The sequence below is a fragment of the Trichechus manatus genome, unplaced genomic scaffold, assembly GCF_000243295.1.
Source record: "Trichechus manatus latirostris isolate Lorelei unplaced genomic scaffold, TriManLat1.0 scaffold00096, whole genome shotgun sequence".
NCBI lineage: Eukaryota > Metazoa > Chordata > Mammalia > Sirenia > Trichechidae > Trichechus > Trichechus manatus.
The window spans coordinates 9,821,164-9,965,342 of record NW_004444032.1 but is presented as its reverse complement, the minus strand read 5'-3'; the positions used below and the strand labels follow the sequence as shown (position 1 = coordinate 9,965,342).

General features: G+C 39.0%; 3 protein-coding genes across 6 annotated transcripts; 1 reads left to right on the top strand and 2 right to left on the bottom strand.

The window, feature by feature from the left end:
* Positions 1-35,177: 35,177 nt before the first annotated feature.
* PUS7 (pseudouridine synthase 7) lies at positions 35,178-99,901 on the bottom strand. Its single transcript, XM_004382612.3, has 16 exons — positions 99,838-99,901; positions 88,322-88,754; positions 87,255-87,339; positions 83,807-83,908; positions 81,042-81,186; positions 74,871-74,982; positions 72,709-72,786; positions 58,854-58,982; positions 58,332-58,457; positions 51,215-51,276; positions 50,179-50,339; positions 49,068-49,194; positions 47,243-47,344; positions 44,632-44,761; positions 43,564-43,655; positions 35,178-36,298 (listed from the first exon to the last, which is right to left on the bottom strand). Exons 2-16 carry the CDS (start codon positions 88,720-88,722, stop codon positions 36,162-36,164), a joined length of 1,989 nt encoding a protein of 662 aa, XP_004382669.1. The 5' UTR covers positions 88,723-88,754; positions 99,838-99,901; the 3' UTR covers positions 35,178-36,161.
* A 6,172-nt stretch (positions 99,902-106,073) lies between these two features.
* Positions 106,074-130,358, top strand: RINT1 (RAD50 interactor 1). 2 transcript variants are annotated; one of them, XM_004382611.2, is made up of 15 exons: positions 106,074-106,334; positions 106,770-106,815; positions 111,320-111,504; positions 117,267-117,508; positions 120,005-120,178; positions 120,277-120,426; positions 120,980-121,136; positions 122,704-122,814; positions 122,911-123,136; positions 123,877-124,014; positions 125,305-125,504; positions 127,169-127,383; positions 128,196-128,376; positions 128,454-128,572; positions 129,772-130,358. In XM_004382611.2, the coding sequence occupies exons 1-15, from the start codon at positions 106,293-106,295 to the stop codon at positions 129,962-129,964; spliced, it is 2,379 nt and encodes a 792-aa protein (XP_004382668.1). In that variant the 5' UTR covers positions 106,074-106,292; the 3' UTR covers positions 129,965-130,358. The 2 variants fall into 2 exon arrangements, with proteins under 2 accessions (XP_004382668.1, XP_023592828.1); XM_023737060.1 differs by lacking the exon at positions 120,277-120,426 and having other exon boundaries at positions 106,144-106,334; positions 129,772-130,183.
* EFCAB10 (EF-hand calcium binding domain 10) lies at positions 128,321-138,647 on the bottom strand. 3 transcript variants are annotated; one of them, XM_023737061.1, is made up of 4 exons: positions 138,539-138,647; positions 135,320-135,484; positions 135,118-135,205; positions 128,321-128,366 (listed from the first exon to the last, which is right to left on the bottom strand). In XM_023737061.1, the coding sequence occupies exons 1-4, from the start codon at positions 138,645-138,647 to the stop codon at positions 128,321-128,323; spliced, it is 408 nt and encodes a 135-aa protein (XP_023592829.1). The 3 variants fall into 3 exon arrangements, with proteins under 3 accessions (XP_023592829.1, XP_012412801.1, XP_023592830.1); XM_012557347.2 differs by lacking the exon at positions 128,321-128,366 and adding an exon at positions 129,995-130,154; XM_023737062.1 differs by lacking the exons at positions 128,321-128,366; positions 135,320-135,484 and adding an exon at positions 129,995-130,154.
* Positions 138,648-144,179: the final 5,532 nt, after the last annotated feature.

Sequence of the window (144,179 nt, the reverse complement as noted above, 5' to 3'; positions counted from 1 at the left end):
TTTTTTCTTTTTTTAAGCAATGCTTCCAACAGTATCTCAGCATAGAGATTTATGTGTAATTGGTCTAAAAACCCCATGTGTCTTTCAGACTTCAATTTTTTGGTTCTAGGGAGGTACAGGAAGTTTATAATAGAAAAGGTATGTTTTCTCAGAAGGGAAGATTAGAAGCCGTTTAATCCAAACTGCTTGCCATCGAGTCCATTCTGACTCACTGCGACCCTATAGGACAGAGTAGAATGGCACTATAGGGTTTCCAAGGAACAGCTGGGAGATTGGAACCGCTGACCTTTTGGTTAGCAGTCAAGCTCATAACCACTGTGCCACCAGGGCAATGAATCTCCTTTAAAAAAAAAAAAAAAACAACAACTTTTTATTATGCAAAATCTCAATCACATACAAAAGTAAAGAGAATAATATAACAACCCCCCATGTAGCCATCATTTAGCTTTAACATCAGCAAATTTGGTCAATCTTCTTTCATCCAGAGCCATCTTTTCCCTCAACTGAGCAAATCTCACACATCCTATAATTTCATCCGTAGATACTTCACGAAGTATCTGTAAGAGTTAAGGCCCTTTTTAATGTAACAATACTATTATCACACCGTTGTTGTTATGTGCCCTCGAGTGGATTCTGATTCATAGCGACCCTACAGGCAGAGTAGAACTGTCCCATAGGGTTTCCTAGGCTGAAACCTTTACCAGCATAGACTGCCTGTTTCTCCCTCGGAGAGGCTGGCAGGTTCAAATTGCTTAACCATTGTGCCGCCAGGGCTCCTTATTAATACACTAAAATATAGTAATTTCTTAATATAATTAAATATCCAGTCAGTATTCAAATATTCCCCATTGTCTCAGGTATCTTTTTACAAATACTTTGCTTAAAACAAGATCTAAACAAGATGAACGTGTGTTGTAACAATTTTATTAAGGGATATTGACATACAATAAACTGCACATGTTAAAAGTGTACAATTTGATAACTTTTGACATATTATTCATCTGAGAAATTATCACCACAATCAAAATGATGAACATATCCACCGCCCCCAAAAGTTTCCTCACACTCCCAACTCTCCCCATGCATCCTCATCCCTAAGTAATCACTGATGTACTTTCTGTTGCTATAGATTAATTTGCATTTTATAACATTTCTTACAGATGATATTATACAATATGTACCCCCTTTTTTTTGGTCTGGCTTCTTTCACTCAGCATAATGTTTTTAAGGTCTGTCCATGTTATAGCATGTATCAGTACTTCATTTCATTTTATGACCGAATAATATTCCATTGTATGTATACACCACAATTTGTTTATCTACTCATCAACTGATGAACATTTTGCATGTTTCGACTTTTTGGATGTTATATATAACGCTAAGGAGGCCTGGTGGTGCAATGGTTAAGCACTCGGCTCTAACTGAAAAGTCAGCAGTTCGAACCCATCAGTGTCTCCATGGGAGAAAAGACCTGACAATCTGCTTCCATAAAGATTACAGCCTAGAAAACCCTATGGGGCAGTTCTACTCTGTTCTGTAGGGTTGCTAAAAGTTGGAATTCACTTGGCGTCACAGAACAATATATATAATGCTGCTACGAACATTCATGTACAAGTTTTTGTATGAGCATGTTTTCAATTCTCTTGGGTATATGTGTAGGAGTAGAATTGCTGGGTCCTATGGTAACTCTGCATTTAACTGTTTGAGGAACTGACAAATTGTTTGCCAAAGTGACTGCATCATTTTACATTTCCACCAGCAGTGTGTGAGGGTTCCAATTTCTCCACATCTCAACCAACACTTGCTATTTTGTTTTTGATTATAGCCATCCTAGTACATGTACAGTGGTATTCTCATTGTGGTTTTGATTTCTATTTTCTTGGTGGCTTAATGTGGCTAATGACGTTGTGCATCTTTTCATACGCCTATTGGCCATATACCTTCTTAGAAGAACTGTCTATCTTTTGCTCATTTTTAAATTTGAGTTGTTTGTCTTTTTGTAGTTGAGTCATAAGAGTTCTTTATATGTTCTGGATACTAGACCCTTATCAGATATCTGATTTATTAATATTTTCTCCCATTCTGTGGTTTGTCTTTTCACTTTCTTGATAGAAAAAAGAAAGCCCTTTGATGCACAAAAGTTTTTAATTGTGATAAAGTTCAATTTACCTATTTTTTTCTTTTATTCTTGTGCTTTGGGTGTCAAACCTAAGCAACAGTTGCGCAATCCAAGGGTATGAAGATATACACCTATGTTTCCAAGTAAGAAATACATAGTTTTCGCCTTTACATTTAGGTTTAATCCATTTGGAGTTAATCTTGGAGTGTGGTGTAAGAGAGGGTTTCAGATTCATGCTTTTGCATGTGGATATCCAGTTGGCCTAGCACTATTTGTTGAAAAGACTATTCTTTTCTATTGAATGGATTGGTACTCTTGTCGAAAATCAACTGGCTATAGATATGTTGGCTTATTTTTGGACCCTCAACTCTATTCCATTGATCTGTCTGTCTGTCCTTATGTCAGTATGACACTCTTTTGATTACTGTAGCTTTGTAGTAGGTTTTGAAATCAGAAAGTGTGAGTCCTCCAACTTTGTTTTTCTTTTTCAAGATTGTTTGGGCTACTTGGGTTTGTTTGTTTTTTTTTTTTTTGTATTTCCATATGTATTTTAGGAACAGCTTGTCCATTCTGCAAAAAAGGAAGTTGGAATTTTGATACAGATTGCATTGAATCAAAAATCTACTTGAGGATTATTGCCTCTTAACAATATTAAGTCTTCCAATCCATGAACATTTATTTAAGCCTTCTTTAATTTTTTTAAACAATGTTTTATTGTTTTCAGTGTACAAGTCTTTTACTTCCTTTGTTAAATTCATTTCTAAGTATTTTATTCTTTTTGATGCTTTGTAAATGGAATTGTTTTCTTAATTTCATTTTTGGAACGTTCATTGCTAGTGTATAGAAATACAACTGGTTTTTGTATATTGATCTTGTATCCTAAAAATTTGCTGATCTTGTTTATTAGCTCTAATATTTTGTGTGTGTAGATTCTTTATATAAAATCGTGTCATCTGTAAGTAGAAAGTTTTATTTTTTCCTTTCCAATCTGGATGCCTTTTGTTTGCTTTTCTTGCCTAATTGTCCTGAATAGAACTTACAGTACAATGTTTAATAGAGTGGCAAGAGCAGATATCTTTTTCTTGCTCCTGATCTTAGAAGGAAAACTTTCAGTCTTTTTCCCTTAAATATGATGTTAAAACCAAAAGAACAAAACAACAACAAAAAAAAAACCATTGCCATCGAGTGGATTCTCACTCATAGCTGTGGGTTTTTCATAGATGTCTTTTATTAGGTTGAGGATGTTCCCTTCTATTACTAGTTTGTTGAGTGTGGTGTGTTTATCATGGAAGGGTGTTGGATTTTGTCAAATGTTTGTTGTGCATCAATTGTGATGATCTTGTTGGGTTTTTTTTCTTTATTCTATTAATACGGTGTGTTAAATTGATTGATTTTCATATGTTGAGCCACCCTTGCGTTCCTGGGTTAAATTCCACTTGGTCATGATGTATAATCCTTTAATTATGCTCCTGGTTTTGGTTTGCTAGTGTTTTCTTGAGGATTTTTGCATCTATATGCATAAAGGAGATTGGTCTGTAGTTTTCTTTTCTTATGATGTCTTTGCCTGACTTTGGAATCAGGGTAATAAGGCTATCATAGAATGAGGTAGAAAGTCTTCTCTCTTTTTTTATTTTTTGGAAGAGTTTGAGAAGGATTGATATTAATCTTTAAATGCTTGGTAAAATTCACAAGTGAAGACATCTGGTCCTGGGTCTTTCTTTGTTGGAAATATTTTTTCAACATGGACAATTTAGTGACATTGATTACATTCTTCAAGTTGTGCAAACATTCTCAACCTCATTTTCTGAGTTGTTCCTCTCCTATTAGCTTAGATTCACTGCCTCCTAAGTTTCCTATCTAATCTTTCGAGTTGCTGGTGTCAATTTGACTCCATAAAGATAGTTCTTAAAAGAGCATAATGCTCAAAGCAGACTTTTTTTTTTTTTTTTTTACTAGCTAAGCTAGACTACTGTTTGGTTTTAAGAAGACTCCAGGGGATATTTTTGATTTAAGGTTTAAAGATTATCTCAGGGCACAGTTTCAGGGATTCATTCAGCCTTCATGGTTCCAGGAAGTCTGGAGTCCATAAGAATGTGAAATTCTGTACTGCATTTTCCTCCTTTTGATCAGATTCCTCTATAGAATCTTTGATCAAAACGTTCAGTAATGGTAGCTAGACACCATCCAGTTCTTCAGGTCTCATGGCAAAGGAGGCAGTTGTTCATGGAGGCAACTAGCCACACATTCCATATCTTCCTTCTATTCCTGATGCTCCTTCTTCCTCTGTTGCTCCAGTCAAATAGAGACCAATTGTTGTGCCTTGAATGGCTGCTTGCAAGCTTTTAAGACCACAGGCACTATGCAAACTAGGAGGTAGAACAGACGCACTGAACACGTTATTAGGCCAATTCACTGGCATATCTCATGAAACCATGACCCTAAACTGCCAAACCAAGGAACAAAATCCCACGAGGTGCTTGGTTGTACATAAGCTGCCTTGGTAGCTATTTCTGTTGTTTTTGTTGTAAATTTTTCTAGCACATAACGTTTGCCAATTCAACTTTTTACAGGTGTAAAACTTATTGACAGTAATTATAATAACTGGCTGTGCAGGAAATTTTTTTGATTATTGTCTCAATCCCTTTACTTGTTATAGTCTATTCAGATTTTCTGTTTCTTCATGAGTCAGTTTTGTGTGTTTCTAGTATTTTTTTCGATTTCACTGAAGTCATCGAATTTGTTGACACACTATTATTCATAGTATTCTTTTATATTCCTTTTCCTTTTTATTTCTGTAAGGTCAGTAGTAATGTTCCTTTTTTCATTTCTGATTTTAGTGGTCATGTGTCGCTTAAGGAGCCCTGGTGGTGCAGTGGTTAAGAGCTACAGTGAGCTATGGCTGCTAACCAAAAGGTCAGCTGTTTGAATCCAGCAGCTGCTCCTTGGAAACCTATGGGGCAGTTTTACTCTGTCCTGTAGGGTTGCTGTGAGTCAGAGTCAACTCGACGGCAATGTGTTTGGTTCTGGTTTGGTGTCGCTTAATGTCCACAATATGTTCTGTGAAATAGAACATTATGCGATTTGGACATTGTGCAAACACCATATTATATACTTAGCAAACAGACATGCCTAAATAATGAGCAATAGCATTCACTGATTTTCCACCTTCGTGTTGTTTAATAACCTTTTGTTTCACTTCCAAATTGATAGTTCCTTTGCCTCTTGCTGCTGCTATCACTAGCACTGGTTTTGCTATGTTTGGGAGACATGATGCACTTCATGGTAATATTTTTGAAAGAAAATTAAACAGAGAGACAATGCTACAACACTCAAGAGATGCACAATACACAAGACTGGATGCTCTACCTATAAGTCGAAGCATACACTGTTATACGGTAAACTTTTTATTTGTAAGTAGGGAAAGTTCACATTAAAATAATGATAGACTAATGATAGAAAGTACAGTATAGTACATACATAAGCCAGTAACATAGGTGTTTATTGTGACTATCAAGATGTATGTATTACAGGTTATATATGTACTGTACCATTATAGGTCTGACAGTGCAATCACTTTGTATGCAAGACACACGAGATACACGCGTTGCATGAGGGAAGCTGTTGCGTTTGCTATGTCTGGTTATGTCCTCTACGTCTTGTTCTCCAGTCGGGATTTCTGAACTCTGTTATAACCTTATGGGACTACGGATACATATGGGGTTGGACATTGCCCAAACAGATGTTATCTGGTACTTGACCGTAATTTGTATCTTCAGTTATTCTTAGTCAATTTTGTTACTCTCTTCAAAGAATCAACTTTTGGTTTTATTGACTATCATTTTTCTTTTACTGTTTCACTTATCTCCACTCTAATCTTTATTTTTTCCCTCCTGCATGATTCAGGTTAAGCTTGCTCTTCTTTTTCTAGTTTCTTAAGGTGGAAGACTAGGTTATTGACTTGAGATCTTTATTAGTTTTTAATGAAAGCATTTGCAGCATAAATCTCCCTTTGAGCACTGCTTTCACTGCATCCCATAAGTTTTGGCATGTGTGTTTTTGTTTTCTCTTACACAACAAATTTCCCTTGTGATTTCTTCTTTGACCCATTGGTTATTTAGTAGTGTGTTATTTAATTTCCACATATTTGTGAATTTTCCAAATTTCCTTCTGTTATTCATTTTTAATTTAATTCCATTGTGATCAGAGAACATACTTTGTGTGATTTCAATCTTTTTTAATTCATAGCTGGGTCATATGGTAACTTTGTGGTCTAATATTTGGTTTATCCTGGAAAATGTCTCTTGCTTTTCTTTAGTTCTTATGGTTTCCTTTAGCTCTTTGAATGTATTTAAAGTAGCTGATTTAAAGTCTTTTCTGGTGCATCAATTGGTTTCAACCCACCTGGAGTAAAGGAGAATGAAGAACACCAAAGTCACAAGGAAAGTATTAGTCCAAGAGACAGAAAGGGCCACACAAACCAGAGACTGCATCAGCCTGAGACCAGAAGAACTAGATGGTGCCTGGCTACAACCAGTGACTGCCCTGACAGGGAACACAACAGAGTCCCTGACAGAGCAGGAGAAAAGTAGGGTGCAGAACTCAAATTATAGTAAAAAGACCAGACTTAATGGTCTGACTGAGACTGGAGGAACCCCAGAGAGCATGGCCCCTGGACTCTCTGTCAACCCAGAACTAAAATCATTCCTGAGGCCAACTCTTCAGACAAAGATTAGACTGGGCTATGGGACATAAAATGATACTTGTGAAAAGTGTGCTTCCTAGCTCAAGTAGATACATGAGACTAAACAGGCAGCTCCTGTCCGGAAGTGAGATGAGATGGCAGAGAGGGTCAGGAGCTGGTTGAAAGGACAAGGGAAATCCAGGGTGGAAAGGAGGAGTGTGCTGTTACAGTATAGGGAGAACAATTAGGGTCACATAACAATGTATGTATAAATTTTTGTATGAGGGACTAACTTGAATTGTAAACTTTCACTTAAAGTATAACAATAAAATTAAAAAAAAAAAAGTCTTTTCTGGTAAGTCCAATGTCTGGGCTTCCTCAGTGGTAGTTTCTATTCATTGCGTTTTCCCAGTGTATGGGGCCATACTTTCATGTTTCCTTGTATGCCTCATAATTTTTTGTTGAAAACTGGATATTTTGAATCTTGTAATATGCCAACTCTGGAAATCATATTCTCTCTCTTCCCCAGGGTTTTGTTGCTGCTTGTTGTAGTTGTTGTTATTTGCTTGTTTTGTGACTTCTCTGAACTAATTCTATAAGGTCATGTGTGGCCACTGAAGTCTCTGCGTCATTGCTTAGCAGTTGCCTAATGATTGGACAGAGATTTCCTTCAATGCTTGGAACCACAAATCTCCCAGTTTTTGCAGGGGGCTCTGTATGTGTGTCAGGGCACACCTTCAACACTCAGCCAGGCAGTTTACAACTCTGCCTTAGCCTTTACTTCCTGCTTGTGCACAGCCTCAAGAACAGCCAGAGGTGAGAGTTTAGGGCATTCTCAGGTGTTTCGTAAGTACATACACAGCCCTGGCCATGCACGTGGCCTTCTGTATTCTCAGGAATATGTCAAAGCTTTTCAAAGCGCTTATTTCCATTAATACTTCATTCCCTAGTCTTTCCTTCCAAGCTTTTAGGTTAGTTTATTGTTTGCTACAATTATTACCTATCGACTCAGGAAGCGGTGACTAAAACATTTGCCTGTAAATATTTTGACAAACAACCCCAAGCAGTGGCTCTAGCGCTGGAAAAGTTCAAAGTTAGGCAAAATAAATGCAAACCTTTTGAGCTAGCCTTCCAGGGAGTAAACAGATAGGTCAAAACAAAGAATTACTATTCTTTGTGAATGTGGTCCACTCTGCTCCCTCTGATACTCGTACCAGGAACGTGGGCTGCTATTCTAAGCTGGGGAGCAGTGGATGAGACTAGGCTAAGTTAAAATGTCATAAAGCTCACTCTTCTTATTGAAATCAGCTGCTTTTATTGAGTAAGTGTTCCCCTGGTTGCTGCAAACATTTTGTTAGTTTCCAGAGTTCTGAAAAACTTGATTCTGATAGTTTTTGTCTGTTTATCATTGATGTTATGGAGGCGTAGACTTTTGGAGGCCCTTACTCTGCCATTTTTGCTAATATCACTCCTCTATTATTGTTATTTTTAAATTAATACCTCAGTTTTACTTTGGAATTCATAAATATCAATACATAATAATCCATAAACAAAAGTTCTTAAGGTCCTCAATAATTTTTAAGACTGTGAAAGTGTCCTGAGACCAAAATGTTTATGAACTTCTGCTATAGGGCCTTCTTGGTATGCTCCACTGGGTCCTCTGTATTCAGCCAGCCAATGAATGAAGGTGTGCAGGGTCATGCAGAATGTGTTAGGGCCAATTTTGGAAGTGGTATGCATCACTTTACCCACATCCCATTGACCATAACTTAGGCTAACCATAGTTAAGCTAAGCTAATGAGAAGGGACAGTTGGTAATGTAGACGAGCACACAGATAAATGGGTGAGAACCAACAGTTTATGCCACAATGTCTAATTTTGCTTCTCTAGACAGAATATAACATATAAATATCTTGAAGAATATTTTATGCTTACTTTTCCTCCCTTGTTTACAACTTATATAAACCATCTCTTAGAATGGAATAGGGGAATTATAGTATGGTACTTGCCCAAAAAATCTTTGCTTGCAAGTAAGATTTTCCACAGGTCTAATGAAGTGATAGTTCAATTGGCAGGAGTCCCTGGGTAGTGTAAACAGTTAAGCGGTAGAGTACTAGCCAAAATGTTGGCAGTTCAAACCTACACAGAAGCATCTTGGAAGATAGGCCAGGTCTGCTTCTGAAAGATCTTAGCCTTGAAAACATCATGGAGCAGTTCTATTGTGCACGCATGGGATCACCACGAGTAGGAATTGACTCGACGGCAACTAACAACAATGAATTGATAGCCTCAACCCAAAAGATTCATTCCTTAAGCTTTGTCTTACAGAAATACTTGCAGACGTAGCCAAGAGGAAATGTATGCTATTCATTGCAGCAGTGCTTATAATACTGAACAATTAGAAAAATCTAAATTTACGTCATCAGAGGAATTGCTAAATAAACTATGCTATATAAAATTACAATTCAGTGATGAAAGAGGAAATGTATTAAAATGGAAAAGATCTTTAGGACATGTTTTTGAGTAAAAATTATAAGCTGCAGAATGTCACCCATATATGTATGTGTAATATACATAATTCAACAATTTTAGAAAACACAATACTACAAATTTTCTATGGATATAGAAACATGCACGTATGCACATATCTATACATTTTCATATATGTAAATATGTAGAGAAAGGTTGGGTATGTCATACTTGAAACCAGAGGTTTGCAAACCTTTTCTGTAAAGGGCCAGATAGTAAATATTTCCAGCTTTACTGGCCATAACCATCTCTGTCATAATTATTCAACTCTATCATTGTGGCACAAAAGCAGCCATAGACATTATGTATATAAATGGACACAGCTGTTCCAATAAAACTTTATTTATAAAAACAGGCAGAGGGTTGAATTTGGTCCAGTAACCATAGTTTGCCAACCTCTGTTCTAAACTGATTATAGTGGTTACCTCAGCTGAAGGGGGATGAAACTCAGAGAGAAAAATGGCCTCAAACACCTTTTTTGTAACAAATATTTTGTAATGCCCTTTTTACTATTCTATCTATAATAGAAATTGACTGATCATATAGTTTATCCTCAAATATAATTTCATAAAATTATGTTACACTTTATATTATAAAGCAGAAATGAAACATCTAGTCATGACTATACAAAATGGCTTAATGAAATAGGCAGATACTTACATCTTAATCTGAATCGCAATGAATGCAACAGTACAAACACAGACAAATACAGGTCTGTTGTAAGAATGAGTCAAATATCTCATGTAATGCTGATATAGTACATGAAAAACATGGTTTTCTGAAATGGTGAACAACTCTAAGTTCAGAACATAACAGAGTCAAATCTTCCCTTGATACACATCGTAACTGCATAATTGGAAAATTCATGGCATATTAAAAATATGCAAAAAATACTTGTGTTTAAACCTAGATGCCCATCAACAGATGAATGGATAAACAAACTATGGTAGATACACACAATGGAGTACTATGCAACGAGAAAGAACAACAATGAATCTGTGAACCATCTCATAACATGGATGAAACTGGAGGACATTATGCTGAGTGAAATAAGTCAATCACAAAAGGACAAATATTGTATGAGACCTCTATCGTAAAAACCCATGAAAAAGTTCACACACAAAATGTAACAATCTTTGTTGGTTACCAGGGATGGGAGGGATGGGGGGGAAACATTAAATAGGCAATAGATAAGTGGTATCTTGGATGAAGGGTGAGACAGTACACAATACAGGAGAAACTAGCACAACTTGTACAAGGAAAGGTCATGGAAGCCCCATAGACACATCCAAACTCCCTGTGGGACTGAATTGCTGGGCAGAGGGCTGTGGGGACCATGGTCTCGGGGAACATCTAGCTCAATTGGCATGACACAGCTTATAAAGACAATGTTCTACATTCTATCTTGGTGAGTAGTGTCTGGGGTCTTAAAAGCCTGTGAGCGGCCATCTAAGATACTCCACTGGTCTCATCCCTTCAGGAGCAAGGGAGAATGAAGAGACCAGTATACAAGGAAAAGATTAGTCTGAAGGACTACTTGTCCACAGCTACCAAGGCCTCGACCGGACTGAGGCCAGTACAGCTAGATGGTGCCTGGCTACCACCACTGACTCCTCTGACCAGGATCACAACAGAGGGTTCTGGACAGAGCTGGAGAAGGATGTAGAGCATAATTCTAACTCAAAAAAAAAAAAAAAAAACCAGATTTACTGACCTAAAGGAGACTGGAGAAACCCCGAGAGTATGGCCCCCTGACACCCTTTTAGCTCAGTGGTGAAGTTATCTCCGAGGTTCACCGGTCAGCCTGGGAGTGGACAGCCCCATAAAACCAAATGAGACTAACGAGATACAGTAGTCCAGTGACAAGGGCCAGAAGGCAGAAGGGGACAAGGAAGCTGGTGATAGGGAACCCAAGGTTGAGTAAGCATATTGTTAATGTGTTGTGAGATTGTTAACGATTGTCATAGGGCAACATTTGTAGTAACTGTTAAATGAGAAACTATTTTGTTTTGTAAGCCTTCATCTTAAGTGAGAATGACAGCACAATTGGAAGAGCGTAGTCAATGTCACTGAACTGTGCATGGAGAAATTTTTGAAATGGTGTATCTTTGGCTATGTGTATTTTCACCAAAAAAAAAAAGGTTGAGAAGTTAGAGGGTTGATATGTTGTGGGGTTGTTAACCAATGTCATAAAACAACATGTGTACTACTGTTTCATGAGAAACTATTTGTTCTGTAAGCCTTCACCTGAAGTACAATAAATAAATAAATAAATAAAATACTTGTGTTTATTTGTAAAACGCAGTTAGGCGCTAGGCTTAGGTAATTATAAACAGTTTCTCCACCCACATAAATATGTGATAGGACATTTGAAAGCTGTGTGGGGCAAAGAACATATTTTATTAGGCGTGAGTGTCCTCGTACTGCAGACATATATTACATTTCTGGTTTCTTCTCATTAAAATGTCAGTAGTGCCTCCCAATCACTGTAACAATAGAAAACACCCACACACATTTTCAAAACGCTGAGAGAGCAGTACTGACCCCTTAGAGAATCCAGGTACAGAGGAAGAACACAAAACTGGGAGTTGGAGAGGAGGGGGGTGCTCATCCTAGCCTAAGTTACTTTGCTGCTCTTGGTTTCATTTTCTTCATCTGAAAAATGCAGAATTTGATTGTTGTGATATCTCAGATCTATGTAATAATTCCACGTAGGCTGAATATCATCTTTCTTATTGCTAGCTAATAAAACCATAGCTGCTAAAAGTTGTATAGCCATGACTCACTCTGCTGGCTGATTAACATGTTATAAATAGCAACAAAAAGTTTGTGATTTTTTTCAGTGCAAGAGTTGTTATCTTTAAGAATTTATTAACCAAACATGAAATGTTGACCAATTAATAAAAATAGGCTGTGTTTCAAATCTTGCTTGCCATCTTCATTTTTTCAGGTCCTTGATATCCTATGGAGCCCCAGTGGCATGGTGGTTAAGAGCTTGGCTCTAACCAAAAGGCAGTTCAAATCTACCAGCTGCTCCTTGGAAACCCTGTGGGGCAGTTCTTCTCTGTCCTGTAGGGTCGCTATGAGTCAGAATCGGCTTGATGGCAACGAGTTTGGTTTGGTTTATATCCTATATAAAGTTCCTATATATATCACTACGAAGTCTCTGTCTTCAGGTACTCATCATCTGAAATAAATTCTGAAGAGGGGCCAAGATGGCGGAGTAGTCAGACGCTTCCTGTGGTTCCTCTTACAACAAAGACCCAAAAAACAAGTGAATTGATTATATATGACAATCTAGGAGCCCTGAACATCAAAGGCAAAACTGAGGAATCGGACTGAGTGGCAGGGAGAGGGAGAGATGGTTCGGAAGCAGCGAGGAGTTGCCAGACCTGACCTGGCGGGAGTTGGCACCCTTCAGGCCAGATCAGCTGGTGTGCGGGGTGAAGCGAGCAGTGGTGCTCAAGAGACGTTTTCCACATCGGGAGAGACCAAGCAGCAGACAGTCTACCCAGGCCTCCAGAGCCAGTGAAAAGCAGCACTCAATTGGCAAAAGATAAGTACATGAGTCTGACCTACCACATGGATCAAAAAACACCCCCTTTGGGAAAAACCTGTCTCCCATTTACCCTCCCCCTCCCCACTCTGCATTGGGTCCCAGGCTGGTTTCAGCGACTGCCGAGTTCCCTGGGCCAGAAGAAGGACCTCTCACGCACTCTGAGCCATTCTCCCGGCCTTGGAGAGGGAACAAATTAACAAACAGAAAAAAATAATCTACCAGCTCCCCTAAGCCAAAACTCAGGGTAGGCACAGCTCCTTTGCCAAGGCATAGGCATAAGGGATCCATGGACTTGGAATGCCTTTTACCCCTGCATGGACCTGTGTGGGCCCATTTCAACAGTGTAGGCCCTCATTACTACAGTACAACAGGGTATATACCTGAAGCCTAACTTCAACTGTATCAACTATATGGTTAAGTGGTAGGTTTGTGACATTTGACACTGCTCTGCCCATCAAGTAGGGTCCTCACCTACCCACATCAGGGGCCTGAGGACTGGGGGCTCCACCCATGCCACCTAGCCACAAGCAACAAGGGTCAAAGAATAAGTGGTGCCTCCTAGTCCTTACAACCAACAGCACTGGGTGCTCATAGTCTGGCTGCAAAACCCACCCACCTATGCACTCTAGTGAACATGGACACGCTTTCCTTCCAGGCACTCAGGGGCAGCCGTCAGCCCCCTGCCTTACTAAGCACGTGACCCACTACTGCAGCCAGATACCTGTGCCTACACTAATCACCCTTGCCTGTCTAGGACTGTAGGTAAGAGCCTGCACCACACACTTGGTGACCAACTACCTGGACGCCTGAGCTGAATCCACACAAGAAAAGGAAACAGACTCCAGGGCTCAAATACCTAGTAACAGATCTAACCACCTGGTGATGGGACGTAAGAGCTTCGAAGGTGCCAACAGTCAAACTAGCTTACGTGGCCAGCCTATTTGGGTGTATCAAAACAAAACAAGAAGCTAGGACACAGTAAGCAAACACAAAATAAATAAATATAATAACTTATTGATGGATCGGAGACAACAGTTAATATCAAATCACATAAAGAGGCAGACCATGATGGCTTCAGTAAGTGCTCAAAACAAAGAATCAAGAAATTTTCCAGAGGAAGAGAACTTCCTGGAATTACTGGAGGTAGAATACAAAAGATTAATATACAGAACTCTTCGAGACATCAGGAAGGATATCAGGCAAAACACAGAACAATCCAAGGAACATACAGACAAAGCAATAGAGGAACTTAAGAAGATCAGAGAAGAGCAAAATGACAAATTTAACACGTTGCAAGAATCCACAGAGAGGCAGCAATCAGAAATCCAGAAAATTAACAATAAAATTTCAGAATTAGACAACTCAATAGAAAGTCATAGGAGCAGAATTGAGGCAATGGAAGTCAAAATTAGTGACATTGAAGATACAGCACTTGACACCAACTTATTTGAGGAAAAATCAGAGAAAAGGATTTAAAAAAATGAAGAAACCCTAAGAATTATGTGGGACTCTATCAATAGGAATAACCTATGAGTGACTGGAGTACCAGAATGGGGGGGATAACAAAAAATACAGAGAATTGTTGAAGATTTGTTGGTAAAATAAATTTTGATTCACATGTATGCACAAGCAGTTTCCTACACTAGAGAGCAGGACAGATTTCAAATGAAACTGGTATGTTGTATCCATCAAGGGCTTCTGGCTGGAATTTTTTGGCTCACTCCCTCAGATGTCTCCAGTGGATAATCGTCTCCAAAGAGGGAACTTTCTGCAGAGTTAACAGAATTTATAGGAATATTCTGTAGAGCATTAATCTTCTAATGGCTACACCATGAAAAATCTCAGTCACATCTATCTTAAATAGTCTTTAAATACTGACATTAACTCAGCTTCAGCCTTCCTACCATGATTTCCCTTCCTTCCTGAATTCATCTATTTATTACCATTATTAATGTTGTTTACATTTTTGTAAGTTATTCTAATTGCTTTTGGAAAAAAAAAGGGTTCTTTATTATTTGAAAACTATTTTTAAATTATAGTTATGTATGCAAGGTAAAAAGAAAGAAAAGGCAGAAAGAACTTAAGTAGTCCTGATGGTAGAAAATGAAAAAATGAGTTTATTCATGAACTCTTAGTCCTACATATAGAGACATCCACTGTTAATATTTTCTCATTTTAATACTTGGTTCATTATCATCATAATATTTAATAATATTCTTTCACTTTTATATCCTGATTTATCATTTTTAAACGGTATTTTTTTTTTTTTTTTTTTATACTTCCTGTTATATAAGTGATTTATTACACTACATCCCCTTGCCTCTCCCCACTCACTTCCCAATGGTTCTAGCTGGCTGCTATCTTTACTTCTCCTAATGGTTGCCTTTTTGCCTTTAAGTATTATATGAGTCATTTATTTCTCAATTTATAAATGGAAGATTGTATCTACTGATTTCTATCTATGAAAATCAGTAAATTAATGCATTTATTCTCTCTGCCATCTTCCATTTTTGCTAGTTTCAGTATTATCCAATTTTACATGACATAATATTTACATGCTGTTTATCTAATTATATCTAAAGTTAAATCTCCTGTTTGCTACAGTAGGCCATGTGCCCTGCTGCCTCAGGGCGTTTGCATTTGCTCTTCATGGCTTACTCCCTCACTTGATCCAGATTTCTGCTCAGATGCCACCTCCCCAGAGTCCTTCCCAGACCAGCGTATCTAAAAGATCAGGCCTTCCCCTCCACCCCATTTACTCTCTATTCCCTTATTCTGTTTTATTTTCTTCATAGCATTTATCATGATTTAACATTATATGTTTAAGTGTTTATTGTGTGGTTTCACCACTAGAAAATAACTGCATGAGGCGACTTTTGTGGTGTTTGCTGAGTATTCTCAGTGCCTAGAACAGTACCCAGCATACAGGAGGCATTCGACATTTGTTAAATGAATGAAAAAATTCTGTAAAAAGAAAAGTAAGCAGTATCATACAAGTTGTAAATATACAAATGTTATTACCATGGGACCAGGTAGTGTAGCAGAACCAATAAAAGAGGAAACTGTAACGCTATGTCATTAACATTTTGGCAGTCTTCTAAATATCAGTGTCTAATATATCCTTTTAAATTTTATTTCTATTATCATCAATTGTATTGCACTATAGTTTCTAGTTTCTACTTCCCTGTCGTCTTCATTTTTGCATTTTTTTTTTATTTTGTTGAGTACCCCCTCAAGAAAATTTCTCATACAGGGTGATAAACTTTTTGAATATCTTTGTATCTGAATATATCTTTACTCTGCCTTTATATTTGATTGATGCCTTAGCTAAGTGTAGAATTTTAGGTTCTAACACCTTTCTCCTTGATCTTTGATCCTAGTGTACAATGTCTTCCAGCATTTGGTGATGAGAAATCTGAAATCAGTCTGGTTTGGGATCCTTTCTAAGTGTCATGGTTTTCCACCTCCCTCTTTGGAAGATTTCTGAACTCTCACCAGAATGTGTCTAGATATGGGCCTTTTTAATTAGTCCTGTTTGATACTTGGTGAGTCATATTTTTCTTGAGCTAGAGGAAATTTTCTTCTCTTATTTATTTCTCCTCTCCACTGTCTTTGCACAGTCCTTCTAGAACTCCTATCGCATACATTGAAATATCTTCTATTTTCTGTCTATTTATGTTCTGGGAAGTTTCCTCTATTTTATCTTCCCATCTACTCAGTCTTTAGGTAATCCATTTCATCATTTTTCCAATCGATTAAATTATTTTGACAATCATTCTTTTTTTATTGTCCAATTAATCTTTTATTACAGGCTTTTTGTTGTATTTATGTACTATCCTCTAAGTATTGCAGTTAGGACAATTTGAAATTCTCTTCTGTTTCAAAAATTTTCTGTTTCCTATGGGGTCTATTATTTAGTTTGCTCATCTTGGTCCTTCTCTTCCAGGCTGCTGCCTTTCCTTGTATCTGGTGGGCCCTGGCATTCATTTATATATAGGCGTGAAGGCCTACATTGGTTAGCGTAGGCCGTGGTGGGTGTGGTTTCTTTAGTAGTTATGTTCTCTGTTCTCCAGCAGGCCTGTCATTAAGGGGAGAGCTGGCTGCTTCTGTGAAAGTGGCAGGGCTTGCCTGCCAGCATACCTCATTAAAAGATGTGTGGGTGAGGAGCCAGCAGGCAGGCTGGGGAACCCCACAATTGCTAAAATTAAGGAGGGCTGTATTTGGATGGAACAGGTTGAGTGTGTTTCGCTCCTAGGCAGAGCCGCCTTTTCCTCCTCCCTACCTGCATCTGCTGTGGCGTTCTGAAGTCAGCCCAAGCTCTGCATTCCTTCACCTAGGCTTGAAGCACTTTCCTGGGTGCCCGCCATAGGCCTCCTGCCCACTCTCTTAGAGAACTGTTCACCGGCTTTACCTCAGGGGCAAAGTCACTTGGAATAGTGCCTAGTGCTTTACAACTTGTTCAACAAAAATCTATTGAAAGAATAAATGAAGGAAGAGAAGGGGGGAGGGTACCAACTGTCCCTGCAATTCCAAGTGTGCTTCTTTAATAAAGACCCTAAAGATGGCTTCCTGGCCCAGCCATGCTGTGTTGGTTGAACTCAAGCTTGCCAGTTGCCAGAACTTCTTTCATTACATCACGTGTGTTGGGCTAAGGACAATTTTCACTTTTTCCATCAATATGATCCCACCTGCTCACTCTCTCCTATGATTCACTAATTTCGGTGGGAGGAAAAGAAGATAGATGAATGTGTTCAGTTTGCCATCTGCAATCAGAAATATACCCGAAAATGTAGCTACAAAAAAAAAAAAGTATTTTAAAATAAGTATTTACTGAATCCTCACAAAATAGGAGGTTGAAAAAAATAGATCTTTTTTATATAATGATTTTTATTGAGAAAAAAATGACGTAAATAAATTGATTACTTGCTCAAAAAATAATGGGAAATAAGCTAACAATTTTTTTGCTAGTTTTTAATAGAATCACAACATTTTAATACTGTGCCCACTTAATGTTTATTAAACAAAATGAGTGATTATGAATAATAGATGAGATTTCAAGATTTTGTCAACCGTATGTAAGTCTCATTCAATGGGGAAAGAATGCTGTCTTTAATAAATGGTGCTGGGAAAACTGGATCTCCACATACAAAAGAATGAAGTTCACACCATATACGAAAATTAGCTCAAAATGGATCAATGACCTAAATATGAGAACTAAAACCATAAATCTTTTAGAAGAAAACACAGGGGTATTGCTTTGGGACCTAGTTTTTCATAATAGGTTATTATACAACCTATCAAAAGCACAGCAACAAAAGAAAAAAATAGATAAAATGGAATTAATAAAAATTAAAAACTTTGTGCATCCAAGGACTTTACCCAAACGGTGAGGAGATAACCCACAGGATGGGAGAAAATAGTTGGGAACTATATATTTGATAAAAGTTTAATATCTAGAATATATAAAAAACTCCTATAACTCAACAACAAAAAGACAAAGAGTTAAACACAGAATTACCATATTACTTAGCAATTCCACTCCTAAGTGTATACCCACAAGAGTTGAGAAGAGGGACTCAAATAGATACTTGTACATCAGTATTCACAGTATCATTATTCACAATAACTAAAAGGTGGGAACAACCCAAATGTCCGTCAACAGATTAAGGATAAACAAAATGTGGTATATACACCCAATAGAATATTATTCAGCCATAAAGGGAAATGAAGTTCTGATACATGCTATAACATAAATGAATCTTGAAAACATTATTCTAAATGAAATAATAAGTCAGACACATAAAGACAAATATTGTACAATACCTTAAGAGGTATTAAGTTTCTGTTTGGGGTGATGAAAAGTTTTACAAACAGATAGTGGTAATGGTTGCACAATATGTCAACTGTAATAAAAATCGCTGAATGGTACACTTAAAAAATGGTTAAAATGCAGAAACCATATATCCAATAAGAATCTAATAAGCAAAATATATATAAAACTTCAACAACTTAACAACAAAAGGACAAATAACCCAACCATAAAATAGGCAAAGACTTGAACAGACATTTCACCAAAGAGGACATTCAAGTGGCCACCAAACACATGAAAAGATGCTCAACATCATTAGCAATCACAGAGATGGAAGTCAAAATCACAATGAGAAACTATTTCACTTCCGCTAGGATGGCTAAGATAAACCCAGAAAAGAACAATTGTTGTCAAGATGTGGGGAAATTGGAACTCTTATTCATTGCTGGTGGGAACACAGAATTGTACAGCTGTTGTAGAAAACAGTGTGATAGTTTCTCAAAAAACTAAAAATAGAAATATCATAGGATCCAGCAATTCCACTCCTACGTATATATCCAAAATATTTGAAAGTAGAGACTCAGACAGAGACTTGTACACCAATGCTCACTGTAGCACTATTCACAATAGGCAAAAGGTAGAAACAGATTAAATGCTCATCAACAGTTGTATGGATAAACAAAATGTGGTAATACATACAATGGAATACTACAGCAGAAGAAACGAAGTCTTGACACATGCTACAATATGGAAGACATTATGCTTAGTGAAATAAGTCAATCACAAAAGGACAAACATTGTATGACCTCATTTATATAAAAAGACAAGAAAAGGTAAACGTATAGTGACCAAAGTTTATTAGAGGTTACCAGAGGTGGCAGGGACTGGGAAAGGGAGGGGGGGTCACTAAGATAGAAAAATCACATCGATTAAGGGTAGGGTTGCACAGCCGATTATGGCAATTGCTGTCAATAAGCTGTACACCTGTAAAAAGTTGATTGGCAAAAGTTGTGTGATATACTTACAACAACAACAACAAAAAAGAGTAGCTGCTGAGGCTGCTTATATACAACCAAACACCTTGTGGGATTTGGTTCCTTGGTTTGGCGGTTTAGGGTCATGGTTTCATGGGACAGCCCAGTTAATTGGCCTAATGATGTGTTTAGTGCATCTGTTCTACCTCCTAGTTCATTGCATAGTGCATGGGGTCTTAAAAGTTTGCAAGTGGCCATTTAAGGCACAACAGTTGGTCTCTATTTGACTGGAGCAACAGAGGAAGAAAGAGAGTCAGGAGGAGGAAGGTACAGAATATGTGGCTAATTGACTCCATGAACAACTGCCTCCTTTGCCATGAGACCAGAAGAACTGGAGGGTGCCTGGCTACCATTACTGAACATTTTGATCAAAGATTCTATAGAAGAATCTGATCAAAAGGGGGAAAATGCACAACAGAATTTCAAATTCTCATGGAATCCAGACTTCCTGGAGCCATGGAGGCTGGATAAATCCCTCAAGCTATTGCCCTGAGATAATCTTTAAACCTTAAACCAAAAATGTTCCCTGAAGTCTTCTTAGAGCCAATTTACCTCAACTAGTAAAGAAATGTCTGCCTTGAACATTGTGCTCTTTTAAGATCTATTTGCATGGGATCAAATTAACAACAGCAACGTGAAAGATTAGATAGGAAACTTAGGGGGCAATGAGTTTATGCTGATGAAGAAGAACAACTCAGAGAAGGAGGGTGAGAATGGTTGCACAACTTGAAGAATGTAATCAATGTTACTGAATTTACATGTAGAAACTGTTAACTTGGTGTATGTTTTGCTGTGTATATTCTGAAAAACAACAAAAAATAAATGACTAAAAATTAATAGATTAAAAAATGGTTAAAATGGCAAATGTTTTGTTACATGTATTTTACCACATTAAAAAAAACAACTTAGAAAGTAACAAATATAAGATGAGCTGTAAGAGAGTCATTTGCATATTTTGCTTTAACATTTAAGTTTGTTGTTAATATTAGACTCTAATTAGATCATTTCTAGTTTTGTCAGTGTACCTGCTCAGTGTGGTTGTGTCTTTAAAACGACCTGTCTTTGCTGAGCCTAAAATCAGGAAATTGCACGTCTATTGAGAAAGATATTCTTAACTACTAAAACTTTTTCATTCAAAATTTTGTGTAAAATGACTGCAGTGAAACCCGTGAGAGACAGAATTTGACAGGACTGCCTTGTTTTTCTGGGTCTTGCAAGTTTTCCGCCTTTGACAGGGTGCAGTCTTAGCACTTTTCTGTCGTTGGTTTTGGTAGACAGTATTGGAGTTTTCCTTCTCTGACAAGTTTCTGCCTTACACAGTTTCCGGCTTTCACAGGTTTTACTGCATCTCCATCCTCTTGACTACCCATTTAATGAATAACTCCATTTTCTGATTTACTTTCCACGGCTTTATTATGTTGCTGTAGTTTCCTTTCTAGCTTATTGTTGTTAGGTGCCACCAAGTCAATTCCGACTAATAGCAACCCCATGTGACAGAGTAGAATTGTCCCACAGGGTTTTCTAGGCTGTAATCTTCACAGGAGCAGATCACCAGGTCTTTCCCTTGAGGGGCTGCTGGGTAAGTTTGAACCTCCAATCTTTCCGGTTGGCAGCCAAGCGAGTAACCGTTGCACCAGCAGGGCTCCTTCTTTCTAGATTACCAGCATGCTTTCGGAGACAATTTTCCCGTCATCAGTAGGCATGTGCACAGGAACAAAGTACTGGACAAACTAATTCCAGGAATTCCTTGAGGACAAAGTCTACCTGAAGATATCAACGTAGTGCTTTTCACATACTAGAAATGCAATAAACATTTATGGAATTAATGATACGTTTTCTATGGAAAACCTGATAAGAGATATCTATAAGCTGTGTGACATCTGAAGTAAACATCTACTCATGACTTTCACTTTTTGGAGTTTTCCAAAAAGTCCAAGTTCACGGCTTCCTCCTAATTAATGCATAGGGGCCCTAAGAAGCCAGGATGGCATGGGAAAGAAAGACACCAACTGTAGCTGCACTTTATTAGACACACTCCATTAGAAAAAGGATCAACTAAGACACTATCCTCTTTCCAAAGGATTACATTAATAGAAGGTGGCTTTCTTGTCAAATGAGGTGACTTTTTTTGTCTTCTAGACCAAGCTTTTGGTAGTGAACATTTTTGTCTAGGTCAAAACAGGTAATAATATCTTATATGTTAGAGATTATTCTGATAAACAGGAAGAGAGAAATGCAGGAAACAGCATGAATGTGGTCAATAAAGAGCAGATATGGGCGCCGGTCAGAGGAGAGAAGCAGGGGTGTTGTTCCCCATGTGACTATTTGTGTAAACCCAGTTCTCAAAGGCTGCTAGTAGAGTTGATTTGAGTCTAAACAAAAGCGCTCCCAAGTGTTCCTAAGTACCTGTGGCCTTTCTCTAGTGCTTTTCATCCTGGGAAGTCACTACTGAGAAATTCTTGCACTTAATAACCCCAGCCCTCCCAGTCACGGAAACCCTTTTTTGGGATTGTTACCTGGGACACTACTGGAACCTAGTTTACAAATAAAATCCACTGTAGCCTTTAAAACTCAGCCCTCAGGAAAGTAAAGACAACAACTCACTGAATGGGAATAAATATCTGCCAATCATATATCTAATGAGGAACTTGTATTTAGAAGTCATATAACTCAATAATAAAAAAAGACAAATAAATCAATTAAAAAATGAGCAAAAGATCTGAATAGACATTTCTCTAAGGAAGACATAAAAATGGCCAATAAGCACATGAAAAGATACTCAACATATTTAGCCATCAGAGAAATGCAAAACAAAACCACAATGAGGTACCACTTCATATCCAGTAAGATGGATATAATAAAAAAAGACAGATAATAAGTGTGGTGAGGTTGTGGATACTTTGGAACCCTCATACACTGCTGGTGGGAATGTTAAATGGTGCAGCACTTTGGAAAACTGGCAGTTCCTCAAAATGTTACATAGTTATCTTATGATTCAGCAATTCTATTTCTAGGTATATACCACTCCTAGGTATAGTCAGGAGCCATGGTGGCACAGTGGTTAAGAGCTCGGCTGCTAACCAAAATGTCAGCAGTTTGAATCCACCAGCAGCTCCTTGGAAACCCTGTGGGACAGTTCTACCCTGTCCTGTAGGGTCGCTATGAGTCAGAATTGACTCGATGGCAAAAAGGTTTTGTTTTTTTTTACAGGTATAGTCAAGAATCCATAGGTGGTGTAAATGGTTAAGTGCTCACCTACCAGCTGAAAGGTTGGAGGTTCGAACTTACCCAGAGGCACCTTGGAAGACAGGGTGAGTGATCTGCTTTTCAAAGGTCACAGCCTTGAAAATCCTATAAAGCGGTTCTACTCTGCACCCATGATATCGTCATGAGCGAGAAGGGGCTCAATGGCAACTAACAGCAACAGGTATAGTCAAGAGAAGTCAAAACATACGTCCATATGAAAACTTCAAACTTCGGAAACAATACAAATGTCCATCAACTGATAAGCGGATAAACAAAATGTGGTATATTCATTGGAATATTATCTGGCAATAAAAAGGAATGAAGTACTGATAGATGCTACAATATGGATGAACCTATAGAAAACATTATGCTAAGTGAAAGAATCCAGTCACAAAAGACAACATATTGTATAATTCCATTTATACGAAATAACTAGATTAGACAAATCTACAGAGGCAGAGGGTGCAGTTGTGTTTCAGTGGCAGAATTCTTACCTTCAATGCAGAGACTTGGGTTTGACTCCTGGCCAGTGTACCTCATGCATAGCCACCACCTGTCAGTGGAGGCTTTCACGTTGCTGTGATGCTGAACAGGTTTCAGTGGAGCTTCCAGACTAAGGCAGACTAGGAAAAAAGACTTGGCGATCTACTTTTGAAAATCAGCCAGTGGAAACCCTATGGATCACAAGGTCTGATCTGAAACTGATCATGGGGATGGCACAAGACCAGGTGGCCATTTAGTTCCATTGTGCATGGGGTAGCCATGAGTTGGGGTGACTCCAGGCAGCTAACAACAACATGGAGACAGAAAGTTGATTAATGGTTGCCTGGGGCTGGGGTTGCAGGGGAAAAACGGGGAGTGACTATTAATGGGTATGGGTTTCTTTTTGTGGTGGTGAAAATGTAAAAATGATTGTGGTGATGGTTGCCTGAGTCTGTGAATTATACCAAAAACCTTTGAACTCTACCCTTTAAATAAGTAAATTGTACAGTACAGCAAGTCCCTGGTTTATAAACATCAGACAACTCTCCCACTTGCCCTTTAATATTACATAAATTTGCCCTCAATTTGAAATGACTGAACCCCTACTTGCCACAAATTCTTCATCACAATCGCCTTCACTTGCTGCACGTGCAGCTTCTAAGTCATTGAAAAGGCTTTAAGCCTTTTCTTGCACTAAAGTAAGGCTAAATGAGAAAGATATGCACCTGTTCCACTTACCTACAAATTTGACTTAAAGACACACTTAGAAAAGGATCTCATTTGTAACCTGGGGTATGCCTGTATGTGAATCATATCTCAATAAGGTTGTTATTAATTTTAAAAACAAACATACAAACAAAAAACCTCAGCCCTGCTTCAATCACCTTCCATCTTGCACAACCTGGCTTCTCTGCTGTATGTGCTAACCACTCATGCAATTTTCTTACTCCTGCCTCTATCCTCCCAAACCTCAATTTATATTGCACGAATTTGGAATTTAAAATCTAAATAGAGGATGCACCAAGAATTAGCTTTGCATTATTTATAGAAGAGAGAAAACTGCAAGGTGCCATCTGAGCTGCATAAGGAAATTTTCAAGCATCCTCAAATATTTCAGAATATATTAACAGTCATGTTTTTTGTGCTCCCACAGCAAAAACATTTGCTCCCAGTAATCATAAAATTTAATAATCCATTAAGCATTTATAAATCACATTTAACTAGTCTTACTCCCAATCTATATATTCCCAGTCTTTCAAATAAACCCCAAATACCCAAAGACAAATTTAACATTGTATCAGTTACCTGCAACAAAGAAGAATCACTACCTTTCTAGAGCATCACTGTCCAACACCATAGCTATTGGCCTCATGTGGCTATTATGCACTGGAAATGTGGTTAGTCCAAATCAAGATGTGCTCTGAGTGTAAAATACACACTGTACTCAAAAAAAGTAAAATATTTGTTGAAATGATATTTTGGACATGTTAGGTTTAAATAAAATAATTATTAAAATTCATTTCATTTTTCTTTTTACTTTTAATGTGGCTACTAGAAAAATTTAAATTACATATGTGGATCACATTACATTTCTATTGGACAGAGCTGCTCTAGAGAAATACTTAAGAGTTTTGTAGGGACAGTAAATATGCACTAGAAGACAAGGGCTTTGAATAACTTCTCTCATTACAGTTCCCTGCTGCCATCTCTTTTACATACTGATCACTGTCCAGGCCTCTTTAGAGCAGGTGGTAAAGCTGTAACACAAAGCCAACATTGTACTTGTATAAGACAATAAAATAATATGGACTCTTAGGCTTCCTGCTTTTTGCAGCTGTTGCTTTCATAAGACCCCACAGTACTTGCCAGCCAAGAAGGAAAGTTTTTAATTACACTAGCTAAGACTTTTTTAAGGGGGTAAATTTCTAGTATGGAGCAACAAGGTCCCAGAGCCTTAAGACTGGTTTGACTATAACAAGGACATCTAGATGAACACAAAGTGGAAAAGAAGGAAAAACGGATTCTATGTGATCCTAGAGAAAGCCAGAAAATGGATAGTGTGGAAGCGAGTTTAAGGAAGATTCCTAGAGCAAGACTAATCACCAAGATTGTTACCGCAACAACGCGGATTGGAGGCGCCTGCCGCAATAGCCAGTTCTGAGACAGGGGTGAGGTGAGCAGCAAGACATTTATTATATATCGATATATAGGAGACAGAGGGGAATAGATTCCTCCAAAAAACCCGTCTCCTCCACTGGAGATCAGCTGAAGACTTTTATAGGGACAGGATTATGGATCTTAGAAGTTTGGGGTAGTTTCCCCTTGAGGTGATGATGTCTTAGATGAGTTAACCTTCTACAGGTATTCTTAGAGGTTGTCTGGTAACATCCTTAGGGATTATCTGGCGACATCCTGCTTTTTCTTGTCACAAGATGGGTGCTCTGTTTGGTTTTTCATTCTTAGATCATTATCACTTGTTTTTCACCCTCCAGGGAGGAACACTGCTTAATCTTGAACCTTTTTGCAGAGACTGGAGAAACAACATCATGCGACAATGTGGCGGTTAGCAATGGTGAGTAAACAGTAGTGAGCCAGGCCTGTGCAGCCTCTTCCAAGATCTCTATTAAGTGTGAAATTTTAAATCATCAATGTGAACCCTGGGTCTAATTACAATCTGACCACACTTGCACATGTTGAACATGTCTTAGGCTGGGTTCTCCAGAGAAGCAAAACCAGTAAAGTGTATAAATATATATAGAGAGAGAGGTTATATCAAGGAAACAGCTCATGCAATTGTAGAGGCTAGAACGTCCCAAGTCCGTGGATCAGGGTAGAGGCCTCTCCCAAGTCACACAGCTGCAGAAGCTGGCAAGCCCAAGATGGGAAGGTCAGAGAGCAGGGCTCCCACCCACAGGCTGTGCAGGTCAACGAATCCCAGGTTCGGCAGATAAGCTGACAGCTGAATTCCCAAGAACAGGAGATGAGAGGGCAGGAGGCAGCCACAGGATCCAGAGAGAGCAAAAAGCCAGAACGTCTGCTTATATACAGATGCGGGCCATACTCCCAAGGAGACCCCCTTTCATCTGATTGGCTACTCACAGTATATTCAATCATGGGAGTGATTACATTAAAACATGGAGAATCACAGCTCAGCCAAGTTGACACACAATCTTAACCATCACAAACGTATTGATTAAGCATCTGCCTTAATTATTAGCATCCCTGGGTGTCACGCCTGATCAATGCAGACGCTCTTCTATCTCAGGTGACTGATTTCTTGTTATATAGAGCAGTGCTGTCCAACAGAACTTTCTCTGACAATGAAAAAGTTCTAAGCTGCACTGCCCAGTACAGCAGCCACTGGCCACATATGGCTATGGAAACACTTGAAATGTGGCTAGTTGGAATAAGGAACTGAATTTCAAATTTTATTTAATTAACTTAATTAGCCACATGTGGTTAGCGGCTGCTGGATTGGCCAGCACAGGTCTAGAGCCTTGGTACCCCAGGTGTGGTATGCAGACCAGCAGCACAGGCTCTGACTCCACCTGGACTTTCTGAAACACATTCTGCAGTGTACTGAGCTCCCCAGGAGATCCCTATGCACATTCATCAAGACGCAGTTATTTTCACCTTTGAATTTTTGGTTGATACTGTATGTTTTCACTAATGAAGGCATGCTAATTAAAGGACCAATTCAGAATTTTTGTTATGAGTTGTGAATTTTGATACCGCATTATCTAGGATCACATATGTCCCAGCAGCCTCTGGACAACATAAATAAATCCTGCCGATATGAGTCAATAATGAAACTGGGTTTTTAAATTTTATTTCTTGAAAATTTGGGAAACATGAGGTAAAACATGAAGGCACCTAGCAATGACTATACATACATTTTATTCCAGTCTCCTTCTTCTTAGATTTTCATTATTTTTCACAGAACTTTTCAAAACATGGTACGATGAATGCATTCTTCCTTACTGCAAAAGCAGTACTTACAGTCCAAATAAATGAATGAAGCCAAGGGATTTTATCTCAGGAAAATTACTATCACAATGCACTCTTCATTACTGCAAAAGCAGTACTCAGAGGCAAAATAAATAAAACTAAAGGAATTTGAATCTCAGGAAAATTACCATTACTATGTATTCTTCATTATAACAAAAGCAGTGCTAATGGCTAAGCAGCAGCAAAGGCTACCCTAGAATACTGCACCCCATTTTACTTGGATCCACGATCAACACCCATGGAAGCAGCAGTCAGGAAATCAAAAGACACATTGCACTGGGCAAATCAGCTGCAAAAGACCTCTTTTATTGTTGAAAAACAAAGATGTCATCTTGAAGACTAAGGTGTGCCTGACCCAAGCCATGGTATTTTCAATCGCATCATATGCATGCGAAAGCTGGACAATGAATAAGGAAGATGAAAGAAGAATTGATGCCTTTGAATTGTGGTGTTGGCGAAGAATATTGAATATACCATCGACTGCCAAAAGAAATAACAAATCTGTCTTGGAAGAAGTACAACCAGAACGCTCCTTAGAAGAAAGGATGGCGAGACTACATCTTACATACTTTGGACATGTTGTCAGGAAGGATCAGTCCTTGGAGGACATCATGCTTGATAAAATACAGTGTCAGCAGAAAAGAGGAAGACCCTCAATGAGATGAACTGACACAGTGGCTGCAAAAATGGGCTCAAGCATAACAACGATTGTGAGCATGGGGCATGAGAAGGCAGCGTTTTGTTCTGTGGTGCATAGGGTTGCTATGAGTCGGAACCAACTTGACAGCACCTAACAACAACAGAATACTGCAGAACTGCTCACAGTGTGCATTCCACCTGCAACATGTGGAAGCAATGATTGGGCCCTAATATTGAATGCAGGGTAAGAATAAATTATAGGAGTACCAAATCTCTAGAAAAGTACCACTGCAATGCATTATTCCTTATTGGAAATGCATTACTTACTGTTCACAAGCTAGAAAAGAAGGGAGCCAGTAACACCTGGAAACAATGAATGGTATAAAGGACAAAATGGCCACTATGTATGAAGACTGACAATAGCTTATTCTCGCCATAAGTACATTCTCATAAGAATACAGTAAAAGGGAAACATAGTGAAGAGGCAATGTTGGAAAATTCACACATCCAGGAGGCATCACCTAAGATAAAGCTCAATCTAAACAAAAATGAGGCTCTCACTCAGGATTTTTGAGTTTCACGCATTTCAAAAGGCTCCCACCTTGCGGCTTGCTGTTAGATCCCCCAGAGTCAGTTCCAACTCATAGTGACCCTATATACAATGGAAGGAAACACTGCCTGGTCATGCGCCATCCTCACAATCATGATTATGCTTCAGCCCATTGTTGCAGCCACTTTAATGTCAATCCATCTCATTAAGGGTCTTCCTCTTATCCACGGACACTTTACTTTACCAAGCATGATGTCCTTCTCCAGGGACTGGTCCCTCCTGATATGACGTCCAACGTATGTGAGAGGAAGTCTCGCCATCCTGACTTCCAAAGAGCGTTCTGGATGTACTACTTCCAAGACAGATTTGTTGGTTCTTCTGACACTATGTAGTATATTCAATATTCTTTACCAACATCATAATTCAAAGACATCAATTCTTCGGTCTCCCTTATTTATTGTCCAGTTTTCACATGCATATGAGGTGACTGAAAATAGTATGGCTTAGGTCAGGCACACCTTAGTCCGCAAAATGACATCTTTGCTTTACAAAACTTTAAAGAGGTCTTTTGCAGCAGATCTGCCCAATGCAATATATCATTTGATTTCTTGACTGCTGCTTCTATGGGCATTGATTGTGGATCCAAGTAAAATGAAATCCTTAACAACTTCAATCTTTTCTCTGTTTATCACGATGTTGCTTACTGGTCCAGTTGTGAGGATTTTTGTTTTCCTTATGTTGAGATGTAATCCACACTGAAGGCTGTAGTCTTTGATCTTCAATAAATACTTCAAGACCTCTTCAGTTTCAGTAAGGTTGTGTCATCTGCATATCGCAGGTTGTTAATGAGTCGTCCTCCAATCCTGATGTCCCGTTCTTCTTCATATAGTCCAGCTTCTCTGATTATTTGCTCAGCATACAAATTGAATAAGTATGGTGAAAGGATACAACCCTAACGCACACCTTTCCTGACTTTAAACCACGCAGTATCCCCTTTTTCTGTCTGAATGACTGCCTCTTGGTCTACGTACAGGTTCCTCATGAGCACAATTAAGTGTTCTGGAATTCCGATTCTTCGCAATGTTATCTATAATTTGTTATGATTCACACAGTTGAATGCCTTTGCACAGTCAATAAAACACAAGTAAACATCTTTCTGGTAATCTCTGCTTTCAGCCAAGATCCATCTGACATCAGCAATGATATCCCTCCTTTCACATCCTCTTCTGAATCTGGCTTGAATTCCTGGCAGTTCCCTGTGGATGTACTGCTGCAACTGCTTTATCTTCAGCAAAATTTTACTTGTGTATGATATTAACAATATTGCTGGATAATTTCTGAATTTGATTGAATCACCTTTGGAATGGGCACAAATATAGATCTCTTCCAGTTGGTTGGCCAGGTAGCTGTCTTCCAAATTTCTTGGCATAGATGACTGAGCACCTCCAGTGCTACATCCATTTGTTGAAACATCTCACCTGGTATTCCATCAACTCCTGGAGCCTTGTTTTTCACCAGTGCCTTCAGTGCAGCTTGGACTCCTTCCTTCAGTACCATCGGTTCTTGATCATATGCTTCTTCCTGAAATGGATGAACGTCAACCAATTCTTTTTGGTACAGTTAGTTACTCTTTGCATTCTTCCATCTTCTTTTGATGCTTCCTGCATTGTTTAATATTTTCCTCATAGAATCCTTCAATATTGCAACTCGAGGTTTGAATCTTTTCTTCAGTTCAGCTTGAGATATGCCAAGCATGTTCTTCCCTTTTGGTTTTCTAACTCCAAGTCTTTGCACATTGCCTTATAATAATTTCCTTTCCTTCTAGAGCCACCCTTTGAAATCTTCTGTTCAGCTGTTTTACTTTATCATTTTTTCTATTCGCTTTAGCTACTTTATGTTTAAGAGCAAGTTTCAGAGTCTCTTCTCACATGCATTTTGGCCTTTTCTTTCTTTTTTGTCTTTTTAATGACCTTTTGCTTTCTTCATGTATGATATCCTTGTTGTAATTCCACAACTCATGTGGTCTTTGGTCATTAGTGTTCAGTGCCTCAAATCCATTCTTGAGATGGTCTCTAAATTCAGGTGGGATATACTCAAGGTTGTACTTTGGCTCTCGTAGACTTGTTTTAATTTTCTTCAGCTTCAACTTGCATATGAGCAATTGATGGTCTGTTCCGCAGTTGGCCACTGGCCTTGTTCTGACCGATGATATTGAGCTTTTCCACGGTTTCTTTCCACAGATGTAGTTGATTTGATTCCTATGCATTCCATCTGGCGAGGTCCACATGTACAGTCACTGTTTATGTTGTTGAAAAAAGGTATTTGCAATGAAGAAGTCATTGGTCTTGAAAAATTCCATCATGAGATCTCTGATGTCACTTTTATCACAAAGGCCATATTTTCCAACCACTAATCCTTTTTCTTTGTTTCCAACTTTCACATTCCAATCACCAGTAATTATCAATGCATCTTGATTGCATGTTTGATCAATTTCACACTGTAGAAGTTGGTAAAAATCTTCAATTTTCTTATCTTTGGCACTGAATGTCAGTCAACTCTTTTTGGTACAGTGATTCTTGTATTCTTTCCATCTTCTTTTAATGCTTCCTGCATCATTCAACATTTTGCCCACAGAATCCTTCAATATTGCAACTCAAGGCTTGAATTTTTTCCTTCAGTTCTTTCAGCTTGAGAAATACTGACCGTGTTCTTTCCTTTTAGTTTTCTAACTCCAGGTCTTTGCACATTTCACTGTACTACTTTACTTTGTCTTCTGGAGCCATCCTTTGAAATTTACTGCTCAGCTCTTTTATCGTTGCTTCCATTTGCTTTAGCTATTCTAAGTTCAAGAGCAATTTTCAGAATCTCTTCTGACATCCATTTTGTTCTTTTCTTCCTTTCCTATATTTTAATGACCTTTTGCTTTCTTCATGTATGATGTCTTTGATGTTATTCCACAACTAGTCTGGTCTTCGGTCATTAGTGTTCATTGCGTCAAATCTATTCTTGAGATGGTTTCTAAATTCATGTGGGATATACTCAAGGTTGTACTCTGGCTCTCGTGGACTTGTTTTAATTTTTTTCAGCTTTGACTTGAACTTGCTTATGAGCAATTGATGGTTTTTTCTGCAGTCAGCTCCTGGCCTTGTTCTGACTGATGATGTTGAGCTTCTCCATTGTCTCTTTCCACAGATATAGTTGATTTGATTCCTGTGTATTCCATCCGGTGAAGTCCACGTGTATAGTCACCGTTTATGTTGGTGAAAAAACGGTATTTGCAATGAATAAGTCATTTGTCTTGCAAAATTCTATCATGCGATCTCCACTGTTGTTTCTATTACCAAGGCCGTATTTTCCAACTACTGGTCCTTCTTGTTTCCAACCTTTGCATTCTAATCAGCAGTAGTTATCAACGCATCTTGACTGCATGTTTGATCAATTTCAGACTGTAGAAGTTGGTAAAAATTTTCAATTTTCTCATCTTTGGCATTAGTGGTTGGTGCATAAATTTGCATAACAGTCATATTAACTGGTCTTCCTTGTAAGCATATGGATATTATCCTATCACTGACAGCATGTACTTCAGGATTGATCTTGAAATGTTCTTTTTGACCATGAATGCAACGCCATTCCTCTTCAATTTGTCATTCCTGGCATAGTTGACCCTATGATTGTCTGATTAAAAATGGCGAACACCAGTCCATTTCAGTTCACTAATGCCTAGGGTATCAATGTTTATGCATTCCATTCCATTTTTATGATTTCCAGTTTTCCTAGATTCGTACTTCGTACGTTCCATGTTCCTGTTAATGGATGTTTACAGCTGTTTCTTCTCATTCTGAGCTGTGCCACATCAGCAAATGAAGGTCCCAAAAGCTGGACTCCACCCACGTCATTAAGGCAGCTCTTCCCCAGTTGTATTTTGAGTGACTTCCAACCTCAGGGGCTCATCTTCCAGCACTGTATTAGACAACATTCCACTGCTATTCATAAGGTTTTCTCTGGCTAATTTTTTCAGAAGTAGACCGCCATGTCTTCTTGCTAGTCTTAGTCTGGAAGCTCCGCTGAAACGTTGAGGCTAAATGTGTTAAAATCGGGCTACCCCCTTTCCACAGAACTCTAAAAGCATAAAAAGTGGGTGGTGTACGTCCCAGGGGTCTTGAAAGGGTTAAAATTTGGGAAAAAACTAGAGTAGGGGGGTTATTTGGATACACTAATGCTCCTAAAAGAAGCCCTGGTGGCACAATGGTTAAGCGTTCAGCTGCTAACCCGTTAGGGATCGATCGTCAGCAGTTTCAACCCACCAGTTGCTCCATGGGAGAAAGATGTGGCAGTCTGTTTCTGTAGATTATAGCCTTGGAAAACCTATGGGGCAGTTCTAGTTTGTCCTGTAGTGTCACTAATAGTAAACAGAATTTGCATTTCCTTCCCAGGTATACTGAATCACAATCTACATTTTAACAAGATCCCCAGATGATTATTACGTATAAAAAATTTTGAGAACCACTGCTCTACTAGTGGTTCTCAGAATTGGTCCCCAACCAGCAGCACTAGCATAGCCCGGGAACTTGTTAGAAATGCAAATTCTCAGCAGGGGTTTGAACCAGAAGGAAGTTCTTGGACACTCTGGTTGCTATCAGTCAGAATCTACTTGATGGCAGAATTTTTTTTTTTTTTTTAATGCCCCTAAAACTGTATAAAAAGTTTGTGTGCGGGTATTTCTTCACTTTCCTGCCCCTGGAGACACTGTCCATACTTTCCCCTCAGATATTCCAAGAAGTTCATGATCCAAAAATGAGAAATTTCTACCCTACAGGAATGGAGTCCCACAAGTAGAACAGAATTCATCACACAAAGGAAAGCCTTAAAGTTATCCTTTGCTATGCAAAGGCTCTGACTTTATAGTGTTTGCTTATATAAGCCATGCACCATTTTGCTATGTGAACACTTTTCCATTTATGAATCAGAACCTGGCCATACTCAGCTTTGTAGTTCTTCCACTGTGCTTTCACTTCACATCTGCTGATACAAATAAACTACAGATGCACTCTCTTTGCCTTTTTTTTTTTGTTTCAAACCACCACATATAAACATAGCAGCACCGACTGGTGGTTATATGACACATATATTTTTTGTATTATTTTTATGTAATATATATATACACACACACATCCTCATCTTTTTTTTTTTTTTTAGTGCAAAATTGGCCACAAAATACACTCCCATGCAAATACCAGTTTGTGCTAATTTGCACTGCCGGGAGCAAATGGTGAAGATGTAAGTACTGATGTGCTATTGCAGCTGCTACTGATTTTTCAGTTGATTCAGGAATCAACCAGGAAAAACTTTTTATTAATATTATGGAAGTCTAGTTATTATCCACAATACAAAACCACAAATAAAAACATTTGAGGATACTAGCTTCATTCTTTAGCTTACTTTTTCATCAGTTAATACTGCTGGTTTTACATTATAATGAGAAACAATGATCCTTTATTATTTCTTTTAGACAAAAGTTTAAGAATGACACTGTTATGTTGAAGATGAGGTTGCTTTCAGGCTTTGTAAATCTGCCCAAGAGGAACTTCCTCTCTTTGTTAACAAGAACAAAAAAAAAATGTGCTCATGTTTATGTTAAGGCAGTAACTTATTCCAAGTGGACTAGATCCCTAGAGTTAAATGGTATGTCCCCAGTTTCAAACTGGTTCTAAGAATATGCTTTGAATCATTACTTTTCCACTGGTATTTAAGAAGAGACATGTACAAAATGGTAGTTGGCTACTGCAGCCAGGAAAATTAACTCATCACATACAGCCATGTGTTTCCCAGATGAGGAACACATGTATAAGTCTACCCTCATTTTTATTTTGAATGTAAATTTAAAGTTTTTAAAACTACTGAATGCACTTGCAATAGACAGACTTAGGTCCCCTTAATAAACAATTTTCCACTAGTCAGTCTGATGAAAAAGAATAACTTACTATTACTAGAAAGTACGGACAAGACCAATATACATTTAATAAATCTGGCCTTTCTAGGCCAAGAGATTCTTTGGAAATCAGCCCGCCAAGAGATAATTTACCATGACGTTTTAACCCTTTTTTTTACCCTCAGCAGTGTGGTGGACATCATTAAAATGAAAGACCTGGAAAACAGTTCTCAATCTTGCTTCCACTGCCAGATACAAGACAAATGTCATTCACACTTCAACGGTGTGATGTTCCTGGTATGCTAGCTTTTCTCCATTCCTCTCTTTTCCACTCCAGAAAACACACTGGAAGGCAAGTGAGTGATGCTATTAGAAGGATAACTTTGAATCCAGTGAACACAGTACATTATTCATAAAACCTGATACTCCGTCATAGTATTTGCACAATACCTCACACCTGATGACATACTTTTGTTATCAACACCATTCTCAGGGTTCCTCATTCACGTCAGTCCCTTGCCTTTAGTTAAGGCAAAGATTCTCATTTGCAATGTTTTAGATATCTGATTTAGTAACATTAACGAGTAGAAAGGAGTTTTAAAAAATATTTATTATGTTTGGTTTTAGAAATGATAGAAAATAAAAATCGGTACAATTATGTCACATAATTTTAGAAAGGCATGTTTATCCTTTCACACCAGAGGAAAATTTTATGCAATGCCTGAAATGGAACTATCTAAGCTGTTGGTGACACAGGGTAATGCAGCTGATAGGAGAAGCCCTTGTAAATTTTTTAAGTTTTCTTCCCTGCTATTACTTATTTTTGGGCAAATACCAGTGAAAAGAGTTCGGAACATAAAAGGCACCTAGAGTAAAAATTAGACCTTAACTAATAAAAACAGTGGCAAATGTTTACATCAGGAAAAAAAGCCCTATCAATGCAACTTTCCTGCAAGACAATAATATAATGCAAAAGCTATTGGAACTAAAAAGTCTATAAATGCCTGCCTAAACCTGGTACAGGTACATGAGCTAGATAACGACAATCCCTGCTGTGTTTATAAACCTGTAGCTGTTTCATTATCATTTAAATAAGCATGAGAACTGTATTTATATTTAGGCAGGGGCTCTCAAATTATTTATCCATAGTCAAGATTTGTTTTGTTGCATTTGTGTCTTAAAATGCATTGCTGTGTACTCCATTCATGGATGGGTTAAACATTTCTGTTGTCCTTCAAGAATGTAGCAAACATCTAAAATTACTACTTTAAACCAAAGTCCTTTCTCATTATTATAATGCCAGTAATGCTGGCATTGTAATACCATGATTGAAGCACCTGAAATATATTCTGACCAATTTTATATTCTCTGGGCTACAGTTAGGATCCTCAGGATTTGTATGTGTGTACAAACATTGCAAATCATCGATTTAAGCTAATAAAAAAATTGAAAAAGTACAAACAATCTTTTACTACAAAGATTCAAAATCCACATATGGGTCTGTACTAAGAGAAAAATGAACAGGAAGCCAGTAAGCAACACATGTGTGCATTTTCTAATCTGTGAACAAGGTGCTCAGCGGAGCCAGGTCGTATTGAGTTGGGTCTGGTTCTTGATACTGGTATCCATTTTAAGCACTTCTCGGATGGCCATGGTAGCATATGTAGATGGAGGAAGTGAAAAATCCATCTTCAGAGCTTTGTATTTGCCTTCTGCCAGGCAAGAAAGAAGAGAACAGTCAGAAAACTAAAGCAGCTGCAGATAAACTAGAGAGGAGAGCCATATAATCTCTATACAAATACAAAGAACTGTGTCAGGCTGCCACTTCCCCAGGGGCCAGCTGCAGCCCTCAGAGGATGAGACTGTGAACTTAGGAGATCTGTGAGTGTACGACCCAGGTAATCGGCTACAGCAATCCCACTTGGGAACCTTCATAAAAAGGGCAGAAGACAGAAGAGCACAAGAGAAATGCATATAAAATAAATTAAAAAGAAAACAAAACCTAGGGCACAAGGGAAAACAGAAAAATAAAACCTAACAAATGAGAATGCAAATTTAATTTTTAGATTCTTCCTGGACTCTCAGTTACCCTTGTTAACTCTGAGCAAATGAGGGGGAAAGATTTAATCATCTAATATCACAACCATCTGTAACTGAAAAAACCAAATCAGTTGCTGCTGAGTTGATTCTGACTCATGGGGACCCCTTGTGTGCAGAGAAGAACTGCTCCATAGGGTTTTCAAGGCTGTGACCTTTTGGAAACAGATTGCCAGTCCTTTCTTCCGAGGCACATCTATGTGGGTTCAAACTGCCAACCTTTTGGTTGGTAGTTGAGCACTTAACGCTTTGTGCCACCTAAGGACTCAATGATCTACAGCCTTCATTTACTCTTAGTGGAATTTACTGTTTTAGTCACAGAGCTCTAATTATGAAGCTAAGGTGACAAGACACAAAACAGGAACCAAGGAACATGGTGGTGATTATAAGAGCAGTTTTTGCTTTTAACTTGTTTTTGTATGTGAAAACATTTCAAAGCTGCATAGAAACGAGGAAACATTCTTTCATGGCAGAATGCTATGTGGAAGAAACCTGAGGTAAGTATGATACAGAGACATTTTGTATTTAGCAGACCAGAAACCAAACCTGTTGCCATCAAGCTGATTTAGACTCATACTGAGCCTACAGGACAGAACTGCCGCATAGGATATCCAAGGAGTGGCTGGTGGATTCGAACTACTGACCTTCTGGTTAGTAGCCAAGCACTGTATATTCAGCAAAGCCAGTTGATATTCAGTGAGACACTGCGATATAGGCTTAAAAGTTTATATTATGCCTATCACTTAAAAAGCTAAGAGGGTTGCGGGGTGGGGGGTAAGCATCTTTAACAGATCTCATTATTCTCAGTCCTGCCAATTCAGAATTCTCAAGAGAGGCCTGGCATTATAAGTGGGATCAGGAAGATAAAGAAGCTGCTCTTCTAGTTATCACAAACCTAAAGTGTGGTCCACTTTACTTAGGAAAGTCTACAATTCTGAGTGCTTGGGAAAGACGTGCTAAAAAGCTTTAGTAATTTAATGAATGGGTAACAAACACACTGGTAATTAACTGACTTGGAGAATAATGGACGAATGCTTAGGAAGGTAACACAAACTGTTATGCTAGTAATGAAGATGAAATTGCAAAAGAAACTATGGCTTAATCAAGAAAAAACAGTTTAAAAATAAGTTAATTTAACAGCAGAAACTGACAAGCTAATCTTAACATTCACATGAAAACTCAAGGGACTCGGAATAACTCAATCTTGAAAAAGAAGAATCAAGTTGGAGGACTCATACTTCTCGATTTAACACACTTATGGAAGACTCATTATTGTTAATATGGCAATAAAAACCAAAAAACCAAACTCACTGCCATTAAGTCAATTCTGACTCACAGCAACCCTACAGAACACAGTAGAGCTGCCCCATAGGGTTTCCAAGGAGTGGCTGGTGGGTTCGAACTTCTGACCTTTTGGTTAGCAGCCGTAGCTCTTTTTATTATTTTTATTGTGCTTTAAATGAAAGTTTACAGTTCAAGTTAGTTTCCCAAACAAAACTTTATACACACACTGCTATGTAACCCTAGTTGCACTCCCCATACTGTGACAGCACACTCCTCCTTTCCACCCTGGACTTCCTGTGTCCATTCAACCAGCTCCTGTCCCTTTCTGCCTTCTCATCTCACCTCCGGACGGGAGCTGCCCATTTGGACTCATGTATCTACTTGAGCTAAGAAGCACACTCTTCATGAGTATCATTTTATGTCTTATAGTGCAGTCTAATCTTTGTCTGAAGAGTTGGCCTCAGGAATGCTTTTAGTTTGGGGCTAATGGAGAGTCTGGAGGCCATGTCTTCCAGGGTCCCTCCAGTCTCAGTCAGACCAATAATTCTGGTCTTTTTACTAGAATTTGAGCTCTGCACCCCACTTTTCTCCTGCTCCTTCAGGGACTCTCTGTTGTGTTCCCTGTCAGGGCGATCATTAGTGGTAGCTGGGCACCATCTAGTTCTGGTCTCAGGCTGATGGAGTCTCTGGTTTATGTGGCCCTTTTGAGCAGCTGTAGCTCTTAACCACTGCACCACCAGGGCTCCAATATGGCAATACTCCTTCCCAGATTGATCTACATATTCAACACAATCCCTATCAGAATCTCAGCTGACTTCTTTGTAGAAATTGACAAGCTGATTCTAAAATTCATACAGAATTATAAGAGCCAAAATGGCTAAACTTATTACAAATCAATGATAATCAAAACCATGTGATACCCAAAACATCTTGCAATGTGGATAAACCTGGAGGACATTATGTTGAGTGGACTAAGTCAATCACAAAAGGACAGATATTTTATGATCTCACTTTGATGAAATGTTAAGAATAGGTATATATACAAAGATTAATGTTCATTGGTGGTTATGGTGCGGTCGGGGAGGAGAGGGGAAATCATTCTCTAGATCGTAGTCACTTTTTGTTTATGGTGAAGGGAAAGGTAGCACCGAATGTGGGTGAAGTATGCACAGCTTGACTAATGTAACTGATGACAGCAAGTTGTAGACAAAAAAAAGGATCTACTGGTAAATACTATGTTATATATAATTTTGTAACAACAATAAAAAATATATATACACATAAACAAATATGAGCTACAGATGCTCATACTTCTTAGACATAACCAGTCACCTCACAGGATTAGTTTTCTTGTTTTGAAGACTTAGGGTCTTGTGGGACAATTCAGTCAACTGACATAATACAGTTCATAAAGTTTATGTTCTATATCTAGTTTGGTGAGGAGTGTCCAGAGTCTTAAGAGCTTGTGAGCGGCCATCTAGGATACAACTATTGGTCTCTATTTGTCTGGAGCAAAAGAGAAAGTAGGAAACCCAAGAATCAGAGGAGGAACCGATCTACAGGACAAACTGCCTCCATGAACCACGGCCTCTCCTACCTGAGACCAGAAGAACTAGATGGTGATTGGCTACCACTACTGAATGTTCTGATGAGGGTCACAATAGATGGATCCTGATAGAAAGGGAGAAAAATGTGGTACAGAACTACTAACTCTCAAGGAATCCAGACTTATTGGACCCACTGAGATGGGATGAATCCCCAACATTATTGCCCTGAGATGCTCTTTAAACCTTGAAACAATATTATCCCCTGAAATCGCCTTTTAACTAAACAGAAGGTTAGCCCTAAAAATAAAGAATGTCACCCTTGAGTACTGTGCTGTTATAAAAAATTATTTATATGAGATCAAATAACAACAGTTACTCTAAAGAATAGATGAGAAGTTTGGGGGCAGTTGAGATTAAGTTAATGGGAATGGAACAACTAGAATGGAAATAATGAGAATATGGACACAACGTGAAGAATGTAACGAATGTCAATGAACAATATGTGTAGAAATTGTTGAATGGGAATCTCTCAGTTGTTTTACTGTGTATAAAAAACCTACTGCTGTTGAGTTGATTCCGACTCACAGCGACCCTTAGGGCAGAGTAGAACTGCCCCATAGGGTTTCCAAGGAGTGGCTGGTGGATTCGAACTACTGACCTTTCAGTTAGCAGCCAAGCTCTTAATGACGGCACCACCAAGGCTACTTTCACCAAAATTCAATTAAAAAACCCCCAAAACCAGTGTGATATAGGCACAAGGATACACATGGATCAATGGAATAGAAATGGGAGTTTAGAAATAAACCCTAACATTTATGGCCAACTGATTTTTGACTACGGTGCCAAAACAATTCAGTGTTGAACTTCTTTTTAATAAACTGTGCTACGACAACTGGATATCTACATGCAAACGAATGAAGTCGGACCCCCTACCTCATACCATATAAAAAATTAACTGAGAATGGATCAAACAGCTATAAAACTCTGAGGAAACAAACAAACAAACAAAACACAGGCATAAATCTTTGTGACTTTGGATTAGGCAAGAGTTTCTTAGATATGACACTAAAAGCACAAGTGAGAGAAAAATGATAAACTGAACTTCATCAAAATTAATAACTTTTGTGCTTCAAAGGACACCATCAAGAAAGTGGAAAGACAACCCACAGAATGGGAGAAAATATTTGCAAATCGTTTCTGATAAGGGACTTTTACCTAGAATTTATAAATAACTCTTACAATACAATAACAAAAAGACAAATAATCCAACTATAAATTGCTTTATAGTTGTTCAAAGGATTTGAAAAGACATTTCTTCAAAGAAGATACACAAATAGCCAATAAGCACATGTAAAGATGCTCAATATTATTAGCCATCAGAGAAACAGAAATCAAAACTCAATGAGACATTACTTTACCCCCACTAGGATGGCTATGGAGCTCTGGTGGTGCAGTGGTTAAGAGCTATGGCTGCTAACCAAAAGGTCAGCAGTTCAAACCCACCAGCTGCTCCTTGGAAACCCTATGGGGTAATTCTCCTCTGTCCTCTAGGGTCTCTGTGAGTTGGAATCAACTCGGTGGCAATGGGTTTGGTTTTTTAGGATGGCTATAATCAGAAAGACAGATAATGGCAAGAGTTGGCACAAGGTCGAGAAGTTGGAACTCTCATACGTTGCTGGTGGAAACGTAAAGTGATGCAGTCACTTTGGAAAACAGTCTGGCATTTCCTCAAAAGGTTAAACATAAAGTTACCATTGTTGTTGTTGTGTGTGTACTCCTAGGCAAAGAATGCACCGCCTCCCCAAAATGGCAACATATGTCCATACAAAAACTTGTACATGAATGTTCATAGCAGCGTTATGCATAACAGCCAAAACGTGGAAACAACCCAAATGTTGATCAGTTGACAAATGGGTAAATAAAATGTGGTAGATCCATACAACAGAGACCTGGGGGTACTTGCTAAAGGGTATGGGTTTCTTTTTGGCGTGATGAAAATGTTCTAAAATGACTGCGGCAATGGTTGCATCATTGTATGAATACACTAAAAACCACTGAACTGTCCATTTTAAATGGGTGAATTGTATGGCATGTGAATTATGTCTCAATAAAGCTGTTATTAAAAAAATAAAGTGACATCAGCTGATTCATCCACTTTTTGCATGTTCATCATATACAGACTGCTCCTTAGTTACCACAAAGAGAAAGGGACATCTTCAGAGAAAACCTGTGGTTAGCAGGTCTCACAGGGTGCCCGGTGCAAGCAGGCTGGAAGGGATGTGCTTTGGGGATGTCAAAGCTCAGCATCCTTTTCTAAGGGCCTTAGTCCTAGCAGTTATTTTGTAGATGGCGCTTTTGCTGACCATGAGGGGCAAACAGCAAAGATGGGAAGAAACAGGAAATAACCCTATCTAGCTAATGAACCACGTTACTGGATGCTATCATCCCGACTCTGTCACCTTCTCTAGCCAGCAGAGGCAGTTGGACGTTCTAGTCACAAGACTGAGGGGCCACATTTGCAGCGGACTACCTCCAGCCAGCCCGGTGCCTACCTACCTGATCAGCCCCGAGGTCACTTGCCACACAGTAACGTTCAGAGGCTTTACATTCCCAGTATGGGACAGTTCATGGCCTTCTGGTTTCAAAAGTCTTAGCCTAGTTCTCCTTCCCTGAACCTCATCCTCCAGAGCCTAGACTCTGTGCTAGATCAGATTCCCTATTGGCAGTAGAACTTTTCCACTCAGCACCTTATCTTTAGCCTCTTAAGCCTTTTTTTCCTTTAACATCACCAAGGCCTGCTTTTCAAAGGTACCTCTTACTTGCCATTGTTATTTGGGATTCTGATTGTGCAGAGAAGCAAATGTCTTTAGCTACCCTGTTAGAGACAATCTTACAGAAAACAGGATTAAACTGGACTGCCACAATTCCCTCCCTCAATTGCCCCAACACAACCCGAAATGTCTATAGTTCAAACAGATGTCAGTTGTTACTGGTTGTGAAGCAGCTTTTCAATGTGCCTCTATGGACTAAAGTCCTTGCTAACACAACTTGCTCAATGTAATGCACCTGTGACTCTTGCCACTCTTGGATATAGTCATATGTGGCCAAAAATACCTCTATGTGTGCCAAGTTTATTCTTATGTGAGCTGCCAATATCAACATATATGCTCAAGATAGTAGCTTCTCAAGGGGTTAGGCAAGAAGAATAAGAGAAGCCCTGGGTTGAGGGAGGAGGCTGGGCCTGGACAGCATGACACAAAATTGTGAGGGAGGTACAGTGTCTCTACACTCTGCCTCTACCTTTTAGCACAAGTTGCCCCCTATGTACTGACTCTGCTCCCCTCTGGGGTGCCCTTCTGAGTGCCCCTCCCTGGGAATTCCACCTAAGGAGTGTTTCATGTCCCCACGCTTATAATATTGGACTATTCTTCCTCTAACCCCTTCTTATTTTACTTCTCTTTATCCTTTCACAAAATAAAAATTCCTTCCAACTTGGTCAGAAGGAAAGACTCCTCATTAAATTTATCCGTATTATGTATGATAGGCTCGCTTTACCTCTTTACAGTTACTTACATTTTAAAAGAGTATGCTTGCTAACAAGAATAAAATTCTACCGCTGGTAGAATCTCAGACAAAATGAGCTGGAAGCTTTCGAGGTTGTTGGAGGAAGACTGTTGGTCAGGTCAGAAGTCCGTTCCTTGCCAAGTGCTTCCCAGTAACAGAGAGGCTTAGCTACAGGGTCCTGGTTTCAGGATCTCAAAGACTTTATGAAGATGCCTACTCCTCCCTACAGTTAATCCTGCAAATGTTGTGCTAAGCCTGGTTCCTACAGACCTCTGGCAACTTCATTACAATTACTACTCATCCTAGTTCTGGGAGTGGGCTCTGCCTCAAGATCCCGTGAGGGATCTTGCTGCAAGGTCCGGCTTGCCCACACTACAGAGAGAGTCACTTCCAGTCTTGGCCTAGGCTGATGCGCCGAACAACCAACCACAGGTTGGTTTCTGATAGCTAAGGGGTCAGAAGAGGTGACAACTGAGTAAACGTACCAGAAGCAAAAACTGGTGGTGGTTTCCCTTCCAGGTTGTCCACATCTGTGTTGAAAAGTGGGATTTTAGGATCATCATAGGCAACGACTTCCCTTTAAAACACACAAAGAGTTTAGTATGAATGTGAACTTTCATAAAAAGTACTAAGTTGTTCAGCACCATTTATTTAGCAAGGAAATATAGGTCTAACGTAAATAATTATAGGTAGGACTATTCAATAATAGAACAGTCAGATTTTATAAGTACTGTCTTTTTAATATTATATAGCGAGATGACAGACAACGCTAGCATATATAAAAAACACAAAATGCTCTTCTAGGATGGAAATTCTTTTAATATGAAGTACGCAACAGTAAACTTCACTTTGCCCAGATGCGATAAAATTAACATTTTCTCCAGAGTGGTTATCACTACTAGCAACATCTTATTATTAATGATGCACTTCTTTCTGGTGTTGGGAAGACAAGGTCCAATTCTGCTGATCTCTTGCCCATAATCCAGAGAAAAGGATGACAGAGAGATACACAATTTCTTATAATGCTGGATGTGCCAGTTCTGGCAATCTGCTAACTAGTTTAGGGTTCGCTTTTTTAAACTATCAAATAAAGCTTCAGAAAATACTAGGTATTAAAGCATTTTAAAATGGATTAATACAGGTATCTCTTTTGCTCTAGAAACATGACATTAAAACAATCAGATTAGTTTTTGCAGCTCACAGCTAATTCTGATTAAGGTACTCTGTACAGGAATAATTCTAAGCAAACCGCAGTTTTTAGAAATAGGAAAAAAGTTAACTCTCTACACAGTTCTCTAATAATTTAATGTTAATAAAAATGAAAACTAAGTCATTTTCACTATTTGTATTCAAAAAAACTCCATTTATTTCTTGATCTGAAAATTCCAAATCGCAGCAGTAGTGACAAAAATATTAATAACAACAGTAACTAGCAACTAGCACTTATGAAGCATTTATGTGTCAAGTTCTAAGCTGAAAAATATATATGTAAAGCAGAAGTTTAAAACTTTAAATAGTAACTAATTTCTATTTCATTCCAGACTATTACTCACCAGCTGACATTCTGAGGACGAATAATGATCTTTCGGTACGCCCCTGATAAGGAATAATCTCGAATTTTGTGTCTCATGTTGTCAATATCAAGACTGTCTGCTGTTAGCATTTCCCTGTAGGCTTCACTAACTAACAGAAAACATACAAAGTTAGTTGGAATGCAACATGTCAGCAAGTTACCTTGAACTAGGCTACAAACAGAATAAATTTAAGCTCACTTAGATCACCATAAACAAAAAAACGAAACCCGATGCCGTCGAGTAGATTCCAACTCATAGCAACTCTATAGGACAGTAGAACCGCCCTGCAGGGTTTCCAAGGAATGGCTGGTGGATCCAAACTGCGGACTTTTTGGTTAGCAGCTGAGCTCTTATCACTGTGCCATGAGGGCTCCATGGATCACCCTAGTCAACCCAATCTACAACTCAAAATCTGTTCTCTAGAATCAAAACTTACTACTAGGACTATGTCTCCAGCTTAGGTTTGGCCATTTTGTAAGTTGCCTGTTTGCAGTCAGCACAGTACCTATGGTGTAAGGTTCCCAAGCTAGCTACAAAAGGCCATTTTATCTGAAGTTGCTAAACTATAAACATATGTGCTCTGAGTTGGAAGAGACCATATACAGATGCTTTAAACTCTTCCTGGAAGAACGCAGTCATAAATAAATGCATAAAAATAAGGGACCTTGGAAAACCATCTAGTTCACCCTTGCATCTGATGTAGAAATCTTATTTATAACACCCGAGGGAGAAAATCATCCAGCCTTTGCTTGAACATTGCCATTTACAGGCATATTATTTCTTTGTGAGGCATGCAACTATTAGAAAAGTTCTTCTTATATCAAGCTGAAATATGTCTTCTTGTAACTTCTGCTGATTGCTTTGGAATACAGCAGATTAACTCTGCCCTCTCCCACATGTATTAGTACGTACTGGATCTTTAAACCATACCTTTTCTAGGCCAAACTGGTTCCCTCAACTGCTTCTCCTTTGATATTTCTGCGTTCCCCACGAAGCCCCCTGTTTGCCTCAGGGTACAGGCTTATGTTCAACAGCGTCACTCCGGATATTTTTTACACAGACTACTATAAAACTGGATTTTTTCTATTTATATATTTGCTCTTTGAGCATAAACATGAGAATTTACATTTAACTCTATTAAATGCCTTCTATAGTTCTTTTTAGATACTTATTTTCCATATAGTTAACATTAACTATTTTGTTTTACATTACTCACATATATGATAAGCAGATTTGTTTATTCAAGTTATTCATAAAAAATGTTGGATAGAACAAGGTCAAAGAAAGATCCCTCACCACACACTTTAAGGACCATCAGTCACAGCTGATTGACGCACCAGGTGTTAACAAACCAGGTGTGTATGTGTTCCATACCCACGTGTCTGAACTACCACCCACCCAGTCTATGAGCCCCCATCTTGGCCACTAGGTTTTCATGAATGGCTCTGTCAAAGGCCCTGCTGAACTTATGTTCTATCAGGTACTAGCCGGAGTTCCTGATCCTGAGAGGTGAGAGAAAAAAAGACGAAAGAATGTTTCCTTTTTCTTTCTTGGAAAGAGGTAAAGTGTGGCTTTTAACATCTACTTGCCTTCCTTCTTGCTTGTTTGTGGGGCTGCTCTCTAGGTTCCTCACTGTGCCATTCCACCCAGGGCAGGCAGACCATGCCTTCTCCCTTATCTGTCTTTTTAATTGACTTTCCGCTTCTCCCCTCAACTCCTTTTCCCTTGGTGAAGTCAACCATGTAAGTATTAGGAGTACAATAACTTGATTAATCAACATGGAAATAATAGCTTAATATTTAATGCCTCTACAAGTACTTACATTATCGAAAAAGGATTATTAATCCTAATCTTTCTAAAATAATTAAAACTTCTAGGAATACAGCATTGACAAGTAAGATGATTCAGGCCTCCTGAGAGAAAAGATACTTTAACAGGGAAAACACCACTGGCAGACCACCCCTGGCTAAGCAGAAACTTCCAGAGTCAGTCCCACTAAGTTGGTTCTGCTGGTCAGAGCTGCTTTCTTTTTCCAATTTCTGAATCCGTGAACAATTAAAAGTTCCAATTTTTCCCCCAATGGCGTCCATGAAGGTAACAGGAATAATTCCTAACAGTCTCTGAGAATGAGAAATAAGGGTAGAGAATTCTAACTTTTCACTTTATAAACTTCTGCACTCATTGACTTTTTAAACACCACTAACCCCTATTATTTATATGGTTTTAAAAAAAGAAAGTTAAAAAAGCAACGTGAAAGTAAAATTACCCATCCACTTTCTCAATGGCTATTACAAAACCCTTCTCCATCCTTACATGAAGTAATGAATTTCAGAAATTAAAATAATGTCAATAACAACTATAATAACACCACCATTTCTACTATTCATTTCTTATTTTAAATTATCCATATGAATGCAACCCTTTTTAGAAGACTTATAAATAACTAGTCACATTTTTTCTAGTCTTACGGAAATCGAAGTTCTAAAATTACATTTAAAGTACTGATTTTTTTCTGTCTCCACTCTCAGCAGCCAGTGGCTTAACTATGTTAGACTTTGTTTTAACTATTTTCCCCACACGGAGAACTTACTTTTATGCTTCGGGTAGATAACATCGAAACCAGGCAAGGGCATTACCACATCATGGATGGAATAATTATTAACATCATCCTCCTCAATATAGGTGGCTGTGGCTATAAATTCACAAGTGAACAACAAATTAAGGAAATATGCAGTATTTTCATGAATTCAATCTTCTAAAAATTATACACATATATGCAAGTTGGAAGTGCACACTGGCATAGGTTCAGAATTCTAGGAAGCTTAAGGAAATTAAGTTAGAATCTAAGCCCTTTGGCCTTTTCTACCCCATCCAAGAAATTAAGACCAAGGTTTGAGAAAGTAGAATTTTTAATGAAAATTAAAAACACTTATTTCTGAGCAGCATCTTCGTCCTCTGGGAACGTCTGAAACGAGCTCCTATTTCTTTCTTAAACACACTGCAAAATACTATTTGGAAAGCCATCACTGAATGGCTCTTTGCTGAAAGAACAATTTAAAAACCAGCCTAGCCTGTTTAGCCTGTATTTAGAGGCTAAAACGTAGGGGCACACTGGACGTTAAAACACACTAGACGCAATCGATATTGGATGAGGAAAAAATAATCCAGGAAAAAAGTAATTAAAATTTCTGAACAAAGAAATTAAAAATCTTAGTGATTTACAGGGCCTGCCTGCAGATGGGGTCGCCATGAGTTGGAATCGCCTTGATGGCAACTAACAACAGCAGCCTGCAGACGAGCAGTGCGTGTATTCAGCTAACCGAGAAGCAGTCAGACACGCCAGAAGAACATGGACTTTGGAATCAGACAAACATGACTCTGAATCCCAGGTTTTTCTTTTTTTAACCAGATGTGGAACCCTGAGCAAGTTACTGCATCTCATCTGAAAAATAGATAATATTTACTTCAGAGTAATACTGTGAGCTTCAAACTAGAAGACATAGGTAAAGGGCTTAATACAATGTCTGGCATACAGTAAGGGCTCAACAGCAGAGGGATTTTCAGGTCTAGTTTTTGATCATTTCTGGCACAGAGCATGCAATAAACAAATGATCATTATATCATGGCCCACGTGTAAAGTGAATTCCTGTCTGGTGTCAACTTAGAGAAACTTTTAAAACTGACCAACAAGCTAACAGACTAAGGTTACAGGAGTGTACAGAACTATCTGCTAGACCCAAATCAGTACGTGGAAAGGGAGTTTAGCCAGCTGTTATGGATTGAACTGTGTCCCCCAAAAAGATATGTTGAAGTCCTAACCCCTGGTACCTGTGAATGGGACCTTATTTGGAAACAGAGTCTCTGAAGATGTTGTCAGTTAACATGAGGTCATGCTGGAGTAGGGTGGGTCCTAATCCAATGTGAGTCCTTATAAAAGAGACAGAGAGCGAAGGACAGCCATGTGGGGATGCATCTACAAGCCAAGAAAGGCCTGAGGCTACCAAAAGCTGGGAGAGACAAGAAAGGATCTTCCCCTAGAGCTTCCCGAGGAAGTATGGCCTAGAAGACTTCTAGCTTAAGGAACTATGAGACAATAAGTTTCTGTTCTAAGCCACCCAGGTTGTAGTATTTTGTAACAGCAGCCCTGTGAAACCAATACACCATCATTTAGCCCAGATCTTATTTTAGTTGAGAAAACTGAGGCCCAGAAAGCTTACTCAGAGAAGATGTATATATGTAATTTTTTTTTTTTTTTTAATTAAAGACACAAACTAGTCGTTCTGAGCTTACACTGTCCTCTCATCTCAGACATATCTCTTTTTCTCAACTAGTAGCCAGTGTGAATTTTAAAACCACTAGTGACAAATAACTGCATCCTAGTCTGGCAGAATAAAGACAATACTTAGCCTTTTTACCTCCTTTGAGAACAAGGTCGCCTGGAACAGGTTTCAGCCCGTACTCTTCTATCCTCTTGCTCACCATGTTATTCCACACGTAACTTTGGTAGCTATGGATATACATTAAGCGGTTATTTCTTGGTATCTGGAGGGGAGGAAAAAAAAAAAACAGGCAAGAAAATAAATAGATATTCCAAATATAAAAAGTACTGTACTTTACAAAACATCTTGCTTGCTTAGTAGTGATCCTGATACAGGAAACTCATATCTTAAATCTGTCATTTTCCTAACAGCCTGTAGAAACAGGTCACTGATATGCAGCATCCAATTTTACAGATAGAACCCCTCATACTAAAGGGTGTTAGCAATCACCAGCAGCTGTAGCAGGTCCTGTTTTGTATCCACAATGAACAAACTCATTCAAATAAAGCAAACGGTATGAATTCATAGCCTGAATCAAAGATACGGATTTCAAACTCAAGGAATTTACAAATCAATTATAGAGCTAACAGTGCTTTCTTCCTCATTATTCTAAGGAAGGAGAAAACCTAAATGATTGAACTGACAATTTCATGCAGCAAGAATCCCATTGTTATGTTTTGTTTACATCTGGGAAGATTAAGACTTAAGTTTAAGGGTTAAACTTTAAAGGATTCTGAATTACTAATATCTAAATACTGATACAGGCTACACTTGCCAAGATGCTATGCTCCGCACTCTAACCATCGTGCAGAAACCAAACTAAAATGCAACTATTTAGCTTGCTTATACCCAACCCTCTTAAAAGGCAGTATACTGTTCTGATGACAGAGAATGATTAAGAAATGCCTCTACAATGGATTATAAATTTATCAAATACCAACACACTTAATTTAAATTGTAAATGGAATGCTTTCCTCATGCCCTCCATATTAATAATTACTGCCAGTACTGCCCCCTCTTCCCCTACTCCCATCAACATTTAGGGTCTGAACAAGGATGACTCAGGTAAAAACACCTCTCACAGATCACTGAAGGATCCTTATTTATACCTTTAGCTCTCTCAAAACTTAGTAAAATCTTTAAAGACAAACCAAAAAAAGCATTAAACCACCTCAAGCCATTGCCTGACTTCACAAATCGCACTCACTATGCCAAATGCAGAGACTATATTCTTCATTCCATATTTTGAAAGTCCTCGAAGCAGCTGCCCTTCCACACACCTTTTGATGGGTAGTTTTTTGAGGGCAGCAGCTGGGTCTTTGGTTTTCGCCCATTCTTCCCTGCACTTGACCAAGTACCCCTTTTCGGCTGGGAAGAAAAAAAGCTGTGATTAAACAATGTATCTAATAGACAGACTTCCATAATGCAATATGCTTCAAAGAGGAGACAAAACTGGAAAATATTATCTTAATATAGGTGCCGTGAATAGTTTCTGTCACCAGAGAGCAGTGATTAGGAAGTGAAAAGATAGAAAATCTATGAAGTTTACAGAACTATATGTGGCTTTGTGCTACCCAATCTAGGATTTAAAGCCAATTACTGCTCATTATCATAGCTGATTAATCATAAAACAAATGCTTGATAGTCCCTCCGACCTTCACTTTCTTTTAACATAGTATTGTCAAATTTAATGAGTTACTTTTCTTAAAATTAGACAATTTTATCTCTTTTTAGCTAGCAAATGAACAATTACCTAAAGTGGAGACAGAATTATTTTGACAATTTACAAAGTACTAATTAAATTCTTTTTCACACAGTATGGTTTTAAAGACACTTTCCGGGAAAAGTTTTAATGAACTCTTTAAACTAAAAATCCTTAAGGTGTTTTACCATGTTTTATAATCAATTACACCATGGCTTTAGTGGGAAAAAACCACAAATGGACTCTTGTTTGGATCCCTATATTTTCTGAGATTTAGTACTGCATGGAGAAAAGGAAAGGAATATATTTATTCATTTAATAAATTAGATGAGCTAAAAACAGAGCACAGATTACAAATCTCTAACATATACATAAAACCTGAAAAACATAAATATAAATCACACTTCTCATTTTATTGTAAAAATAAAGAAAATTCTGAAATAACTACATCCCAATTTGCCATATACTTTTATTCAAAGCAATTCCATGAATACCTAGCAATATATTCTATTTTTTTTCTTAACATGAATTTTATTCTCACCTCCGGAACGGGGTTTCAATATTAAATCCATGACTTCAGCCCAGGAATTTTGTAGTATAGCTCTAAAATTAAACACAGTATTTGTTTTACTTAATTTTGCATTAAGATGAATTTAATATGCCCAAATCTTTGATGAGTCAACAAATCATATCAAGTTCATATTTTCACGAAACTTAACAGCAGTGTAAAGATATGTATTTCAAATGTAAATGCCAAAAGAATTTTTTAAAAAAGAGAAAAAAATTAAGACTATAAAATAATGCTCACTCATAACATTTAATTATTTTAGTTTTAAAATGCTGTAATAGGATAAATTAGTCAGTCATGCTGTAAGCTGCTATACAAGGCATTATCTGCATAAATCAAAGTTATGTCTTTATGTGCCAAAACTTTTTTGAAATTCTCAATAATTCTTCCCCCTATGTTAAGTACCTTCCTGCCTAGGCAAACAGCATAAATAGAGTTTATCCTTCTCTACTACTCTTGCCAAGATGGATATATCTTTACTTTGATGGTTATAAAAGTTATACATGCTTGTTAAAAATTAATACAGGAGAGGCAGGGCCAAGATGGCAGAGTAGTTAGACGCTTCCTGTGGTCCCTCTTACAACAAAGACCTGAAAAAGCAAGTGAATCGATTATATACGACAACCTAGGAGCCCCGAACATCAAAGGTAAAGTTGAAGAATTGGACTGAGTGATAGAGGGAAGGAGAGCGGTTCAGAAGCAGCAAGGAGTTGCCAGATCTGACCTGGCAGGAGCTGGCATCCTTCAGGCCAGATCGGCTGGTGTGCGAGGTGAGGCAAGCAGTGGCACTTGGGAGGCATGTTCCACACTGGGAGAGACCCAGCGGCAGAGAGTCTACTCATGCCTCCAGAACCAGTGAAAAGTGGTGCTCAATTGGGAAAAGATAAATACATACATCTGACCTACCATGAGGATTAAAAAACATCCCCTTTGGGAAAAACCTCTCTCCCATTTACCTGACCCCTGCCCCTTCTGCAATGGGTCCTGGGCTGGCTTCAGCGATTGCTGAGTTCCCTGGGATGGAAGTAGGACCCGACATGCAGCCTGAGCCACTCTCCTGGTCTTGGAGAGTGAACAAATTAATAAACAGGAAAAAATAATCTGCCAGCTCCCCTAAGCTGGCATCATGGATTGAACTGTGTCCCCCAAAAATACCTGTCAACTTGGCTAGGTCATGATTCCCAGTACTGTATGACTGTCTACCATTTTATCATGTGATGTGATTTCCCTATGTGTTGTAAATTCAATCACTATGATGTAATAAGATGGATTAGTGACAGTTATACTGATGAGGTCTACAAAATTAGATAGTGTCGTAAGCCAATCTCTTTTGAGATATAAAAGACAAGCAAGCACAGACACGTGGGAACCTCATACTACCAAGAAAGCAGCACCGGGAGCAGGGCGAGTCCTTTGGACCTGAGGTTCCTGTGCTGAGTTGCTCCCAGACCAAGGAAAGACCGATGCATCACATGCACCTTCCTCCATAGCCAACACAGAAAGAAAGCCTTCCCCTGGAGCTGATGCCCTGAATTTGAACTCGTAACCTACTAGACTGTGAGAGAATAAATTTCTCTTTGTTGAAGCCATCCACTTGTGGTATTTGATATAGCAGCACTAGATGACTAAGACAGCCGGGAACTAAGGGTAGGCACAGCTCCTTTGCCTAGGCACAGACATATGGGGTCCACAAGCTTTGAATGCCTTTCACCCCCAAATAGACCTGTGTGGTCCCATTTCAACAGTGTAGGCCTTCGTCACCATGATACAACAGGGTATATACCTGAAGCCTAACTTCAACTGTATCAGCTATGTGGTAAAGTGGCACTAAGCAAGGTCCTCACCTACCCACATCAGGGGCCTGAGGACTGGTGGCTCCACCCATGCCACCTAACCACAGTGACATGGGTCCAAGAATAAGTGGTGTCTCCCACTCCTTACAGCCAACAGCACTGGGTGCCCATAGTCTGGCTGCAAAACCTAACCACCTATGCGCTCTAGGAAACAAGGACACACTTTCCTCCCAGACACCCAGAGGCAGCCGTCGGCCCCTTGTCTTGCTCAGCACGGGACCCACTACTGCAGCAAGATACCTGTGCCTACAGCAATTATCCCTGCCTGTCTAGGACTGTAGGTGAGAGCCTGCACCATACACTTGGTGACCGACTACCTAGACACCTGAGCTGAATCCATACAAGAAAAGTAAACAGACTTCTGGGCTCACATACCCAATAACAAATGTAACCACCTGGTGATAGGACGTTAGAGCTTCAAAGGTGCCAATAATCAAACTGGCTCACACGAGTAGCCTATTTGGGCACATCAAAACAAAACAAGAAGCTAGGACATGGTAAGCAAACATAAAATAAACAAATATAATAACTTATTGATGGCTTGGGACAACAATCAATATCAAACCACATAAAGAGGAAGACCATGATGGCATCAGCAAGCCACCAAAACAAAGAATCAAGAAATCTTGCAGAGGAAGAGAACTTCTTGGAATTCATGGAGGTAGAATACAAAAGATTAATATACAGAATTCTTTGAGAGATCAGAAAGGAGATCAGGCAAAATGCAGAACATGCCAAGGAACACACAAATAGAGAAACTTAAGAAGATGAGAGAAGAGTATAATGACAAATTTAACAGGCTGCAAGAATCCACAGAGAGACAGCAATCAGAAATCCAGAAAATTAACAATAAAATTTCAGAATTAGACAACTCAATAGAAAGTCACAGGAGCAGAACTGAGGCAATGAAAGTCAGAATTAGTGGGATGGAAGATAAAGCACTTGACATCAACTTATTTGAGAAAAAATAAGATAAAAGAGTTTAAAAAAAAATGAAGAAACCGTAAGAATTATGTAGGACTCTATCAAAAGGAATAACCTATGAGTGATTGGAGTACCAGAACAGGGCAGATAACAGAAAATACAGAGAGAACTGTTGAAGATTTGTTGGCAGAAAACTTCCCAGATATTGTGAAAAATGAGAATATATCTATCCAAGATGCTCATCAAACCCCACATAAGGTAGATCCCAAAAGAAAGTCACCAAGACATATTATAATCAAACTTGCCAAAACCAAAGATAAAGCGAGAATTTTAAGAGCAGCTAGGGATAAACGAAAAGTCATTTACAAAGGAGAATCAGTAACACTAAGCTCAGATTACTTAGCAGAAACCATATAGGCAAAAGGCAATGGGATGACAAATATAAAGCCCTGAAGAAAAAAAAACTGCCAGCCAAGAACTATACAGCCAGCAAAACTGTCTCTCAAATATAATGGCGAAATTAGGGCATTTCCAGATAAACAGAAGTTTAGGGAATTTGCAAAAACCAAACCAAAATTACAAGAAATACTAAAGGAAGTCCTCTGCTTAGAAAATCAGTAACATCAGATAACAACCCAAGACTAGAACACAGGACAGAACCACCAGGTATCAACCCAGATAGGGAAGTCATAAAAATAAATCAAAGCTAAAATCCTGAAAATAGGGAAACAGAGACATTACTATGTAAAGATGACAACATTAAAACAAAAAAGAGGGACTAAAAAATGTAGTCATAGATCTTTCATATGGAGAGGAAGTCAAGGCAATATAAAGAAATAAAAGACTGGTTTAAACTTAGAAAAATAAGGGTAAATATTAAGGTAACCACAAAGGAAACTAACAATCCTACACATTAAAATAAAAAACAAGAAAAACATAAAGATTCAGCAAATACAAAATCAACAACAATGAAAAAGATGAAAAGAAAATAAAGAAAAACAACTCAGCACAGAAAATTAAGTGGAACAAAGAACCTGTCAACAACACACACAGAAAAAGACATCAAAAATTAAACAATACATAAGAAAGGTTATTTGTTACCCAGCCTCTAAGAAATAAACCAGAATTAACACTTTATTGTGTGTTTTCAAGACTTTGTTGATACATCTATAAGTTAATTTTTCCTTTACGTTCTATTATGCTATTCTTTTGCCACACAGTAGTTATATTTTCTGTATCTACAGTGCAGTGAATTACTTAATATGCCTGTTCTAGCCATAGTCTTTGTGATTTCCATACAATGACTGGGGTGGGACTACGCAAAAAAGATGCTTGTGGTCCACCAAGGGGATTGGGTAGCTTGCCGCTAATGCAAATAAGGTGCATGGAACCCTGTGGTGGTGGGACCATGCAAATAAGGTGTATGGAACCCAAATGAGGGGATTGGTCAGTTTTACCATCTCACTAGGCTTATAAAGAGAGCCAATCCCAGAGCAGAGGGGGACCTAACTACTACCAAGCAGAAGAGACAGGAATGGAGAATGTCCTCTGGACCCAGGATCGCTGTGCCAACAACTTCCTAGACCCAGGAGAGGGAGAGAGGGAGAGAGAGAAAGAGAGGGGGAGAGAGAGAGAGAAGAGAGGGAGGGAGAAAGGGAGGGAGAGAGAGAGAGAGAAGAGACAGAGGGAGGGGGAGAAAGAGACAGCTGTAACGCTGGAGATGTCAAGAGACGGTGAGAAGCAGGGCAGAGAAACAGCAGCAGCAGAGGCAGCAGAATCAGGAGACCGGCAGGAGACATAGCAGCGGGCTTGCATAATTATTCACTTAGCACAATGTCTTCCAGGTCTATCCATACTGCAGCATGTATCAAGACTTCATTTCTCCTCCTAGCTGAGTAGTATTCCATTGTATGTATTACCACATTTTGTTTATCCATTCATCTGTTGATGGGCATTTAGGTTGTTTCCACCTTTTGGCTATTGTGAATGGTGCTATGATGAACATCAGTATATAAGTCTCTGCATCTCTGCTTTCAAGTCTTTTGGGTATATACCTAGGAGCAGAATTGCTGGGTCATATGGTAGTTCTATTTTTAGTTTTTTGAGGAACTGCTGTGCATTGTTTCCCATAATGGCTGTACCATTTTGTATTTCCACAAGCAATGGGCAAGGGTTCCAATTTCCCCACATCCTCATCAACATCTGTTATTTTCAGTTTTTTTTAATCTTAGCCATCCTAGTGGGAGAGAAATAGTATCTCACTGTGGTTTGCATCTGCAACTCTCTGATGGTTAACCACACTGAGCTTCGTCTTTGGTGTCCACATGAATATCCTCTTTGGTGAAATGTCTATTCAAGTCCTCTGCCCATTTTATGATCAGGTTATTTTTGTCTTTTGTTGTTAAGTTCTTGAAGTTTTATATATATTTTGGTTATTAGATTCTTGTCGGATATATGGTTTCTGAAGATACTTGCCCAGCTGGTAGCTTATCTTTTCACTTATTTGGTAAAGTCTTTTGATGAACAAAAGTTTTTAATTTTTATGAGGCCCAATTTATTTGTCTTTTGCTGTTTGTGCTTCTGTTATTATATCAGATAATCTACTGTTAAAAGCTAGGCCTGACATCATTGCCCCTGCTTTTAATTCTATGAATTTTATAGTTTTAGTTTTCACATTTAGGTCCTTAATCCATTTTGTATTTGTTTTTGTGTATGGTGTGAGGCATGGATCCTGTTTCATCTTTCTGCTCATGGAAATCCAATTTTCCAGGCACCATTTATTGAAGAGACTCTTTTTCCCCCATCAAATGGACTTAGTATCCTTGTTAAAAATTAAAATGTTAGAAGTAGATGTGTGGGTTTATTTCTGGACTTTCAATTCTATTCCATTGGTCTATATGTCTACTGTTAAACCAGTACCAGGCTGTTTTGATTACTATAGCTATATACAAAAAGAAAAAAAAAAAAACCAAAAAACCAAACCCATTGCTGTCGATTCCAACTCATAATGGCCCTATAGGACAGAGTAGAACTGCTCTAAAGGATTTCCAAGGAGTGGCTGGTGGATCTGAACTGCCGACCTTTTGGGTAGCAGTCATAGCTCTTAACCACTGCAACACCAGGGCTCCGTAGCTGTATAATATGTTTTAAAATCAGGAAGTGTGAGTTCTCCTACTTTGTTCTCTTTCAACATTGCTTTTAGCTATTTGCTATCTTTCACCAATCCATATAAATTTGAGGATTGCTTTTTCTACTTCTGTAATGAGGGCTGTTGGAATTCTGATCAGGATTGCACTGAATTTATAAATTATCTCAGGTAATACTGACATCTTAACGGTATTAAGTCTTTCAATCCATGAACATGGAACATCTTCCCACTTAAGTCTTCTTTAATCTCTTTCAGTACTGTGTTATAGTTTTCGCTGTATAAGTCCTTCACATCCCTGGTTAGATTTATTCCTAGGTATTTTATTCTCTTAGATGCTATTGTAAATGGAACTGTTTCCCTAATTTCCCTTTCAGACTTCTCACTGCTGGTGTACAGAAACCCAACTGATTTCTGTTTGTTGACCTTGTACCCTGCAAATTTTGTTAAATTCCTCTACTAGCTCTAGAAGTCTTCTTGTAGACTCTTCGGGGTTTTCTATTTATGAGATCGTATGATCCACAAATAGAGATAATTCTTCTTTTCCAATCTGGATACCTTTTACTTCTTTTTCTTGTCTTATTGCTCTGGCTAGGACTTGGCTATTTTCACACAATTATTCTTACAGCTCAAATCTGGAATCAAATCTGGAATTCAAAGATTGATACAGCTTTACTGTGAACCAAGATTTACCTGTTAAAAAGTAAAAAGGAACCTCTAGATGGGCTACCAAGTATGAGGGGAAAACTTACTTTTCAGGCTACATCCCGAACTCTCTGAAGTTTTTATCTTGTGCATATATTATCTTAAACCAGAACAAAAATTAAAATGAAGCTGTGCATCAGTTCCAGCCCTGGTGGTGTAATGGTTAAGAGCTATGGCTTGTAACCAAAAGGTCGGCAGTTCTAATCCACCAGGCGCTCCTTGGAAACCCTGTGGAGCAGTTCTACTCTGTCCTATAGGGTCACTATGAGTCAGAATCGACTTGATGACAACAAGTTTTTGTTTTTTTTTTTTTGGTGGATCAGTTGGCCATTCATCCAAACAAAGAGATAAAGTGATTCATTCACCCTAGACACAAGGGCATCTAGAAATAGTTAAAACCAAACCTGTTTCTTTTTTTGTAAGACAGATCATTTTGATTAATGTTAAGAAATTACATACAAACCTTCCAACCTGATACGTAGGGACAGCTGTAGTTCCAAATCTCTGCATTCCATAATAGTTAATAAATCCAATCTCTTTAAGAGAGTGCATGGCTTGTTGTACTTGCTCATCAGTTCCTGTTATATTTCTGTAGAGGTCCAAATGACCCAGAGAGAAAAAGATGTACAGTCAAACGATTCAGGGATATGTATCATAGACGACTCTGACTTGGCTTCCCTTCCCTCTCCTCACCCCCTGCACAAGCTTTCTCTCTGCCCCCTGAGGGATCTTTCTCATTCAGCGAAGTATCTGAGGGAGGTGGCTTCTTTTCAAAGTTGTGCTGGGTTGTCAGAGGGTAGGACTGTCAGTACAAAAACTACACAAGCATTTGCTTTCCGAGCTCTATCAGGCCCCCTTGTGCCTTCCCTGGCTGCCAAGCCTGTTAGTACCAATGAACCAGGACCTCATTAACGACCATTATGAACAGAGTCAAGGTGACCCGGCAAGACCCTCGTTGGGGTCTTTCTGATCCACAGTTCTTTACCTGAGAACAACAGTGAAGTGATTTCCCTGAAGCTCTCCCAATTTCAAAGGGTTTTTCTGATAGCTGAAATTCCCGAGCCTAAAGTTCATCAAGCACTTGTTCAAGTGGGCAAGTCTTTGAGCAGTTACTCTAAAAACAAAAAACAAAAGTACAGAAAGATCATGAAATATTGCCTGAAACAGTCTAGGACATCTTACTACAGAAAATGACAGCTTGAAATAAGACTAAACAAGGATATGACCACTGAAACAAAAAAGGCACCATGGCAGGTAAGTGGGCATGGCTTTTTATTTTCCTCTAGCCTGCTCCTCTAGCACAATGGAGGAAAACTGCCTCCTATCCAAATGAAGTACACTGGACCATATTTTATATACCCAAAGCCTCTTGTTATTTATATATTGATGAATAAGAACTATAATGACTGGAATTTTCTACACAGTACTTCCACTTTTTGGGAGAGGGGGATGAGAGAGTGGATGGTGACAGAGAGTAATTTTTAACTATAAAGAATGTTACCAAGCATTTTTTGAAAAATATTTTGTTTTAGGTGAAAGTTTACACAGCAAATTAGGTTCCCCTTTAACTATTTTTATACAAATTGTTCTGTGACATTGGTGACAATTTTTACAATGTGTCAGCATTCTCATTATTTCCATACTGTTTGTTCTTTTTCCATTGATCTAGCTTCCCTTCCCCTCCTTGCCTTCTCATTTTTGCTTCTGGGTAAATGCTGACTATCTAGTCTTACATAGTTATTGTTTAAAGGAAGCACGTTACTCATGGGTGATATTGTTTATTTTATAAACCAATCTATTATTTGGCTGAAAGGAGACCTCCAGGAGCAGCTTCAGTTCCAAGTTCAAAGGGTAACTAAAGGCAATAGTCTCAAGGGTTCCTTTAGTCTCTATTAGTCCAGTAAGTCTGGCCTTTTTTAGGAATTTGAATTTTATTCTACATTTTTCTCCCATTCTATCCAGGACCTTCTAGTGTGTCCCTGGTCAGAACGGTCAGTAGTGGTAGCTGGGCATCATCAACAGTATTTTTATGCAAATAACACGGACTTCTACATGTTAGCCAACCGTCCCCTCTCCCAGTGAGGTATTTTTTAAGCTTGCTATGCTAATTTTTTTTTTTTACAGGAACACATGAAAATAATTGGCACAGTGGCACTTATGAAAATACCTAACAGGGAGAGGGCGAGGTTGGTAAACAAATGTAGAAGCCATGCATTATTTGCATAAAAATACGGTAGTTTTTCTGGTCTCAGGTTAGAAAAGGCCATGGTTCGCATGGGCTATTAGTCCTATGGACTAGTTTCTTATCTGAGTCTTTAGTTTTCTTCTTTCTCTTTTGCTCCAGACCAACAGTTACCTTATCTTCATGAACTATGTTATGCCAACTGACATATGCCACAAGACTATGGTTCTAAGCCTTTTAACCCAGAAAACCAGGTTGTGAGGTGTTTGGTTGTATCTAAGAAGTGTCCGTAACTGTTCCCCCTATGTGCTTTATTATACGTATGTGTATGCAGCACTAACATGTATATACCTATGCATACAGACACACCCATACATGTACTCACATTTACTCGCATATGCCTTCCTATACACATACATGCATACATAACTACCTATATAACCACATACATATTTTTTGGTTAGTACTGTTGTTGCAAAATTGTATATGTTATAGCATTTACCTAAATTGTCCTTTTTCCTTGCGTACTTCTTAGTGTCCTCATTTACCTTGGTCAAGTTGTGCACACTTGACCCATATTTGGTATTGCCTTTCCCATTACCAAAAACAACAGGTGTCTACTATCTAGAAGGTGATTCCCCCTCCCATCCCTGGTAACCATCAAAGAATGTTCCTTTCTATGTGTATACCTATTCTTGACTTCTTAAAATAGTGAGACCATAAAATATTTGTCCTTTTGTGACTGACTTATTTCAGTATTAACGTCTTCCAGATTCATCCATGTTGTTTCCAGAGCTCATTATTATTCTTTATAGTTGTATAGTATTCCAATGTATGTATGTACCACAATTTGTTTATCCATTCATTTGCTGATGAGCACTTAGGTTGTTTCCACCTTTTTGATATTGTGAATAGTACTGCAATGAACATGTGCATATATGTCTGTTTGTGTCACTGCTCTTGTATCTCTTGGATATATATCTAGGAGTGGGATTGCTGGATCATAAGGTATTTCTATTTCTAGCTTTCTGAGAAAGTGCCATACTGTTTTCCATAGTGGTTGTACCATTTTACAATCTCACCAGCAGCGTATAAGAGTTCCAGTCTCCCTACAACCTTGCCAGTGTTTGTTATTTTCTGTTTTTTAGATTCATGCCATTTTTGTAGGGATGACACGGTATCTCATTGTAGTTTTGATTTGCATCTCTCTAATAGGGTCACAATGAGTAGCAATCGACTCCACGGCAACGGGTTTGGTTGGTTTTTTAATGGCTAATGATTACAGGCATATTTTCATGTGTTTGTTGCCTGCCTCAATGTCCTGTTTGGTGAAGTGTCTGTTTTACCAAGTGTTTTCTTAACAGGTCATATTGTCTAGAAAAACATTATAAAATCATTATAGAAAACTTGGAAAATACAGAAAAGTAGAGAGAAAAGAAAAAAATTATAAATCCATCACCTAAAGAAAACTGTTAACACCTACGTTTACATATCCTCCCACTCTCATTTTTTAAATATGTTAAAAATAATATTTGGCTGGAATCCTATGATGAATTTGTACCCTGCTGCTGTCATTTCATATGGTGACGCAGTGGTTTAGCACTGGGCTGCTAACTGAAATATCAGTGGTTTGAAAAGACCAGCCGCTCCACAGGAGAAAGATGTGGTAGTCTGCTTCCATAAAGATTTACAGCCTTGGAAACCGTATGGGGCTTTTCTACTCTGTTCTATAGGGTCACTGTCAGTCGGAATCAACTCAACAGCTGTGGGTTTTGGGTGTATATATATTCATATGTTCTATGTTGTTAAGGCGCCTTGGCGGCACAGTGGTTAAGAGCTTGGCTGCTAACCAAAAAGTCGGCAGTCTGAATCCACTAGTTGTTCCTTGGAAACCCTATGGGGCAATTCTACTCTGTCCTATAGGGTTGCTATGTGTCAAAATCAACTCGATGGCAACTGGTTTGGTTTTGGATTGGTACGTTATTACAAACTCTTCACAGAACTTCTTCAACGATAATATACATAGCAAAAAAATACAGTAGTGCAAAGCCTTTGCCCTACCTTTATCCTCCAGCGCCCCTCCCCACTGGCAGTCACTGTTACCAGTTTCTTGTAAGTTGCTGTGGTGTGCCACAGAGTGAATTTCAACTCATGGCAACCCTATGGGATAGAACAGAACCGCCCCATAGGGTTTTGTAGGCTGAAATCTTTACGGGAGCTGATCACCAGGTCTTTTCTCCTGCTAAGCAGCTGGTGGGTTCAAACCACCAGCTGAGCACTTAACCATTCCACCACCAGGGCGCCTTAGTTTCTTGCATAGCCTTCCAGAAACATTTTCTGTTTATAAGCATATGTATTTATTGTTCCTGCCTTCAAAAAAATTTTGACTTTCTTTTCAGAAGCTTTTAATATATATGTTATATATGTGGAAAAGTGCACAAATCATCAATGTTCACTTTAATGAATTTTCAGGGAACACAACCACATTCCTAGCATCCTTATTCTTCCTTTTGAAAAACAAATTTTGATACACTCTATATTGTTCAGCACCATGCTTTTTCCCCTTAAAAATGTGTATTAGAGATTTGCCTTATCCATACAGTACTTCTGAAGTCACCTCATTCTTTCTACAGCTGCACAGTACAGCTGCTGCATTGCATGGATACACCATCCTTTATCTAACCAGTCCTCTCTGATGGACATATAAGTTGTTACCAATCTTTCACTATTGCAAACAACCCTATAGAAAGTAACTTTATACATATTTCTTTGCGTACTCGTATAGATACATGTATAGGATAAATTCCTAGGAGTAGAATTAGTGGATCAGAGGGTATGTGGATTTTAAAGTTTAACCCATATTGCCAAATGCTCTCCAAAGAGGTAATACTAATTTATGCTCACAATTAATGTGCCTGTGCCTACAGCCTTACTCCTTTGTCTATTGCCTTAAACCTACAGCATTATAAACCTTTTTTAGTTTTGCCAGTCTGATAAGTGAAAAATGATATTTTACTACAGTATTAATTTGCATGTCTCTTATTGTGAGTGAGGTTAAACAGGTCTTCATAGGTTGAATAGCAATTTACATTCCTCTCTTGTAAAAATTAACTGCTTGTTTGTCCGGTTCCCAATTTTTCTACTGGGTTGTTAAACATTTTGTCACTTTTTATACATTAATGAAGTCTACCCTTTACATTGTGCAAATATTTTCCCCCAGTCTGTGATTTTACTTTATCTATAATACTTTTCACTATTTAGAAAAATTTCCCCCAATTTTATTTTGAACAATTTCAAAATTAGAGAAAAGTGGCAAGAGTATAATAAAAAAGTTATTAAACCCTTCACCTAGATTTACCAAATGTTAACATTTTTCCAGATTTACTTTATCTCTCTAAACATAAGTACACTCATGTATATTACCTGTGTGTGTACATAAACATAATATGTAACATAAATGTAAAAGAACCGTTTAGTCACAGACATCCTGATACTTCGTCCTTAGTACTTCATCACGCATCACCTAAGAACAAGGACACTCTCTTACATAACCACAATGGTCACTCTCAGGAAGCCTAACATGAATTAAAAAAAAGAAAAAACCCAAACGCCTTGCTGTCGAGTCAATCCTGACTGATAACAATCCTATAGGAAAGAGAAGAATTGCCCCATAGGGTTTCCAAGGTTGTAAATCTTATGGAAACAGACTGCCACATCTTCCTCCCACGGAGCAGCTGGTGGGTTCAAACCACTGGTCTTTCGGTTAGCTGCCTAGTGCTTAACCACTTTGTAACCAGGCCTCCATGAATTCAATACCATTGTCTAATATGCAGTCCATGTGGCCCACTGACCTAATTATCTCAATAATGTTATTTAGCTGTTCATTTTTTAGCTCCTTAAATTCAAAATCTAATCAAGGATCACATATTGCACTGTAATGTTTATTAGGCTCCACTGACCTAGAGAAACTAGATTAGGTGCAGATTCTAGACAGACCCCAGACTTTTGTTTCTCATCAAGTTTGTTTTCAGAAGAATCCAAGACAATGTTTTGAACAATGTCCTTCAATTTGGATTTTTCTGATTGTTTTATTATGGTTAGATTCAGGTGAACAGTTTTGGTAGGAATATTACTTAGGTGATGTTGTGTCCTTTTCAGAGAATTATATCAAGATGCAATGATTCTTGGATAGGGAACTAGGGGACAGTAAGTTTATGTTAATGGCGGACGAACAATTCAGAAAAAGAGGGTGAGAATGGTTGCACAACTCAGAGAATATAATCCATGTCACCGAACTGTACATGTAAAAATTGCCGAATTGGTATATGTTCGCCTGTGTATATTCTCAACAACAAAAAAATAAAATAAATTAAAAAAAGAAAAAAAGAGGCAATGACTCAGTTTGTCCATCACCGATGATAAATTGGATCATTTGGTTAGGATGGTTTTTGCTAGATTTTTTCAGTGTAAGAGTAAGTCGTTCCTTTAAAAAATATCTTTCTTATTTATTCTCTTTGTTTTTAATAAGTAATACATGGAGTGATAATTTTGAAGTTGTGTGACTATCCTGTTCCCCAATGATTGATTACTGCCTGAATCAATTTTAGTTAAATTAATCAATCCTTAAATCTTTTTTTTTAAATTAAAGCTCTGGGTTTTAAGTTATGCTTAGAAAAGACATCCCTACTCAGAGATTTTTTTTTTTTTTAAATTAACCCAAGTTTAAGTGAAGTACTTTTTTATGTTTAAATCTTTGATCGACTTGAAATTTATTTTTCACAGGGAATTGAGATAGGCAGTTAATTTTTTTCCAGATAGCTACTCAGGTGTCTCAACATTTTGACGCTGATTTTTCCTCTGTTGATTCCAAATGCTACTTTAAATACATACTAAATCCTTGAACATATCTGGTTCTACAATTATTCTATCTACTTACGTGCTTTAACTATCAAATTGCTTTCACTGCTATATTTCTGTAATGTTTTAATCTCTATGGGAGTTAACCCTCCTCTAATTAATCATCTTTTCCAGAATTTTTATGGCTCATTTTGCATCTTAACTTTTCCAAACTAACTTCATGATTAGCTTGATTAGTTAAAAATAAAAAAAATTCTATTGGTATTTTCATTTCCATCATCAGCACTATTACTATGTAAATTTACTCAGTTAGAAAAGACATCTTCATATGTATCTGAGAAAAGCCTTTACCATTCATTTATTCAAGTCTTTTAAGTCTCTCAATGGAATTTCAAAGTTTTCTTCATGGAAATCTCATACATTTTTAAAAATCTGCATTCCTAGTGTCATGGATTGAATTATGTCCCCCAAAGAATGTGTGTATCAATCTGGCTGGGTCATGATTCCCAGTATTGAGTGGTTGTCCCCCATTCTGTGATTGTGATTTTATGTTAAAGAGGATTAGGGTGGGATTGTGACATTCTTACTAAGGTGACATCCCTGATCCAATGGAAAGGGAGTTTCCCTAGGGTGTGGCCTGCACCACCTTTTATCTTACAAGAGATAAAAGGAAAGGGAAGTAAGCAGAGGATCAGGACCTCATACCACCAAGAAAACAGTGCCAGGAGCAGAGTGCATTCTTTGGACCAGAGGTTCCTGCGCAGAGAAGCTCCTAGTCCAGGGGAAGATTGATGAGAAGGACCTTCCTCCAGAGCTGACAGAGAGAGAAAGCCTTCTGCTGCAGGTGACGCCCTGAATTTGGACTTGTAGCTTACTGGACTGTGAGAAAATAAATTTCCCTTTGTTACAGTCCTCCACTTGTGGTATTTCTGTTATAGCAGCACTAGATAACTAAGACACCTAGGTATGTTACTTTTTTTCCCTCTGTGCAAAAAATTTCTTTTTTCCATTGTAATTTCTAAGTGGTTATTGTTTACATATTGACTTTTATATATTCATTTCATAATCAGTCACCTTATTAATTTTTCCTCTTTTTAAACTTTCAATCAACTCCTTGAGTAGGAAGTCTTATCATCCACCCCAAAAAAAGTACTTTTGCTGCCTCCCTTCTAATTTTTATAGCCCTTATTTCTTAATCTTGTCTATTTGCACTAGCTAATACATCCAGAAAAATGGTAAGCAGCAGTGGTAACAGTGTGGTCATCTTTATCATGTTCGTGACTCTGAATGCAGTGCCTCTAGCATTTCACCACTGAGAAAAATGCTGGCTTTTCACTTCAGATTTACATATTTTCTCATTCATCTACCCCTACTTCAGTAAAAAGTTTACTTTTATTAAAAATAATTTTTTTGCGGTCAAATACTGAATCATCAAATGGACTTAACTGTTTAACCATTCATTTTATTTAAGATGCACCAATCTGGGTCATTTGGATTGTTTCCAAGTTTTCAAAATTACAAATAATGTGGCATAGTATATCTTTGTGCATAAACGGTTTTAATTTCTTCTAAATTCAGATTTCCTCTGAAAATACATCTATTCTGAGAACTACTAGAACTAAGAGTGTGTGTTCTTAACTTTGCTGAAGAACATGCTTCACTCTTTATTACTCTAGGCTCTGTCAGTGTTTTCACTGCTGGTCCTGAGCTCACTCCTGCTGGCTCATGCTATCAGGAGCCATGTTTCAGCTCTGCTTGGGAATACAGGGGTTGTAGGGCCTGGATGTGGATCCTGGCACTGAGCCTACATCAAAGGCCAAGTTCTGCCCCAAAGTACCCAGAAGACTCAGAAGAGCAGCTAATTATGGAAAGTGTCCCACAGAAGCGTGTGCCCCTTCTTGGCAGGACTGTGAAGTCCCAACACTATATGAAAAATTAACAGAGAAATTTTGTCCTACTCTCTAATTACAAATATGCTATTTCTGACTGAAGTAAATTGTTTAAAATTTACACAATACCATCTTGCTATCTGATCTCATGCAATTCTCTTTTCTTTACTGAAAATTTCTCCATTCAGTATGTGCAGAAGCATCCTGGCTAAGTAAGGTTCTTGAGAAAACATCTGTCACTGCTCCATCAGTTAAATGGGCAAAGCTTGTAGTCCATTTCCCTTCCACCCCCTCCCAACCCAAGGACCAAACACAGTCCAGGACAAGTTCAAATAGGGGTAGAACAGGTATAGTCCATACTTGGGTCAGCTGCTGAGAGGAAGCAGGTCTAGGAGAATAAGGGCACCAGATCCTTGTTCAGATATGCAAGGACAATGGTGGAACCACTGGGCATAAATTAATCCAGGAATCCTGTCTCACAGAATCCAGAAAACACAGGATCAGTATGAACAGAGTGACAAACAGGAGGAACAGAATTCCTCTTTGGTCGCCACTGCTATAGAAACCAAAAAAACAATTAAGAGTCCTGAACAAGAAGAGTCAAATAGGCAACTTGGCTGCCTAGAGAGTGTTCTGGAGACTGCTCCCTCATAGTTCCACAGAGACGTCTTACTGCTCTTTTTTTCCTTTTAATTGAGATAAAATTCACCATTTTAAAGTGTGCAATTCAGTAGTTTTTATTCACAATGTTGTGCAATGTCACTACTATCTAATTTCAGAATATTTCCATCACCCAAAAAGAAACCTCATACCCATTAAGCAGTCACTTCCCATCTTCCCTGTTCTCAGTCCCTGACAACCACTAATCTACATCCCGTCTCTATGGATTTGCCTATTCTGGACATTTCACATACAGGCAGTCGCCAACTTACAACAGAGTTCTGTTCCGACGACTACTCCATCATTTGTAAAGTTAGTGCTGACGCAAGTTGAATACCTCATTTTTTTGTTTTAGTTTTCATTATTATTGCCTTTTCTTATCAGTATCTTTATAAATCCGATCTTTATTTGTCTCTGGGGATTGAAAACATTACCTCTGAGAATGGTAACATCATCAAACCACACGATACAACACTGTATATGTGGTATGCACTACTAATGGTAAGATGTTAAAAACAAAAACGGACGGTCAGTAATGCAGTTCATCATAACCTGAATATGTCATAGTTGGGGACCACCTGTAAATGAAATCACAGAATATGTGGCCTTTTGTATCTAGTTTTTTTACTTAGGATGTTTTCAAGGTTTAACTATGTTACAGCATGTATTAGAACATCATTCCTTTTTATGGCTGAATAATATTCCACCATCTATTCTTGAATACAGGGCATCTATTTCTGAGTCCCACTGGCACAGTAGAAAGAGCTATCCTCAGTTGTTGGTGTGGGTGCTCACTGAGAACAGATGAGATGGAGTTGACAATATATTCATGATGCTATTTATGGTTTTAATTTTGATGATCCTAGATCAAGCTCTTTGGTTGTAAATTAGTATCAAACTCTGTGAATAACTTGGAAATATGAATATCTCAGTTTTAAAGAACAGGAGACAACTGTGCTACCTAAGCAGCATACTGCACAAAAAGCCGTTAGTAACAAAGCCAGAGAAATACTGGCACAGGCTCAGAAAGGAGACTGGCAGGAACAGGCAGGAAAAGAAACAAATCATTCTGAATGAGACTGTTCCTGCTTGAGATCCTGTTAAGAGTACTAGGTGACTTTACAGAGTTATATGAAGCTGAAAAGAAATACTGTTTATCCCCAAGACTGACCCATTCAGCAATAATTAAAATCCTTGCATGGCAGAGTGGGCTTATCCTTTTCAGCAGTTCTCACGGGAAAGGCAACTGGCCCAACCCCACATCTCCATTAAGCAAACTCAGGGTGCAACCTGCATCCGCGAGATAAGTGCTACATGTGTTCCAAAGGCCAGCATTTAGGTGTCTAATATAGTGTTACTAAGTCAACAGGAAGACGATAAAAGCAGCAAGTTCTGTGAGGACAGAAGAGCATTGTGATCAAGTATGACACCTGCTGGCTGACCAAGAAGAGACATAAATATCTTCAGTCTGCAAATATTCAAAGCTTTTACATCATAAAATACAAAATAAAACAATGAGATGCCATTTTTTGACCCTCAAATTAGCCAATGATTTTTTTTTTTTTTTTTAAAGTCATAACAATATGCTGGGGAGGATTCTGGGGAACTAGCATAAAGGTGATAAACTGGTAACACCTTTCTGAAGGGCAGTTAAGCTTTGCTATTAAAAGAACTCACATTCTCTTTAACTCAGTAATTCCACTGTTAAGTTTATTTTAGCAGTTACCACAGACATGCTCCAAGATTTAGCTGCAAATATGCCTCCCATGCAATTGCTTATCATAGCAAGAAACTGGAAATAATATAAACATTAAAAAAAAAGTGAGAGTTAATAAATCAGGATACATTCATATACTTAACTACCTGGCAATCACTAAAAAAGGATGAGATAGATTTCTATGTACTGACAGGGAAAGGGGTACAACACTTATTGTTCAAATAAAAGAACGGTTTATATAAAATTTTGGTTTAAAAGAAAAAAAAAAGTTCCCCACTATCTTAGTTATCTAGTGCTGTTATAACAGCAATACCACAAGTAGATGGCTTTAACAAACAGAAATTTATTCTCTCACAGTCTAGAAGGCTAGAAGTCTGAATTCAGGGCACCAGCTCCAGGGGAAGGCTTTCTCTATTTGTAGGCTCTGAGGGAAGGTCCTTGTCATCAATCTTCCCCTGGTCTAGGAACTTCTCAGCGCAGGGACATCAGGTCCAAAGGATGCGCTCCCCTCTTGGCTCTTCTTGCTTGGTGGTACTAAGGTCCCTTTCCTCTCTGCTCGATTCTTTTGTATCTCAAAAGAGATTGACTCAAGATACAACATAATCCTATAGATTGTGTCCTGCCTCATTAACATAACTGCATCTAATCCTGCCTCACTAACATCATAGAGGTTAGGATTTACAACACACAGGTAAGTACATAAAACCCACAAAATGCTAGACAACCACACAATACTGGGAATCATAGCCTAGCCAAGTTGACACAAATTTTAGGGGACACAACTGAATCCATAACACCCCCCCAAAAAAATACCAAGCTATGAACAAGGTAGTCTCTGAGAGAGTGCAATTATAGCAGAATTTTCACTTTCTACCTAGTTCTGTCTGCACTGAAAATAAATAAACCAACTTATTTTTAAATTTAAGTGGGCAAATTCACAGAGCCAGGCAGAATTCATAGGAAGTGAATACAATTTAGATACCAAAGAGAAGGAAAGAACTTTCTGTGTCCTATACTCACAGAGTATGAGGAAGCCTGAGCCCTCAAATCACCATTCCTTATCACCACCCTTCCCCTACCCACCTCCAACCTATTCTGAGTTTCTGGTCAGTGCCCTGGCCCATTACCCACAGAGGCTACTGCGAATCTTCATACTCTTTCAAGTTCCCTTTCCCACTTCTGTGTCCTTACTCTCAGCAGATGACTCCACATCCTACATGTTACAGGAAAAAAAAAAAAAAAAAAAAGGCCACTAAGTAGGAACACCATCATCTTCATGTACCTCCTCCTGCTCTTTCAAACACATCGACATTTGTACAGACAGTAAAAGTGATGGGGACAAGATGTTTTTACTTTCCTTTTACTACTGTATCATGCCCCTGTCCCAAGGTCAGAGAAGAAAAGGACTGGAATAAGCCATTAGGATGCAACCAGGAACTCAACCACTAATGTGAAGCCAGATTGTAGAAAATTGTGAGTGAAGGAGAAGATGTCACTTAGGATACTTTATGAAAAAGTGGGAAGTTACAAATAAATATATTTATTTTAAATAGAGACAGCAAACAGACTATTTTTAATTTCGGTATCACTGACATACCATAAACTGCCCCTATTTAAAACATACCCATTTTGACACGTGTATATACCCATGAAACCATCAATGCATTCAAGATTATGAACACATGCATCGGCCTCAAAAATTTCTTCTTGCTTCTTGGTAATCCCTTCCTCACCACTCCCCATTTTAGGGGTTGCACAAAAATGAAAGCCTAGTTCTGTCTGACGCTATGTAGCTACTGAATTCATCTTTTCCCTTTTATCTTCACTGTGAATGACTAGTTTCAGAGTCCCATTTTCCCTCCGCAGACTATGGCAATAGTCCCAGTATCCAAGTCTCCAGTCCCATCCATCTGCTCCATCCACAATTCCTAATCTAGTCTCTACACACACCCTTTCTCTCCATCTAGATTAAGGTTAAACCCAAGCTCCTCAACATGACCTTCCAGGCTCTTCAGGATCTAGATCCTGTCTACCAACCAAGTCTTATTTCTTACATGCTCCCACCAAACTAAAGTACCTGTCAGGTACCACATGTGCTATGCTCCCTGTCTTAGGCTGGGTTATCTAGAGAAGCAAAACCAGTAAAGTGTATATTTATGTGTGTGTGTGTGTGTGTGTGTGTGTGTGTGTGTGTAAATATATATATGTATATACATATATAGAGAGAAAGAGAGAGAGTGACTGATTTATCTCAAGGAAATGGCTCACACAGTTGTAGAGGCAGGCTAGTCCCAAGTCCATGGGTCCGACGTCAGGCTGGAGGCTTCTCCTGACTCATGTAGCTGCAGGGGCTGATGAACTCAAGATTAGCAGGCAATACGGCAGACTGCTGGCTCAAGTCCCAAGAACTGGAGGTCAGATGATGATGAGCTGGATGCAGGATCCAGAGCAAGCAAGCAAGCTTTGCCAGAACATCCATGTATATATCTTGGATGCAGGCCACATCCCTGAGGAAACTCTCCTTACAACTGATTGGCTGATCATATCAGATCACATTATGGAGGATGACTACATCGTAACTGTCAAACTACATCACCACATAACTGCCAAACCACTGAGAATCATGGCCCAGCCAAGTTGACACACAACCTTAACCATCCACTACTCAATTCCTTTCCAATGTCTTTTCATAAACTATTTTCTTGGTTTAGAACAAACCACCCTAGACTATCCCCAGACCCAGGAAACTCCTAACATTCTAAAATCTAGACCAGTGGTTTCAACCAGAGGTGATTTCTGTCCCCCCGAGGACATATAACAATGTCTGGAGATATTTTTGGTTGTCACATTGGGGGAATCCTACTGGTGTCTAGTGGGTAGAGGCCAAGGATGCTGCCATACATCTTACAATGCACAAGAAAGCCCCTACAACAAAGAATTATCTGGCCCAAAACGGCAAGTGTACAGAGGCTGAGAAACCCTGATATAGATTAAGTTTAACCATTATATTTTCTGTGAAATCCTTCCCTGACCTGCCCCCTACATTGAGTCTCATGCTTTGTAGTCGAATCTACTATAATACCCAAAATATATCTTTATTTTAGCATTTATCTCCCTGTGTGATAACTTCTGATAACTTCTTTGTCTGCCCACCCCATTAAATTGTGAGTACCTTAAAAGCAAAGATTATCTTTTTCATCTACATATTCTTGATGTATAACAAGGAGATCATTCATTGGCAATTAAATTTTAAATAAACATGTATTTAATAATGAATAAAGAAGAAAAAAAAGAAGCTCTTATTCTCTTGGCTCTAACACAAACATCCTTTAAAAATTACACAAATAATACATGTTATAAAAACATGAGAAAATACAGATAAGCAAGAAAAAACAAATAGAAAAATAATTTTTTTAATAGGCAGAGACACCATCTAAAGATAGCAGAGGTAAACCCCATAAAGTAAATTTGAGAACTCTGAAAGGCAGTGCAAGGAATTCTACAGTAAAAATCCCAATATGTACTCTCTACTTACTTGAGAACAGCAATTTCTTGAACTGTTATAGCCCTTTTATCTTTGGTTCCCATGTAGGAGAATATGTTTGGCTTGACTCTGATAAGATAGAAACAAAACCATCTGAAGTCACATCCCATAAGGAAATCACATAATTTAAGTTTCAAAATAAATATACATAAATCACAATAGAATAAAGAGAATAAGGAAAAACTTTTAACTTTTTATCTAGGAAAACATAAATACGCAAGCTAAAAAAGTAAAGATGCCTGAACAAGTTCCTTCTTGGCAGTGCCTGACTTAGAACGTTTGTGGCTATTAGTGAATAACTGATGTTATTCAAAGACTTGGCTAGCCAGTTATAAAAAAGGAACTAATGCACTTTCTGTTGATCATATGCAATTCATTAGATTATATAAAACTATGAAAGTAAAATGTATTTTAGATATACGTCACTTTGAAAAGTTTATATCTTCAATTTTTTTTAAGCTACTAATAGTGTGAATTTTCCTTCAATACATGCTATTGCTTTGGATGGAGCCCTGGTGGTGGAGTAGTTAAGAGCTCGGCTGCTAACAAAGGTTGGCCGAATCCACCAGCTGCTCCTTGGAAACCATATGGAGCAGTTCTACTGTGTCCTATAGGGTTGCGAGGAGCCAGAATCATATTCAATGGCAATGTGTTTGGTTTTTTTATTGCTTTGTATAAAACCAAAAAACCCATTGCCATCAAGTCAACTGTGACTCCTAGCGTCCTTATAGGACAGAACAGAAATGCTCCTAGGGGCTTCCAAAGCTGTAATCTTTACAGAAGCAGACTGCCACATCTTTCTCCCAAGGAGCAGCTGGTGGGTTCAAACCGCTGACCTCTTGGTTGGCAGTCGAGCGCTTTAACCACTGCACCAGCAGTGCTCCCTTTGCTTTGTACAGAAAAGCCAAATGAGAAACTGTGATCTCAATTATTTTGATATGAACAAATAAGTAATTTAGTTAACTAAGAAGTATTTTATAAACTTGACAGCTCCTTCTGAACAGGAAGAAGCATCAAAGGCATTCTTGAACCTTGAGCAATCTCCAGCTCCAGATCTCCAAGGAGCTACCTTCCTGATCGTCTATTCCTGTCAGGAACTGTCTACCCTCTCAGGCTCAGGGCCAGTCTGGGTACCATGAGGTCTCTCTCCTAGGGAGCTAGTAAATAGAATAAAATAAAATAAACTGTTACTTAATTGGTTACTATTTTACCATGCTTAACCTGAGTTAAATACACATTGGAAAGAAAATTTCCATAGCATATAGATTTGCTGTGATGCCTGTAGCCATTTCTATTTAAAAAAAAAAAAACCTCAGGAATGAAAAGGCCTGCCGATCTGCTTCTGTAAAAAAGACAGCCAAGAAAATCCTATGGAGCAGTTCTACTTTGGAATCGACTCACCAGCAACCAACAACAGAAGCTCCACAGAGACATATTCAGGCTCGGTGGGAAAAAAGACTTAGCAATCAGATGTTAAAATGTTATAAAAGAAAAAAATATACTAAGAAAAAGTCTTCAGCACCTAGCCCCCTCAGTGACACAATCTCTGCTATACCGGTACGAGAAAACCTGACTGGTCTCAGGTTTTCAATCTAGCCCACCTCCAGGAATTGAGCGCTGTCAAGTTTAGTAAAGTACACCTCTGTAACCAAATCAAAGTGTAGGCTTTAAGGGAACAAAATTTATTTTCAGTTGAAAGTACGGGAACTCTCAACTGTATGTGAATTACTTACCTACAAAATTTCCATCTTGAATTACTGGCAATACGTATGGGGGTTAAAATAGGGACCCCTGGTGGTGCAGTGGTTAAAGCGCTCAGCTGCCAACCGAAAGGTTGGTGGTTCAAATTTACCAGCTGCTATGCAGGAGAAAGATGGGGCAGTCTGCTCCCATAAAGATTATGGCCTTGAAAACCTGACAAGGCAATTCTACTCTGTCCTATAGGGTCGCTATGAGTCAGAATCAGCTCGGCAGCAACGGGTATGGTATAAGGGTTAAGAAAATTAATTCATCAACTGCCTAAGAAAACTATATTTGGGAGGTAAGTTTGCTTTCCATTTGTCTATGCTCTTGTTCCTTTTTCATTAGCACAGCGAGAGGAAAATAATTTGCCGTGTTTTGATTTTGTATAGGCATAAAACCAAGGTACTCACCTTAAATATTTCGACAGTACGTTGATAGCATCCATGGTGTCTTTATTTTCCTTGTATAATACAAAGTGGCAGTAACTCCCCCTAGATTTCGGCCAAGAATGTTTTCTTGGATCTTAAAAACAAAAAATTAAATGTAATACGTACCATAATAAAAGTTATTTGAGCTTTTTCTTATGACACCCTATGAGCTCATTTTCCGCTACAGAACATGCTAGTGAGAAGTTTGATCTAGTCTGACAGGAAATACAGGTTAAGCGGTTATAGCTGTGTGGACTACAAGCACTAAACTTTCCAGGACTGGGTACTTACACCGAACACTTATCTTTCCACATTTAAAACCAAAGGCTGAAATGCAGCTGTTGTGAAAAATGCCTAAAACCAACAGGAGAGATACAAAGGAGGCACACAGTTTCCCAGTGGTGTTACCTCACAGCACACGTCTGGTAGATGAGATGACTAGCTTTCCAGAACACATGAAGTCCAAAGGGAAACAGCAGTGATGTTAGAATCTATAAGCTCTGCCTTATGTCCAGAGAGGTGTTCATACCTACTCCGGTTGGATGTCTTACAGTGGCATGTACGGGAATAAAGCTTGTAAGGAGCTGCCTCAGTGACCTTCAGCCTGTCCAAAGGCCACTTGCATCAAGTAAGTTTAGCTAATATTACATAGTGTACAAATGTCTGCCTGACAGAGAGAGCAGCTGGCATTTAAGACCTGATTATTACTCCTGGTAAAAAGGAAACTTTGAAAATCAAGCCCAGTTAAATGTTAACCTTTGAGCTAGTGTTACTTCAATTGTTCAACTCTTTTTTGGAGACTGACAGACATTTCATGACCCTGGAGAACTGATTTTGAACACTGCTCTTTTAATCGAACAATTCAACTACACTATAATCTAGAAATGTATTATTAAAACATAGTAATAGTTTGAAAAATCCACACTTTAAGAAAAATGTCAGCCACAACTGCACTCCCCAGATAATGTAAGTAACAGTTATGAGTCTTGTACAACCCTAAACTGCAGCTGTTACTTGAACAACACATCTAATTCACTTGACTTCTGTAACTCCGTGAAAGAAAAACTGAAAAAAATACTTCATACAGTCCCTAGAAAGAGTCCTCTTCTTTTAAAAATGTTCCTTCATCTGTCCTTAAAACAACCCTTTAGCAAAAATTCATGACTCCTTCGTTTCAGAAGACTTAAGATATTCCTCGTACTGAAGTTACTCGTAGACCTTCCTTTCTCAAGGCAAAAGCACCACCTGATAAGTTAGTTAATTTAAGCTAAATATAAAGAACAAATGAATCAATGAGCCATCTAGGAAAACTGCCACTGCAACGTACGCCTAGCAAATTGCTTTCGTTCCAATAAACGTTAAGTGTGATCCCCTTCTGTCTTGGACAGAAAGTATTACAAGATTTCTTTAGATCTTGGTGTGAAGTCCTCACAACTCACCCTCAGAAAATTGTGAGTAGGAATGTTATTTTAGATTCTCCTTCCAGCTTACTATCAGTTAAGTAAAACTGCCTCTACTTAGCACTTGTGACAAAAGCATTGGCATTTCATTTTGTCTACATGAAACACCAACCGCTCTTACCTGCTGCAGTTCTGACCTCTGTCCAAATGCACAGCGTAAAGAGCACAAGAGAGCAATGTTTAATTTATAATAATTAATATAATATTAAAGTGCTTTAGAGGTGAACATGCAAATGATCTCATGGTAAGTTTATGCTGTGAAATTCTATAGCATCTGGTAGTTATGTGATGGGTTAACAGCCATTTAGACATTTAACAATGGAATGTTGCAGAGGCAAACAGTGAACATGTAGAAAACTCACCTACGGGTACAAGCCTCCCTGTCTTAATCCCTTCACAAAGAGCATGTTAGTTCATCCTCAAAGCTGCACTGTCTGTACCCATGGTCTGTATACAGCAAAAGGCTTAAGACTGGATACAAAATGCTTCCTCATCTAGAGATTTACCTTCTTCAACATGGGAGGACATATACCGAAACACTATTTGTGATTATCTTTGTTGGTGAGACTGCGTCATCCTTTATTACTTTGCTTTGTGCTTTTCTGTGTTTTATGAGTTTCCTGCATTGAGTTTATAAAGTTTATTTGAAAAATTTTGAATAATTATTATGGAAAACAGTTCTCTAAAATGGAAAACTCTTATAGATTAAAAGAAACTTATCTATTGAATGCAATGCTCTGACCTTGTTTGGATCATTATTTGAACAAGTCATCTGTAGGTAAAAGCCATTTTTGAGATAATAAGGGAAAAACTGAACATGGACCAGGTATTAAATGTTAAGAAATTATTGTTACTCTTGTTGGGCATTATATAGGTCTGGGGTTTCATTCCTTATCTGTTAGATATATACTGAAACATTTATAAGTGAAATGACAAGGTGTGTAGAATTTGCTTTAAAACACTCCAGCAAGAAAAAGACAGTGGGGGAGAGATCAAATAAAAAAAACATAATGCTGATAATCGTGAAGCTGTAGATGGGTACTTAGAGCTTTAAAACACTGCTTTCTCTATTTGCACGCATGTTTGAAAATGTCTGTAATAAAAAGTTAAAAAAATTCACTTGTGATAAACACTGATGAAGTGTAGCTACATTTTCTCTTAAGTACTCCCCTTCAGTACATTCACAATCAACTATGATGGCAAGAAATAAATGAAGCCGCAAGACTGAAAAACTAAATGCTACTGTATCTTAAGAGAAACCATGACAGCTGAGTATGAGTTTTGGCTCACAGCATGCATCCTGTATTAGCAAGTCCAAGCACTGAACATGCAGACAATTCTCTCTCCTGCAAACAACAGATAGAAGTATTCATCTTCTAAGTGTACTCAGTATACATAAATTAAGCATATGCATTGATTAACTGGGAACATTTTGAATAACTGAAAATCAATGAGTCTCAAACTTATTTTGAACAATTTATTTGACTTCATAAAACTCTAACCCCTAACAATGCTAAATAGCACATAGTTAGCTTTACAATTCAAGTGAATTTAATAACTTTCAGACATTTTTGGGGGCACTCTGATCTACAATGTGAATGTAAAAAGATTCTCAGGCTGAGGTAATAGGAAGCAATGTTTTGACAGTCAGCCATGGTAGCCCTGCTCCAGAAGAAACAGAAACCAGATAAAAGGGGAAATCAAGTTCACAAAGACTCATATATTGAGCACAGAGATCCTCATGAATAAAAAAGGAAAAATGCTGTGGCTCAAGAAAGAAGACACGATGGAGTAGCATGCAGAACACTCTTCCCTTCTTTTCCAAGGCCATTCTCGCCGCTGTACCTGTGCACACCAACCCTTTCAGCCCCCTCTGGCATCCTGCTCCATCCACTATCACTCTCCTCCCTGAATTTTCACCCTCCCTCTCCACTAGTTCTTTCTCTTCAACATATACACACACATACATATATACTCAGAGCTCTTCCATCTTAAAGCCAAACCTATATTCCACTCCCCTTAACCACATTCCCTTCCTTTCTCTTCTCTTTATAGCTTATTTGAAAAACTAGTAAAAATCAGTTGCCATCGAGTCTACTGATTCATGTAACCCCATGTGTGTCAGAGTAGAACTGTCCTCCATAAGGTTTTCAATAGTTGATTTTTTGGAAGCAGATGCCAGGCCTTTCTTCCAGGGCAACTCTGCGTAGACTTGAACCTCCAACCTTCTGGTTAGCAGTCGAGCCCATTAACTGTCTGCACCACCCAGGCACTCTTTATTTGAAAAAGACAGTCTGTACTTATTGCTTTCACACCTCGACCTACCATGTAAACTGGTTTCCGACCTCAACATTTTCACTCAAACTGCCCTGACAATAAGACCAATGATTTCCGTGTTGCTAAGCTGATGGACAGAGACCTGGTGGCGCAGTGGCTAAGAGCTCGGCTGCTAAGCAAAAGGTCAGCAGTTCAAACTCACCAGCCACTCCTTGGAAGCCCTATGGGGCAGTTCTACTCTGTCCCACATGGTCGCTGTGAGTTGGAATTGACTCAGTGGCAACAGGTTTTTTAAACTGATGGACATTTTCCAGAGTTCTTTTCTTGCTGGACCTCTGTAGCATTTTTCATTGTGGACCACAGATTATTGGAATCCCCTTTTCCTACGGATTCCACAACACCAGCCTCTTCCACCGGGTTCCCTTTGTATCTGTCTGGCTCTTCCTCCTGAGTCTCTGGGGATCCCTAGATCCAAGTATCCCTCCTGGGAGCCATTCATTTCAGTGACCGTGGAGAGCCTCTACACGGCACATGGCAGAAAATTTTTACTGAAGCCCTTAAAAAGATTTTAGAGGCATTTGGAATGTACAGTACCTCAAACTGTAAATTAAGGGGAGAAATGGTTCACATCCCACAGCCTTCAGCATCTCACCTGAAAAATCTTATGGAAAATTTTTATTGAATGAAAAAAATAAAGGTGACTGAGAGACAGGAAGTGGCTGGTGGTGTTAAGCACCAAAGTTGTAGAGGAAGACAGAACATGAGAGGTCCAGCACCAATCATTTAACTGAGGGGAAAGGGTAGGAGAGCTGTAAACGGCCCCCTTGCATGAAACTCCATTAACTCTCCTCCCTGAAGATCACAAAACCTGGTATTCTCTTGAAAATGATAATCACTTCTAAGAAGCAGCTAGAGAAATGTTTTTTGCCTTTTTCAATCTGTTTCCTCATGACCACACTCAGCAGAACAAGATTTTGCCTTTCGTTATTCCTGTGCAGAGGGCAGCTGGCCACACGATGGTGACCACAGTGGGTTGCCTTTCTACAAGGAACACCTGTTTAGCACCCTTTCCAACCTGGGTTCCTTGAGAGAATTAAAACCAAATGCCCTAAGGTATCCACTGTATGTAATAAACCAACTTTCCTCCTAGACATCTAGAATAGTTACTAGCCATATACCAACCTTGCAAGAATTGAGAAAACAGTCATTTTCTATTGGGCTTAATTCTCTCAAGGAACCCTGGCCGAGAAAGCTGCTAAGTTAATGTTTCATACATGACCCAGAAATTAAAGAAACACATATTACCCCAGTAATTGGCTTCTGGAGTGAGAACTGATTAACAACCCCTGCCCCCAAGCAGGTCCACAGCATCTCATTCTTCTTTTTGCCATCTGTTACCTCTGATCGCTACCTTCCCTCCCCAGCTGCTCAAGGGTTCTCATTTCTATATCATTGTCCAGACTTGCTGATTTGACTAGATTATTTTCACAAGCATAGCTAAACCTTATTTCCACTCTCGTTTCATTAGAACCACAGTTATAAACAATTAGGCTTCATCCATTCGAAGTATTATCTTTGAAATTAACCTAAGACTGACGATGCACTAATGGTCTGAACTCTTTTTTGTTAGAGTCCCGATTTTGCTCTAACAAATATATCATGAGATAACTGGGCTGTCACTGGTAGGGGATGAGGGTGAGGAAATAATTTTTTCCTACCGTAATTGTTGTTAAAATTTCACTGGCTGATTTGACAGGTAAAAGAGGAAAAATTGTCTAATTTTTCTTAAGTTATATGCAAATAGAAATTTTCACGGCTGTGGAAAACACAGTATAACATAAATATCAAAGTGATTCAGTGACAACCTACCAATTACAAGCAAATTATACACAGTGAGATGGGCTCAGGCGAAGGGGTGGTTTTCTATGTTCCATGTTTTTTATGTGTGAGTGAAGAAGATGCTCACGGTTAGAAAGCAGAAGTTTTTTCAACAGAGGGAACTTGCAGAAAAGATGCTGCTGGAATGGGTGGTGGGTATTATTTGTTCATATGAAGGCTTTCTTTTCTCTATTAAGAACACAAAATGACCAACAGCCCTGCCACTTTCTCCTTGAACTGCCACTGTGCCCACTCTGCTTTTCAGAGAACACATCAAATCCCTGAGACTTTGTCTCAGACACTGCCATCACGTCAGCAAATCCTGGCTCACATAATAGACCTAATGCCCCAAACCAGTCCGACAGTCCGCTGTGGCAACTGAGAGGACAACATTTACCTTCTCTGAAGGAGTGACGTGATCAATATTCTCCTGCAAACAATAGCAAACCCTTGAACATAAACAGCAAAGGAGAAGGGGGAGAGGAATCTGTCTCACAACTACCAGACGAAAGTAACACCCGGCCACTCACTCACTTACTTGCCAAAGCCTTCTTTCCAGCTGCATGGTAGGCAACAATATATTTCTTCCCCTCTCTATCCTCTGTTTTTGTCTCTAATCCTGGAAACAGAGATTTAATAGCTTGATGGATGACAGTTCTTTTCTCTTTGGTATCCTCAATAACCTATTAAAAACACAATGATAACACAAATGGAACAAACATTAAATAGGGAACTAATACTAATGAATCATTAAAAACATTGCCCTTCTTATTCACTATGAAAAATAACAAAAGTGCAGGGGTTCGATTTCAGAAATATATAACTGAGTTTCACAGTATCACAAATTATAACAGCCCATTTCTTGTGCCTGTACCGGGCACTGTACCAAGGCACTTCACATTCTTCATGTTATCTAATCATCGTAATATCCCTATCATACTACCATTATCACATTTATTTACAGTGGAGAAAAGTGAGGCTTAGAGAAGTGAAGGAACATGTCTAAGGTTACACAGGTGGAGGGTGACAGAGCTGGGTTTGAAATCCAGGCTGTCTGACCCGAGCCACCAATCAGACCCTCTCTCACAAAGTCTCTTTTGGAGAAACACCTCAGGCTCATGGATGAAAACATAGGGCGAGCTGGGCCTTTGGTATGTCAGAAACACAACTCCCCCAAATAGTCCAATCTACACCTGCCTCATATTGAATCTACTCTACATGAAACTGTTTTATAACGAAGTTCTAGCATGTTTGTTCACATCATTTTTTTTAATTAAAAAAATCAGTGTGAGGGAAATAAAAACTTACTACACCTGTTCTTAATTTTTGAGTGTGTCTCACACTAAGGAATATATTTTACATCTTGAATTAACACTCACAAATGTGTATGCCTCTTATGCCTTATTGTGAGACAAATGTAAGATGCTTATTAAAAAATTGAAAAAAAATGCTCACAAAACCATGCTTTACGCTTTCTGTGTACAAAGCACTGACGTTTTCTATTTTAGTCTACTACTTTAAAAAAAAAGTTGGTTGAGATCCACTAAACTGATTTCATGACCCGCTAATGAGCTGCAACCTGCAAGCTGAAAAACACTGAGATATACTACAACTACTACTGGCGAAACATAACAATATTTTAGCAAAATATAAAAAATTGCAATTATAGATAAAAGACTCCATATCAACAACTGAGTCTAGATCTGGGATTACTGATAGCAGTGAGCTGGAATCATAGCGTGTATGTGTATGAATATGTATTTACACCACAAAATTTCAGGAATTCCAACCTCATCTTACAAAGAAATCTGCCCACAGTTTATGCCCTTTAAAGATAAAAACTTTTAGTAGATGGCATAATCATAGTTAAGATGGCAACTAATCTTGCTACCTATATAGGAACTTGCATATTATGGGGGTAAGATATACCACTGCATTGCAAACAAAGGAAATCTGCACTGTCTCCCCGGATTGCTCTCTTAGGAGTTATTCTCTTTGGCACTGCTGAAGATATAATCTATGGGTAAATTCAGGGATTGAAGAGTCATAAAGTTGTAATAGGAGTCCTGGTGGTGCAGTGGTTAAAGTGCTCAGTTGTTAACCAAAGGTTGGCAGTTAGAACCCACCAGTCACTCCATGGGAGAAAGATGTGACAGTCTGCTTCTGTAAAGATTTACAGCCTTAGAAACACTCTAGAGCAGTTTACTCTGTCGTATTGGGTCGCTATGAGTCGGAATTGACTCAACGGCAATGGGTTTAAAGTTGTAATATCATGTACTTTGGGAAGTTTTAGCAGAGGGTGGCAAATAATGAATGCTGAAAAGTTACAGTAAACTCTTATTAACTGGAAGTGATGGAAGGGAGAATTTCAGTAGCTCTTTAAAGAATTATACAAAATTAAAATTCTAAAAATCTTGTGCAACAAGATTCTAAAAATCTTGTGCTAGAAGATTCTTAAAATCTTGTAACATATTTTACTTTGCTACAGACACCACCTAGAGCTGCCCTCATCCAATACAGTGGCTACTAGCCCCATGGTACACTAAGCACTTGAAATGTGGCGTCTGAATTCAGATGTGCTACTGTGTAAAACAACACTGGGTTTCAGACTCAGTAGGAAAAAAAACAATGTGAAATAACTCATTGATAATTTTTAAAATATTGCTTACACATTAAAATATTTTAGATATATTAGGGTAAATACAATATATTGTTAAAATTAATTTCACCTGCTTCTTTTCACTTTTTTTTAATGTGATTACTAAAAAATTTAAAGTTATATACATGGCTTGCATTATAATTCCACTGGACAGCATTAATCTAGAAGAAAACTTCCATAACAAAAAGCTTTTTAAAAAGGCACTTACTGACTATTCTATTTCTTAGCTGAGCTCTCTTTTTCTTGAATATCAGAAGTGGACCCAGGCTGAGCAGAGATACATTCCCTTATCTCCCCTCTCCAATTCCTCCCTCTAGCAGAGCCCCCCAATCAGTGCCACACATCTGACTGTCCGCAGTGGCAATCCTGTTGCAGTAGCCACTATGTGATATAACAATCACTCCAAGATTCCAAACAACAGATTTTTTTGTTGATTTGAGGTCATTCAAAATTTCTTTAAACAAAAATGTATCTTTTTTTGGTCACAGTTTATCTGAACACTGGTATCCCTTTTAGACCAAACAGGGCGAGGTCATCCTTTTGTTAACCACTGTAATTTTTTAAACAGATACTTATTAGTATCCAGCCAAAATGAAGCAATCAAAACCCTAAAAAATCCTTTCATATATTTTTATACTACTTACCTCAATGGCAACACTGGTTTCCTTATTTTTAAAAAGCTGGAGTTCTTCCAAATGCTGCTTTTCTTCAGCTGTCAAAACCGTAAATACATCTTCTGAAGGATCCTTCAAGACAACCATGAGAACTCCCAGTGAGTCAAACACAGAATTCAAGGCGGTTAAAGCTCTATACAGTCATGCATCACATAATATCTGTTTGGGCAATGTTCAACTACATATATGTCCATGGTCCCATAAGGTTATAATAGAGTTCAGAAATCCCGATCGGAGAACGGGATGTAGCAAATTTAGGCATGTAGCACTTGACAATCATGACAATCCTCACGAACAAAGAAAAACTTTTTCAAGCTGTTAAAGGATCAGCTCCACTGAAAGCTACAAGGCTAACAGAAATGCGAGAGGGACCCATATCAGATATGGAGAAACTGCTAATGCCGTGGATTGAGGACCAAACAAAAAGGCGAAGGCCTCTCAGTGCTTTGATGATCACTGCTGAGGCTTGAAGCCTTTTTGAGATGCTCAAAGAAAAGCAGGACCAGACTACAACATCGGGTATAATGCCAGCTCTGGGTGGTTCAAGTACTTCAAACAACATTTTTTGTTGCACAATGTGAAAGTGAGTGGCAAGTCTGCAAGTGCTGATACGAAGGCAGCAGAAGAATTTGTTGAAACATTAAACAAACTAATTTTAGAGGGAGGTTATTTGCCCAAGTAAATTCTTAATATGGACAAAATCTTACTCTGGAAGCAAACGCCTGAAAGGACCTTCATTCATAATATGGTGTTCGCACAAGGCCCAAAACACATAATGTCTATTTCACAGAACACATCGTGGACTTTATTTCTTTTTAATTACATGACTGTGTCTCTACGATCTCTAGGAAATACTATCTTTATACAGAAGGTGATTTCTGGAACTCACGGAGCACAAACACCACAGCCTCCACCAGACTGAGTCCAACACAACTAGACAGTGCCCAATTACCACTATCAACTGCTCTGACAGGGATCACGATACAGGCTCCCGGACAGAGCTGGAGAAAAATGTAGAACAAAATTCTAACTAAAAAAAAACTACAAGATACTGCAAAATCTCAACAACAAAAAAACAAATAACCCAATTTAAAAATGGGCAAAGGATACGAACAGGCACTTTGCCGAAGAAAAGATTCAGGTGGCTAATAGACACATGAGGAAATGCTCATGATCATTAGCCACTAGAGAAACGCAAATCAAAACTACAATGAGATAACATCTCATCCCAACAAGGCTAGCTTTAATCCAAAAAACACCAAATAATAAATGTGGAAGAGGTTGTGGAGAGACTGGAACACTTATACACTGTTGGTGGGAATGTAAAATGCTACAACTACTCTGGAAATTGACCTGGTGCTTCCTTAAAAAGCTAGAAACAGAAGTACCATATGATCCAGCAATCCCACTCCTTGGACTATATCCTAGAAAAATAAGAGCCCTCACATGAATAGACATATGCACACCCATGTTCACTGCAGCACTGTTCACAATAGCAAAAAGATGGAAACAACCTAGGTGCCCATCGACAGACAAATGGATAAACAAATTATGGTATATTCACACAATGGAATACCATGCAACAATAAAGAACAACAATGAATCCGTGAAATGTAACATGGAGGAATCTGGAAGGCATCATGCTGAGTGAATTTAGTCAGTCACAAAAGGGCAAATATTGTATAAGACCACTACTGTAAGAACTCAAAAAAAGGTTTACACACAGAAGAAAACATTCTTTGATGGTTACAAGGGTGAGGAGGGAGGGAGAGGGGTATTCACTAACCAGGTAGTAGACAAAAATTATCTTAGGTGAAGCGAAGGACAGCACATACTACAAGGGAAGTCAGCACAACTGGACTAAACCAAAGCTAAGAAGTTTCCTGAATACAACAAAACACTTTGAGGGACAGAGTAGGAGGGGCAGGGGTCTGGGGACCTTGGTTTCAGGGAACATCTAGGTCAACTGGCATAACAAAGTTTATTAAGAAAATGTTCTGCATCCCACTTTGGTGAGTGGCATCTGGGGTCTTAAAAGCAACCGAGTGGCCATCTAAGATCCATCAATTGGTCCTAAGTCACCTGGAGTAAAGGAGAATGAAGAAAACCATAGACACAAGGAAAGTATTAGCCCAAAAGACAGAAAGGGCCACATAAACCAGAGACTTCATCAGCCTGAGACCAGAAGAACTAGATGGTGCCCGGCTACCACCAAAGACCACCCTGACAGGGAACATAACAGAGTCCCTGACAGAGCAGGAGAAAAGTGGGGTGCAGAACTCAAATTCTAGTAAAAAGATCAGATTTAATGGTTTGATTGAGACTGGAGGGATCCCAGAAGACATGGCCATGGACTCTCTGTTAGCCCAAAACTAAAACTATTTCCAAGGCCAACTCTTTAGACTGAACTAGGGGACATAAAAGGATACTTGTGAAGACTGTGCTGCTTTTTTTTTTTTTTTTTAAAGATGCACTTTTTTCCTTTTTTTTTAATTGTTGTAGTTAAATGAAGTTTACATTTCAAGTTAGTCTCCCATACAAAATTTTATCCATGCATTGTTACGTGACCCTAATTGCTCACCCCATTCTGCGACAGCACACTCCTCCTTTCCACCCTTGATTCTCCATGATCATTCAACCAGATCCTAACCCTCTCTGCCTTCCCATCCCACCTCTGGACAGAAACTGCCCCTTTGGTCTCTTGTATCTACTTGACTAAGAGGCACACTCTTCACGAGTATCACTTTATGTCCCACAGCCCAGTCCAATCCAAACTGTGCTTCTTGGCTCAAGTAGATACATGAGACTAAATGGGCGGCTCCTGTCCAGAGGCAAGCTGAGAAGGCAGAGAGGATTTCAGGAGCTGGTTGAATGGACATAGGAAATCCGAGGTGGAAAGGAGGAGTGTGCTGTCACAGTATAGGGAGAGCAACAAGGGTCATAGAACAATATATGTATAGATTTTTGTATGAGAGACTATTAACTTGAATTGTAAACTTTCACTTAAAAGCACAACAATTAAAAAAAAAAAAAGACTAGACTTACTGGTCTGAGAGAGACTGGAGAAACCCTAAGAGTATAGCCCCTGGACACCCTTATAGCTCAGTAATGAAGTCATTCCTGAGGTTCACCCTCCAGCCAAAGATTAGACAGGCCCATAAAACAAAATGAGACTAAATGGGCATATCAGCCCAGGGTCAAGGACGAGAAGGCAGGAGGGGACAGGAAAACTGGTAATGGGGAACCCAAGGTTGAGAAGGAGAGAGTGTTGACATGTCGTGGGGTTGGTAACCAGTGTCACAAAACAATATGTGCATTAATTGTTTAATGAGAAGCTAGTTTGCTGTGTAAATCTTCATTTAAAGTACAATTAAAAAAAAAAAAAAAAGAAGGTGACTTCTATTAGAACTACTTCTACCTCTTCATCCACTGGAACAGACAAGTCATCCAAATGGCTGATCCGTCCATCTTTTCCTATCTCATGAACAACGAAGTCAGAGTATCTGATGAAAAGAAAACACAAACTTTCAGAGATTTAACATTTTGTTTCCTATTAATTTTGGGATAAAATTTATCACCTGTAAGTCTTACTATTGTGCCAAATGGGATTTAAAAAAAAATTTTTTTTTCAATGCAAAGTCATTTCTAATTTCTCAATGAATGCTGAGCCATACCTTGGCTAAGGCTTTATATCAGAACTTAACAAAAAGGCCTTCTGAGCTTCTAGGGTAGTCTTTCAGAGAAATGCATAAACAAAAGCTTATTAACATTACCCCATGATTATACAGACAGTCCATAGTATTGTAAATCATAAAATACAGTAAATGGTTAATTAAATCAGAACCTAGCAATTCAGAAATCGTTAAGTCTACCATGAACTATACTGAAGCTTACCCTTAAGCTAAATACTTTGCACACAATATTTAAAATAGTCTCAACAACCCCAAGGTGGTGTTATGATCCATGTTTTGGATGAGGGAACGGAGGTTCAGAGGAGTTAAATAACTGTTTTAACTAAATAACTAAAGTGGCTAAACTGGGATTCATACACAGGTTCATCTAGCTCCAGAGACAACCTTCTTTCTAACGTATGATGTGGCACATTCAGGTGCATGAGTTGAAGATTATATGACTGATACAGGAGAAAACTTGAAATCATCGAAAATAAATTATCTTTAAAGAAATGAACAGAATCCATTCACATATAAACAATGCATGACATTTGGAAATTATTTCTATTATTATTCCAACAGTTGTGGGAAGGAGCTTCCCTTGATAAGAACTGATCATTATTTGCATTAAAGATATAAAAAAATTAAAGACCTTTGCTCATTTAGTCAGCTCTCTCTTGTCCTATTCCTTTCAGACCATCAATGTAAAAAATCCTCGGGGATAAAAGCTAAATGGAAGAATATATTGCTGATTTCTTTTTTAAAGAAAATAATTAATATAACTAACATAATCTTATACATAAACTACACATACCTTTCTTTTAAGATTCCTGAGAATCCTTGATGGGAACTTACAAACTTGGTAATGCCTACATCAAGTTCGGTAAGTCCATGCTTCATCATGTCTGCGAAACTCTCCACTTCCTCTTCCTCTTCACCTTCCTCTGAAAGGCCATCTTCTTCCTCCTCTTCCTCGTCTTCTAACGGAGCATCAGAATTGTTTTTACCTTCCCCAGCACTTACAGCTTCAGGCACTGCAGGCACATTCTCATCGCTGGGTAGAGAGTCACTTTCTAGCCCATCCTGACCCTCGCTCAGACAGCATTCTGAGACCTTCTGTCTTTTTACTTCCTCCCCTGGAGCTTGACTATCATTATCTTTCACGGCAAGGGACCCACGTTTCAGTGACACACCAGCCATTCCTGTGGTCTCCATTTTTAAGGCTCCAAGAAAACATTTAAGAGAACCTTTTAGGAACAAAGAAAAAGAGTAGAAAATAACAATCACCTATAAAGAAGCTGGTTTCAACCAACAAAGGCACAGTTAACTTTGTTCAGAGAGCCCTAAAAATCATTTATTAAAGTAATTGTTCCTGACATGGGCATATAGTTTTGGTAGAAAACTGAACAATACATCTGCATGGAATTTGACAGTAAGCATCTGAAGGGATCAGTCCCTGGAGAAGGACATCATGATTCGTAAAGTAGAGGGTCAGTGAAAAAGAGGAAGACCCTCAACAAGATGGACTGACACAGTGGCTACAACAATGGGCTCAAGCCTAACGATTGTGAGGATGGCGTAGGACTGGGCAGTGCTTTATTCTGTTGCACACAGGGTCACTATGAGTCGGAAACAACTCAATGGCACCTAACAATAAAAATAGGTATGCCCTTTCTGGAGACCATGGTCTCGGGGGACATCTAGCTCAATTAGCATAACATAGTTTACAAAGAAAATGTTCTACATCCAACTGTAGTTGAGTATCATCTAGGGTCTTAAAAGCCTGTGAGCGGCCCTCTAAAATACATCTACTGGTCCCACCCCATCTGGAGCAAAGGAAAACGAAGAAAACCAAAGACACAAGGGAAAGATTAGGCCAGAAGACTAATGGACCACAACTACCACGGCCTCCACCAGACCTGAGCCCAGAACAACGAGATAGTGCCCAGCTACCACTACCCACTGTTCTGACAGGGATCATAACAGAGGGTCCTGGACAGAGCTGGAGAAAAATATAGAACAAAATTCAAGTTCACAAAAAAGAGATCAGACTTACTGGTCTGACAGAGGCCAGAGAAACCCCAAGAGTTTGGCCCCTGCACACCCTTTTAACTCAGTACTGAAGTCACTCCCAAGGTTTACCCTTTATCCAAAGATTAGACAGGTCTATAGGGCAAACAATAACACACATGAGGAACGTGCTTCATAGTTCAAACACGTATACAAGACTAATGGGCACACCAGTACAAAAGCAAAGACGAGAAGGCAGAAGGGACAGAAAAACTGGACGAATGGAAATTGGGAACCCAGGGTGGAGTAGGGGAGAGTGTTGACATATCACAAGTTTGGCAACCAATGTCACAAAATAATCTGTGTATTAATTGTTTAATGAGAAACTAATTTGCTCTGTAAACTTTTACCTAAAGCACAATTTAAAAACACATATGTATGCCCTTTGACCCACAATTTTTAAGGGCTGATCTTAAGAAAACAAGTGCACAAAGTTTTATCTGTAAGAATACTCATCACAAAGCTTTCATATTAGCAAAAAATTAAGAACAGCAACGAAGCTTGGATACAAGAAATGCAGAATATGTAGAAACAATATGAAAAAGAAATGCGAAAGGTGGTTACATCTTCTTGGAGAGGAACTAGGTGGCTGGGGCCACAGTGGGAGACTTGCTGTTTTCACTGAAAGACATTTTTGTATCATTCGAATTTTTTTTATGTATATGTATTATCCATTCGAAAAACTGATTAAATAAAAGAAGTGTCTAAGAAGACACACATATTTCAGCACAGAGCAGCTTGAGAGAGGCCTACACAGGCGGCAGTCAGAATAAATACATGCATCCAAGACCGTGAGTCTTATTTGACGTTCTTGGTGAAATAAGAATGAAGGTTTTTCCTATATTACATAGGGAGACATTAAGGTCAATTTGCTAATAATCTTAGTAAACATATATAAAGAAAATAAATGAGCAGAAAATTAATATTCCAGTTCTCCAAGGGTTAGATTAACAAGAGACTCACTTACAGAAGCAGCTATAGAAAAATAATGATGATAAGCTAAATTTTAATAATTCCTACTTGATTTTGCCTGTCAAAATCAAGAATGGAAAAATAAGGTAAAGAAAAAAAGACATAGGTACCATAAATCTATTCAAAAAACAATACCCCAAATCAAATGTGGAAGGCAGATTATGCCAATAAAAAGTATGAACCCAGAGTCATCTTTGCTGAAATTTCTTCCTTTTAAAAAAAAAGACAAATACATGCAAAAAAGAAAAAGGAAAAAAAGGATCATAATGGCTAAAAATGTATATATTAGGAAAATGTCAGTAAAAACAATTTCTTTTGAAAACAAATTAAATAAAAAGAAAATGGAAGAAATTAAGAAACAGAAGCAGACCACAACTAATTAATAAAAAATGATTTCTAATTCAAATGAGAAAATATTTATTCTGTTTCAGGCAACACCATAGTTAAAAAAAATGCTGGTTTAGGAATCAAGACATTTAGTGACCCTAAAAGTATACCCTATTCCTTATGAAGTATTCTTTCTGATTGAAACTCTCTGACTGGACAGAAATGCTATTTCACTGTCATTTTATATCAACAAATCTGCCCTCACAGAGCCTGCATACACGTGAGGGAGACAGAAAGAGATCAAGCTTACATAAGCCTAGGGCCTACGGAACACAGGGAAAGGCACCACGGGGGCAGTGGGTGAGGATGTCAGAGAAGGGCTAATGAAAGACTAAAAATTAACACCTGAACCAAGTTTTGAGGAGCAAGGAGCAGTAACGTTGTAAAAATTGGGAGAAGGATGTTCAGGGTCGTGGGTGTGGAAGCACAGGAGAGCACGGAGTGCTAGAAGAGCCGCAAGGAGCTCCTCATACCTTGTGAAGGGAGAGTGAAAGCTAGGGAGGTGAGCAGAAGCCACAGCAGGATAAATGGAGGAAATTATTCATGAAAATAAAGACACCACACAAGGATTTTAAGCAGGTCTGTGACCTGGTCAGATTTGTGAGTTAGAAAGATTTCCTGGCACCTCTTGAAGATAAACAGAAGTTTGAAGACCAGGTTATTAGGCACAGTTGTAATCTAGGCAAGGAGCCCTGGTGGCACAGTGGTTAAGTGCTTGTTTGCTAACCGAAAGTTCAGCAGTTCAAACCCACCAGCCACTCCGCAGGATAAAGATGTGGCAGTCTGCTTCCATAAAGACTACAGCCTTGGAAACCCTATGGAGCAGTTCTACTGTGTCCTACAGGGTCATTATGAGTCAGAACTGACTCAATGGCAACAGGTTTGGTTTTGGGATTTGGTAATTTAGGGAACAAATTAGGGCAGCCTGATGCAACGCTGAGGTAAGGGAGACAGAAAGGAGGGTGGGTTGAAGGAACATTTAGACAGTGGTAGGGACAGGACTCGGTAACAAATGTAGGAGGAAAGAGGAAATGCTCCACGATTACCTGGGTTTTCTGCCTTGGGGACCTGAGGGAAGAGTTCCCTGATACGGGGATCCATGGATAGGTGAGCAGGTGGTGGGAGAAGATGAGCTCACTTACAGTTCTGTGGTAAGTGAGCCCCTTGGTACCTGGAGGACATCCAAATGGAGATCCTCACATCACAATGTGTCATATATACCTGAACCAACAGTGGCCAAAACCCCAGAATGGCCCCCCATTGATGATGCAGGGTCCCCAACTGGCATGACGTGTTCTACCAGGAGATCCTGATAACCTTCCAGAGATCTGAACTCTCAACAGGGAGGAAAACAAACAAAAAAACCCACTGCTGTCTTAAAAGCTTGCAAGCAGCCATCTAAGATGCATCAATTGGTCCCAACCACCTGGAGTAAAGGAGAATGAAGAACACCAAAGACACAAGGAAAGTATTAGTGCAAGAGACAGAAAGGGCCGCATAAACCAGAGACTTCATCAGCCTGAGACCAGAAGAACTACATGATGTCCGGCTACCACCAATGACTGCCCTGACAGGGAACACAACAGAGAGTACCTGATGGAGCAGGAGAAAGGTGGGGTGCAGAACTCAAATTCTAGTGAGAAGACCAGACTTAATGGCCTGAGACTGGAGGAACCCCAGAAAGCATGGCCCCTGGATTCTCCATCAGCCCAGAACAAACAATTTCCGAGGCCAACTCTTCAGATAGGGATTGGACTGGACTGTGGGACATAAAGTGATACTTGTCAGGAGTGCGCCTCTTAGCTCAAGTAGATACAAGAGACTAAACAGGCAGCTTCTGTCCAGAGGTGAGATGGGAAGGCAGAGAGCGTTAACAGCTGGTTGAATGGACATGGGGAATCAGGGGTGGAAAGGAGGAGTGCGCTGTCACAGTATGGGGAGAGCAATTACAGTCACATAACAATGTATGTATAGATTTTTGTATGGGAGACTAACTTGAAATGTAAACATCATTTAAACTACAACAATTAAAAAAAAAACAAACCCACTGCTGTTGAATCGATTCCAACTCATAGCAATCCTACAAGACAAGAGTGGAACTGCCCCATACGGTTTCCAAGGAGCAGCTGGTGGATTCCAACTGCCAACCTTTTGGTTAGCAGCCACATGCTTAACCACTACGCCACCAGGGCTCCATGTACAGCCTATTCTCAGCTTGGCTCAGGGACTTTACCTTCAGCAGAACTTCCATCTCCTTCCCCTTAAGCAGAGAACACATCAGGCCTCCTTCTCAACACCAGGCATTTACTCTTCAGAAATACCTGCTCCTCTCTCTGTTTTCAGCACCCTCCATCATTCAGCACCATCTACCATTCTCTTCTACACCTCAAACAGTTCAAGCCCATCCCCAACAGGCAGGCATTCCCCGTCTGACTGTGCATGTTCTCTCTCTGATGGGAGGTCCTCCACATCCGACTCAGACCATCCTGGTTTCACTTGTCCTGACAACTAGTATAATAAGGCAATGAGCCTCTGACTCCTGTACTTTTGTATTTACTCTCTGTCTTCCTACTTTCCCTGCCTTCATCCGCACTATCCTTCCAGGCACCTGAGTACAGTGTTTTACCCCTACCATTTTCTAGCTGTGTAAGCATCCCAAGGAAAATACTCAACTCCTCCAAGCCCCCATTCTTCAGCTGTAAAATGAAAATGATACTTGCTTCACAGGACTGTCATGAAGATTAAAGCAAAGATTAAATGAGATGATCAACATGGAGTGACTAGCTATTACTGTTGTTGTTCTTAGCTGCCGTCAAGTTGGCCCCCAACTCATAGTGACCCCACACATAAGGGAAAGAAATGCTGCCTTGTCCTGTGCCATCGCCATGATTAGTTGCAGACTGGACTGTGGCTAGCCATGTGGGAACTAAATAAATGCTAGTCACCCTTCCTCTCTCTCTTCCTCCCTCAAGACTACAAACTCTCTGAGGATATTATCTCTTTTCTACATGCCAGAGAATCCAGAGTGGTGTAATAGGCATTAATAGATATTTTGTAGAATTCTTGAAACAGATGCTGAAATTTCTCCCCATCTACAGAGATCAAAGACACACTAAGTAACAAATCCATAATGAAATAATGGCTCTGGGCAATGACCATCAGTGGCCACTAACATCACAAAAAGGAGGTAACTGGGCATTACGTATGCTGAAAGTACACACCGCTACTTATGAAGTATTCTTACTAGTTGAAATGCTATCTATGTCTAATAACTAATTAGACACACAGGGCATACAAAGGACAGAAGATGATGTTAAACACCACTATGAGGAAGTAATCAGCAAAATCCTAAATGTGGGAAACTCTGCAAAGACATAGTTTCTTCAACAACTAAATTGTAAGGGAAAAAAGAGGAGGGGTAATCTACAGAATACAAAGAGAGATGCTGTTATTGTGTGCTGCTGAGTCAATTCCAACTCATAGTGACCCTATGAGACAGAGCAGAACTGCCCCACAGGGTTTCCTAGGCTGTAATCTTTATGGGAGCAAATTGCCAGGTCTTTTCTCCCAAGGAGTGGCTGGTGGGTTCAAACCACTGACCTTTCAGTTAGCAGCCCAGCACTTAACCATTGCGCCACCAGCGCTCCTTTAAAAAAAAGGGATACAAAAGACATAAATAAACAACTGTGGATCTTTCTTTGGAAGGATCCAGCCCAGATCCCTCCATCTCCAACCCCCTGGTTTACTCAGAGGTCCCAGGTAACAGTAAACAACAACAAAACAATTTGAGTGCATCAAGGTATAACTCATTCAAGTCTCCACCCCCTTCTCCTCCCAATCCTATGACTCAAGCATTATTTTTCCCACCATCTTAGGGTGAAAAAAAAAAAAAAAGGAGTCCTAGTGGTGTAGTGGTTAAGAGCTCGGTTGCTAACCAAAAGGTTGGCAGTTCAAATCTACCAGCTGCTCCTTGGAAACGCTATGGGCCAGTTCTATTCTGTCCTATAGGGTCACTATGAGTTGGAATCAACTTGACGGCAGCTAACAACAACAGGGTAAAAAAATTAAGGCATAGAGATTAAGAATCTTGCTCAAGGTTACACAGTTAGTGTAACAGGCAGAATCAAGATGCTCAAAGTCAACGTGCACTAAATTAAACTCATCATTTCCCACAACATATTTCTTTTAAACTGTACCTCTTACCCCAAAGAATTTTATCAGCAACTAACTACTGGTTCCCCAAGCCGGTATATGGACGTCTTCTCGACTCCTCACTCTCCCTTATGCTTCTATCAGGAAATTTTTGAATGGAATTCTAGTAGGTTTAGGACAGCATCTGTTATGCCTAACATCCCTGGAATAATATTAATGGATCATGGACCTGAAGTATAAACCACTGCTTACAACTTTTCTTACTTTTTTGGTGAATAGTAGTTAATGGGGTATAACTTGGAGCTAGATCTAGGTTTTGCCACTTACTAAGTGGGTCACTTCACCTCTCTACGCCTGTTTCCTTCTCTGTAAAAGCAAAAAAAAAAAAAAAAAGATGACTTGGTAAAAGAGCTGTAGTAGAATGGCTGATCCTATTCAACTGTTGGCCTTTAATATTTACTATGGATGGTTTATGGGAGCCACGGTGGTGCAGTGGTTAAAGGGCTCAGCTGCTAACGGAAAGGTCAGTGATTCGAACCCACCCAGTGGAGAAAGATATGGCAGTCTAGTTCTGTAAGGATTTACAGCCTTGGAAACCCTATGGGGCAGTTCGACTCTGTCCTATAGGGTCGCTGTGAGGCAGAATTGACTTGACGGCAACGGGTTTGGTTATTTGGTTTTTATGGATGGTTTACACAGCAGAACTGTATTGTGGAGTCTGGACAAATTAAAAAGAAAAAAAACCTTCTTATGCTTCTTTTGTCCTCTGGGCTACTGATTAAACATGGCTTTCTTCCTCAAATACCATTTAATTGAATTTTTTCCATTTAATTTAATTTTAAGAGACCCTCAAAGAAGAGGGTTCCCAACAGCATCAAATAAACAGGACTTTAGGTTACTAATCTTTTTCTTGATATTGGTGAACATTTGTCTGATCTCTTTTTAATTGCAAAGATAGGATTATTGATTGATCTCACATCTGTGTTTCAAATGAAATTACACTTTTCATTTGTTTTAGCTGATGGTCCTATAGCAGACATATTAATTATTAAAATACATATAGCACCACTGATTATAAGTCACTTCATATATATTTTGCTAAGTTCTGTCCTTTGGGCCTAGAAGTTCTGAGAGCATGTTTATTAGAACAACTGTGCAAACTTCTAGACCAGGAGAGACAGAACTAAATTATCCCCACTAAAATGGCTATCATGAAAAAATGGAAAATATGTCGATGAGGATGTGGAGAAACTGGAACCCTTACCCATTGCTGGTGGGAAATGTATAATGGCGCAGCCTCCGTGAAAAACGGTGTGGTGGTTCCTCAAAAAGTTAAAAAGAGAATTACCTTATGACCCAGCAATTCCACTGTTAGGTAATACCCAAAGAAATTGAAAAACAGGGACTCAAACAGATACTTGTATACCAATATTCACAGTAGCATTATTCACAATAGCCAAAAGGTGGAAACAACCCGAGTGCCTATTAACAGATGAATGAACAATGGAATATTGTACAACCACAACAAGAAATGAAGTTCTAATAATGTTACAACATGGATGAACCCTGAAGACATTATGCTAAGTGGAATAGCCAGACACAAAAGGACCATCCTATGATTCTACCTACCTGAGGTACCCAGAAGAGGAAAATTCAGAGACAGTAGAATAGAGGTTACCAGGGTCTATGGGGAGGGGGTAAGGGGAGTTATTGTTTAATGGGTATAATGTTTCTGTTTAAGATGATTAAAAAAAAAAAAAAAACTGGAAATACATAGTATTGACGGTTACGCAACACTGTGAATGTACTTAATGCCACTAAACTGTACACTTGAAAACGGTTAAGTGGTAAATTTTGTTATGTATATTTACCACAATAAAAAAAGAAAAAAGTGATTAGCTTTAAAAAAGGGTAGGGATGACTTTATGAATGTTTTTCTGTCTTACTGAAGAAAAATTTTTAAAGAAATGCTGTGCTGCACATACACACTATCTATGGTAATAACTCAATCGTCAAGTAAAATCTATATGGATGAGGAGCTTGATTCTACTACTGAGAAGAGAACAAACTCCACTAATACTTTCCCATGAACTTAAAAATCCTACACAATTCTTTGGAGGGAGCGCTAAAATAAATGAGTTTTGTTCACGCTGTGCTCCAAATGCGAATATGAAAATTATAATTTTAGCAACAGTTTAAAATCTTTTTCATTAAAATATCTGATTGGCTGTTAAATGAGAAACTATTTTGTTCTGTAAACCTTCATCTAAAGTGCGAACAGCAGAACAATTGGAAGAGCATAGTCGATGTCACTGAACTGTGCATGTAGAAATTTTTGAAATAGTGTATCTTTGGCTATGTATATTTTCACCAAAAAAAAAAAATTCAAGAAGGGAGAGGGTTGACATGTTGTAAGGTTGTTAACCAATGTCATAAAATATGTGTACTACTGTTTCATAAGAAACATTTTGTTCTGTAAGCCTTCACCTGAAGTACAATAAAAAATAATAATAATAAAATAAAATATCTGACTGGCCAATAAGCTTCCTCTACATGTACAAGAAAAACAAAGCTTAGCATTTTCAAAATTTTAATATAACATTGATGACAATAGTCCTTTAAAACTATTTCCACCAAAATGAACATCTAAATAAGATGTCTTAATCCTATAATTCAACACTCTCCACAAATTCCACTTTTAAAATGCATCTATCCCCCATCCTCAGCAAACTGTTAGTAATCTTTTCAGTTGTTAAAATCCCATAGTAAAAAGCACCTTTTTCAGAGCAGAGCACACACTACATTTTGATATGAAAAATGGTTATGTCTATTAGATGTATTCATTCTACAAATCTTTATTGAGAACCTCCTATGTGTCAGGCACTGTTCTAGGCACTGGGGAAGGGGGCATTTTCTGCCCTCCTGATGCTTACATTATATTTGAGGATATATCCAAAAATAAAAATTTTTAAAAATCTCATAACACACAAGCATGAAGAGTTACAAAGAAAGGAAAGCAGAGTGAGGGGGTTGGGAGTAAGTGGGTGCTCTTTAGAGAAGATTCTCTGAGGTGACTTCGGAGCCAAACCCTGAATGAAGCACGAAACATGAAATGATGTGTGAGGAGAGCGGCAGGCAGGGGTAATGCACAGTGTAAAGGACCTGTGGCAGGAGCACACTCAGTAAACAGTAAGGCCCGCTGGACTGTTATTTCCTCTCCTACTGGAGGGCAAAAGGAGCCCTGGTGGGGGTTAAGGGCTCAGTTGCTAAATGAAAGGTTGGTGGCTGGAACAAAAGAAAGACCTGGCAATGTGCTCCCATAAGGATTACAGCCAAGAAAACCCTATGGGGCAGTTCTACTCTGTTATATGGGGTCAACTCCACAGCACCTAACAACTTAAGGGCAAGGACTATGTTTCATTAACACCTGTATATCAAAAGGTATGTTCAATGTGAAGAACGTGGAAGTGGCAAATATTTTGTTATATGTATACTTATCACATGACCCCTGGTGGCGCAGTGGTTAAGCACTCGGCCGCTTACGCGAAGGTTGCTGGTTCCAACCCACCAGCCACTCGGTGGGAGAAAGATGTGGCAGTCGGCTTCCGTAAAGATTGCCGCCTTGGAAACCCTATGGTGCAGTTCTACTGAGTCCTACGGGGTCGCTATGAGTCGGAATCTACTCCACAGCACTGGGTATATTTACCACACACATAAAAAGACATGTTCAAAAGGAATTTTTAAAATGGGATGTTGACTACTTAACACAGTCAGCCTATTCATCTCCTCTTCAATACAGGCGTACAGCCTGATTTTTGAAAGACCCTTCAATAAAGACATCCCCAGGCCAATGGGGCACACCTGTTTTACAGATGATAAGAGACTTGAGACTAGAGTCCTTAACCCAAAACCAACCAAACCGTTGCCTTCGAGTCGATTCCAACTCAAAGCGAGCCTATAAAGCCCTTAGCAGTCCTATACTTTCTAAAGGAAAAACCGAGTCTGATGAGACTAAATGTTTGAAAAATGAAACTTTCCAAATTTTAGTTCCTGGGAGGTGCATTTAAGCCTCTCAGCACAGTGCTGAGGTAAGGACTCTGTGCAGGTGAGTTTCAGCAGGCACAGGGGCACCTCCATCCACTCACAAGACACTCACGGGGCAGAGGGTTGGGGAAAACACTCCTGGTCCCCAACCTCGAGGAGGGTCGCATCTACTCTGGGAAATGTATACAAAATAAGCAGTCAAGCAAGGCCGGCCTAGCATGTACCAGGCTTGCAATAGTGATGAGTGAATACAAGGACTGAAACACGTGGGCTGGACCACGCAGAAGACTGTCCAAGCGATATACGGGATCTGTGAGCGGCTTCGGGATAAAGTCCCGTTTTCTCTTCTACCCAGAGCCCGGAAAAGAGTTTGAGGAGGGTCGAGGTAAATAAAGCGGAAGGGTGAGAAGGGGATCCTCGGGCTGACAGCGCCGAGGGGAGGTGGGAGCCAGCGGCGTCCCCTGAAGCCCCTCACGGGGAGCAGGGTGGGCGGGGCCAAAGCGGAGGGCTCTTCGGGCTCCAGCCGCGCTCCCGCTGGTACGATCCGTAATGGAGGCGCCGTGGATGCGCCGCGGGGTCAGAATCCCGGCCCGGACGCGTACCCAGTCCGCACTGCCTCTCGGGGCGGGGCCCTGGGGCCCGGGTGCCGGGCCGAGACAAGGGCTGGACCGGGAGCCGGCGGCTGCCGGGAGGCCGCGCACTTACCGGGGAGCCTGGGAGCGCGGACGCGACGCGAGCCTAGCAGCGAAGGGGCGGGCGTGCCGTTCCAGGCAGAAGAGGGCGGCGGCGGCGGGGACCACTCGGAAGAGCCAGCTGCGAAAGCGACAGTGCATAACCAACGCTGTCCGCGCCCCCTCCTCGCAACGCCCCAAGCGGATTCACCCGCGGCCGGCCTCGCACATGTGCGGCGCAGCGACGCACAGCGGCCCGGACGGCCCCGCCCCCTGGGCGGAGTCCTCTCCTAGTCGTCGGCCCCGCCCATCAACCCCTCCCCTGAGGCGGAGCCCGCCCTCCACTTCTAGCCCCGCCCATCGGCCTGGTAGGGCGGAATTCTCGAAGGTCAGTCCCTCAGGAGTGGCTTTCCCCGGGGGACTGCTCATGCACACCCAGTGGCGTTGCCAGTTGCGGGATGGAGGGTTCATGGTAGCCCATTCGCTCCTAGTCCTCTCAGGCAGGTCGCCCCTGGACCTTGGCAAGGGCAAAAAGTGGCTTTATCCTGCATCAGAGTTCTTAGTCTTTAGGACTTCTAAAGCAGCAATTGCCTTACAAACGTAGCTGCACTCTCATAAGGTTTTCTTCCATATAGTTGTGGCCTTTTATTTTTTTATCCTAAATTTTATTTATTTTGTTGTTGAGAATATACACGGGGCCCTGGTGGCGCAGTGATTAAGCGTTGCCTGCTAACCAAAAGGTCAGCAGTTCTAATCCACCATTTTCTCCTTGGAAACCCTATGGGGCACTTCTACTCCGTCCTATAGGAATTGGCACCACGGCAATGAGTTTTTCTTGGTTTGGTTTTGAGAATATATACAGTAAAACATATACCAATTCAACAGTTTCTACATGTACCATTTAGTGACATTGAGTACATTCTTCCAGTTGTGCAACCATTCTCATCCTCCTTCTCTGAGTTGTTCCTCCCTCATTAACATAAGCTCACTGCCCCCCAAGGTTTCTATCTAATCTTTCCAGCTGCTGTTGTCAATTTGATCCCATATAGGTAGTTCTTAAAAGCGCATACTACTAAAGGCAAACCTTTTTTTTTGACTAGCTAAGCTAAACTATCGTTAGCTTTTAAGATGACTTTAGGGGATATTTTCAGTTTAAGGTTTAAAGATTATCTCAGGGCAGTAGTTTCATGGACAGTTCTGGCCCTTTCTTGATGGCTTCAACCAGGCAGTTAACTTAATAATGAAAAGAGAATCACTTTAGGCACTGTTTTGTTTTACATATAATTACTTCGCAGTGGATCCAAGAGCACCATTTTCCCTCTTCCTCAATTTACCTCTCCTGCTTGATAGCTCCAGAAAAGGATCTGCTTCTAGAAACCTGATTGCAGCAAGCCATTCTTCTGTGTAAAGAAAAATAAAATTCATTCCTTTTCCCATGCTCTTTAAGAAGCACATGTTTTCCGACCAAATTCCAGCCCCTAATAGTTTTTACACATCTAATATTTTGACAAATTTCAACCCTGAGTAAACAACCAATATGTTATTTTAAGTCCTTATATTTTTTTTAGACTTGATTTTAAAATTTGAGTTTATGTGTAGAGATCTGGTCAGCAGAGTCAGATAATTTGCTCAAGCTGGTACGGTTCTATACTGCTTTCCCCTGAGATTGTTCACCTCAGTTTAACTACCTGTAATGTTTTTCTTTCATTAATCCATGTACAGTCATATGTCCTGGGCTTTGGCTAATTCATAGGTTAATATCTCAATGACAGCAACTGCAGATATTTTTACCACAGTCAGGCAGTAATAATTCAATCCTAATTCTTAATTTTTACGTACTTTAGAAAAGTATCTTCTCTGGGGTTGTAGCCCAATTCCTCATAAATGCGTGTAGAGGAAAGAAAGTTCACGTTTCTTTGGCCACTAGCTGAGTCCATAGTCAAAACTTACTCTTTTGCATTTCAACCTAAACTGCCTTCCACAAAGTCCAAGTTTAGTTTTCTGTTTTCCAAAATGGGCAAATTGGCTTTTATAGTTAAAATAATAAAGAAGTGTTAAAAGCCTCTCCCTCATTCCAATTCTCTCTAGTAAACATTTAACAGTTGAATATTCTCCTCAGCTTTAAGAGTCTATCTTAACACATATAAGTATATACAATATTTGATATTCTCCTTTTAACTCTATACCAACAATACCAAAACAAAAGCAAAAAAAACCAAACCCATTGCCATCAAGTTGATTCCAACTTGTAGTGACCCTATAGGACAGAGTAGAACTGCCCCAAAGGGTTTCCAGGAAGCAGCTGGTAGGATTCAAACTGCCAACCTTTTGGCTAGTAGTCAGGTTCTTAACCACTACACCACCAGGGCTCCTCACCAGCAGTACAGGCTGCTAAATGTCTATCACGTGAAATCTGTCTCTTCTTATCACCTATCATTCTTATTATCACCTGGTATTCTGTCCTTCGAAGATGCTTTTCCCCACTCCCCAGATAGTACGTAATTGTTCTCTGTGCTCTTTCAGTCATTGTAAACACTTCCGTTGTTGAACCTACTACACTAATTTTAAATTATTTATTTCCATGTCTCTTTCCTTTTCCAGAAAGTGAATTCTTCAGAGGTAAAAATTTGGATTTAAGGTAATCTTTTTTCCCTTCATTTTACTTTTTATTTTTATTAGAGTTCTACATGCCTGTGATTTACAGTGAAATGATTCTGTAGAAACCTTGTTAGGTTTGCAGTGAAACAGCAGGGACTGCTTCCTCACCTCCTCCCTCACCTGTTTTCCCCTCCTTAAAGGCCGTCATTTCACTTCTTTTGATATTTACTTTTATTTCTCTATATAACATGCTTGTATTGCTATTTCCTGATTTTTTCCTTTTAGGCATTATCTATTGATATCAGTTAATGGAAAATGAGGATTTAGCTCTCCCTTCATTCACTATCTGCACCACATTTCTCATTCCTCCACCTGCTCAATATATAGTTAGTTATATGGTACTTTTTGTTACATTTGTGTTTGCTTCTTTGTGTCTAGGTAAATATTATTCACATCTTAGGCAAGTAGTAAACTATGATTACTTCTCTTTTTCTGTGCAGTTTTTTTGTTTTTCCTATAGTTGATAAGAATCTTATTTTGGTTTACTTATTTATCCCTAAGCCCAGCCCAAACTCTACAGTTGTTTAAATTTCCCTCTTAGAGGCTCAGCTACATGAGGTATTCTATCAATTTATCCTTCTGAAGGAGTCTTCTGGAGCCTTCTGACCTGCATCAATCTATGCCTAATGCACCGTTACTATCATGGCCTCTCACTTCCTTCTTCTTCTGTGTTGTATCTTCTGTTATATCCTGACTTCTTCTTTCTTGGTCTGTTTTCTCACTTTGTTGTTGTTATTAGGTGTCATTGAGTCGGTTCCGACTCATAGCGATCCTATGTACAACAGAACGAAACACTGCCTGGTCCTGCACCATCCTCACAATTGCTGTTATGCTTGAGCCCATTGTTGCAGCCGCTGTGTCAATCCATCTCATTGAACGTCTTCCTCTTTTTCACTGACTCTCTACTTTACCAAGTATGATGTCTTTCTCCAGGGACTGGTACCTCCTGATAACAGGTTCAAAGTATGTGAGATGAAGTCTCGCCATCCTTGCTTCTGGTGAGCATTCTGGCTGTACTTCTTCCAAGACAGATATGTTCATTCTTCTGGCACTCCATGGTATATTCAATATTTGCCAACACCATAATTCAAAGGCATCAATTTTTCTTTGGTCTTCCTTATTCATCATCCAACTTTCCCATGCACATTAGGCAATTGAAAATACCACGGCTTGGGTCAGGTGCATCTTAGTCCTTAAACTGACATCTTTGCTTTTTAACACTTTAAAGAAGTCTTTTGAAGCAGATTTGCTCAATGCAATATGTCATTTGATTCTTGACAGCTACTTCCATGGGTGTTCATTGTGGATTCAAGTAAAATTAAATTCTTGACAAACTTCAATCTTTTCTCCGTTTATCATGATGTTGCTTATTGGTCTAGTTGTGAGAATTTTTGTTTTCTTTATGTTGAGTTGTAATCCGTACTGAAGATGTAGTCTTTGGTCTTCATCAGTAAGTGCTTCAAGTCCTCTTCACTTTCAGCCAGCATTTCTCATTTTAGAGGAGCACAGCTCCAGAAACTTCCTGAGAAAGGGGAAGTAAATGAAGGTTAAAGTTTTGAGATATTGAATGCCTGAACATATCTTTATTCCAACCCCAAACTTAACCATTTTTTTTTTTACTTTTTTTAAATTACTGTGTTTTAAGTGAAAGTTTACAGTTCAAGTTAGTCTCCCGTACAAGAATTTATACATACATTGCTATGTAACCCTAGTTGCTCTCCCTGTACTGTGACAGCACATTCCTCCCTTCCACCCTGGATTTCCCGTGTCCATTCAACCAGCTCCTGACCCTCTCTGCCTTCTCATCTCGCCTCTGGACAGGAGCTGCCCATTTAGTCTCATGTATCTACTTGAGGTAAGAAGCACACTCTTCACGAGTATCATTTTATGTCCCATAGTCCAGTCGAATCTTTGTCTGAAGAGTTGGCCTTGGGAATGGTTTTAGTTTTGGGCTAACAGAAAGTCCAGGGCCATGTCTTCCAGGGTCCCTCCAGAAACTTGACTGGTATTTTATCAATCAAGTGTAGAATTATAGTTTGGAATACATTTCCATTTGATATTTGAAGGGATTTCTTCCCTATCTTCTAGCTTCCTTTGTTACTGCTGAAAAAATCCAAATATGTTCTGATTCTTGATCCTTTGTAAGAGAACAATTTTTCTCTCTGGAAGCTTAGGATTGACTTTTTCCCTCCAGTGTTCTGCAGTTTCACAGTGGTGAGCCTTGGAGTGGGACAATTTTTAATCTCTTGTGTGGGGCACTCAGTGGGCCCTTTCAGTGTGAAAACTCATGACGTTCAATCTGAGGAAATTTTCGTGAATTATTTTGTTGATGACTTCCTCCTTCCCTGATCATTTTCTCTTTTGAAACTCTTGTTGTTAGGATTTTGGAACTCCTGGACTGGTTCTTAAGTTTATTGTCTTTTTTCCCGTTTTTTATTTCTTTGTTCTTTTGCTTCCCCCTTCTTATATCCCCCCTCCCTGTATTTCCCAACATTTATCTTCCAACTCTTTTATTGAATTTTTTATTGTTGCTATGTGTATATATATATATTTGGAGTGGGAGTCTCTAAATGATCCTTTTTAAATAGTATCCTGTTCTTGTTTTAGGTTACAATGGTATCTCATATCTCTCTCAGAGTATTGATAATTTTTTTTTTATTTTAAGTTTTCTGCTCACACTGGCCTCCACTCACACTCTCAGAATGGTTTCTATTTCCTCTAAGGGTTGCTCCCCCTCCCTCTCCCCTCTTTATTTTGGTCTCTAGATTACTGTTACTGTCCTTGTTGTTAGATGCCATTGAGTAGATCCCTCGGACTCAAAGTGATGCCATGTGACAGAGTAGAACTGCCCCACAGGGTTTTCTAGAACTGCCTCATAGGGTTTTCTAGGCTGTAATCTTTAAGGGAGCAGATCGCCAGGTCTTTTCTCCCGCTAAGCGGCTGGGTGTGTTCAAACTACCAACCTTTCAGTTAGAAGCGAGTGCTTAACTGTTGCGCCACCAGGGCTCCTTACTACTTTCCCTGTTAGTTTGTTTATGAAGTAGTCAAATCCCTGGGTCCTCTCCCTACTCCTCACTGCTAGGTAACTCCCCTTTCTCCTCCCTGGCAAAGGACAGGTATTTCTTGGGTCTCTGCACTGGGCGAAGTGCATATTTAGATGCTGAGTCCTCTTGCTCCGTTCAGCTGCCAGGACGCTTACAACCAGATCTGCACCCTCTAGGCAGGAAATTGGAGGGTCATCTCTAGAGAGTCTGACCAGCCTTAAAAGAAAGAGCCAAAGATACTGACATTGGAAATTCTCCGACTAAAAAGCCCAACTAAATAACCGTGCTTTGAAGCTCATCGTCAACAAGCCCACTCACACTCTCAGAACATCTGATTAGCCTTTATGCCTCTCTTCTTTTAATGTAAGCAGAAAATCAAGGATACTATTTTAAATATAAATTTAAATAATTCTTGTTGAATTTATGGTGGGGAGGGAGGGAGGGATATCCTCAAGTATACACGTAATTAAGGGTCCCAATAAAGTGGAGGGGTCTCTACCGTGATTTCCCGCTTCTCTTGAGAGCCTCGTGGGGCGGGGGCCTGCTCCCTGAGCTGCAGCTTTGACCTCCGGCAGGCAGCGGGAGCCCTAGCGCATGGTTGGCGGCTGCGCAGGCAGGGCCTCTCTAGGCCGAGAGGAAGAAAGCAGCGAGACGAGAGGAAGGCGCGGTGGCGTCCAGCCCAGCAGCTTCTGAGGGGTTTGCTGGTGTGCGTGTCTTCGCTGGCCGGAGCAGGACTGCACAGGCCACGCTGGCTGCGCGTGGAGCTGAGGACGCGCACACGGGCGAGATGCTCCTGGCAAGCGAGATCGGCGAGCCGCCGGCGGCCCCGGTGAGGCGACCTTGCTGTTCCAGGGAGGGGACATAGCCCTCCTGAGGGAGGTGTCCCCGATGTCCCCGGGGAGTTGGCACTGGTGGCCTGGTGAGGTGGCACAGATATCCTGGGGGACATAGTCCCAGTGAGGTGGCTTCGGCGGTCCTGGGTAGATGGGCCTTGTGATCTTGGTGCAGTGGCCGTTGTAACTCCGGTGAGGCGGCCCCAGAGTCCCCGGGGAGGTGGTCCTAGCCGTCCCGTGAGGTAGCACGGACCTTCCAGGGAGATGGCCCTTTTTGAAGCTGCATCGGACGACCTAAACCCCGCGGGAAGGCTCCTGAGAAAGGGATCTGGAACCGCTCTCCCCTCCAGTGGATGCGCTCTGGGAACCCTGTATGAGTTCCATCCAGTGATTCAGTCTTAATGTGTTTGTCACACTTGCTCTCCTTCTAGTGCTGCACTGAAAGTGGTGATGAGAGGAAGAATATCGAGGAGAAAGGTAAGCCGGCTTCATACACCTTAGTTCTTTCTATCCAGCCCTCCCTCCAAAACTCAAGCTTGCAGGGTCTGCATCAGAGAAGGGGTCTTAGCCTGTTATCTTTTAGATGAGGTATCTTTTCTCTGCACAGTATGCTTGCATAATATTAAATTCTGATTGTCGTTATACATGTGTTTTTGTCTCAGTTGTCTGAAATTGTAAAACATGGGATGCTTTGGAGAAGAGCACTTCCTGACTCCTGCTTAGTGCAGGGACTGGTGTGGTTTCACTGGAGAGTTCTGCTCATCATACAGAATTGACCATACTCCGGAGTCTGCTGTCATTATAATGAAGTATCAACTCGTTGTTGTTGTTAGGTGCCATCCTAGTCGATTTTGACTAATAGTGACCCCATATGACAGAGTAGAACTGCACCATAGGATTTTCTAGCCATAATCTTTATAGGAGCAAATCACCAAGTCTTTCTCCTGCAGAGCCCTGCTGGGTGAGTTCAAACAGCCAACCTTTGGATTAGCAGCCTCATGCTTAACTTTTGTGCCACCAGGGCTCCTTATCAACTCCTTAAGCATCAGGAATTGTGAGGAGCTAATGATCTAGAACAAAGAGCCCTGTGGTGCAGTGATTAAGCACTTGGCTGCTAACAGAAAGTTTGTCGGTTGGAACCCACCAGCCACTCTGCGTGAGAAGGATGCGATGTGTCAGTCTTCTGTAAAAATTACCACCTCGGAAACCCTATGGGGCAGTTTTACTCTGTATTATAGGGTCTCTATGAGCTGGAATCCACACCAGGGTAACAGGTTTTGGTTTGGAATGATCTAGGAAGATGCTCTGGTGGTACAGTGGTTAAGAGCTTGGCTGTTAACTGAAAGATCTATGGTTCAAACCCACCAGCAGCTTCCTGAGAGAAAAGACCTCTGGTGATCTGCTCCTGTAGAGATTACAGCCTGGGAAACCCTATGGGGCAATTCTACTCTGTCCTATAGGGTCGCTATGAGTCACAATCAACTCCAGGCATACAACAACAACGGTCTAGGAGAGATGACCACTGCCTTAATTGGGTTCAGAATAGTCAAAAGATAATTGTTTAGTTGTACTTTTACCTTCAGTGGATTTGCAACTAAAAATTGCTCAGGGAAGAACACAATGGATAACTTGGTTTCCGGACAGGTAAGGGGGAAAATGTTAATACTTCCATTTCCTTTACAGGGCAGGAGAGTATGTCAGGGATGTAGATGCTTGTCATTTTACTGTCATGAGCTAAGCACAGGAAGAAGGACCTGGCAGTCTCCTGAAAAAATTGGCCAGTGAAAACCTTATGAATAGCACAGCAGGCTATTGGAAATCAAGGAATCCTCAGGGGCTTTTGAAGTCAAATTTTTTGGGAAATGAAGTGGAAAAGCATGTAATAGCTATTCTTTCAGGAGAGTCTGGGTTTTTCTGACTACAGCAAACAGTCTTTGAGAATAAGTAGTGGTAAGAGAAAGGGTGCCTATGTTACCACGTGGCCTTATATAAGGAATGATCCTTAAGATTCCTCACTGATATAGTCAGCCTGAGAAGGAAAATTATAAGTAGTCTATAGCACTTCACAATCAATAGCTGTCCCAACTCAAAATCTTTTTCCTTGAAGGATTTGAGAGTGCCCCATACCTTTTAGACAAACCCTTTGCTTTTCTACCTTTGGCCTATTTGGATGCCTAAGAAGTGAGCTGTCATTTTAGATTCTGACTATAGACTGTCCTTGTCCCTGCCTTGGTGGCTCTGCCAACTGGTATCCAGTTTGGAGTGCTCTTTACAAAAAGCAAAGAGAGTGAGAGAGAGATAAAAAGCTCACAAATCATCAGTGTGCCATTTTGAAAAATGTCATTTGACTAAAAATATACTATGTTGCATTTAAATGGTTACACCAAGAGGATATAATTATTAAAAAAAAGTGAATACAATACAGAATTTATTCCCTAAAGTATAGCAGCCTTTGCATTCACAACATTCCCTTTGCATGTAGACCTGCCTCCATTTTTCTGCAGATACACCACACAACTGATTTTTGTTTTATGTAAGGTAAATTTAAGAAGAAGGTGTTGTGATTTCTCTGTATAATAGTGATAGATTTCTACAATAAAGTTTGGGTGCATACCAGCCAATTCTGCTCATACTTGAAGGAGAAGAAAATAAGAGTATTGGATAGAGTTGGGTAAGATAGATTTTAGTTCCATTTCCAACATTTAAGTGTAGGCTGGAACAAATGTTATAATTTATTTTACAGTTGGGAAGTTGAGGCATAGACTTATGTTTTGTTTCTCCTTCTTATAAGTGGGCCACTGGTTCTCACAACATGTGAACAAGCTTTTAATTCTTAAAAGTTAAAGAAAATTTGTCTTTTTCAGAGGGGAGGATACCTAGTTCAGTAAACACACTGGTATATATTCTGTTAATATAAATAGTTGAGCAATATCTGATATTTACATTATTCATTTAGGCAAAGTTTTATTCAGATACTAGTATTTTTATTTTACTAGTATTTTTATTTTATCAGAAGCAATAGTTGTTCAGCAGTGAAGCTGATTATACCTACTTGCCTTTCATTGCTATTTTCCAAGAACTTTGCATTTTTGGTAAAGGGCCAGCCTCTATAAGGGATAGCTCAAAAATATTTGTTACTTAATTATATCTTAATAAGCATCCTGGATAGTGGGAGAACTTATAGAAACTTTCAGGGTGAAAAACTGATAGGTGAAATACAGGAAATGATCAAATTTCAAGCATAGAGTATGAAGTGGACTATTTGGGAAACTTTACATACTAAATGAGATGAGAGCAGAACTACACAGTATCCTGCTTTCACTGGGCATTGTTTGTTCTGTTTTAGTAAATGTTGCCTCTGCTACCACTGTTCTCAAGAAATGGCTTTACGCCAAGAGACAGAAAGGGCCGCGTAAACCAGAGACTTCAGCAGCCTGAGACCAGAAGAACTAGACGGTGCCCGGCTACCACCAAAGACTGTCCTGACAGGGAACACAACAGAGAGTCCCTGATGAAACAGGAGAAAAGTGGAGTGCAGAACCCATTCTAGTAAAAGACCAGACTTAATGGTTTGGTTGAGACTGGAGGGACCCTGAAAGAAGTGGCCCCCAGACTCTCTGTTACCCCAAAACTAAAACCATTCCTGAGGCCAATTCTTCAGACAAAGATTAGACTGGACTGTGGGACATAAAATGATACTCGTGAAGAGTGTGCTTCTTGGCTCAAGTAGACACATGAGACTAAATGAGTGGCTCCTGTCCAGAGGCAAGATGAGAAGGCAGAGAGGGTCAGGAGCTGGTTGAATGGACACAGGAAATTTGCGGTGGAAGGGAGGAGTGTGCTGTCACAGTATAGGGAGAGCAACAAGGGTCACATAATAATGTATGTATAAATTTTTATATGAGAGACTAACTTGAATTGTGAACTTTCACTTAAAGCACAGCAATTAAAAAGAAAAAGAAATGGCTTCATGACTCAGTCACGTGTTTGTCACATGTAATAAATCCAATGTGAATATTCCTCTTTTATTTGCCATGGAAACATTCTCATTTTAGACTGTACAGTTTAGTGTTTGCATCAGCTATTTTTATTATTTCACAGTAATTTGTGCTTTTTTTTTTTTTTTTTTTGTCTCTGTTTCTGGCATGGATGACTTTGAACAATGGCATTTGAAACTTCAAAAAAAATTTACTCAAATAAGGAGTTTTTACTCATTGGTCACCCTTTCAGTATTTTTCATATACTTGAAAGAAATATTTCAATGCATTTTTTTTTTTAACATTTTAAAACCAGAGTCCTCCTTTGGTGTTATTCTAGACTGATTCTAGAATCTATTAGAGTTTATTCCTACTCATGGCAACCCCATGGGTGTCAGAGTAGAACTGTGCTCCATAGGGTTTTCAGTGATTGATTTTTCAGAAGTAGATAGGCGATTCTTCCGAGGCATCTCTGGGTGGACCCTTTTGGTTATCAGGCAAGTATGTTAATTATTTGCATCACTCGGGAACTCCACTTTTTTTTTTTTTTTAAATTCTAGACCATGTCATCTAGTAATAAGTTGCTTTCAAATTATGAAAAGGTATTACTAATGTAATAAAAACTGCATCAATAAAATCAGATTTGACCCTTTTGCTGATAATAAAATAGATCCTTAAGCTATAAGCCCTTCTGGAAAGTTGTAATGATCTGTTTGTGACTGTATTGCCATGTCAACATCTATTGAAATTTGTGGTTACTAAGTCTGGCTTTAGGAATTTTTCTGAACAGATTCCTTGGACTCGAAATTCATTTAGTCTGTGTTTCCTCAGCTCTTAAGCAAAGCATTTTGTGGTATTTGATAGATTGCTTTGTAAGTGTTCATTTGGGTATTTTATATGTTATTTATTGAGTTTGAATGATCAACTCTACTGCCTTATATACCTTTTGTACTTAATTGCATAGTACTTAGTAGTGTTGAGTTATTTTTGTTATTTTATTTTAGGTAACATAAATACGGCAGCTCTTTTTGGAAGTGAACAAGTCATCGAAAGCACAGATAATGGTGATCTCTCTTCCTATGTGTCTGCATTCATAGAAAAGGAAGTTGGAAATGACCTTAAATCTTTAAAAAAACTTGACAAACTCATAGAACAGATGACAGAAAGTAAAATGCAGTTAGAAGAACAGGCAAGTATTAAAACTTATGGAAATAATATTGATAGCATATTCATTATAACTTAATATAATGTAAACATAACCATAGACAAATATAGAAACTTACTGTATATAGAATTTTCAAGATACAGTGTGGCAAATAATCTAATCATTCAAAATTGTTTAAGAGGCTTTAAGGACCTAGCATATGCTAGGTATTTTACGAATTATGTAAAAGACAGAATTCCTACTGACATGATTTATGTCTTGGAAACAATGCTATATGACATTTTAAGTAGCTTTTCATACGGCGGTTTTTTTTTTTTAATTTCATTGTGGTAAAATATATATAGCAAAAAAATTTACCATTTTAATTTTTATTAAGTACAGTTCAGTGACATAAATTATATTTACCATGTTGTACAACCATCGCCACTATCTATTTCCAAAAGTTTGTCATCACCCCAAAGAGAAAACAATAACTCTTCATCCCCCTCCCCCTCCCCTGGCAACCACTTATACAGTAATATTTAAAGTGCTTTTATAAATAAATAGTTTCACGGTATAGGAAAATGTTTAAACACTTTTTTTATTTTTTTATTTTATTGTACTTCAGGTAAAGGCTTACAGAACAAATAGTTTCTCATGAAACAGTAGTACACATGTTGTTTTATGACATTGGTTAACAACCCCACAACATATTAACCCTCTAAATTCTCAACCTTTTTTTTTTTTTTTCTTTTGGTGAAAATACACATAGCCAAAGATACACCGTCTCAAAAATTTCTACATACACAGTTCAGTGACGTTGACTACGCTCTTCCAATTGTGCTGTTATTCTCACTTAAGATGAAGGCTTATAGAACAAAATAGTTTCTCATTTAACAGTTACTACAAATGTTGCCCTATGACAATCGTTAACAATCTCACAACACATCAACAATATCCTTACTCAACCTTGTGTTCCCTATCACCAGCTTCCTTGTTCCATTCTGCCTTCTGGCCCTTGTCACTGGACTCCTGTACCTCGTTAGTCTCATTTGGTTTTATGGGGCTGTCCACTCCCAGGCTGAACAGGGAACCTCGGAGGTAACTTCACCACTGAGCTAAAAGGGTGTCTGGGGGCCATACTCTCGGGTTTCTCCAGTCTCCTTTAGGCCAGTAAATCTGGTCTTTTTTTTGTGAATTAGAATTATGTTCTACATCCTTTTCCAGCTCTGTCCAGAACCCTCTGTTGTGATCCTGGTCAGAGCAGTCAGTGGTGGTAGCTGGGCACCATCTAGCTGTACTGGCCTCAGTCCGGTGGAGGCCTTGGTAGCTGTGGACAATTAGTCCTTTGGACTAATCTTTTGCTTGTATCCTCTTCTCTTCATTCTCCCTTGCTCCCGAAGGGATGAGACCAGTGGAGTATCTTAGATGGCCGCTCACAGGCTTTTAAGACCCCAGACACTACTCACCAAGGTAGAATGTAGAGCATTGTCTTTATAAGCTGTGTCATGCCAGTTGAGCTAGATGTTCCCCGAGACCATGGTCCCCAGAGCCCTCCGCCCAGCAATTCAGTCCCTCAGGGAGTTTGGATGTGTCTATGGGGCTTCCATGACCTTTGCTTGTGCAGGTTGTGCTAGTTTCCCCTGTGTTGTAAACACTATTTTTTATATACGTATGCATAGGGAAAAAAACATGAAAAGAAATATAAATTTTTAATAATGATTATTTCTGGATGGTTGGTTGACAGTTGATTTGTTTTCTTAATATTTTTCTGTATTTTCTAGTTTTTTTCTTTTTACAATGAACATGTATTACTTAAAATATTTTTAAAAAACCCAATGAAAGTAACCTTAAAAAAAAATAGTAAATGAGTCTCTATACAGGAGACCTGGTGACACAGTGGTTAAGTGCCATGGCTACTAACCAAAAGATCGGCAGTTCGAATCTACCAGCCGCTCCTTGGAAACCCTATGGGGCAGTTCGACTCTGTCCTGCAGGGTCGCTGTAAGTCGGAATTGACTCAACAGCAACAGGTTTGGTTTTGGTTATAATTGCAACAGGAGCCCTGGTAACAATGGTTAAGCATTCAGCTTCTGACTGAAAGGTGGTAGTTTGAACCCACTAGCGGCTCCATGGGAAAAAAGACCTGGTGATGTGCTCCCGTAAAGATTACAGCCTAGGAAACCCTATGGGGCATTTCCATCCTGTCCTAAAAGACTGATATAAGTCCAGATTGACTTGACAGCACACAACAACAACATCCTTGCAATAGTTTGTCAAAAATAAAAAGCTTTTTATCATACAGCTACTATATTAGGTGTGAGTATGTTGGTGTGTAAGTCCCTGGGTGGCACAAGCAGTTTGAGATTGGCTGCTAACCTAAATGTTGGTGTTTGGAACCCACCCAACAGCATGGAGGAAGAAAGGCCTGGCAATCTGCTTCTGTAAAGATTACAGCCAAGAAAATCTTATGGAGCAGTCCTACTCTGTAACACATGGGTCACCTTGAGTTGGAATCAACTCAGCGGCAGTGGGTTTGGTTTTAGTTCTTATATTGGTGTGTTATCCCCAGGTTATCAGTCATCTTATGTTCTCCCATCCCCAGCACCTTAAGCCTCCACACCCTCCTATCTTTCCACCATACCTACTGCTGGTCTCTAAGTTTACCCCTGCCCTGTCCACCTCTTCTTCCGTAGGCAGGTGTTGTAGGTCCTGTTGGAGCAAAGTGCACACCTGAGTGGGTTGATGCCAGACCAAATATGTGGTCTGCCATCATGGCTGATTCTTCAGCCGCACCTGGCAGTCCTTCCGTGGTACCTTTTTAGCACCTCTGCTACTCACCTCAGCTGCTCTTCCAAATTCTCCCCAAGGCACCTACCCTACTCCTGGTCATCCCACCCTTCCCTTTTCCCAAACAGAAAAAATTGAGACCATCTAGCAGAATCTACTGAACAGTCTACCCCTAAACTCAACAAACTTATTTGCAACCATTTTTACATCTTAAATCAGCAGAGGATCAATCTAAGGTAGTTTTTATGCTCTAGATCCTACCTGCCACCTCACTGAATGTGCTTTAGCACATAATTCCCTTCTCTCTTTTATAATTTCATCCTCTGCTCCTTATCCAGTTCTGTCCCCTCAGCATGTGGATATGCACACATCTTTCCCTTCAAACCTAAGCAAGGAAACAAAAACCCTCTCCTTGTGTTTTAGTAGGTGTCAGTTCCTTCCTTTGGCTGCTGAGCTTCTTCAAAAAGCCGTCTTACTTTATCTCCATTTCCTAATTTTCCTTTGTCCCACTGTCATTAGGCTTGTTTCCCTGATGACCACTGAAACTTTTGCTGAAGTCCCTAATTGAACCTTAAATTCAGCATGTCCAAAACTGTACTGATCCATTTCTTAAAATGCTTGTCCTATGTTGGTTAGCTCTGTTCTTAAGTGATACTGCTGCTAACCAAAAGGTTGGCAGTTCGAATCCACCAGCCGCTCCTTGGAAACCCTATAGGGCAGTTCAGCTCTGTCCTGTAGGGTCGCTATGGGTCAGAATCAACTCAACAGCAGTGGATTTTTTTTGGATTTGATCTTGGTTGATAGCACCACCATCTGCTTATCACTGAAGCCTAAAACCTGGGAGTTGTCCTATGTTCCTCCTCATCCTCACTCCACCTCTGATCTAATTAGTCACTAAGTCATCTGAGTTCTGCCTCCTTTCCGCCACCTTAGTTTAAGTCCTCAAATGCATGTCTTGCATTTTATGGTGGTTTGTTGATCATCAGTTTTCTTCATATCACTACAATAACTTTCTTTTTATCTCTTATAGAAATTTTATGACATGTAAATAGGTGTATATATATATATAATAAATACAGTTTTAAAATTAAACTTTTTTCTATCCTTATACAAGCACTTATATATTTAAAATACAGAGCTTTTTGCAATTAATGTAATATAGTACCTTCTTTATCAATACATATAGATCTCTGTTTTTTAATGGTTTATATGGTATTCAAATATGACTACCGTAATTTATTTAACTAGACCTTTATTGATGGACATTTTTGAGTTCCATTTTTTTATTATTACAAATAATACAAGAATAAACATCATTGTTTATCACATGACCTTTCAAAATTATAAATCTAACTGAGTTGTTCCCTTTTAAAAAACTCAGTGGCTTCCTATTGCCCGTTGGATAAAGCTGGTATTCTTAAAAGGCACAAGATGCCTCCTGTCATTTGTTCTCTCTCTATTTGTCCAGCTTTATCTCTTTTCTCTGCATTTCTTTGAACTTCATCCTTTGGCCAACTGAGCTTCTTGCAGTTATCTGATCATGACTGAGCTGTTCCTTCTACCTGGAATGCCCTCTCCTTCCATAGTTCCCTGGAAAATTCCCACCCACCCTACAAATGTCCCTGCCTGAGCCATGCAAGCAGAATTGCCTGGTACCTCAACACCTTGCTACTTAAAAGAGCTTATCAGAAATGCAGGATCTGAGGCCCTACTCCAGACATACTGATTCCAAATTAGCATTTTAACAACATTCCTGGTGATATGTGTGTACGTTCAAGTTTGGGAAGTACTGCCTTAGCATACACTACACCTAGCATATTCTTTTTATTGAATTAATCACAAGGTTGAAATTATTTGCTTATATCTCCCATATCAGACCAAGCTTAAGGGCAGATGCTGTGTCTTATTTATCTATATATCTCTAGCACAGGGCCTGGTACAGAGTACATATCTAATGAAATTAGTGTTGAATGGATTAAAATTCTTCTATAATATTCATTGTACTGTACTGATACCTAATATTTATATATTTATGTCCGTATCTCATAAGAAAAAGTCATTTAATAAATACCATACCTGAGGACATTATCTGGATATCATCCTACCAAGTCAGTGGTTCTCAACCTGGGCTTAAATACTAATTGCCTAGGGTAACGTTGCCAAAATACAAATATACGTAGTCCCTGACTTGTGATGGATTTGAGTTACGATGAACTTTTTCGTACATCTTATCGTTAGTAGTGTGCACTACATACAGTATTGCAGGGCATATAATATGCTGATGTTATCATTTTCAGATGTTCACTCACAGATGTTCAGTGTTATGATTTATAAAGATACTGATAATAAAAGGCAATGATGAAAATGGTAAGTTAGAACCGACTTACGACGGAGTCGTCAGAACGGAACGCTGACATAAGTCGGGGACTACCTGTACTCAGTTTCTCCCCAGACTTTCTGAATCAGAGCTTCATTTGTTTTTGAAGGAAAATAATTAGTAGATAACAGCATGTCAGAGAACTCCGGCTGAAGCCTCTGAAAGTACTGAGGCTCAGGAGGAGTGTACGGCAGATGCCACGATGGTTACTAGGGCCATTGTAATAGGCCTCTCCCCAGGCACCTTCACATACAGCATGTTATGTTTGGGTTTGGTTAACACCAAGCTTGTTAAAACCCATTGCCGTCAAGTTGATCCTGACTCACAGCGACCCTGTAGACAACAGAGTAGAACTGCCCCATAGGGTTTCCTATGAGAGCAGATTGCCACATCTTTCTCACATGGAGCACAGCTGGTGGGTTCGAACTGCCAACCTTTGGTTGGCAGCCAAGCACTTAACCACTGTACTGCCAGGACTCCTATGGTTATCATAGGACGAAGAAATCAGTCCTTTCTTTTGAAGTTTTTAATTGACAATTTTCAATTCTGTTAGAACAAACATGTATTTTGAAGGCAAGGTAATGAATTAAAGATCATGAAAATTTTATCTGCTGCTTTTTTTTTTTTTTGGTATGGTCAGGTACTTACAATTTCATCAGAAATCCCTAAAAGAATTCAAAGTGCCTTAAAAAATGCAGAGGAATCAAAGCAATCCCTTAATCGCCTTCTGGAGCAAGAAACTCATCTCTTCACCTCCATTAACAGCCACTTACTGACTGCACAGCCCTGGATGGATGATCTTGGGACCATGATTAATCAAATTGAAGAGATTGAACGGCATCTCGCTTACCTGAAATGGATTTCACAAATTGAGGAACTAAGGTAAAATGCACCTCCTTGTTCTCATAATTATTATTTTCCTTTGAAGCTTCTGTTTCAAAGAGGGTATGCATGCCATTAAATAATTGAGTTAATTAAAGATTATAATAATAGTTTTACCAGTTATGAAAATAGCATTATGATAATGATTCATTTTCTTTATTGTGAATGAACATAAACTTTTCCGGGAGCTTAATTTGCATTTGAAGGAAAGTAAGATCTAAGCAAGTTAAGATTTTAAGTCCTATAGTTATATTGTGGACACACGATAAAAACTATTATTTATAATGCCAAGTTAGTAAATAATCCCTCAGTGTGATTATATTCCTATTTACTTTTATTTTTTACATGTGCTCTCTTAATGAAATGCTTTCTATGTAATTTAAATGAATTTTTTCAGTGGGAAGCATCTAATAAGAGCTACACAGTTTTCTTTGATGAATAACACTGAGTTCTACTACCTCTGGGTAGAAAAAAAATAAAGAATACTTGACCTTGGTTCTTTCGGAATTATATACATATCACTGGTGGTTGATTGTGAATGTCTGGTATTGGTCTTTCAAATAAGCCAAAGTAACTTTTCCCACCTACATTGCTAGATTGTTTGGTTTCATGATATGGTCCCCCACCCTCCTCTGAATTGTACTGTTCCATCCCTGATCTGTTTTAAATGTAGCTACTCTTGCTTCAAAGCTGTCAGCAACCATTAATGTCTGGAATACTTGAGGGAGAAAAATCATTGGAGAGAATCCTCATATCTTGCTTCAAATGTATCATAGTTAATATATTTTATGTTATTTCTTCAAAAGGGTAATGTTGTATCCCTTTGTTCTACATGTTTCCCAAGGTTTTTAAGAATGTTACATATTAGGACAGTATAAAAATCTTTCTTTTACATATAGGAGTTTTGTATTTAGAGAAAAGATGATATGCCTAAGATTGTAGTGTTACTAGTGATTCTGGAAATTGACTTAAGCATTTTAGAGTATCTCATTTTTATTTTTTTATCATTTTTATCAGAAGAAGTATTTTACTTTTAAATAAAATGTATGATTGTATAGGGCCAGATATGTAAAATGGTGGCTTGTGGGCTGAATTTGTCCTAAAGACATATTCTCTTTGGCTTGTGTTTTAAAGAATTTCATTAATTGGTTTGATTTTACACAAAAATCTTGATTTCTGGGTTCTCTTGAAAAAGTTTAAGATTTGTCCACATTGGACCCATACTCCAGGGTGGCAACAATTGGCCGGACCCTTAGGTTGGGGGATGTACTGTTTAGTTTGCCCTGGCCCCCACCCACTTAGCTTTTCTCATTTACTTTACCTGTCAGCCTGTGTAGGCATTTTGAGTTTTCCATCCTTGCTTTAGAGCTTACCTTGAATTTTACTTGGAACTTCACCAGTAGTAACTTCGCAGAGCAGGACAGTCTTCTATAGACAAGATCAGCCATGCAAAGTATGTAGGAATTGGAGACTATCAAAGTTTTTTCTTTAGAATCCTGATCGAAAGGGGGAAAATGGGGACAGAACTTCAAATTTTCACGAAATCCAGACTTTCTGGAGCCACTGAGGCTGGAAGACCCCCTAAAACTATTACCCTGAGGAAATCTTTAAACCTTAAACTGAAACTATCCACTGAAGTCATCTTTAAATCAAATAATAGTTTAGCTTCATTTTAAGAATTTATCTGTATTTGATCAAATTGACAACAGATGAGAAGCTTAGGGGGCAGTGAGTTTGTATTGAGGATGGTGAAACAGTTTGGAAAAGGGTATCGGGAAGGGTGGCGCAACTTGAAGAATGTAACCAATGTCATTGAATTGTACATGTAGAAATTGTTGAAATGATGTATGTTTTGTTGTGTATATCTTTAGAAAAAAAAATCCTCTAAATGTCAAGGAGTGGTGTATGAACCCATTTGTGCTCAAAATAAAGGATACTCAAAAATGGATAAAATATAAAATATCTCTGGGAGGATATACAAGAACAGAGATTGCATTTGGGGAATGGAAATAGAGGGGAGTCAGGGGACTTTTATTTGGACTTAAGCAATTAATACTTTTATAAATTAAAAAGCTGTTTTTTTTTTTAATATTCCAAAAAATTTCTTCTCTGCTCCTTTCCTCTCCCAAATTTGACCTTACTAGATGCTCCCCACATTATTTCCCTGGATTAAGATACTAAATACTTCTGTAAAATAAAGGTGTCACCAGAAATGAGTGGTGTCTGAGGGACTGCAACACAGGACAAGTCAGTTCTTTTGGGCGGAGCAGGAAGGGAAAAGTGGAGGGAGGTGTCCTGAGCCTTAGAAAGATGCTGAACTTGAGCACTCGTGGTTCCCAGACAGACTTGGGTATCAGGTAAAAAATCACCTCAGGGTGGTGCTTCCTTCTTCCTTGGATGTAACTTTATTTAAAACAGGTGGGAGAAGCAGTTTTTCTGAATTTGAGATTATTTTGAACAAACCATCTTTAAAGTTTGCTTTCCCTTGTTTTGCAGTGATAACATCCAACAATATCTGATGACCAATAATGTACCTGAGGCAGCCTCTACTCTGGTGTCTATGGCAGAACTTGACATCAAGCTTCAGGAATCATCTTGTACTCATCTTCTTGGTTTCATGAGAGCCACTGTTCAATTCTGGCATAAAATTCTCAAGGACAAGCTTACAAGGTAGGGAATTTACCCATATTTCATGGTAATTGCTTTTAGATGGGTATTTGCTGATCAGTGTACTTTATTGAAATATGTGTGTTACTTTTCTGTTACAGTGATTTTGAGGAAATATTAGCACAGCTTCACTGGCCATTCATTGGACCTCCTCAGTCTCAAACTGTTGGCTTAAGTCGACCAGCCAGTGCCCCTGAGATATACACTAACCTGGAGACATTGTTTTGTCAACTTCTCAAACTGCAAACCTCGTATCTTTGTTGGAGTTGAAAACTTAACTAGTATATCTTTTTTCAGGAGTGGATTTGTGGCTAGAGAGTAAAACTTTTTGAAAGTGACCAGGAAGCCTAATGGGAGTCCTGGGTTTGGACTTGACCTGGATATGCCCATCAAGTAGTGTATCGTTTTCTTTCAAAGTGAATGCCACGTGGTTGGGAGAGCTGTGAGGAAGAGTTCTGAAATACATGGCTGGCCGAAGTTTGCATCACACATAGATCTCATGGGATAATAGGAAAAAAATAGGCAATTGGGAGGAAAGCTTAGTAATTTAGTGTTAATTTAATAAAACAGTTACTTGAATTTATTTCCTTATTACTGTTCTTTATCTTATGAAGGACAGATTATTCTAATAACATTTCTTATACATTTTGTGCTGAGTTCATAATAAGTTAAATTACATATTTTATTATAATTAAATTTACTTGACATCTGATAAATTTGTTGGAAAACTTGCGTACACACACACACACATATATACATATGTATATATATTTCTGATTTTTTTCCTTGACTTCACTCTGTCAGAGATGAATTACTTACTGAGCCAAAACAACTCCCAGGAAAGTACTCTCTGCCTGCATCCTCTTCTGTCATCCTGCCCATCCAGATTATGCTGACTCCCCTTCAGAAGAGGTTCCAGTATCACTTCAGAGGGAACCGGCAGACCAATGTTATCAGCAAGGTGTGCTTCACCACCTCTTGTCCTCGTTTTTAAGGTTTCTGAACTTTTGCTGGTTTAAGCTAAAATCCTATTCTATTCATATTTCTATTTTTTCTCTAAAAAGCTTAAGTCCTGTTTTGTCACTGCCCCTGGGAGATGTATTTTGGGACTTGTGTTGATATATTGTAGGAATCAGTGTATTCATTGTCACATCATCTGACCAATTTCTCAAGTTTCGCCATGGGTGTACTGTAGCATTTGCTGTGGCAGTTTTTACAAATGGATCCATATTATGTTTTATGTGCAGATTGCTCCTTCAGGTTTATAAATGTATCAGAAAGAAAAGTAAAAGTCGAAAGATAGTAAAGCATTAGAATTTTGAACACAGGTGCTGATGCTAAAAAGATGTGTAGCCATGCAAGGGAGAGGATGGGAGTAAAGTATGGGAATGGCTTTGAGGGAATGATTATCACCATTTTGGTTGAAGAACTACACCTATGTATAGTGGGCATATTGTTGATAGTTTTCTTTAATTTGACCTGGAAAGCAACCATAGACATTTGTTTTCAGTGAAATGGGTTGAGAATAATAACCGTGGCAGTAACTAGGGTATGGATATTACCTTGTTTATTCTTGGGTTTTGCTGCGTTTAATGCAGTGCTTGTATCGGGTTCAGCAAGTATTTTGAATTGAATGTTATTAAGTGCCAGAATGTGTCATATAAAAATTAGCTTATAGGCTTTGTAGAATTCTAAAGGAATCAAGGGATAGGCAGTTATGCTTGCACAGGAAGGAGCAGAGTGGCAGTGGATTTCTGGTTCTTAGTTTGTTCTTTTGTACTTTATAAGTCTCCTCCTTTTTGGGATGGAGTGGTGGTAGAAGGAAGAGTAGAACCAATTGGTAAGTAAGTAGTGAGACAAAGCTGTAAACCTAAAGTTGTAGAGGGACAGTAATAATTTGAGAGAAGAATATTGTGAGTTACATTGGCTGCTTTTGAAAGCATGGTTCCAGTGGTCCTAACACTCTGTCATCAAGCCTAAATGGTGTAGCCCTTGAGATTAGAGACTGCCCCTTACTCATCTGTGTATTCCTAGCATCTAGCATACAACAGGGACTCATCATTCAGTACAATAAATGTTTTTCAGTCACTGTCCAACAAAACTTGGAAGGTGTTGTAGAATCATCTCTAGGACAATTTAAAATGCTGCATAAAAAGCAGAAGAAAAAAATCTTTTAAAATTATTTTGAAAGCTATTTCAAAATAAATTTAAAGGCCTTCTGTTCTTTGTAATACTCATCGTTTCATATTACCAAATTGCTAGGCTTTAAATATATATGGTATTGTAAATGTATGAGTTTATTGACTTAGCCCATGTTATTGGAATTTGTTGGGAGTATACTGGTAAACATTTGATATTAAGCCTTATACGAGTTTAAACTTCAGAGTAGAAATTGTGCTTTTACAGATAGGACTTTTCAGCTAATTTTTGTGAATGCTGTGTGTTTACAATTATGTAGAGTCATTTAATTGTAACTTTCTAGTTGGAATGACTTTTAAGAATGCAAACTATTTTACCTTCTTCCTTAGCCTGAATGGTACCTGGCTCAGGTACTTATGTGGATTGCAAACCACACTCAGTTTCTGGATGAGAAGATTCAGCCTGTATTAGACAAAGTTGGCTCTTCAGTAAATGCAAGGGTAAGAGACGCAGTCCTAAGCATTTCAGTTTTAGTGTTGTATGTGTACAAGAATAACTTGTCATTTACATACTTTGTGATTATGCTTTTCTTTTAGCTTGAATTTTCTCGAGGCCTTATGATGCTGGTTCTTGAGAAGTTAGCTACTGATATTCCTTGCCTGCTCTATGACGACAATCTCTTCTGTCATTTGGTGGATGAGGTGCTTTTGTTTGAAAGGGAGCTACACAGTGTTCATGGCTATCCTACCACTTTTGCTAGTTGTATGCATATTCTATCAGAGGAAACCTGTTTTCAGAGATGGTTGACTGTGGAGAGAAAATGTAAGTGCTAATGTGTCCATTGGGTGGGGAGAGATGTCTGTTTATGTGTATATAATTTTTTTTTATATTTTCTTCCTCCAGTTCTGGCTAGGAACTAGAGCCATGTAAATTTTTCTTGGTTAGGGTTTACGAAGTTGCTTTCAAAGATCATCTTATTTTCTTTTTTCCCGTTAAGCTTCAAATTCTCTTATAATTATACTCTGCATATTTCTAGAGAGGAATATTCAAGCCAGTTGGGTGTATAACTGTTTATATAGAATTTATGTATGGTATTTTTGCTCTTGGTAGAATTTCTTTGGTTGTAGCTGGTTTAGTCAGTATAACTATTTTGAAGATTTGTTGGCGGGAAAGCAAAGTGTCTAGTTTAACTCTGAAATAGAGCATGTTAAGTGTAGTGCCACTAGCAGGAGGTTGTGAAAGGAGCCCTGGTGGCACAGTGGTTAAGTGCTCGGCCACTAACCAAAACGTTGTCTGTTCGAACACACTAGCTGCTCCACAGGAGAAAAGATGTGGCAGTCTGTATCTATAAAGATTACAGCCTTGGAAACCCTATGGGGCAGTTCTACTCTGTCCTGTATGGTTGCTGAGAGTCAGAATTGACTCAGTGACAATAGATTTGGTTTTGGGGTTTGGTAAGTTTGTATTTTATAGAAAAGAAATCATTCCTAAAAAAATTATAAGTTGAAAAGTTAAGAATAACTGTCACTTTAACTGACCTAATCCTGTTTTCTACATATCAGTTGCTCTTCAAAAAATGGACTCAATGCTTTCATCAGAAGCTGCCTGGATATCCCAGTATAAGGATATCACTGACGTGGATGAAATGAAAGTTCCAGACTGTGCAGAAACTTTTATGACTCTACTCTTGGTTATAACTGGTAAATACACATTTTTTAAGATGTGACTTTGTTTTTAAAAGTACTGACTTTTCATTTGGTACTTTTTCAAGTAGTTTAATGAAACTAATACTAGATAGTGGTTATTATAGTACCTTCAAATTCTGTTTCTCTTTTGGCAGAAATCAAGTATAATATTCTGACTTTGGGATGTTTAATAATTTAAGTAAGAACTTAAACATGGGTATACATGAAGAAACACTTCTTGAATTGTTTTACATAAAAACAAGTAATTTAATTTTATCATCCTAACTCTCTTGCCATTCATCTTTTTAAATGTCTTCATTGAATGGTGATTGACCCAAATTTTAAATATTATTTCCTTGGCCTTGATTTGTCAAAGATTAAAGAAGAGAGTAAAATAATAAAGTAACTTTCAGGATTGGCGTAATAATAGGAACGTTTCATATGGTGGAGGAATTTCCTGGCCAGAGGGTGGCACCACAGCCTCTATCCCTGCTGATTCTCCAGGTGCCACTGGGCCCTTCGCCACCTTCCTCCTCTATTCTATTTCTTGGACCTGTACAGTAGAAATGTTACTCCCGCCAAGTCAGTAAATAATTCCATATTCTTAACTGTAGGAAAAATAATGAAAAAAAAAATATACATATATAAAATACTAAAACACAAGAAAATTAAAGTAAAACTTACGTCTTTTAAAAACTTTTTATTAGGAAAATTTTCAAAGTAGAATAATATAATGAATCCTCAGGTACCTGTTACCAAGGTTCAAAACAATTAATTGCTTTTCTGTTATGTATTTTTCTTCCCAACTTTTTTTTCCTGGAGTATTTTAAAGAAAATTTCAGACATCTTATCTTTTCATCTATATTACTTTTAAGTATGTATTTCTTTTAATCTATCATAGTTCCTCCTTTCTTTTTTTAAAATGCCATTTATTTGTTGAATTTTGGAACTAGAGCCATGTAAATTTTTCTTGGTTAGGGTTCACCAAGTTGCCCTCAGAGATTATCTTACTTTCTTTTTTTCCTATCAAACTTCAGTTTTTTTCTCTACTGTATATAATTTTCTCATTTTTTTTTAAATTGAGATAATTTACATATAGTGAAATACACAGATCTTAAATATACAGTTGAGGGAATTCTGGCAAACTTATATACTTGTTGAGCCCACATCTTTAGAGAACTTAGACCTATAATTGAATGGTAAATTGTTTTTTTGACAGTCATCAAAGCAATTTAATGGGGGAAAACCTGTAACTACATCACGGACAATACCAAAAATTTTATGTCTTTTTAACTTTCTCAACAGACAGGTATAAAAATCTCCCTACAGCTTCCCGAAAGCTGCAGTTCCTGGAGTTACAGAAGGACTTAGTAGATGATTTTAGGATACGATTAACTCAGGTGATGAAAGAAGAGACTAGAGCTTCCCTTGGCTTTCGATACTGTGCAATTCTTAACGCTGTTAACTACATCTCAACAGTTCTAGCAGATTGGGCTGATAATGTTGTAAGTTAATGTGTTATTGTATTAAGTAATGTATTAGTAGTTAGAACTATTTACGTTTTAAAACATTAAATCTATCTCAAGAAAAAATACACATATTAGGCAGAATCATAATAATGTCAAATTTAGGTGTGACTAAAGTACACATTTTTCTCAATCAGAAAACCCATTGGTTAAGTAATCCTGGGATTTTAATGTGTATAATCATTGGAAAAGAAAGTTAGCCTTTTAAGAAATAATTGTTTATAGAATGAACCCCTTCCTCTTTTGACTTTATATTCAGGGGACATACTCATGTGGGTAATTGCCATCACAGAAAAAGTTAAGATTAAATAATGGTGTCAAAATCAAGAAAAGCTAGGACTTCAAGGAAAATAAAAGAATAACATTATTTGATACCTCTTGACTGCTTTCAAAACATGACAGATTCTATGAAGAATCCTAACAAAACCCAGAAACATTATTTTTTAATTTTTAATTATTTTATATATTTAAAAATTATTTTAGCATTTTATTATCAACATATACATGAGTAAGTAGAATAGTAAAATGAACCCCCGTGTGGCCACCACTCTGCTTCATATACCAGTTTTGTTTCATTTAAACCCTCCTCCACCCCCCACACTTGATTATTTTGAAGTAGATCTCAGATACCATATTTCATAGTAAACATTTTCGTATGTGTCTCTAAAAGAAAAGAAACTTTTTTTAAAAAACATAACCACAATATCATTATCACACCTAAAAAAATATAACTAAATCTTTATATTAAAACCACGAAACCAAATTCCGACTCATAGCGACCCTATAGGACAGAGTAGAACTGCCCATCGGGTTTCTAAGGCTCTAATCTTTGTGAAGGAAGACTGCCACATCTTTCTCCCTTGGGGCGGCTGGTGGGTTCGAACCACCAACCTTTCAGTTATCAGCCAAGTGCTTAACCACTGTGCCACCAGGGCTCTTTCTTCTTTATATTAGAAGATATATTTTAAAATAACTCTGTGAAGATCAAAACCTTGGATCAGTTAATATGTACTGTAACATGTAAACAGTTCAACATAGAGTTACCATATAACACAGCAATTCTCCTAGATATAGATCCAAGAAGAGTTGAAAATGTATGTCCGCACAAAAATTTGTACATTAATGTTTATAACAGTGAAAAAAGTAGAAATAACCCAAATAGCCAAAAAAGTAGAAACAACGCAAATGTCCATCAACAAAGAATAGATACATAAAATGTACTATATCCATACAATGAAATATTATTCAGCAATAAAAAGGAATGAAGTACTGATCCATGTATGTGGATTAACCTTGAAAACATTATGCTAACTTAAAGAAGTCAGATACAAAAGGCCACATATTTTGATTCCATTTATATGAAATGTCCAGAATAGGCAAATCTATAGAGACAGAAAGTAGATTAGTGGTTGTCTAGGATTGGTGGAACGGTGTGGGTGGGGGGATTGAGGGGTGATGGCTATGGGGTGTGGGGTTTTTTTGGGGGGTAATTAATGTTCTAAAATGGACTGTGGTGATGGATGCATGACACAGTAAATATATTAAAAGCCTTTGTACACTTTAAATGGGTGAATTATATGTTATGTATATGAATTATATCTTAAGCTGTTAAAAAAAATATGTTACCATGTTTTTGCTTCCAGTTCTTTCTACAACTTCAGCAGGCAGCACTGGAGGTCTTTGCAGAGAATAATACACTCAGTAAATTGCAGCTAGGACAACTAGCCTCTATGGAGAGTTCTGTCTTTGATGACATGATTAACCTTTTAGAGCGTTTAAAGCATGACATGTTGACGCGTCAAGTAGACCATGTTTTTAGAGAAGTTAAGGATGCTGCAAAATTATATAAAAAAGAAAGGTAAATCCTCTCTATTTTCTTTAAGTCAACTCTGGTTTGGTGAAAGTTAAAAGATGGTACGTGCAATCAAGTTTCCAAGTTTCTAGGCAGGACAGGGAATGGCCTTTTGTACTCCAAACTTGTAACTGTTTTTGATGGAAATCTTTCTAAAATATATTCTTTCAGACCCTCTTAATCAGAATAAGCTGATAATTTAACCTTAAGATGTGTTTGTAAATATAGAGAGGTGGTGTGTGATCTTGGTTGAATGGACTAGCCTGTCACCCATTTTACACAGTAAGGTGCTTCTGTAGTACTGTGTGCATGCTTCCATTGTACCATCTATTCCACTGCCATGATTCCCTCTGGACACCTTTTAGCTTCGAGTACTTGAGAGCAAATGATGTCTGTTTGTCCTAGCACAATCCGTGCCACAGAATACTTATAATCATTTGGAAGTGTTATTAATCCCCATTGAATTAGCTGATGTCTTAAATGCTAATACATTTTACATTTTCGCTGGTTTATAATTACATCTGTAAACCATATAAAATTTTAGTGATTGTTTTTTTGAAATGTTTTATCTATGATCCTCATATTAAATAGAGTATTTAATTGAGACCTAAAGTTTAAATATGAATACGTTTATTTTCTGATAGAGCTTTTAATGTTGGGTTGTACTTTTTTTCTTATCCAGAATGTACCAGGACTATTTAAACACAGTGCACTTCCCAAAATGTGAAATAATTTGTTAAATCTTTAGAAATATGAGGTGATGAGAAATTTTATGGTAAAACTTGTGCTCCAAGCTGTGTTGTTCTTGTTTTTTCCAGATGGTTGTCTTTGCCATCTCAGTCAGAGCAAGCAGTAATGTCCCTGTCCAGTTCAGCCTGTCCGTTACTGCTTACTTTACGAGACCGCTTACTTCAGTTGGAGCAGCAGCTTTGTTTCTCCTTATTTAAAATTTTCTGGCAGATGCTTGTAGAGAAACTGGATATATACATCTACCAAGAAGTAAGTAAGAGTAGATGATATTATTGGACTGTGATGATAAAGGCAGTTGTTACATCATGAATTATTCTTTGTTTCAGATCATTCTTGCTAATCACTTCAATGAAGGAGGAGCAGCTCAGTTGCACTTTGATATGACTCGGAATCTTTTCCCTTTGTTTTCCCACTATTGCAAGAGACCAGAAAATTATTTTAAGCAGTAAGCTCAATACTTAACTATTAATGGATACATCAAATTGGTAGAGGAAGTTGACTCTTTTTTTAAAATAACTTTAGGGTCCCAATGATGTTTGGTGGAATAGGTATAGGATCAATTAAAAAATTAAAACATTCATGTTATATCTACTGTATGCTCAGAGCACAATGCTAAACACAATTGGGAAACCAAACTAGTATAAGGTGTGACCGTTGATTCCAAGAGTTTACCAGAGTAGATATAAATTACCTCTCAGGTTTTGTTTTTTAGCATTTGGTTTAATGCCCCTATTTGCTTATTACTGGGGGATAAAATAAAAATGAAAGCAAGTACAGTTCTGCCATATTCAAAGAAATTCCAAATGTGTTTAGTAACTAATAAAATAGGCCAGGCCTGAAGGAAATGTTTTTCTTAAATTTTTTATATTACTTTCTAAGTATAACTATAAATTTATGTAAGAATAATTCTTAGAAGTTTTTTTCTGATTTTGTTGGTTTAAAATTTAAATTATTTAGGGAGTTTCTGAGATTATAAAGTATTTATTTTAAGCATATTATAAAATGAAAAATTATTTTTGCTGATTTCAGTTAGATATTTAACTATTCTTGATTTTTTGTTTCAGTATTCTACCTTTTTGCTATTTCTTTCATTTTATTCCTTAATTAACTTTCTCTTTTCCCATATTCTAATTTACTTTAAGTCTTAACTACCCCTAATAGACTATTAGTATCAAGTAATATATGTAGGGTAGTAATCTATGCATATTAAAAACAGAAGTCCCTGAGTGGTATAAACCATAAAGGAGTTTGACTGCTAACTGAAAGGTTGGTGGTTTAAATCCACCCAGAGGTGCCTCAGAAGAAAGGCCTGGCGACTTACTTTAGAAAAATCAGTAAATTGAAAACCCTGTGGTGCATAGTTCTACTCTGACACACATGGGGTCACCATGAGTCGGAATCCACTCAATAGCAAGTGGTTACTGGTTATTATCGACAGTACCCTAGTGGAATATAGACTGTGTATATATAGTCTACCATGTTAAAAAAGCCAAATAATAAGATCCATGAGTAGTCTTTATAGAGGACATGGGGACTACCAGTACAGGGAAGTACTCACTTTCTCAAAATAAAAGTTGTTATAGGTTAATGGGGATGATATAGATAACAGAGATCTCACTTCCCTCTTGCTATTTTTTTAAACAGCATAAAAGAAGCTTGTATCGTCCTGAATTTGAACATTGGTTCTGCCCTACTTCTGAAAGATGTACTGCAATCAGCTTATGGGCAACCTCCAGCCACGGCGGCATTAAATGAAATTGGAATTTACAAACTGGCTCAACAAGATGTTGAGATTCTACTTAATTTGAGAACAAATTGGCCTAATACTGGAAAATAATACAAGTTTTTCAAGAAGAGCTTTTTGAGATTTTTTTTTTAACAAAGAGAGAGCCAGTTAGATTTCAACTTATGTGATGATGTTCTGTATTGATGAAACTGGACAACTGAAAACTTCAAAGACTCATTTATTATCTTGGACTTCACGTTATTATTAAAATCCTGACCATATAGCTCGAAACCTCTTGTCCCTAAGGAAAAAAAAAAAAAGACATAATATTCAGAAACTATGAAAACTAAGTAATTCCATTTATAAATATAAATGCTGATGTGTCTGTCTGTTGAAAATACAAAAGCAGAGATAATAAATTATGATTGACTTTCAATATCCTGTGCTAATTGAGACTGTTGTGGATAATCAAACATAGTGAATAAATTTTTTAAAAAATTACTTTAGAATGCATGTTTATAATTCAAGTTCCTGTGTCTAGTCTGGGAATTCACTGTACTTCCATAAGAAAACATACTGAAATGGTGACTAAGGTAGGATCGGCCTTCATTTTCCCCAAATGTCCTACCATTTAAAATACTTCCTAGTTCCATTCCAGTGGCAGTGGGCAGCTTTTTCTTTCAGAATGAAACATTTCAAGCCAGAGCACTCTGCCTCACTTTCTCCTGGGGTAGGGAATGTAATTAAACATTTTTTGCTTCATATTTATGTAACTGATGATGAGGTGAGAATCTTAAACTTTCTTCTTCTTCTAACTTTTCCCTGGTCTTGGGCTGTATTAATGATTTCTTGATTAATAAATCTTCAGAGTAAAACTTTTCAACAAATTGAGCTAGATTAACTGGAGGCTTTATATAACCGTCAAATTTTATTCCAATATATTTTTTTCCTGACTTAGCATTCAGTTAGTACTTTTCATGCTCTAACACCTCAAATCTACATTTTCCAGGTTATGCTGGCATGCAACGTACATTACTGATAAACATTTACTTTGCACTAGATAATTTTGAGGAAATATTTTGAGATAAATTATATTACTTTACCCAAAGCAATATATAGATACAGTGCAATCCCAATCCAAATCCCAACAGCATTCTTCAACGAGATGGAAAAACTAATCACTAACTTTACACAGAAGGAAAAGAGGCCCCAAATAAGTAAAAAGCTTTATTAAAAAAGAAGACAAAATAGGAAGTCTCACACTACCTGATCTCGGAACCTACTATACAGTTATGGTAGTCAAAACAGCCTGGTAGTGGTACAACAACAGACACGTAGACCAATGGAACAGAATTGAGAAGGCAGGCATAAATCCATCCACCTATGGACAGCAGATCTTTGACAAAGGACCAAAGTTTACTGAATGGGGAAGAGATAGTCTCCTCAACAAATGGTGCTAGCAAAACTGCATATCTTTGAGAATCCATACCTCATACCACACACAAAAACTAACTCAAAATGGATCTAAGACCTAATATAAAACGTAAAACTATATAGATCATGGAGGAAAAAATAGGGACAATGCTGGGGCCCTAACATATAGCATAAATAGAATACCAAACATAACTAAAAATGCACACATAGAAGAAGATGAACTAGATAAACACGCTCAACAAAAGAGTAAAAAGAATCTACGGACTGGGAAAAAAATTTTGGCTATGACATATCCAACAAGGGTCTAATCTCTAAAATTTATAGAAAACTTCAACACCTCAACAAAAGAAGAAGACAAATAATCCAGTTAAAAAATGGGCAAAGGATATGAACAGGCACTTCACCAAAGAAGACATTCAGGCTGCTAACATATGAAGAAATGCTTGTGATCATTAGCAATTAGATGGCAAATCAAAACTACAATGAGATACCATCTCACGCTGACATTACTGGCACAAATTAAAAAAACAAAATAACCAATGTTGGTGAGGTTGTGGCAAGACTGGAACTCTTATACACTGCCGGTGGGAATGTAAAATGATACGATTGCTATGGAAAACGGTATGGCACTTTCTCAAAAAGCCAGAAATAGAAATACCATATGATCCAGCAATCCCGCTCCTAGGTATATACCCTAAAGAAATAAGAGATGTGACATGAATAGGCATATGTACACCCATGTTCACTGTAGCAAAAAGGTAGAAGCAACCTAAGTGCCCATCAAGAGATGAATGGATTAACAAACTGTGGTACATACACACAATGGAATGCTATGCAATGATGAAGAATAATGACAAATCCATGAAACATAACAGGGATGAATTTGTAGGACATTATGCTGAGTGAAACAAGCCAATCACAAAAGGACAAGTATTGTATGAGACCGCTATTATAAAGTAACAACAAAAGGTTTACACAGAGGAAAAAAAAATTCTTTGATGGTTACCAGGAATGGGAGGGGGAGCGAGGGAGGGAAAATTACAAAATAGATAGTAACTCAAAAAACCAAACTCATTGCCGTCAAGTCGATTCCAACTCATAGCAATCCCATAGGGCAGAATACAACTGCCCCATAGGGTTTCCAGGGAGTGGCTGGTGGATTTGAACTGCCGACCTTTTAGTTAGCAGCTGAGCTTTTAACCACTATGCCATCCGGGCTCCAAAAACAGACAGTAGACACGTGTTAATATTGGTGAAGGAAAAGACAATACACAATATGGGAGAAGTCGGCACAACATGACCAAGGCAAGAGAGGACACTGAGAGGAACACAGGAATAAAGGACAACTACGGTAACTACTAGAGCATACACAATCCTGCATCAATAGTATTGACAAACAATAATTTATGAATGGATACATACATAGATCGATAGGCCAAGAGGTGAGGGAGGGTGTAAGGGAGCACAACCACCACCAGATACAGGTTTGGTGATGGAAATTTCTAAATACATGACTGTAGGTGCTCCTCAAATTAATACAGACAATAGAGCACACAAGTGGCACAGTCAGGGAAACCTCTTAGACATAACTAAACACGTCATCGGGTGAATTTCCCACACTCAAAGGCAAAAGACCATAGACTTGTTGTTAGGTGCCACCAAGTCAGTTCTGACTCATAGCGACCCCGCATACAACAGAACAAAACACTGCCCAGTCCTGTGCCATCCTCACAATTGTTGTTATGCTTAAGCCCATTGTTGCAGCCACTGTGTCAATCCATCTCATTGAGGGTCTTCCTCTTTTTCGCTGACCCTCTATTCTACCAAGCATGATGTCCTTCTCCAGGGAGTGATCCCTCCTGACAACATGTCCAAAGTATGTGAGATGTAGTTTCGCAATCCTTGCTTCTAAGGAGCATTCTGGTGGTACCTCTTCCAAGACAGATTTGTTCGTTCTATATTCAATATTCTCCAGCACCACAATTCAAAGGCGGCAATTCTTCTTCAGTCTTCCTTATTCATCTTCCAGCTTTCACATGCGTAGGAGGCGACTGAAAACCCCATGGCTTGGGTCAGGTGCACCTTTGTCTTCAAGGTGACATCTTTGCTTTTCAACACTTTAAAGAGGTCTTTTGCAGCAGATTTGCCCAGTGCAGTGCGTCTTGATTTCTTGACTGCTGCTTCCATGGGTGTTGATTGTGGATCCAAGTAAAATGAAATCTTTGACAACTTCAATCTTTTCTCCATTTATCATGCTGTTGCTTACTGGTCCAGTTGTGAGGATTTTTGTTTTCTTTATGTTGAGGTGTAATCCATACTGAAGGCTGTGGTCTTTGATCTTCATCACTAACTGCTTCAAGTCCTCTTCACTTTCAGCAAGCAAGGTTATATCATCAGCATAACGCAGGTTGTTAATGACTCTTCCTCCAATCTTGATGCCCCGTTCTTCCTCATACAGTCCAGCTTCAAATAATCTGAGAAGCTGGACCACAGACTTAGGAGACATCTATGTCAACTGGCACAACGTAGTTCTTAAAGACGATGTTCTATATCCTACTTTGGTGAGTAGTGTCTGAGGTCTTAAAAGCTTGGGAGCAGCCATCTAAGATACAATTATTGGTCTCTTCCAGTGCAGAGCAAAGGAGAACAAAAAAAAACAAAAGACTCAAGGGAGCAATTAGTTCAAAGTACCAATGGACCACATGAACCACAGCCTACATGACTTTGAGACCGGAAGAACTAGATGGTGCCTGGCTACCACTACTGACCACTCCGGCTGGGATTACAACAGAGGGTCCCGAACAAAGCAGGAGGAAAATGTAGAACAAAAGATGAAATTCACAAAAAAGACCAGACTTACTGGTCTGACAGAGAATGGAGGAACCTCTGAGACTATGGCCCTAAGACACCCTTCTGACCTGGAACTGAAGCTGTTCTCAGAGACTACCTTCCAGTCAAACAACAGACAAGGCCATAAAATAAACAATAACACCTGAGAGGAACATGCTCCTTAGAAAAATCAATTACAAGAGATCTAAAGGGCAATATTTGCCCAAAATCAAAGATGAGAAGGCAGGAAAACAAAGAAACAAAAAAACCAAACCTGTTACCATCAAGTCGATTCTGACTCATAGCAACCCTACAGGACAGAGTAGAACTGCCCCCATAGAGTTTCCAAGGCTATAAATCTTTAATGAAGAAGACTGCCACATCTTTCTCCTGCGAAGCAGGTGGTAGGTTCGAATCATCAACCTTTCAGCTAGCAGCCAAGCACTTAACCACTATCCAAGAAGGCAGGAAGGGGTAGAAAATCAAGATGAAAGGAAATGGGGAAACCAGGGCAGAAATGAAGAGAGTGCTGACACATCACGGGGAATGAAGCCAAAGACATGAAAAACTTTATGTACAAACTATCGAATGCGAATCTAATTTGCTTTGTAATGCACAATTTAAAAAAGAAAACAAGGAGAAATAATTCTATTACTGTGTATTTTATACATAGATATTTCAAATTAGGGTATTGAGCTCGAAGCTTTTCTGCTAGTTCTAGCAGATGAGGGCTTTTCCACCTCATTCTTTGTGAGAATTGCTGGGGTTTTCCACGAGAAAAGAATGAAGCTGCCTCTGGAGCTTCCTAACTTCAGCATTTTCTCCCTCCTTTCCTCAAGCTTAGAGACTTTATTATCAGCCCTCTTGTCCTCACTTTCTAGTCAGCTGAAAGTGTCAAGGGAATGAAAAACTCTCTAAAGGCAGGAACCTCTATTCTAGAATGTAATTTTACTTAAAAATCATGACATATTAAAATATTCGTCATTCAAAAATAAACTTACACTTCGTTCCTGAATTTTTCCAAGGTTATTGCATGTCCATCATCTTTTAAAACTTCATCTGCAGTACACAGACCCAAGGTCTTTAGGGCTATAAAAGTCAGAACGAGAAAAAATGAAAATTTACAAAGTGAGGATTATTTTCAGCTAAAGAAAGTTTTGGAATGACCACAAACTACTATCTAAATTTCTAGAAGATACTGACCTTCTTTATACTGCACAAATGATATGGTGCCTCTATTCGAGGAGTCCAACATCTCAAACATAGCCACAATATTAGTGTTATCCATAAAGAAAGAAAAAGCCACGCCTGTTACTTGGGCAATTCTCAGTCTTTCCAATGTAGCTATTAAATATTCTCTCGGTTTTCCTGCAAAACAGTTCCATTTATTTCTGATATAAAATTTAAAATATATCACAAATGCAAATAGTCTTTTAACAATTATTAAACACCTATGTTATTTAGGGGGGGTTATTGCTTATGGGGATCCCTGGTAGCAGAGTGGTTAAGTGCTCAGCTGCTAACCAAAAGGTCTGCAGTTTGAACCTACCAGCTGCTCCTTTGAAACCCTATGGGCGCAGTTCTACTGTGTCCCATAGGGTCGCTATGAGTCAGAATCGACTCGACAGCAATGGGTTGTTTTTTTTTTTTTAATCACTTATAGAGTACTGAGTTTCAGTTTACGGTGATGGAAAAATCACACTGATTAAGGATAGAGTTGCAAAGCTGATTAATCTAATTGCTGTCAATAAATTATACATCTATAAAAAGTTGAATTGGCAAAATTTGTGTGATAGATATATCTACAAAAATGAAAAAAAAAAAAAAAAAGAGTAGCTGCTGAAGCTGCTTATGTACAACCAAACATTTCATGGGATTTGGTTCCCTGGTTTGAAGGCTGTCATGGATTGAATTGTGTCCGCCCAAAAATGTGTGTAGCAACTTGGCTAGGTCATGATTCCTAGTATTGTATGATTGTGTTATCTGATGTGATTTCCTTATGTGTTGTAAACTCTACCACTATGATGAGATTATAGGTGATCTCCTCATGTGTTATAAATTCTATCACCGTGATGAGGTTGACAAGATTAGTGTCTTAATGCAATCTCTTTTGATATATAAAAGAGAGAAGCGAGCAGAGACACATGGGAACCTCATACCACCAAGAAAGCAGTGCTGGCAGCAGAGCACGTCCTTTGGACCTGAGGTTCCTGCGCAGAGAAGCTCCCAGACCAAAGGAAGATTGATGACACAGACCTTCCTCCAGAGCCAACAGAGAAAGCGTTCCTCTGGAGCTGATGCCCTGAATTTGGACTTGTAGCCTACTGGACTGTGAGAGAATAAATTTCTCTTTGTATAGCCATCCACTTGTGGTATTTCTGTTGGAGCAGCACTAGATGACTGAGACAAAGGTTTAGGGTCATGGTTTCATGGGACATCCCAGTGAATTGGCCTAATAACATGTTTAGTGCTTCTGTTCTACCTCCTAGTTCACTGTGTGGTGCCTGGGCTCTTAAAAGTTTCCAAGCAGCCATCCAAGGTACAACAATTGGTATCTATTCACCTGGAGTAACAGAGGAAGAAGGAAAGTCAGGAATAGGAAGAGGATATGGAATGTGTGGCTAATTGCCTCCATGAACAACTGCCTCCTTTGCCACAAGACCAGAAGAACTGGATGGTGCCCAGCTACCATTGCTGAACACTTTTATCAAAGATTCTATAGAAGAACCTGATTAAAAGGGGGAAAATGAAGAACAGAATTTCAAATTCTCACAGACTCCAGACTTTCTGGAGTCAGCAGCTGGACAAACCCCTAAGACTATTGCCCTGAAATAACCTTTAAACCTTTGAACCAGAAATATCCCCTGAAGTCTTCTTAAAACCAAACAACAGTTTAGACTTAACTAGAAAAGAATGTCGTCTGCCTTGAGCACTGTGCTCTTTTTTTTTTTTTTTTTGAATTGTGCTCTTTTAAGACCTCTATATGGGATCAAATTGACAATAGCAACTCGAAAGACTAGATAGGAAACTTAGGGGGCAGTGAGTTTAGGTTATAGAGAAGGAACAACTCAGGAAAGGAGGGTGAGAACGGTTGCGCAACTCAAAGAATGTAATCAATGTCAATGAATTGTTCACGTAGAAATTGTTGAATTGGTGTACGTTCTGCTGTGTATATTCTCAACAACAAAAATTGTATATGAAAAAAGAATACACCCAAGAAAAGCCTATGGAGCAGTTGTACTCTGTACAATGTGTAGTTGCCATGAGTTGTAATAGACCAGGGGTGGGTAGCAATGGGAAAATCTTTATGGAAGCAGACTGCCAGGCCTTTCTTCCAGCACCACTGAGTGGGTTCAACCATCAGTCTTTAGGTTAGTAGTCAATCACAAATCCCTTTTGCCACCCAGGTGACTTAAAATGAAATTATCACCTTAACATAACTTTTTATCACATATCACACAAAAACTACAAAATGATTTAAACTTTGTAAGGGATTAGATGTGTAAAAAATGTCAGGAAAAGCTACCTCCTGAAGAAGAGCTGTCTTATTCTATCAACTGTTTACTTCCCTTACCAGATTAAAAATTCTTAACCCCTTAGTGACCTAATTATTTTCTGCTTTGAATTTTTTGTGGACTCCATGTGTTTTTATTAATGAAAGCATGCTGAAATCATTGTGTATGCAATTTTGGTAGGTAGAATGGATTTTTTTTTTCTTGTCCCTTCCCACAAGCCTACCCTAAGTGTTTAGTGGTACACATGAAGTACCACTAATTATACCCCAGAGGCCCCACCCGGGTCTATTGGTGCATATGTGTAACACATAAAAATTTTCAAAAATTCTATTTTTCCTACCAAAAATTCAGACACTCATACAATACCCTGTAAAAACAGTAGTTTGCAGTACACATCCATTTCTTTGGTTTCAAACAGTCATAAAGACCCCTGCCTTGCAGCAGCATGCACTGTCACTGGTACAGAAGCTTCCCAATAAACCTCAGAAGTTGAAAAAGTTCATGGTCGCTATATGTACCGCTGGCACGTTTCTTGCCAAATGTAAGGATGGTTCATTTTATTTTCCAATGAGATTGACACTATTATTATTCCGATTTTCTAGAAGAGGAGACTAAAATTTAGGGTCTTTACTAAGGGGTGGAGCCAGAAGCCTCTGACACCCGATCCTCCCACCTGCTATGAGCCTGCCATCTGCTCAAGTCCCGACGCACCTGGCTTGTGGCTGGCACAAAGAGGTCTTTCAATAAGTATTTGTGTAATTGAGTCAGTTAGCTCAAACAGCCGAGAAGCACAAGAGTGTGTGTGTCGAGGTGAGAGTTTCCGGGAGAGTCACGGGCGTGGAGGGGTGGCTGTACCGTGCAGAGAGGCAGGTGGGACACAAAGCCGAGTGGTAGGCAAGACCCTTACCCGGCCGGCAAAAGAGGAGTGCGCTGGTGAGCAGGTTCAGCAACTCCATGATCTTATGTTTTTCCAAATATTCCTTGGCCTCGCGTTCCCGGTTGCGGCTGGCCTCCATGGCTCCGCGTAGGGCCGTCGCTAGGCAACCAGGCCCCATCGCGGCTGTTCGGGCGCCTGCGGGGCCCCGCCTCTCTCCCGCCCGGCGCGGTCACATGACGCACCTCCTCTCTGCTGCGACCTGGCGTCGGAGTTCTACGCTCCCCGGGGAGGGGAAGCACCGAGGGCAAGTGGCCCGGATAGAGGCGGGGCCGGGGTACGCGGAGGCGTGAGGGATACGGGTGCGGCGGCAGTTGTGGGCCGGCTGGCTGGGTCCCTATCCCAGGTTGAGGGGTGGGCCTGATTGTGTTTTCATGTTTCTGACTCCAGCCCCAAACTCAGTAAATAGCCCGGTACTTGTTGGGCTCAGTACTTGCTGATCCAATGAATGAGACCTCGTGTGCTAAAAACACAGGATGAACTAATAAAAACAGGAACTTAGGTAATTCTGAGGTTGTCCATGGGAGAGCCCTAAGCAGCATCTTTGGTGTGCGCAGCTTGCAGGCATTACACTGGCAATATGGCAGGAACGTCTCAATCCATGTGACCGGATTGTAGGTCATGAAGCTTGAATGCATGGATCCTGAGCTTTAGTATCTCTGTTGCTGCTGCTTAATTAGACCGCAGTTTTGAGGGCGGCTAGGTAAGGTGAGATGCAGTTGGCTAGAAGGACCTCCACTCAGTATGGAGTTACTTGAGAAAGTAAAACTTGAGGCTGGGACATCTGTACTTGAGGGCCAGTTTCTGAAGCCTGGGCCCTTGTCCCTCACCACAGTTAGCTCAGAACAAGCACTTCAAGAAGAGGAAAGACAAACGGCCAGTAAACGTATGAAAATATTCTCAACCTCTTTTTAGTAATTCTGCAAAACAAAAACACAAAGAAATACCATTTTACATCTACCAGACTAGCAAAAATTAAGAAGTTGCACAATATGAACTGTCAAGGATATATTGCAAAGAAACAGTTACTGATGATGAATGTGTAAATTAGAACATCCACTTTGGAAAACCGTTTGGAAATTATCTAGAAAATTTAAACATACTATGACCCAGAGATTCTCCTCCTAGAGCAACTCTTACACATATGTACCAGCAGGCATACAAGAATGTTTACAGCAGCAGCACTGTTCATAATATTAAAAAAAAAAAAAAAAAAAAAAAAACTGGGAACAACCAAAATGTCATCAAGACTAGAATGGAATAAAAAAAAAAAAAAGCTGTGGTATATTTACACAATAATATTTTAACACATTACAACAACGAATTGTAGCTACTTGCAACAACATAAGTGAATCTCAGAAATATTGTCTCAAAAGAATATATATTGCAAGAATCAATTTATATAAATATAAAAAACATCCAAAATTAAACAATATATGCTTTACAGATTCAAACATATGTAGGGAATCTATTATGAAAACAAAGGGAATAATAAACACACAATTCAGCCTAGTGTTTGCCTCTGTGGTGGGAGGAAAAGGGTTTGGGGAGATAGGAGGAGCCCTGGTGGAGCAGCGATTAAAGCAGTCAGCTGCTAACCAAAAGGTTGGCGGTTCAAACCCACCAGCTGCTCTGTGGGAGAAAGATGTAGTAGTCTGCTTCCTTAAAGATTTATAGCCTTGAAACCCTACGGGACAGTTCTACTCTGTTTCTTAGAATTAGTATGAGTTGGAATCAACTTGGCGGCCATGGGTTTGGTTATTTGATTTTGGGGGAGACAGAAGACTGAAGGAGTTATGGTAATGTGATTTTTCTTTATCTGAGTGGTGTGTACACAGGTGCTCATTGGATTGTGATTCTTTATAGTGACAAAATCGTTTTGGTTCTCCTGGAATCCAGATTTCTGGGTTCATGGAATTGGGGTGTCCCACCCAGGCCATCTGCCCTTAGGTGTCCTTTTGAACCTTGAATGAACTGGTTCCCTGGAGTCACCTTTAGGTCTAACAATACCTTAGCAAGAAGCTTAGTGGAGAGCATTTTTGCCTCAGGCATTGGGTTGTTTTGGGAAATTATGTGCGGCTAGCTTCCAGAGCTGGTTAAAGCACCTGTCTAGTAAACAGGAGATCCTAGGTTTGAATCTCAGAGGTGCCTTGGTCAATCAAGAGCAGTATATTATTGGAGCCCTGGTGGTGCAGTGGTTAAGTGTTGGGCTGCTAACCAAAAGGTTGGCAGTTAGAATCCACCAGCTGTTCCTTGCAAACCCTTATGGGACAGTTCTCTGTCATAAAGGGTCACTATGAGTCAGAATCAAATTTTTAGCCAGCTTCAAAGCAGGAACTCCAGGGTCTGACTAGAGTTATAAAATTTTTTTCATCAACTCAACATTTAATAAAAGTAATTTTTTAAAAATTAATTTCATCTGTAAATATTAAGTATGGTTAATAAAAGTAATTTTAAACAATTGAAAAATAGAGGATATTGCAGGAGCAAATAGCAGAGTGCTTTGCCAACTTTTTAGCCACAGAATTCTTTAAAAGAAATCATATGTGGAATCTGGATATGTAAAGCAGATAAAAGAGGAGCACAGAATTGGGTTCACACTTCATGACAGGATCACAGTATCTAAGCTACTTTCTTTGTGCTTTTCTCACAGAGGCGTGGCTGTAGCCTGAGTGACCATGGTGAAAGAATTAACTGGAGACTGGGGGCCCCTAGCCCAGGGGCAGGACTAAGGTGACAAAGCAGGTGCACTGCTCCCAGGCCTGTGGACCCAAGGACCCACTCAGACTCCTGTTCCTGATGGCTTCTTGGGACATATGAAAACTGCTGATGTAGGTGGGGCATTACTTTTCAGTGTTTTTTGATCCAGTCCTTTGGGACTTGCTTTATATTTCTTGGTGGAGGGCACACTGAAACACCAAGAGCAATGCTTAGATTATGCACCCCCCTCTAAATCCTGGCCACCTAAATACGTGACCCTTTAGAGTTGACCAAGGATGGATGATCAGTTGGGAAAGCAACTCTGGCTCTTCTTTGGGGTCAGTCAGCACTGACAGACCAGACAATGGCAGAGGCATCAAGAATGGAGAGGGACCCTTTGCAGAGGAGGATAATGGCTGCAAGAAGCAGAAGACCACAGGTCACAATATACAGAAGGGTCTGGCTTACATTCCTGGGCTGCAACCACGTGTGTGAGGGCTGGGAACCAAATAGCACTGCTGTTGTTATGGTGTCCTGTGAGTGGCTCAAGGCCAGTGTGGCCTGGGGAGAGAAAAGTAAAAATGTAAGGAACATTTCTTAATGGAGGGAGAGGGGGCTGAGTGTCAGTCTACTGGTACAGAGATTTCTGCTCAGTGCTCTAAGAGAAGACATTTGTTCTTCTCCTTGAGAACTTCCTTTATTTACTCTTCAGGAGTTACTTAGTCCCAGAATAAAAAGCTTTGCTCTTCGTGCTCTAGAACTCAAATGACACTGAAATTGCAACCATCTGCTTTCCTATGAAGTCAGGCTGAGAAGAGCACATTGGGCCCTGCTGACCTCTCCCCAGGCCGCCAGTTGGTTTCTGTTCCAACAAACCTGGGTGCCTTCCTTTGTCAAAAGAACAACATGGTCTACTCAGGGCTCTTCCTCACAACATACCTCAGGCAGCCATGGCCTTGAATCTCTAGTTCCCCTGGAAAACATGCTAACGGGAAGTATCCAGATGCCACCTAGTATCAATGCCATCTTTCAATAAGCCAAACTGGGCTTAATTAATTGCCATCATAATACTTCTTCTCCCAGTCCTTGTTCCCCACCTTCTCATTATTATTATTACAATCCCCTCCAGTGGTTTGTGAGGGAACTCCAAGTGGAAGGCATTAACTCAGTGATCCTCAACCAGGGCTACACAGTAGAACCACCTGGGGCCCTTTAAAAAATCCCAGTGTGTGGACCCCACTACAGGCCCATGAAACTGAATCTCATGGGATGGAGCCTAGGCACTGGTAGTTGTTGTTGTCTTCAATAGCTTTATTAAGATAAAATTAAAACATATGTTCAAGATAATGAACATATCCATCACCCCAAAAAGTTTCCATGTGTCCCTTTGTAGTTCCTTCCTCTCTGCCCTCCCCATCTCTGCCTCCCTAGCCCCCAGGCAGCTACTTACTTATTATCTGTAACTATAGAATAGTTTGCATCTTCTAGAATTTTATGTAAATGGAATCTACAGTATGTACTCTTCTTTGGCTGGCTTCTTTCATTCAGTGTAATTATTTTGAGATTCATCCATGTTGTTGCATGTGTCAGTATTTCATTCTTTTTTATTGCTATATTGCTAAGTAGTACTTCATTGTATGGGTATGCCACAACTTGTTATCCATTCATCTGTTAATGGACATTTGGGTTATTTTCACCATAGGGCTATTCCAAATAAAGGTGCTATGAGCATTCCTGTGCAGGTCAAGGTATGATGCTTTCATTTCTCTTGGGTAAATACTTAGGAGTGGAATGGCTAGACCATATGGTAGGTGTATGTTTAACTTTTTAAGAAACTGCCAAAGTCTTCCAAAGTGGCTGTACCATTTTACTTTCTCGCACTGGCAGTGATTAAAAGCTTCCCAGGTGATTCGAATGGGCAGCCAGGGTGGAGACCCTGCAATATAGCAGCCTGTGCGGGTTGATCTGAAGGGCTGGGAAATGTTGATCAGGAGCGCATGAGAGTTCAGGAGTACCCACTTCCACAGTTTTTCTCTGGTACTGATCCAGTGTTCTCAAGCTGCCAAGCCCAGAGCCAAACACTGTACACTGGTAAACATAAAGCATAAAGGTAGGATCACCTAATGGCTCTCATACATATTTTTTATTATTTATGCATCTTTATTTTATACTTACATAAACTTAAAATATATCAAAGCAACACATGCACATAGCAAATCCTACAAATGAGTTTATGATGAAAAGTGACTATCTCATGCCTCGCTGCCCCTCCTGGCCCCCTGCCACCCCAAGGTCACTTTCTCTGCTGTGCCTGGTATCCCTGAATACTGAACTTCTCCGTGTTGCATTCATTTTCTCCAGAAAATAACCCTCTAGTTGCCCACGAGGGGCGAGGGAAGGAGATTCTTCACCTGGTTACATGTGGGAGGTGAAGGGGGGCCTGGAGGGGGGCCAATAGCTTCTTGTGAGACTTTCAAACGCCCCTCTTCATTTTCAACCCATTGCTGTACCCCATCTCCGTGGTACCTAGTGCCTCTGAGAGATCTGGAGAGAAAATGAGTTTACTTCTTATTAGTATTTGCCCCAAACCACTTTATAACTTTCTTTTAACTGCCAAGTCAATGATCACTCCAAGTCTGCCGCTAATTTACCTATTTTTTGGTAAACTTTTAAATTTACAAGTGCACAGTTAACAAATCTTAAATATACAGTCTGATACATTTTCCATAAATGATTATATTCATGTTCCAAGCTCCCAGGTCATGATACACAGCATTTCCAGCACCCCAGAAGCCTCCCTGTGCCCGCCGACAAAGGTAACCACTATTCTATAAATCAGCTGTGTGTATTCATGCCTCTAATCCACCAAGGTTACTCTGAATGCCAGTTCACTAATTAAAATGTTAAAACAATG

Bases quoted from the DNA above. Each gene is read 5' to 3' on its own strand.
- EFCAB10 (XM_023737061.1), bottom strand. From the start codon at position 138,647: ATGGAGGCCAGCCGCAACCGGGAACGCGAGGCCAAGGAATATTTGGAA. The intron at 135,485-138,538 runs GTAAGGGTCTTG...ACTGTTTTGCAG, and splicing joins ACTCCTCTTTTGCCGGCCGG to GAAAACCGAGAGAATATTTA. The intron at 128,367-135,117 runs GTAAGTTTATTT...ACTTCTTGGTAG, and splicing joins GAAAAATTCAGGAACGAAGT to ATGTATATATCCAGTTTCTC.
- PUS7 (XM_004382612.3), bottom strand. From the start codon at position 88,722: ATGGAGACCACAGGAATGGCTGGTGTGTCACTGAAACGTGGGTCCCTT. The intron at 50,340-51,214 runs GTGAGAATAAAA...TTTTCTTCCCAG, and splicing joins ATTGAAACCCCGTTCCGGAG to CCGAAAAGGGGTACTTGGTC. The intron at 47,345-49,067 runs GTAAAAAGGCTA...GTGAATTTATAG, and splicing joins CGACCTTGTTCTCAAAGGAG to CCACAGCCACCTATATTGAG.
- RINT1 (XM_004382611.2), top strand. From the start codon at position 106,293: ATGCTCCTGGCAAGCGAGATCGGCGAGCCGCCGGCGGCCCCG. The intron at 106,335-106,769 runs GTGAGGCGACCT...CTCTCCTTCTAG, and splicing joins GCGAGCCGCCGGCGGCCCCG to TGCTGCACTGAAAGTGGTGA. The intron at 121,137-122,703 runs GTGTGCTTCACC...CTTCTTCCTTAG, and splicing joins AGACCAATGTTATCAGCAAG to CCTGAATGGTACCTGGCTCA.